The following is a 117,761-nucleotide window of genomic DNA, read 5'->3' as shown; positions in this document are numbered from 1 at the left end:
AACTGAGCTATCCAGACTCTTCTGTAATAGGTCGCAAAAATGCAAAAAGTTCGTAATACAAAAAACAAGTCATTTCAAATGATGACAACTACTAGTTACTGTGCAATTACTAAAGTTGGAAAATCTCTCTATCACTAAAAGTATGAACTGAAAAGCTTGACATTTAGTGTAACTTGATGAAATACATTTAATTTGCCTCTTGGTTGAAGGTGTAGATTCTTAAACAGTTTGTGATTTTCCCTCTCTGCACTATGTTCCATTTCACAAAAACTACACATTGCTTAAAAGACACTCACCCGAACAGGGACTTGGACCCTGGACCCTCAGATTAAAGTTCTGATGTTTTACCGACTCCAGGCTATTCTGGAGTCTGTCGCAAACCTACAGAAACTTCGTAATACAAAAAACAAGTCATTTCAAATGATGACAACTACTAGTTACTGTGCAATTACTAAAGTAGGAAAATCTCTCTATCACTAAAAGTATGAACTGAAAAGCTTGACATTTAGTGTCTCTTGATGAAATACATTTAATTTGCCTCTTGGTTGAAGGTGTACATTCTTAAACAGTTTGTGATTTTCCCACTCTGCACTATGTTCAATTTCACAAAAACGACACATTGCTTAAAAGACACTCGCCTGAACAGGGACTTGAACCCTGGACCCTCAGATTAAAGTTCTGATGTTTTACCGACTCCAGGCACTTCTGGAGTCTGTCGCAAACCTATAGAAAGTTCGTAATACTAAAAACAAGTAAATTCAAATGGTGACAACTACTGTGCAATTACTAAAGTAGGAAAATCTCTATCACTAAAAGTATGAACTGAAAAGCTTGACATTTAGTGTCTATTGATGAAATACATTTAATTTGCCTCTTGGATGAAGGTGTAGATTCTTAAACAGTTTGTGATTTTCCCTCTCTGCACTATGTTCCATTTCACAAAAACTACACATTGCTTAAAAGACACTCACCCGAACAGGGACTTTGACCCTGGACCCTCAGATTAAAGTTCTGATGTTTTACCGACTCCAGGCTATTCTGGAGTCTGTCGCAAACCTACAGAAACTTCGTAATACAAAAAACAAGTCATTTCAAATGATGACAACTACTAGTTACTGTGCAATTACTAAAGTAGGAAAATCTCTCTATCACTAAAAGTATGAACTGAAAAGCTTGACATTTAGTGTCTCTTGATGAAATACATTTAATTTGCCTCTTGGTTGAAGGTGTACATTCTTAAACAGTTTGTGATTTTCCCACTCTGCACTATGTTCAATTTCACAAAAACGACACATTGCTTAAAAGACACTCGCCTGAACAGGGACTTGAACCCTGGACCCTCAGATTAAAGTTCTAATGTTTTACCGACTCCAGGCACTTCTGGAGTCTGTCGCAAACTTAAAGAAAGTTCGTAATACTAAAAACAAATAAATTCAAATGGTGACAACTACTGTGCAATTACTAAAGTAGGAAAATCTCTCTATCACTAAAAGTATGAACTGAAAAGCTTGACATTTAGTGTCTATTGATGAAATACATTTAATTTGCCTCTTGGTTGAAGGTGTACATTCTTAAACAGTTTGTGATTTTCTCACTCTGCACTATGTTCCATTTCACAAAAATGACACATTGCTTAAAAGACACTCGCCCGAACAGGGACTTGAACCCTGGACCCTCAGATTAAAAGTCTGATGCTCTACCGACTGAGCTATCCAGGCTCTTCTGAGATAGGTCACAAAAATGCAGAAAGTTCGTAATACAAAAAACAAGTCATTTCAAATGATGACAACTACTAGTTACTGTGCAATTACTAAAGTTGAAAAATCTCTCTATCACTAAAAGTATTATCTGAATAGCTTGACATTTAGTGTCTATTGATGAAATACATTTAATTTGCCTCTTGGTTGAAGGTGTAGATTCTTAAACAGTTTGTGATTTTCCCTCTCTGCACTATGTTCCATTTCACAAAAACTACACATTGCTTAAAAGACACTCACCCGAACAGGGACTTGGACCCTGGACCCTCAGATTAAAGTTCTGATGTTTTACCGACTCCAGGCTATTCTGGAGTCTGTCGCAAACCTACAGAAACTTCGTTATACTAAAAACAAGTAAATTCAAATGGTGACAACTACTGTGCAATTACTAAAGTAGGAAAATCTCTCTATCACTAAAAGTATGATCTGAATAGCTTGACATTTAGTGTCTAATGATGAAATACATTTAATTTGCCTCTTGGTTGAAGGTGTACATTCTTAAACAGTTTGTGATTTTCCCACTCTGCACTATGTTCCATTTCACAAAATGACACATTGCTTAAAAGACACTCGCCTGAACCCTGGACCATCAGATTAAAAGTCTGATGCTCTACCGACTGAGCTATCCAGACTCTTCTGTAATAGGTCGCAAAAATGCAGAAAGTTCGTAATACAAAAAACAAGTCATTTCAAATGATGACAACTACTAGTTACTGTGCAATTACTAAAGTTGGAAAATCTCTCTATCACTAAAAGTATGAACTGAAAAGCTTGACATTTAGTGTATCTTGATGAAATACATTTAATTTGCCTCTTGGTTGAAGGTGTACATTCTTAAACAGTTTGTGATTTTCCCACTCTGCACTATGATCCATTTCACAAAAATGACACATTGCTTAAAAGACACTTGCCCGAACAGGGACTTGAAACCTGGACCCTCAGATTAAAGTTCTGATGTTTTACCGACTCCAGCCTCTTCTGGAGTCAGTCGCAAACCTACAGAAAGTTCGTAATACTAAAAACAAGTAAATTCAAATGGTGACAACTACTGTGCAATTACTAAAGAAGGAAAATCTCTCTATCACTAAAAGTATGATCTGAATAGCTTGACATTTAGTGTCTATTGATGAAATACATTTAATTTGCCTCTTGGTTGAAGGTGTAGATTCTTAAACAGTTTGTGATTTTCCCTCTCTGCACTATGTTCCATTTCACAAAAACTACACATTGCTTAAAAGACACTCACCCGAACAGGGACTTGGACCCTGGACCCTCAAATTAAAGTTCTGATGTTTTACCGACTCCAGGCTATTCTGGAGTCTGTCGCAAACCTACAGAAACTTCGTAATACAAAAAACAAGTCATTTCAAATGATGACAACTACTAGTTACTGTGCAATTACTAAAGTAGGAAAATCTCTCTATCACTAAAAGTATGAACTGAAAAGCTTGACATTTAGTGTCTCTTGATGAAATACATTTAATTTGCCTCTTGGTTGAAGGTGTACATTCTTAAACAGTTTGTGATTTTCCCACTCTGCACTATGTTCAATTTCACAAAAACGACACATTGCTTAAAAGACACTCGCCTGAACAGGGACTTGAACCCTGGACCCTCAGATTAAAGTTCTGATGTTTTACCGACTCCAGGCACTTCTGGAGTCTGTCGCAAATCTATAGAAAGTTCGTAATACTAAAAACAAGTAAATTCCAATGGTGACAACTACTGTGCAATTACTAAAGTAGGAAAATCTCTCTATCACTAAAAGTATGAACTGAAAAGCTTGACATTTAGTGTCTATTGATGAAATACATTTAATTTGCCTCTTGGTTGAAGGTGTACATTCTTAAACAGTTTGTGATTTTCTCACTCTGCACTATGTTCCATTTCACAAAAATGACACATTGCTTAAAAGACACTCGCCTGAACAGGGACTTGAACCCTGGACCCTCAGATTAAAGTTCTGATGTTTTACCGACTCCAGGCTCTTCTGGAGTCTGTCGCAAACCTACAGAAAGTTCGTAATACTAAAAACAAGTAAATTCAAATGGTGACAACTACTGTGCAATTACTAAAGTAGGAAAATCTCTCTATTACTAAAAGTATATGAATAGCTTGACATTTAGTGTCTATTGATGAAATACATTTAATTTGCCTCTTGGTTGAAGGTGTACATTCTTAAACAGTTTGTGATTTTCCCACTCTCTACTATGTTCCATTTCACAAAAACTACACATTGCTTAAAAGACACTCACCCGAACAGGGACTTTGACCCTGGACCCTCAGATTAAAAGTCTGATGCTCTACCGACTGAGCTATCCAGGCTCTTCTGAGATAGGTCACAAAAATGCAGAAAGTTCGTAATACAAAAAACAAGTCATTTCAAATGATGACAACTACTAGTTACTGTGCAATTACTAAAGTTGAAAAATCTCTCTATCACTAAAAGTATTATCTGAATAGCTTGACATTTAGTGTCTATTGATGAAATACATTTAATTTGCCTCTTGGTTGAAGGTGTAGATTCTTAAACAGTTTGTGATTTTCCCTCTCTGCACTATGTTCCATTTCACAAAAACTACACATTGCTTAAAAGACACTCACCCGAACAGGGACTTGGACCCTGGACCCTCAGATTAAAGTTCTGATGTTTTACCGACTCCAGGCTATTCTGGAGTCTGTCGCAAACCTACAGAAACTTCGTTATACTAAAAACAAGTAAATTCAAATGGTGACAACTACTGTGCAATTACTAAAGTAGGAAAATCTCTCTATCACTAAAAGTATGATCTGAATAGCTTGACATTTAGTGTCTAATGATGAAATACATTTAATTTGCCTCTTGGTTGAAGGTGTACATTCTTAAACAGTTTGTGATTTTCCCACTCTGCACTATGTTCCATTTCACAAAATGACACATTGCTTAAAAGACACTCGCCTGAACCCTGGACCATCAGATTAAAAGTCTGATGCTCTACCGACTGAGCTATCCAGACTCTTCTGTAATAGGTCGCAAAAATGCAGAAAGTTCGTAATACAAAAAACAAGTCATTTCAAATGATGACAACTACTAGTTACTGTGCAATTACTAAAGTTGGAAAATCTCTCTATCACTAAAAGTATGAACTGAAAAGCTTGACATTTAGTGTATCTTGATGAAATACATTTAATTTGCCTCTTGGTTGAAGGTGTACATTCTTAAACAGTTTGTGATTTTCCCACTCTGCACTATGATCCATTTCACAAAAATGACACATTGCTTAAAAGACACTTGCCCGAACAGGGACTTGAAACCTGGACCCTCAGATTAAAGTTCTGATGTTTTACCGACTCCAGCCTCTTCTGGAGTCAGTCGCAAACCTACAGAAAGTTCGTAATACTAAAAACAAGTAAATTCAAATGGTGACAACTACTGTGCAATTACTAAAGAAGGAAAATCTCTCTATCACTAAAAGTATGATCTGAATAGCTTGACATTTAGTGTCTATTGATGAAATACATTTAATTTGCCTCTTGGTTGAAGGTGTAGATTCTTAAACAGTTTGTGATTTTCCCTCTCTGCACTATGTTCCATTTCACAAAAACTACACATTGCTTAAAAGACACTCACCCGAACAGGGACTTGGACCCTGGACCCTCAAATTAAAGTTCTGATGTTTTACCGACTCCAGGCTATTCTGGAGTCTGTCGCAAACCTACAGAAACTTCGTAATACAAAAAACAAGTCATTTCAAATGATGACAACTACTAGTTACTGTGCAATTACTAAAGTAGGAAAATCTCTCTATCACTAAAAGTATGAACTGAAAAGCTTGACATTTAGTGTCTCTTGATGAAATACATTTAATTTGCCTCTTGGTTGAAGGTGTACATTCTTAAACAGTTTGTGATTTTCCCACTCTGCACTATGTTCAATTTCACAAAAACGACACATTGCTTAAAAGACACTCGCCTGAACAGGGACTTGAACCCTGGACCCTCAGATTAAAGTTCTGATGTTTTACCGACTCCAGGCACTTCTGGAGTCTGTCGCAAATCTATAGAAAGTTCGTAATACTAAAAACAAGTAAATTCCAATGGTGACAACTACTGTGCAATTACTAAAGTAGGAAAATCTCTCTATCACTAAAAGTATGAACTGAAAAGCTTGACATTTAGTGTCTATTGATGAAATACATTTAATTTGCCTCTTGGTTGAAGGTGTACATTCTTAAACAGTTTGTGATTTTCTCACTCTGCACTATGTTCCATTTCACAAAAATGACACATTGCTTAAAAGACACTCGCCTGAACAGGGACTTGAACCCTGGACCCTCAGATTAAAGTTCTGATGTTTTACCGACTCCAGGCTCTTCTGGAGTCTGTCGCAAACCTACAGAAAGTTCGTAATACTAAAAACAAGTAAATTCAAATGGTGACAACTACTGTGCAATTACTAAAGTAGGAAAATCTCTCTATTACTAAAAGTATATGAATAGCTTGACATTTAGTGTCTATTGATGAAATACATTTAATTTGCCTCTTGGTTGAAGGTGTACATTCTTAAACAGTTTGTGATTTTCCCACTCTCTACTATGTTCCATTTCACAAAAACTACACATTGCTTAAAAGACACTCACCCGAACAGGGACTTTGACCCTGGACCCTCAGATTAAAGTTCTGATGTTTTACCGACTCCAGGCTATTCTGGAGTCTGTCGCAAACCTACAGAAACTTCGTAATACAAAAAACAAGTCATTTCAAATGATGACAACTACTAGTTACTGTGCAATTACTAAAGTAGGAAAATCTCTCTATCACTAAAAGTATGAACTGAAAAGCTTGACATTTAGTGTCTCTTGATGAAATACATTTAATTTGCCTCTTGGTTGAAGGTGTACATTCTTAAACAGTTTGTGATTTTCCCACTCTGCACTATGTTCAATTTCACAAAAACGACACATTGCTTAAAAGACACTCGCCTGAACAGGGACTTGAACCCTGGACCCTCAGATTAAAGTTCTAATGTTTTACCGACTCCAGGCACTTCTGGAGTCTGTCGCAAACTTAAAGAAAGTTCGTAATACTAAAAACAAATAAATTCAAATGGTGACAACTACTGTGCAATTACTAAAGTAGGAAAATCTCTCTATCACTAAAAGTATGAACTGAAAAGCTTGACATTTAGTGTCTATTGATGAAATACATTTAATTTGCCTCTTGGTTGAAGGTGTACATTCTTAAACAGTTTGTGATTTTCTCACTCTGCACTATGTTCCATTTCACAAAAATGACACATTGCTTAAAAGACACTCGCCCGAACAGGGACTTGAACCCTGGACCCTCAGATTAAAAGTCTGATGCTCTACCGACTGAGCTATCCAGGCTCTTCTGAGATAGGTCACAAAAATGCAGAAAGTTCGTAATACAAAAAACAAGTCATTTCAAATGATGACAACTACTAGTTACTGTGCAATTACTAAAGTTGAAAAATCTCTCTATCACTAAAAGTATTATCTGAATAGCTTGACATTTAGTGTCTATTGATGAAATACATTTAATTTGCCTCTTGGTTGAAGGTGTAGATTCTTAAACAGTTTGTGATTTTCCCTCTCTGCACTATGTTCCATTTCACAAAAACTACACATTGCTTAAAAGACACTCACCCGAACAGGGACTTGGACCCTGGACCCTCAGATTAAAGTTCTGATGTTTTACCGACTCCAGGCTATTCTGGAGTCTGTCGCAAACCTACAGAAACTTCGTTATACTAAAAACAAGTAAATTCAAATGGTGACAACTACTGTGCAATTACTAAAGTAGGAAAATCTCTCTATCACTAAAAGTATGATCTGAATAGCTTGACATTTAGTGTCTAATGATGAAATACATTTAATTTGCCTCTTGGTTGAAGGTGTACATTCTTAAACAGTTTGTGATTTTCCCACTCTGCACTATGTTCCATTTCACAAAATGACACATTGCTTAAAAGACACTCGCCTGAACCCTGGACCATCAGATTAAAAGTCTGATGCTCTACCGACTGAGCTATCCAGACTCTTCTGTAATAGGTCGCAAAAATGCAGAAAGTTCGTAATACAAAAAACAAGTCATTTCAAATGATGACAACTACTAGTTACTGTGCAATTACTAAAGTTGGAAAATCTCTCTATCACTAAAAGTATGAACTGAAAAGCTTGACATTTAGTGTATCTTGATGAAATACATTTAATTTGCCTCTTGGTTGAAGGTGTACATTCTTAAACAGTTTGTGATTTTCCCACTCTGCACTATGATCCATTTCACAAAAATGACACATTGCTTAAAAGACACTTGCCCGAACAGGGACTTGAAACCTGGACCCTCAGATTAAAGTTCTGATGTTTTACCGACTCCAGCCTCTTCTGGAGTCAGTCGCAAACCTACAGAAAGTTCGTAATACTAAAAACAAGTAAATTCAAATGGTGACAACTACTGTGCAATTACTAAAGAAGGAAAATCTCTCTATCACTAAAAGTATGATCTGAATAGCTTGACATTTAGTGTCTATTGATGAAATACATTTAATTTGCCTCTTGGTTGAAGGTGTAGATTCTTAAACAGTTTGTGATTTTCCCTCTCTGCACTATGTTCCATTTCACAAAAACTACACATTGCTTAAAAGACACTCACCCGAACAGGGACTTGGACCCTGGACCCTCAAATTAAAGTTCTGATGTTTTACCGACTCCAGGCTATTCTGGAGTCTGTCGCAAACCTACAGAAACTTCGTAATACAAAAAACAAGTCATTTCAAATGATGACAACTACTAGTTACTGTGCAATTACTAAAGTAGGAAAATCTCTCTATCACTAAAAGTATGAACTGAAAAGCTTGACATTTAGTGTCTCTTGATGAAATACATTTAATTTGCCTCTTGGTTGAAGGTGTACATTCTTAAACAGTTTGTGATTTTCCCACTCTGCACTATGTTCAATTTCACAAAAACGACACATTGCTTAAAAGACACTCGCCTGAACAGGGACTTGAACCCTGGACCCTCAGATTAAAGTTCTGATGTTTTACCGACTCCAGGCACTTCTGGAGTCTGTCGCAAATCTATAGAAAGTTCGTAATACTAAAAACAAGTAAATTCCAATGGTGACAACTACTGTGCAATTACTAAAGTAGGAAAATCTCTCTATCACTAAAAGTATGAACTGAAAAGCTTGACATTTAGTGTCTATTGATGAAATACATTTAATTTGCCTCTTGGTTGAAGGTGTACATTCTTAAACAGTTTGTGATTTTCTCACTCTGCACTATGTTCCATTTCACAAAAATGACACATTGCTTAAAAGACACTCGCCTGAACAGGGACTTGAACCCTGGACCCTCAGATTAAAAGTCTGATGCTCTACCGACTGAGCTATCCAGGCTCTTCTGAGGTAGGTCACAAAAATGCAGAAAGTTCGTAATACAAAAAACAAGTCATTTCAAATGATGACAACTACTAGTTACTGTGCAATTACTAAAGTTGAAAAATCTCTCTATCACTAAAAGTATTATCTGAATAGCTTGACATTTAGTGTCTATTGATGAAATACATTTAATTTGCCTCTTGGTTGAAGGTGTAGATTCTTAAACAGTTTGTGATTTTCCCTCTCTGCACTATGCTCCATTTCACAAAAACGACACATTGCTTAAAAGACACTCGTCCGAACAGAGACTTGAACCCTGGACCCTCAGATTAAAGTTCTGTTGTTTTACCGACTCCAGGCTCTTCTGGAGTCTGTCGCAAACCTATAGAAAGTTCGTAATACTAAAAACAAGTAAATTCAAATGGTGACAACTACTGTGCAATTACTAAAGTAGGAAAATCTCTCTATCACTAAAAGTATGAACTGAAAAGCTTGACATTTAGTGTCTCTTGATGAAATACATTTAATTTGCCTCTTGGTTGAAGGTGTACATTCTTAAACAGTTTGTGATTTTCCCACTCTGCACTATGTTCCATTTCACAAAAACGACACATTGCTTAAAAGACACTCGCCCGAACAGGAACTTGAACCCTGGACCCTCAGATTAAAGTTCTGATGTTTTACCGACTCCAGGCTCTTCTGTAGTCTGTCGCAAACCTATAGAAAGTTCGTAATACTAAAAACAAGTACATTCAAATGGTGACAACTACTGTGCACTTACTAAAGTTGGAAAATCTCTCTATCACTAAAAGTATGATCTGAATAGCTTGACATTTAGTGTCTATTGATGAAATACATTTAATTTGCCTCTTGGTTGAAGGTGTACATTCTTAAACAGTTTGTGATTTTCCCACTCTGCACTATGATCCATTTCACAAAAATGACACATTGCTTAAAAGACACTCGCCCGAACAGGGACTTGAAACCTGGACCCTCAGATTAAAGTTCTGATGTTTTACCGACTCCAGGCTCTTCTGGAGTCTGTCGCAAACCTATAGAAAGTTCGTAATACTAAAAACAAGTAAATTCAAATGATGACAACTACTGTGCAATTACTAAAGTAGGAAAATCTCTCTATCACTAAAGGTATGATCTGAAAAGCTTGACATTTAGTGTCTATTGATGAAATACATTTAATTTGCCTCTTGGTTGAAGGTGTACTTTCTTAAACAGTTTGTGATTTTCCCACTCTGCACTATGTTCCATTTCACAAAATGACACATTGCTTAAAAGACACTCGCCCGAAAGGGACTTGAACCCTGGACCCTCAGATTAAAAGTATGAAGCTCTACCAACTGAGCTATCCAGGCTCTTCTGTGAAAGGTCGCAAAAATGCAGAAAGTTCGTAATACAAAAAACAAGTCATTTCAAATGATGACAACTACTAGTTACTGTGCAATTACTAAAGTAGGAAAATCTCTCTATCACTAAAAGTATGAACTGAAAAGCTTGACATTTAGTGTCTCTTGATGAAATACATTTAATTTGCCTCTTGGTTGAAGGTGTACATTCTTAAACAGTTTGTGATTTTCCCACTCTGCACTATGTTCCATTTCACAAAAACGACACATTGCTTAAAAGACACTCGCCCGAACAGGAACTTGAACCCTGGACCCTCAGATTAAAGTTCTGATGTTTTACCGACTCCAGGCTCTTCTGTAGTCTGTCGCAAACCTATAGAAAGTTCGTAATACTAAAAACAAGTACATTCAAATGGTGACAACTACTGTGCACTTACTAAAGTTGGAAAATCTCTCTATCACTAAAAGTATGATCTGAATAGCTTGACATTTAGTGTCTATTGATGAAATACATTTAATTTGCCTCTTGGTTGAAGGTGTACATTCTTAAACAGTTTGTGATTTTCCCACTCTACACTATGATCCATTTCACAAAAATGACACATTGCTTAAAAGACACTCGCCCGAACAGGGACTTGAAACCTGGACCCTCAGATTAAAGTTCTGATGTTTTACCGACTCCAGGCTCTTCTGTAGTCTGTCGCAAACCTATCGAAAGTTCGTAATACTAAAAACAAGTAAATTCAAATGATGACAACTACTGTGCAATTACTAAAGTAGGAAAATCTCTCTATCACTAAAGGTATGATCTGAAAAGCTTGACATTTAGTGTCTATTGATGAAATACATTTAATTTGCCTCTTGGTTGAAGGTGTACTTTCTTAAACAGTTTGTGATTTTCCCACTCTGCACTATGTTCCTTTTCACAAAATGACACATTGCTTAAAAGACACTTGCCTGAACAGGGACTTGAACCCTGGACCCTCAGATTAAAAGTCTGATGCTCTACCGACTGAGCTATCCAGGCTCTTCTGAGGTAGGTCACAAAAATGCAGAAAGTTCGTAATACAAAAAACAAGTCATTTCAAATGATGACAACTACTAGTTACTGTGCAATTACTAAAGTTGAAAAATCTCTCTATCACTAAAAGTATTATCTGAATAGCTTGACATTTAGTGTCTATTGATGAAATACATTTAATTTGCCTCTTGGTTGAAGGTGTAGATTCTTAAACAGTTTGTGATTTTCCCTCTCTGCACTATGTTCCATTTCACAAAAACGACACATTGCTTAAAAGACACTCGCCCGAACAGGAACTTGAACCCTGGACCCTCAGATTAAAGTTCTGATGTTTTACCGACTCCAGGCTCTTCTGTAGTCTGTCGCAAACCTATAGAAAGTTCGTAATACTAAAAACAAGTACATTCAAATGGTGACAACTACTGTGCACTTACTAAAGTTGGAAAATCTCTCTATCACTAAAAGTATGATCTGAATAGCTTGACATTTAGTGTCTATTGATGAAATACATTTAATTTGCCTCTTGGTTGAAGGTGTACATTCTTAAACAGTTTGTGATTTTCCCACTCTGCACTATGATCCATTTCACAAAAATGACACATTGCTTAAAAGACACTCGCCCGAACAGGGACTTGAAACCTGGACCCTCAGATTAAAGTTCTGATGTTTTACCGACTCCAGGCTCTTCTGTAGTCTGTCGCAAACCTATAGAAAGTTCGTAATACTAAAAACAAGTAAATTCAAATGATGACAACTACTGTGCAATTACTAAAGTAGGAAAATCTCTCTATCACTAAAGGTATGATCTGAAAAGCTTGACATTTAGCGTCTATTGATGAAATACATTTAATTTGCCTCTTGGTTGAAGGTGTACTTTCTTAAACAGTTTGTGATTTTCCCACTCTGCACTATGTTCCATTTCACAAAATGACACATTGCTTAAAAGACACTCGCCTGAACAGGGACTTGAACCCTGGACCCTCAGATTAAAGTTCTGATGTTTTACCAACTCCAGGCTTTTCTGGAGTCTGTCGCAAACCTATAGAAAAATCGTAATACTAAAAACAAGTAAATTCAAATGGTGATAACTACTGTGCAATTACTAAAGTAGGAAAATCTCTCTATCACTAAAAGTATGATCTGAATAGCTTGACATTTAGTGTCTATTGATGAAATACATTTAATTTGCCTCTTGGATGAAGGTGTACATTCTTAAACAGTTTGTGATTTTCCCACTCTGCACTATGTTCCATTTCACAAAATGACACATTGCTTAAAAGACACTCGTCCGCACAGGGACTTGAACCCTGGACCCTCAGATTAAAAGAATGATGCTCTACCGACTGAGCTTTCCAGGCTCTTCTGTGAGAGGTCGCAAAAATGCAGAAAGTTCGTAATACTAAAAACAAGTAAATTCAAATGGTGACAACTACTGTGCAATTACTAAAGTAGGAAAATCTCTCTATCACTAAAAGTATGATCTGAATAGCTTTACATTTATTGTCTATTGATGAAATACATTTAATTTGCCTCTTGGTTGAAGGTGTACATTCTTAAACAGTTTGTGATTTTCCCACTCTGCACTATGTTCCATTTCACAAAAATGACACATTGCTTAAAAGACACTCGCCCAAACAGGGACTTGAACCCTGGACCCTCAGATTAAAGTTCTGATGTTTTACCGACTCCAGGCTCTTCTGGAGTCAGTCGTAAACCTACAGAAAGTTCGTAATACTAAAAACAAGTAAATTCAAATGGTGACAACTACTGTGCAATTACTAAAGTAGGAAAATCTCTCTATCACTAAAAGTATGAACTGAAAAGCTTGACATTTAGTGTCTCTTGATGAAATACATTTAATTTGCCTCTTGGTTGAAGGTGTACATTCTTAAACAGTTTGTGATTTTCCCACTCTGCACTATGTTCAATTTCACAAAAACGACACATTGCTTAAAAGACACTCGCCTGAACAGGGACTTGAACCCTGGACCCTCAGATTAAAGTTCTGATGTTTTACCGACTCCAGGCACTTCTGGAGTCTGTCGCAAACCTATAGAAAGTTCGTAATACTAAAAACAAGTAAATTCAAATGGTGACAACTACTGTGCAATTACTAAAGTAGGAAAATCTCTATCACTAAAAGTATGAACTGAAAAGCTTGACATTTAGTGTCTATTGATGAAATACATTTAATTTGCCTCTTGGTTGAAGGTGTAGATTCTTAAACAGTTTGTGATTTTCCCTCTCTGCACTATGTTCCATTTCACAAAAACTACACATTGCTTAAAAGACACTCACCCGAACAGGGACTTTGACCCTGGACCCTCAGATTAAAGTTCTGATGTTTTACCGACTCCAGGCTATTCTGGAGTCTGTCGCAAACCTACAGAAACTTCGTAATACAAAAAACAAGTCATTTCAAATGATGACAACTACTAGTTACTGTGCAATTACTAAAGTAGGAAAATCTCTCTATCACTAAAAGTATGAACTGAAAAGCTTGACATTTAGTGTCTCTTGATGAAATACATTTAATTTGCCTCTTGGTTGAAGGTGTACATTCTTAAACAGTTTGTGATTTTCCCACTCTGCACTATGTTCAATTTCACAAAAACGACACATTGCTTAAAAGACACTCGCCTGAACAGGGACTTGAACCCTGGACCCTCAGATTAAAGTTCTAATGTTTTACCGACTCCAGGCACTTCTGGAGTCTGTCGCAAACTTAAAGAAAGTTCGTAATACTAAAAACAAATAAATTCAAATGGTGACAACTACTGTGCAATTACTAAAGTAGGAAAATCTCTCTATCACTAAAAGTATGAACTGAAAAGCTTGACATTTAGTGTCTATTGATGAAATACATTTAATTTGCCTCTTGGTTGAAGGTGTACATTCTTAAACAGTTTGTGATTTTCTCACTCTGCACTATGTTCCATTTCACAAAAATGACACATTGCTTAAAAGACACTCGCCCGAACAGGGACTTGAACCCTGGACCCTCAGATTAAAAGTCTGATGCTCTACCGACTGAGCTATCCAGGCTCTTCTGAGATAGGTCACAAAAATGCAGAAAGTTCGTAATACAAAAAACAAGTCATTTCAAATGATGACAACTACTAGTTACTGTGCAATTACTAAAGTTGAAAAATCTCTCTATCACTAAAAGTATTATCTGAATAGCTTGACATTTAGTGTCTATTGATGAAATACATTTAATTTGCCTCTTGGTTGAAGGTGTAGATTCTTAAACAGTTTGTGATTTTCCCTCTCTGCACTATGTTCCATTTCACAAAAACTACACATTGCTTAAAAGACACTCACCCGAACAGGGACTTGGACCCTGGACCCTCAGATTAAAGTTCTGATGTTTTACCGACTCCAGGCTATTCTGGAGTCTGTCGCAAACCTACAGAAACTTCGTTATACTAAAAACAAGTAAATTCAAATGGTGACAACTACTGTGCAATTACTAAAGTAGGAAAATCTCTCTATCACTAAAAGTATGATCTGAATAGCTTGACATTTAGTGTCTAATGATGAAATACATTTAATTTGCCTCTTGGTTGAAGGTGTACATTCTTAAACAGTTTGTGATTTTCCCACTCTGCACTATGTTCCATTTCACAAAATGACACATTGCTTAAAAGACACTCGCCTGAACCCTGGACCATCAGATTAAAAGTCTGATGCTCTACCGACTGAGCTATCCAGACTCTTCTGTAATAGGTCGCAAAAATGCAGAAAGTTCGTAATACAAAAAACAAGTCATTTCAAATGATGACAACTACTAGTTACTGTGCAATTACTAAAGTTGGAAAATCTCTCTATCACTAAAAGTATGAACTGAAAAGCTTGACATTTAGTGTATCTTGATGAAATACATTTAATTTGCCTCTTGGTTGAAGGTGTACATTCTTAAACAGTTTGTGATTTTCCCACTCTGCACTATGATCCATTTCACAAAAATGACACATTGCTTAAAAGACACTTGCCCGAACAGGGACTTGAAACCTGGACCCTCAGATTAAAGTTCTGATGTTTTACCGACTCCAGCCTCTTCTGGAGTCAGTCGCAAACCTACAGAAAGTTCGTAATACTAAAAACAAGTAAATTCAAATGGTGACAACTACTGTGCAATTACTAAAGAAGGAAAATCTCTCTATCACTAAAAGTATGATCTGAATAGCTTGACATTTAGTGTCTATTGATGAAATACATTTAATTTGCCTCTTGGTTGAAGGTGTAGATTCTTAAACAGTTTGTGATTTTCCCTCTCTGCACTATGTTCCATTTCACAAAAACTACACATTGCTTAAAAGACACTCACCCGAACAGGGACTTGGACCCTGGACCCTCAAATTAAAGTTCTGATGTTTTACCGACTCCAGGCTATTCTGGAGTCTGTCGCAAACCTACAGAAACTTCGTAATACAAAAAACAAGTCATTTCAAATGATGACAACTACTAGTTACTGTGCAATTACTAAAGTAGGAAAATCTCTCTATCACTAAAAGTATGAACTGAAAAGCTTGACATTTAGTGTCTCTTGATGAAATACATTTAATTTGCCTCTTGGTTGAAGGTGTACATTCTTAAACAGTTTGTGATTTTCCCACTCTGCACTATGTTCAATTTCACAAAAACGACACATTGCTTAAAAGACACTCGCCTGAACAGGGACTTGAACCCTGGACCCTCAGATTAAAGTTCTGATGTTTTACCGACTCCAGGCACTTCTGGAGTCTGTCGCAAATCTATAGAAAGTTCGTAATACTAAAAACAAGTAAATTCCAATGGTGACAACTACTGTGCAATTACTAAAGTAGGAAAATCTCTCTATCACTAAAAGTATGAACTGAAAAGCTTGACATTTAGTGTCTATTGATGAAATACATTTAATTTGCCTCTTGGTTGAAGGTGTACATTCTTAAACAGTTTGTGATTTTCTCACTCTGCACTATGTTCCATTTCACAAAAATGACACATTGCTTAAAAGACACTCGCCTGAACAGGGACTTGAACCCTGGACCCTCAGATTAAAAGTCTGATGCTCTACCGACTGAGCTATCCAGGCTCTTCTGAGGTAGGTCACAAAAATGCAGAAAGTTCGTAATACAAAAAACAAGTCATTTCAAATGATGACAACTACTAGTTACTGTGCAATTACTAAAGTTGAAAAATCTCTCTATCACTAAAAGTATTATCTGAATAGCTTGACATTTAGTGTCTATTGATGAAATACATTTAATTTGCCTCTTGGTTGAAGGTGTAGATTCTTAAACAGTTTGTGATTTTCCCTCTCTGCACTATGCTCCATTTCACAAAAACGACACATTGCTTAAAAGACACTCGTCCGAACAGAGACTTGAACCCTGGACCCTCAGATTAAAGTTCTGTTGTTTTACCGACTCCAGGCTCTTCTGGAGTCTGTCGCAAACCTATAGAAAGTTCGTAATACTAAAAACAAGTAAATTCAAATGGTGACAACTACTGTGCAATTACTAAAGTAGGAAAATCTCTCTATCACTAAAAGTATGAACTGAAAAGCTTGACATTTAGTGTCTCTTGATGAAATACATTTAATTTGCCTCTTGGTTGAAGGTGTACATTCTTAAACAGTTTGTGATTTTCCCACTCTGCACTATGTTCCATTTCACAAAAACGACACATTGCTTAAAAGACACTCGCCCGAACAGGAACTTGAACCCTGGACCCTCAGATTAAAGTTCTGATGTTTTACCGACTCCAGGCTCTTCTGTAGTCTGTCGCAAACCTATAGAAAGTTCGTAATACTAAAAACAAGTACATTCAAATGGTGACAACTACTGTGCACTTACTAAAGTTGGAAAATCTCTCTATCACTAAAAGTATGATCTGAATAGCTTGACATTTAGTGTCTATTGATGAAATACATTTAATTTGCCTCTTGGTTGAAGGTGTACATTCTTAAACAGTTTGTGATTTTCCCACTCTGCACTATGATCCATTTCACAAAAATGACACATTGCTTAAAAGACACTCGCCCGAACAGGGACTTGAAACCTGGACCCTCAGATTAAAGTTCTGATGTTTTACCGACTCCAGGCTCTTCTGGAGTCTGTCGCAAACCTATAGAAAGTTCGTAATACTAAAAACAAGTAAATTCAAATGATGACAACTACTGTGCAATTACTAAAGTAGGAAAATCTCTCTATCACTAAAGGTATGATCTGAAAAGCTTGACATTTAGTGTCTATTGATGAAATACATTTAATTTGCCTCTTGGTTGAAGGTGTACTTTCTTAAACAGTTTGTGATTTTCCCACTCTGCACTATGTTCCATTTCACAAAATGACACATTGCTTAAAAGACACTCGCCCGAAAGGGACTTGAACCCTGGACCCTCAGATTAAAAGTATGATGCTCTACCAACTGAGCTATCCAGGCTCTTCTGTGAAAGGTCGCAAAAATGCAGAAAGTTCGTAATACAAAAAACAAGTCATTTCAAATGATGACAACTACTAGTTACTGTGCAATTACTAAAGTAGGAAAATCTCTCTATCACTAAAAGTATGAACTGAAAAGCTTGACATTTAGTGTCTCTTGATGAAATACATTTAATTTGCCTCTTGGTTGAAGGTGTACATTCTTAAACAGTTTGTGATTTTCCCACTCTGCACTATGTTCCATTTCACAAAAACGACACATTGCTTAAAAGACACTCGCCCGAACAGGAACTTGAACCCTGGACCCTCAGATTAAAGTTCTGATGTTTTACCGACTCCAGGCTCTTCTGTAGTCTGTCGCAAACCTATAGAAAGTTCGTAATACTAAAAACAAGTACATTCAAATGGTGACAACTACTGTGCACTTACTAAAGTTGGAAAATCTCTCTATCACTAAAAGTATGATCTGAATAGCTTGACATTTAGTGTCTATTGATGAAATACATTTAATTTGCCTCTTGGTTGAAGGTGTACATTCTTAAACAGTTTGTGATTTTCCCACTCTACACTATGATCCATTTCACAAAAATGACACATTGCTTAAAAGACACTCGCCCGAACAGGGACTTGAAACCTGGACCCTCAGATTAAAGTTCTGATGTTTTACCGACTCCAGGCTCTTCTGTAGTCTGTCGCAAACCTATCGAAAGTTCGTAATACTAAAAACAAGTAAATTCAAATGATGACAACTACTGTGCAATTACTAAAGTAGGAAAATCTCTCTATCACTAAAGGTATGATCTGAAAAGCTTGACATTTAGTGTCTATTGATGAAATACATTTAATTTGCCTCTTGGTTGAAGGTGTACTTTCTTAAACAGTTTGTGATTTTCCCACTCTGCACTATGTTCCTTTTCACAAAATGACACATTGCTTAAAAGACACTCGCCTGAACAGGGACTTGAACCCTGGACCCTCAGATTAAAAGTCTGATGCTCTACCGACTGAGCTATCCAGGCTCTTCTGAGGTAGGTCACAAAAATGCAGAAAGTTCGTAATACAAAAAACAAGTCATTTCAAATGATGACAACTACTAGTTACTGTGCAATTACTAAAGTTGAAAAATCTCTCTATCACTAAAAGTATTATCTGAATAGCTTGACATTTAGTGTCTATTGATGAAATACATTTAATTTGCCTCTTGGTTGAAGGTGTAGATTCTTAAACAGTTTGTGATTTTCCCTCTCTGCACTATGTTCCATTTCACAAAAACGACACATTGCTTAAAAGACACTCGCCCGAACAGGAACTTGAACCCTGGACCCTCAGATTAAAGTTCTGATGTTTTACCGACTCCAGGCTCTTCTGTAGTCTGTCGCAAACCTATAGAAAGTTCGTAATACTAAAAACAAGTACATTCAAATGGTGACAACTACTGTGCACTTACTAAAGTTGGAAAATCTCTCTATCACTAAAAGTATGATCTGAATAGCTTGACATTTAGTGTCTATTGATGAAATACATTTAATTTGCCTCTTGGTTGAAGGTGTACATTCTTAAACAGTTTGTGATTTTCCCACTCTGCACTATGATCCATTTCACAAAAATGACACATTGCTTAAAAGACACTCGCCCGAACAGGGACTTGAAACCTGGACCCTCAGATTAAAGTTCTGATGTTTTACCGACTCCAGGCTCTTCTGTAGTCTGTCGCAAACCTATAGAAAGTTCGTAATACTAAAAACAAGTAAATTCAAATGATGACAACTACTGTGCAATTACTAAAGTAGGAAAATCTCTCTATCACTAAAGGTATGATCTGAAAAGCTTGACATTTAGCGTCTATTGATGAAATACATTTAATTTGCCTCTTGGTTGAAGGTGTACTTTCTTAAACAGTTTGTGATTTTCCCACTCTGCACTATGTTCCATTTCACAAAATGACACATTGCTTAAAAGACACTCGCCTGAACAGGGACTTGAACCCTGGACCCTCAGATTAAAGTTCTGATGTTTTACCAACTCCAGGCTTTTCTGGAGTCTGTCGCAAACCTATAGAAAAATCGTAATACTAAAAACAAGTAAATTCAAATGGTGACAACTACTGTGCAATTACTAAAGTAGGAAAATCTCTCTATCACTAAAAGTATGATCTGAATAGCTTGACATTTAGTGTCTATTGATGAAATACATTTAATTTGCCTCTTGGATGAAGGTGTACATTCTTAAACAGTTTGTGATTTTCCCACTCTGCACTATGTTCCATTTCACAAAATGACACATTGCTTAAAAGACACTCATCCGCACAGGGACTTGAACCCTGGACCCTCAGATTAAAAGAATGATGCTCTACCGACTGAGCTTTCCAGGCTCTTCTGTGAGAGGTCGCAAAAATGCAGAAAGTTCGTAATACTAAAAACAAGTAAATTCAAATGGTGACAACTACTGTGCAATTACTAAAGTAGGAAAATCTCTCTATCACTAAAAGTATGATCTGAATAGCTTTACATTTATTGTCTATTGATGAAATACATTTAATTTGCCTCTTGGTTGAAGGTGTACATTCTTAAACAGTTTGTGATTTTCCCACTCTGCACTATGTTCCATTTCACAAAAATGACACATTGCTTAAAAGACACTCGCCCAAACAGGGACTTGAACCCTGGACCCTCAGATTAAAGTTCTGATGTTTTACCGACTCCAGGCTCTTCTGGAGTCAGTCGTAAACCTACAGAAAGTTCGTAATACTAAAAACAAGTAAATTCAAATGGTGACAACTACTGTGCAATTACTAAAGTAGGAAAATCTCTCTATCACTAAAAGTATGATCTGAATAGCTTGACATTTAGTGTCTATTGATGAAATACATTTAATTTGCCTCTTGGTTGAAGGTGTAGATTCTTAAACAGTTTGTGATTTTCCCTCTCTGCACTATGTTCCATTTCACAAAAACTACACATTGCTTAAAAGACACTCACCCGAACAGGGACTTGGACCCTGGACCCTCAGATTAAAGTTCTGATGTTTTACCGACTCCAGGCTATTCTGGAGTCTGTCGCAAACCTACAGAAACTTCGTTATACTAAAAACAAGTAAATTCAAATGGTGACAACTACTGTGCAATTACTAAAGTAGGAAAATCTCTCTATCACTAAAAGTATGATCTGAATAGCTTGACATTTAGTGTCTATTGATGAAATACATTTAATTTGCCTCTTGGTTGAAGGTGTACATTCTTAAACAGTTTGTGATTTTCCCACTCTGCACTATTTTCCATTTCTCAAAATGACACATTGCTTAAAAGACACTCGCCCGAACAGGGACTTGAACCCTGGACCCTCAGATTAAAAGTATGATGCTCTACCAACTGAGCTATCCAGGCTCTTCTGTGAAAGGTCGCAAAAATGCAGAAAGTTCGTAATACAAAAAACAAGTCATTTCAAATGATGACAACTACTAGTTACTGTGCAATTACTAAAGTAGGAAAATCTCTCTATCACTAAAAGTATGAACTGAAAAGCTTGACATTTAGTGTCTCTTGATGAAATACATTTAATTTGCCTCTTGGTTGAAGGTGTACATTCTTAAACAGTTTGTGATTTTCCCACTCTGCACTATGTTCCATTTCACAAAAACGACACATTGCTTAAAAGACACTCGCCCGAACAGGAACTTGAACCCTGGACCCTCAGATTAAAGTTCTGATGTTTTACCGACTCCAGGCTCTTCTGTAGTCTGTCGCAAACCTATAGAAAGTTCGTAATACTAAAAACAAGTACATTCAAATGGTGACAACTAGTGTGCACTTACTAAAGTTGGAAAATCTCTCTATCACTAAAAGTATGATCTGAATAGCTTGACATTTAGTGTCTATTGATGAAATACATTTAATTTGCCTCTTGGTTGAAGGTGTACATTCTTAAACAGTTTGTGATTTTCCCACTCTGCACTATGATCCATTTCACAAAAATGACACATTGCTTAAAAGACACTCGCCCGAACAGGGACTTGAAACCTGGACCCTCAGATTAAAGTTCTGATGTTTTACCGACTCCAGGCTCTTCTGGAGTCTGTCGCAAACCTATAGAAAGTTCGTAATACTAAAAACAAGTAAATTCAAATGATGACAAATACTGTGCAATTACTAAAGTAGGAAAATCTCTCTATCACTAAAGGTATGATCTGAAAAGCTTGACATTTAGTGTCTATTGATGAAATACATTTAATTTGCCTCTTGGTTGAAGGTGTACTTTCTTAAACAGTTTGTGATTTTCCCACTCTGCACTATGTTCCATTTCACAAAATGACACATTGCTTAAAAGACACTCGCCCGAACAGGGACTTGAACCCTGGACCCTCAGATTAAAAGTATGATGCTCTACCAACTGAGCTATCCAGGCTCTTCTGTGAAAGGTCGCAAAAATGCAGAAAGTTCGTAATACAAAAAACAAGTCATTTCAAATGATGACAACTACTAGTTACTGTGCAATTACTAAAGTAGGAAAATCTCTCTATCACTAAAAGTATGAACTGAAAAGCTTGACATTTAGTGTCTCTTGATGAAATACATTTAATTTGCCTCTTGGTTGAAGGTGTACATTCTTAAACAGTTTGTGATTTTCCCACTCTGCACTATGTTCCATTTCACAAAAACGACACATTGCTTAAAAGACACTCGCCCGAACAGGAACTTGAACCCTGGACCCTCAGATTAAAGTTCTGATGTTTTACCGACTCCAGGCTCTTCTGTAGTCTGTCGCAAACCTATAGAAAGTTCGTAATACTAAAAACAAGTACATTCAAATGGTGACAACTACTGTGCACTTACTAAAGTTGGAAAATCTCTCTATCACTAAAAGTATGATCTGAATAGCTTGACATTTAGTGTCTATTGATGAAATACATTTAATTTGCCTCTTGGTTGAAGGTGTACATTCTTAAACAGTTTGTGATTTTCCCACTCTACACTATGATCCATTTCACAAAAATGACACATTGCTTAAAAGACACTCGCCCGAACAGGGACTTGAAACCTGGACCCTCAGATTAAAGTTCTGATGTTTTACCGACTCCAGGCTCTTCTGGAGTCTGTCGCAAACCTATAGAAAGTTCGTAATACTAAAAACAAGTAAATTCAAATGATGACAACTACTGTGCAATTACTAAAGTAGGAAAATCTCTCTATCACTAAAGGTATGATCTGAAAAGCTTGACATTTAGTGTCTATTGATGAAATACATTTAATTTGCCTCTTGGTTGAAGGTGTACTTTCTTAAACAGTTTGTGATTTTCCCACTCTGCACTATGTTCCTTTTCACAAAATGACACATTGCTTAAAAGACACTCGCCTGAACAGGGACTTGAACCCTGGACCCTCAGATTAAAAGTCTGATGCTCTACCGACTGAGCTATCCAGACTCTTCTGAGGTAGGTCACAAAAATGCAGAAAGTTCGTAATACAAAAAACAAGTCATTTCAAATGATGACAACTACTAGTTACTGTGCAATTACTAAAGTTGAAAAATCTCTCTATCACTAAAAGTATTATCTGAATAGCTTGACATTTAGTGTCTATTGATGAAATACATTTAATTTGCCTCTTGGTTGAAGGTGTAGATTCTTAAACAGTTTGTGATTTTCCCTCTCTGCACTATGTTCCATTTCACAAAAATGACACATTGCTTAAAAGACACTCGCCCGAACAGGAACTTGAACCCTGGACCCTCAGATTAAAGTTCTGATGTTTTACCGACTCCAGGCTCTTCTGTAGTCTGTCGCAAACCTATAGAAAGTTCGTAATACTAAAAACAAGTACATTCAAATGGTGACAACTACTGTGCACTTACTAAAGTTGGAAAATCTCTCTATCACTAAAAGTATGATCTGAATAGCTTGACATTTAGTGTCTATTGATGAAATACATTTAATTTGCCTCTTGGTTGAAGGTGTACATTCTTAAACAGTTTGTGATTTTCCCACTCTGCACTATGATCCATTTCACAAAAATGACACATTGCTTAAAAGACACTCGCCCGAACAGGGACTTGAAACCTGGACCCTCAGATTAAAGTTCTGATGTTTTACCGACTCCAGGCTCTTCTGTAGTCTGTCGCAAACCTATAGAAAGTTCGTAATACTAAAAACAAGTAAATTCAAATGATGACAACTACTGTGCAAATACTAAAGTAGGAAAATCTCTCTATCACTAAAGGTATGATCTGAATAGCTTGACATTTAGCGTCTATTGATGAAATACATTTAATTTGCCTCTTGGTTGAAGGTGTACTTTCTTAAACAGTTTGTGATTTTCCCACTCTGCACTATGTTCCATTTCACAAAATGACACATTGCTTAAAAGACACTCGCCCGAACAGGGACTTGAACCCTGGACCCTCAGATTAAAGTTCTGATGTTTTACCAACTCCAGGCTTTTCTGGAGTCTGTCGCAAACCTATAGAAAAATCGTAATACTAAAAACAAGTAAATTCAAATGGTGACAACTACTGTGCAATTACTAAAGTAGGAAAATCTCTCTATCACTAAAAGTATGATCTGAATAGCTTGACATTTAGTGTCTATTGATGAAATACATTTAATTTGCCTCTTGGATGAAGGTGTACATTCTTAAACAGTTTGTGATTTTCCCACTCTGCACTATGTTCCATTTCACAAAATGACACATTGCTTAAAAGACACTCGTCCGCACAGGGACTTGAACCCTGGACCCTCAGATTAAAAGAATGATGCTCTACCGACTGAGCTTTCCAGGCTCTTCTGTGAGAGGTCGCAAAAATGCAGAAAGTTCGTAATACTAAAAACAAGTAAATTCAAATGGTGACAACTACTGTGCAATTACTAAAGTAGGAAAATCTCTCTATCACTAAAAGTATGATCTGAATAGCTTTACATTTATTGTCTATTGATGAAATACATTTAATTTGCCTCTTGGTTGAAGGTGTACATTCTTAAACAGTTTGTGATTTTCCCACTCTGCACTATGTTCCATTTCACAAAAATGACACATTGCTTAAAAGACACTCGCCCAAACAGGGACTTGAACCCTGGACCCTCAGATTAAAGTTCTGATGTTTTACCGACTCCAGGCTCTTCTGGAGTCAGTCGCAAACCTACAGAAAGTTCGTAATACTAAAAACAAGTAAATTCAAATGGTGACAACTACTGTGCAATTACTAAAGTAGGAAAATCTCTCTATCACTAAAAGTATGATCTGAATAGCTTGACATTTAGTGTCTATTGATGAAATACATTTAATTTGCCTCTTGGTTGAAGGTGTAGATTCTTCAACAGTTTGTGATTTTCCCACTCTGCACTATGTTCCATTTCACAAAAACGACACATTGCTTAAAAGACACTCGCCTGAACAGGGACTTGAACCCTGGACCCTCAGAATAAAGTTCTGGTGTTTTACTGACTCCAGGCTTTTCTGGAGTCTGTCGCAAACCTACAGAAAGTTCGTAATACTAAAAACAAGTCAATTCAAATGGTGACAACTACTGTGCAATTACTAAAGTAGGAAAATCTCTCTATCACTAAAAGTATGATCTGAAAAGCTTGACATTTAGTGTCTATTGATGAAATACATTTAATTTGCCTCTTGGTTGAAGGTGTAGATTCTTAAACAGTTTGTGATTTTCCCACTCTGCACTATGTTCCTTTTCACAAAATGACACATTGCTTAAAAGACACTCGCCCGAACACGGACTTGAACCCAGGACCCTCAGATTAAAAGTCTGATGCTCTACCGACTCAGCTATCCAGGCACTTCTGTGATAGGTCGCAAAAATGCAGAAAGTTCGTAATACAAAAAACAAGTCATTTCAAATGATGACAACTACTAGTTACTGTGCAATTACTAAAGTTGGAAAATCTCTCTATCACTAAAAGTATGAACTGAAAAGCTTGACATTTAGTGTCTCTTGATGAAATACATTTAATTTGTCTCTTGGTTGAAGGTGTACATTCTTAAACAGTTTGTGATTTTCCCACTCTGCACTATGATCCATTTCACAAAAATGACACATTGCTTAAAAGACACTCGCCCGAACAGGGACTTGAAACCTGGACCCTCAGATTAAAGTTCTGATGTTTTACCGACTCCAGGCTCTTCTGGAGTCAGTCGTAAACCTACAGAAAGTTCGTAATACTAAAAACAAGTAAATTCAAATGGTGACAACTACTGTGCAATTACTAAAGTAGGAAAATCTCTCTATCACTAAAAGTATGATCTGAATAGCTTGACATTTAGTGTCTATTGATGAAATACATTTAATTTGCCTCTTGGTTGAAGGTGTAGATTCTTAAACAGTTTGTGATTTTCCCTCTCTGCACTATGTTCCATTTCACAAAAACTACACATTGCTTAAAAGACACTCACCCGAACAGGGACTTGGACCCTGGACCATCAGATTAAAAGTCTGATGCTCTACCGACTGAGCTATCCAGACTCTTCTGTAATCGGTCGCAAAAATGCAGAAAGTTCGTAATACAAAAAACAAGTCATTTCAAATGATGACAACTACTAGTTACTGTGCAATTACTAAAGTTGGAAAATCTCTCTATCACTAAAAGTATGAACTGAAAAGCTTGACATTTAGTGTCTCTTGATGAAATACATTTAATTTGCCTCTTGGTTGAAGGTGTACATTCTTAAACAGTTTGTGATTTTCCCACTCTGCACTATGATCCATTTCACAAAAATGACACTTTGCTTAAAAGACACTTGCCCGAACAGGGACTTGAAACCTGGACCCTCAGATTAAAGTTCTGATGTTTTACCAACTCCAGGCTCTTCTGGAGTCAGTCGCAAACCTACAGAAAGTTCGTAATACTAAAAACAAGTAAATTCAAATGGTGACAACTACTGTGCAATTACTAAAGTAGGAAAATCTCTCTATCACTAAAAGTATGATCTGAATAGCTTGACATTTAGTGTCTATTGATGAAATACATTTAATTTGCCTCTTGGTTGAAGGTGTAGATTCTTAAACAGTTTGTGATTTTCCCTCTCTGCACTATGTTCCATTTCACAAAAACTACACATTGCTTAAAAGACACTCACCCGAACAGGGACTTGGACCCTGGACCCTCAGATTAAAGTTCTGATGTTTTACCGACTCCAGGCTATTCTGGAGTCTGTCGCAAACCTACAGAAACTTCGTAATACAAAAAACAAGTCATTTCAAATGATGACAACTACTAGTTACTGTGCAATTACTAAAGTAGGAAAATCTCTCTATCACTAAAAGTATGAACTGAAAAGCTTGACATTTAGTGTCTATTGATGAAATACATTTAATTTGTCTCTTGGTTGAAGGTGTACATTCTTAAACAGTTTGTGATTTTCCCACTCTGCACTATGATCCATTTCACAAAAATGACTCATTGCTTAAAAGACACTCGCCCGAACAGGGACTTGAAACCTGGACCCTCAGATTAAAGTTCTGATGTTTTACCGACTCCAGGCTCTTCTGGAGTCAGTCGTAAACCTACAGAAAGTTCGTAATACTAAAAACAAGTAAATTCAAATGGTGACAACTACTGTGCAATTACTAAAGTAGGAAAATCTCTCTATCACTAAAAGTATGATCTGAATAGCTTGACATTTAGTGTCTATTGATGAAATACATTTAATTTGCCTCTTGGTTGAAGGTGTAGATTCTTAAACAGTTTGTGATTTTCCCTCTCTGCACTATGTTCCATTTCACAAAAACTACACATTGCTTAAAAGACACTCACCCGAACAGGGACTTGGACCCTGGACCCTCAGATTAAAGTTCTGATGTTTTACCGACTCCAGGCTATTCTGGAGTCTGTCGCAAACCTACAGAAACTTCGTTATACTAAAAACAAGTAAATTCAAATGGTGACAACTACTGTGCAATTACTAAAGTAGGAAAATCTCTCTATCACTAAAAGTATGATCTGAATAGCTTGACATTTAGTGTCTATTGATGAAATACATTTAATTTGCCTCTTGGTTGAAGGTGTACATTCTTAAACAGTTTGTGATTTTCCCACTCTGCACTATGTTCCATTTCTCAAAATGACACATTGCTTAAAAGACACTCGCCTGAACAGGGACATGAACCCTGGACCCTCAGATTAAAGTTCTGATGTTTTACCGACTCCAGGCTCTTCTGGAGTCTGTCGCAAACCTATAGAAAGTTCGTAATACTAAAAACAAGTAAATTCAAATGGTGACAACTACTGTGCAATTACTAAAGTAGGAAAATCTCTCTATCACTAAAAGTATGATCTGAATAGCTTGACATTTAGTGTCTATTGATGAAATACATTTAATTTGCCTCTTGGTTGAAGGTGTAGATTCTTAAACAGTTTGTGATTTTCCCTCTCTGCACTATGTTCCATTTCACAAAAACTACACATTGCTTAAAAGACACTCACCCGAACAGGGACTTGGACCCTGGACCCTCAGATTAAAGTTCTGATGTTTTACCGACTCCAGGCTATTCTGGAGTCTGTCGCAAACCTACAGAAACTTCGTTATACTAAAAACAAGTAAATTCAAATGGTGACAACTACTGTGCAATTACTAAAGTAGGAAAATCTCTCTATCACTAAAAGTATGATCTGAATAGCTTGACATTTAGTGTCTATTGATGAAATACATTTAATTTGCCTCTTGGTTGAAGGTGTACATTCTTAAACAGTTTGTGATTTTCCCACTCTGCACTATGTTCCATTTCTCAAAATGACACATTGCTTAAAAGACACTCGCCTGAACAGGGACATGAACCCTGGACCATCAGATTAAAAGTCTGATGCTCTACCGACTGAGCTATCCAGACTCTTCTGTAATCGGTCGCAAAAATGCAGAAAGTTCGTAATACAAAAAACAAGTCATTTCAAATGATGACAACTACTAGTTACTGTGCAATTACTAAAGTTGGAAAATCTCTCTATCACTAAAAGTATGAACTGAAAAGCTTGACATTTAGTGTCTCTTGATGAAATACATTTAATTTGCCTCTTGGTTGAAGGTGTACATTCTTAAACAGTTTGTGATTTTCCCACTCTGCACTATGATCCATTTCACAAAAATGACACTTTGCTTAAAAGACACTTGCCCGAACAGGGACTTGAAACCTGGACCCTCAGATTAAAGTTCTGATGTTTTACCAACTCCAGGCTCTTCTGGAGTCAGTCGCAAACCTACAGAAAGTTCGTAATACTAAAAACAAGTAAATTCAAATGGTGACAACTACTGTGCAATTACTAAAGTAGGAAAATCTCTCTATCACTAAAAGTATGATCTGAATAGCTTGACATTTAGTGTCTATTGATGAAATACATTTAATTTGCCTCTTGGTTGAAGGTGTAGATTCTTAAACAGTTTGTGATTTTCCCTCTCTGCACTATGTTCCATTTCACAAAAACTACACATTGCTTAAAAGACACTCACCCGAACAGGGACTTGGACCCTGGACCCTCAGATTAAAGTTCTGATGTTTTACCGACTCCAGGCTATTCTGGAGTCTGTCGCAAACCTACAGAAACTTCGTAATACAAAAAACAAGTCATTTCAAATGATGACAACTACTAGTTACTGTGCAATTACTAAAGTAGGAAAATCTCTCTATCACTAAAAGTATGAACTGAAAAGCTTGACATTTAGTGTCTATTGATGAAATACATTTAATTTGTCTCTTGGTTGAAGGTGTACATTCTTAAACAGTTTGTGATTTTCCCACTCTGCACTATGATCCATTTCACAAAAATGACTCATTGCTTAAAAGACACTCGCCCGAACAGGGACTTGAAACCTGGACCCTCAGATTAAAGTTCTGATGTTTTACCGACTCCAGGCTCTTCTGGAGTCAGTCGTAAACCTACAGAAAGTTCGTAATACTAAAAACAAGTAAATTCAAATGGTGACAACTACTGTGCAATTACTAAAGTAGGAAAATCTCTCTATCACTAAAAGTATGATCTGAATAGCTTGACATTTAGTGTCTATTGATGAAATACATTTAATTTGCCTCTTGGTTGAAGGTGTAGATTCTTAAACAGTTTGTGATTTTCCCTCTCTGCACTATGTTCCATTTCACAAAAACTACACATTGCTTAAAAGACACTCACCCGAACAGGGACTTGGACCCTGGACCCTCAGATTAAAGTTCTGATGTTTTACCGACTCCAGGCTATTCTGGAGTCTGTCGCAAACCTACAGAAACTTCGTTATACTAAAAACAAGTAAATTCAAATGGTGACAACTACTGTGCAAATACTAAAGTAGGAAAATCTCTCTATCACTAAAGGTATGATCTGAATAGCTTGACATTTAGCGTCTATTGATGAAATACATTTAATTTGCCTCTTGGTTGAAGGTGTACTTTCTTAAACAGTTTGTGATTTTCCCACTCTGCACTATGTTCCATTTCTCAAAATGACACATTGCTTAAAAGACACTCGCCTGAACAGGGACATGAACCCTGGACCATCAGATTAAAAGTCTGATGCTCTACCGACTGAGCTATCCAGACTCTTCTGTAATAGGTCGCAAAAATGCAGAAAGTTCGTAATACAAAAAACAAGTCATTTCAAATGATGACAACTACTAGTTACTGTGCAATTACTAAAGTTGGAAAATCTCTCTATCACTAAAAGTATGAACTGAAAAGCTTGACATTTAGTGTCTCTTGATGAAATACATTTAATTTGCCTCTTGGTTGAAGGTGTACATTCTTAAACAGTTTGTGATTTTCCCACTCTGCACTATGATCCATTTCACAAAAATGACACTTTGCTTAAAAGACACTTGCCCGAACAGGGACTTGAAACCTGGACCCTCAGATTAAAGTTCTGATGTTTTACCAACTCCAGGCTCTTCTGGAGTCAGTCGCAAACCTACAGAAAGTTCGTAATACTAAAAACAAGTAAATTCAAATGGTGACAACTACTGTGCAATTACTAAAGTAGGAAAATCTCTCTATCACTAAAAGTATGATCTGAATAGCTTGACATTTAGTGTCTATTGATGAAATACATTTAATTTGCCTCTTGGTTGAAGGTGTAGATTCTTAAACAGTTTGTGATTTTCCCTCTCTGCACTATGTTCCATTTCACAAAAACTACACATTGCTTAAAAGACACTCACCCGAACAGGGACTTGGACCCTGGACCCTCAGATTAAAGTTCTGATGTTTTACCGACTCCAGGCTATTCTGGAGTCTGTCGCAAACCTACAGAAACTTCGTAATACAAAAAACAAGTCATTTCAAATGATGACAACTACTAGTTACTGTGCAATTACTAAAGTAGGAAAATCTCTCTATCACTAAAAGTATGAACTGAAAAGCTTGACATTTAGTGTCTATTGATGAAATACATTTAATTTGCCTCTTGGTTGAAGGTGTAGATTCTTAAACAGTTTGTGATTTTCCCTCTCTGCACTATGTTCCATTTCACAAAAACTACACATTGCTTAAAAGACACTCACCCGAACAGGGACTTGGACCCTGGACCCTCAGATTAAAGTTCTGATGTTTTACCGACTCCAGGCTATTCTGGAGTCTGTCGCAAACCTACAGAAACTTCGTTATACTAAAAACAAGTAAATTCAAATGGTGACAACTACTGTGCAAATACTAAAGTAGGAAAATCTCTCTATCACTAAAGGTATGATCTGAATAGCTTGACATTTAGCGTCTATTGATGAAATACATTTAATTTGCCTCTTGGTTGAAGGTGTACTTTCTTAAACAGTTTGTGATTTTCCCACTCTGCACTATGTTCCATTTCTCAAAATGACACATTGCTTAAAAGACACTCGCCTGAACAGGGACATGAACCCTGGACCATCAGATTAAAAGTCTGATGCTCTACCGACTGAGCTATCCAGACTCTTCTGTAATAGGTCGCAAAAATGCAGAAAGTTCGTAATACAAAAAACAAGTCATTTCAAATGATGACAACTACTAGTTACTGTGCAATTACTAAAGTTGGAAAATCTCTCTATCACTAAAAGTATGAACTGAAAAGCTTGACATTTAGTGTCTCTTGATGAAATACATTTAATTTGCCTCTTGGTTGAAGGTGTACATTCTTAAACAGTTTGTGATTTTCCCACTCTGCACTATGATCCATTTCACAAAAATGACACTTTGCTTAAAAGACACTTGCCCGAACAGGGACTTGAAACCTGGACCCTCAGATTAAAGTTCTGATGTTTTACCAACTCCAGGCTCTTCTGGAGTCAGTCGCAAACCTACAGAAAGTTCGTAATACTAAAAACAAGTAAATTCAAATGGTGACAACTACTGTGCAATTACTAAAGTAGGAAAATCTCTCTATCACTAAAAGTATGATCTGAATAGCTTGACATTTAGTGTCTATTGATGAAATACATTTAATTTGCCTCTTGGTTGAAGGTGTAGATTCTTAAACAGTTTGTGATTTTCCCTCTCTGCACTATGTTCCATTTCACAAAAACTACACATTGCTTAAAAGACACTCACCCGAACAGGGACTTGGACCCTGGACCCTCAGATTAAAGTTCTGATGTTTTACCGACTCCAGGCTATTCTGGAGTCTGTCGCAAACCTACAGAAACTTCGTAATACAAAAAACAAGTCATTTCAAATGATGACAACTACTAGTTACTGTGCAATTACTAAAGTAGGAAAATCTCTCTATCACTAAAAGTATGAACTGAAAAGCTTGACATTTAGTGTCTATTGATGAAATACATTTAATTTGCCTCTTGGTTGAAGGTGTACATTCTTAAACAGTTTGAGATTTTCCCACTCTGCACTATGTTCCATTTCACAAAAACGACACATTGCTTAAAAGACACTCGCCCGAACAGGGACTTGAACCCTGGACCCTCAGATTAAAGTTCTGATGTTTTACCGACTCCAGGCTCTTCTGGAGTCTGTCGCAAACCTACAGAAAGTTCGTAATACTAAAAACAAGTAAATTCAAATGGTGACAACTACTGTGCAACTACTAAAGTAGGAAAATCTCTCTATCACTAAAATTATGATATGAGTAGCTTGACATTTAGTGTCTATTGATGAAATACATTTAATTTGCCTCTTGGTTGAAGGTGTACATTCTTAAACAGTTTGTGATTTTCCCACTCTGCACTATGTTCCATTTCACAAAATGACACATTGCTTAAAAGACACTCACCCGAACAAGGACTTGAACCCTGGACCCTCAGATTAAAAGTCTGATGCTCTACCGACTGAGCTATCCAGGCTCTTCTGAGATAGGTCACAAAAATGCAGAAAGTTCATAATACAAAAAACAAGTCATTTCAAATGATGACAACTACTAGTTACTGTGCAATTACTAAAGAAGGAAAATCTCTCTATCACTAAAAGTATGAACTGAAAAGCTTGACATTTAGTGTCTCTTGATGAAATACATTTAATTTGCCTCTTGGTTGAAGGTGTACATTCTTAAACAGTTTGTGATTTTCCCACTCTGCACTATGTTCCATTTCACAAAAACGACACATTGCTTAAAAGACACTCGCCCGAAAAGGTACTTGAACCCTGGACCCTCAGATTAAAGTTCTGATGTTTTACCGACTCCAGGCTCTTCTGGAGTCTGTCACAAACCTAAAGAAAGTTCGTAATACTAAAAACAAGTAAATTCAAATGGTGACAACTACTGTGCAATTACTAAAGTAGGAAAATCTCTCTATCACTAAAAGTATGATCTGAATAGCTTGACATTTAGTGTCTATTGATGAAATACATTTAATTTGCCTCTTGGTTGAAGGTGTACATTCTTAAACAGTTTGTGATTTTCCCACTCTGCACTATGTTCCATTTCACAAAAACGACACATTGCTTAAAAGACACTCGTCCAAACAGAGACTTGAACCCTGGACCCTCAGATTAAAGTTCTGATGTTTTACCAACTCCAGGCTTTTCTGAAGTCTGTCGCAAACCTATAGAAATATCGTAATACTAAAAACAAGTAAATTCAAATGGTGACAACTACTGTGCAATTACTAAAGTAGGAAAATCTCTCTATCACTAAAAGTATGATCTGAATAGCTTGACATTTAGTGTCTATTGATGAAATACATTTAATTTGCCTCTTGGATGAAGGTGTACATTCTTAAACAGTTTGTGATTTTCCCACTCTGCACTATGTTCCATTTCACAAAATGACACATTGCTTAAAAGACACTCGTCCGCACAGGGACTTGAACCCTGGACCCTCAGATTAAAAGAATGATGCTCTACCGACTGAGCTTTCCAAGCTCTTCTGTGAGAGGTCGCAAAAATGCAGAAAGTTCGTAATACTAAAAACAAGTAAATTCAAATGGTGACAACTACTGTGCAATTACTAAAGTAGGAAAATCTCTCTATCACTAAAAGTATGATCTGAATAGCTTGACATTTATTGTCTATTGATGAAATACATTTAATTTGCCTCTTGGTTGAAGGTGTACATTCTTAAACAGTTTGTGATTTTCCCACTCTGCACTATGTTCCATTTCACAAAAATGACACATTGCTTAAAAGACACTCGCCCAAACAGGGACTTGAACCCTGGACCCTCAGATTAAAGTTCTGATGTTTTACCGACTCCAGGCTCTTCTGGAGTCAGTCGCAAACCTACAGAAAGTTCGTAATACTAAAAACAAGTAAATTCAAATGGTGACAACTACTGTGCAATTACTAAAGTAGGAAAATCTCTCTATCACTAAAAGTATGATCTGAATAGCTTGACATTTAGTGTCTATTGATGAAATACATTTAATTTGCCTCTTGGTTGAAGGTGTAGATTCTTCAACAGTTTGTGATTTTCCCACTCTGCACTATGTTCCATTTCACAAAAACGACACATTGCTTAAAAGACACTCGCCTGAACAGGGACTTGAACCCTGGACCCTCAGATTAAAGTTCTGGTGTTTTACTGACTCCAGGCTTTTCCGGAGTCTGTCGCAAACCTACAGAAAGTTCGTAATACTAAAAACAAGTCAATTCAAATGGTGACAACTACTGTGCACTTACTAAAGTAGGAAAATCTCTCTATCACTAAAAGTATGATCTGAAAAGCTTGACATTTAGTGTCTATTGATGAAATACATTTAATTTGCCTCTTGGTTGAAGGTGTAGATTCTTAAACAGTTTGTGATTTTCCCACTCTGCACTATGTTCCTTTTCACAAAATGACACATTGCTTAAAAGACAATCGCCCGAACACGGACTTGAACCCAGGACCCTCAGATTAAAAGTCTGATGCTCTACCGACTGAGCTATCCAGGCACTTCTGCGATAGGTCGCAAAAATGCAAAAAGTTCGTAATACAAAAAACAAGTCATTTCAAATGATGACAACTACTAGTTACTGTGCAATTACTAAAGTTGGAAAATCTCTCTATCACTAAAAGTATGAACTGAAAAGCTTGACATTTAGTGTCTCTTGATGAAATACATTTAATTTGTCTCTTGGTTGAAGGTGTACATTCTTAAACAGTTTGTGATTTTCCCACTCTGCACTATGATCCATTTCACAAAAATGACACATTGCTTAAAAGACACTCGCCCGAACAGGGACTTGAAACCTGGACCCTCAGATTAAAGTTCTGATGTTTTACCGACTCCAGGCTCTTCTGGAGTCAGTCGTAAACCTACAGAAAGTTCGTAATACTAAAAACAAGTAAATTCAAATGGTGACAACTACTGTGCAATTACTAAAGTAGGAAAATCTCTCTATCACTAAAAGTATGATCTGAATAGCTTGACATTTAGTGTCTATTGATGAAATACATTTAATTTGCCTCTTGGTTGACGGTGTAGATTCTTAAACAGTTTGTGATTTTCCCTCTCTGCACTATGTTCCATTTCACAAAAACTACACATTGCTTAAAAGACACTCACCCGAACAGGGACTTGGACCCTGGACCCTCAGATTAAAGTTCTGATGTTTTACCGACTGAGCTATCCAGACTCTTCTGTAATAGGTCGCAAAAATGCAGAAAGTTTGTAATACAAAAAACAAGTCATTTCAAATGATGACAACTACTAGTTACTGTGCAATTACTAAAGTTGGAAAATCTCTCTATCACTAAAAGTATGAACTGAAAAGCTTGACATTTAGTGTCTCTTGATGAAATACATTTAATTTGCCTCTTGGTTGAAGGTGTACATTCTTAAACAGTTTGTGATTTTCCCACTCTGCACTATGATCCATTTCACAAAAATGACACATTGCTTAAAAGACACTTGCCCGAACAGGGACTTGAAACCTGGACCCTCAGATTAAAGTTCTGATGTTTTACCAACTCCAGGCTCTTCTGGAGTCAGTCGCAAACCTACAGAAAGTTCGTAATACTAAAAACAAGTAAATTCAAATGGTGACAACTACTGTGCAATTACTAAAGTAGGAAAATCTCTCTATCACTAAAAGTATGATCTGAATAGCTTGACATTTAGTGTCTATTGATGAAATACATTTAATTTGCCTCTTGGTTGAAGGTGTAGATTCTTCAACAGTTTGTGATTTTCCCTCTCTGCACTATGTTCCATTTCACAAAAACTACACATTGCTTAAAAGACACTCACCCGAACAGGGACTTGGACCCTGGACCCTCAGATTAAAGTTCTGATGTTTTACCGACTCCAGGCTATTCTGGAGTCTGTCGCAAACCTACAGAAACTTCGTAATACAAAAAACAAGTCATTTCAAATGATGACAACTACTAGTTACTGTGCAATTACTAAAGTAGGAAAATCTCTCTATCACTAAAAGTATGAACTGAAAAGCTTGACATTTAGTGTCTATTGATGAAATACATTTAATTTGCCTCTTGGTTGAAGGTGTACATTCTTAAACAGTTTGAGATTTTCCCACTCTGCACTATGTTCCATTTCACAAAAACGACACATTGCTTAAAAGACACTCGCCCGAACAGGGACTTGAACCCTGGACCCTCAGATTAAAGTTCTGATGTTTTACCGACTCCAGGCTCTTCTGGAGTCTGTCGCAAACCTACAGAAAGTTCGTAATACTAAAAACAAGTAAATTCAAATGGTGACAACTACTGTGCAATTACTAAAGTAGGAAAATCTCTCTATCACTAAAATTATGATATGAATAGCTTGACATTTAGTGTCTATTGATGAAATACATTTAATTTGCCTCTTGGTTGAAGGTGTACATTCTTAAACAGTTTGTGATTTTCCCACTCTTTACTATGTTCCATTTCACGAAAACAACACATTGCTTAAAAGACACTTGCCCAAACAGGGACTTGAACCCTAGACCCTCAGATTAATGGTCTGATGTTTTACCGACTCCAGGCTCTTCTGGAGTCAGTCACAAACCTACAGAAAGTTTGTAAAACTAAAAACAAGTAAATTCAAATGGTAACAACTACTGTGCAATTACTAAGGGAGGAAAATCTCTCTATCACTAAAAGTATTATCTGAATAGCTTGACATTTAGTGTATTTGATGAAATACATTTAATTTGCCTCTTGGTTGAAGGTGTACATTCTTAAACAGTTTGTGATTTTCCCACTCTGCACTATGTTCCATTTCACAAAAATGACACATTGCTTAAAAGACACTGGCCCGAAAAGGGACTTGAACCCTGGACCCTCTGATTAATAGTCTGATGCTCTACCGACTGAGCTATCCAGGCTCTTCTGTGATAGGTCGCAAAAATGCAGAAAGTTCGTAATACAAAAAACAAGTAATTTCAAATGATGACAACTACTAGTTACTGTGCAATTACTAAAGTAGGAAAATCTCTCTATCACTAAAAGTATGAACTGAATAGCTTGACATTTATTGTCTATTGATGAAACACATTTAATTTGCCTCTTGGTTGAAGGTGTACATTCTTAAACAGTTTGTGATTTTCCCACTCTGCACTATGTTCCATTTCACAAAAACAACACATTGCTTAAAAGACACTCGCCCGAACAGGGACTTGAACCCTGGACCCTCAGATTAAAGTTCTGATGTTTTACCGCCTCCAGGCTCTTCTGGAGTCAGCCGCAAACCTACAGAAAGTTCGTAATACTAAAAACAAGTAAGTTCAAATGGTGACAACTACTGTGCAATTACTAAAGTAGGAAAATCTCTCTATCACTAAAAGTATGATCTGAAAAGCTTGACATTTAGTGTCTATTGATGAAATACATTTAATTTGCCTCTTGGTTGAAGGTGTAGATTTTTAAACAGTTTGTGATTTTCCCACTCTGCACTATGTTCCATTTCACAAAATGACACATTGCTTAAAAGACACTCGCCCGAACAGGGACTTGAACCCTGAACCCTCAGATTAAAAGTCTGATGCTCTACCAACTGAGCTATCCAGGCTCTTCTGTAATAGGTCGCAAAAATGCAGAAAGTTCGTAATACAAAGAACAAGTCATTTCAAATGATGACAACTACTAGTTACTGTGCAATTACTAAAGTAGGAAAATCTCTCTATCACTAAAAGGATGAACTGAAAAGCTTGACATTTAGTGTCTCTTGATGAAATACATTTAATTTGCCTCTTGGTTGAAGGTGTACATTCTTAAACAGTTTGTGATTTTCCCACTCTGCACTATGTTCCATTTCACAAAAACGACACATTGCTTTAAAGACACTCGCCCGAACAGGGACTTGAACCCTGGACCCTCAGATTAAAGTTCTGATGTTTTACCGACTCCAGGCACTTCTGGAGTCTGTCGCAAACCTATAGAAAGTTCGTAATACTAAAAACATGTAAATTCAAATGGTGACAACTACTGTGCAATTACTAAAGTAGGAAAATCTCTCTATCACTAAAAGTATGAACTGAAAAGCTTGACATTTAGTGTCTATTGATGAAATACATTTAATTTGCCTCTTGGTTGAAGGTGTAGATTCTTAAACAGTTTGTGATTTTCCCACTCTGCACTATGATCCATTTCACAAAAATGACACATTGCTTAAAAGACACTCGCCCGAACAGGGACTTGAAAACTGGACCCTCAGATTAAAGTTCTGATGTTTTACCGACTCCAGGCTCTTCTGTAGTCTGTCGCAAACCTATAGAAAGTTCGTAATACTAAAAACAAGTAAATTCAAATGATGACAACTACTGTGCAATTACTAAAGTAGGAAAATCTCTCTATCACTAAAAGTATGATCTGAAAAGCTTGACATTTAGTGTCTATTGATGAAATACATTTAATTTGCCTCTTGGTTGAAGGTGTAGATTTTTAAACAGTTTGTGATTTTCCCACTCTGCACTATGTTCCATTTCACAAAATGACACATTGCTTAAAAGACACTCGCCCGAACAGGGACTTGAACCCTGGACCCTCAGATTAAAAGTCTGATGCTCTACCGACTGAGCTATCCAGGCTCTTCTGAGACAGGTCACAAAAATGCAGAAAGTTCGTAATACAAAAAACAAGTCATTTCAAATGATGACAACTACTAGTTACTGTGCAATTACTAAAGAAGGAAAATCTCTCTATCCCTAAAAGTATGAACTGAAAAGCTTGACATTTAGTGTCTCTTGATGAAATACATTTAATTTGCCTCTTGGTTGAAGGTGTAGATTCTTAAACAGTTTGTGATTTTCCCTCTCTGCACTATGTTCCATTTCACAAAAACTACACATTGCTTAAAAGACACTCACCCGAACAGGGACTTGGACCCTGGACCCTCAGATTAAAGTTCTGATGTTTTACCGACTCCAGGCTATTCTGGAGTCTGTCGCAAACCTACAGAAACTTCGTAATACAAAAAACAAGTCATTTCAAATGATGACAACTACTAGTTACTGTGCAATTACTAAAGTAGGAAAATCTCTCTATCACTAAAAGTATGAACTGAAAAGCTTGACATTTAGTGTCTCTTGATGAAATACATTTAATTTGCCTCTTGGTTGAAGGTGTACATTCTTAAACAGTTTGTGATTTTCCCACTCTGCACTATGTTCAATTTCACAAAAATGACACATTGCTTAAAAGACACTCGCCTGAACAGGGACTTGAACCCTGGAGCCTCAGATTAAAGTTCTGATGTTTTACCGACTCCAGGCACTTCTGGAGTCTGTCGCAAACCTATAGAAAGTTCATAATACTAAAAACAAGTAAATTCAAATGGTGACAACTACTGTGCAATTACTAAAGTAGGAAAATCTCTCGATCACTAAAAGTATGAACTGAAAAGCTTGACATTTAGTGTCTATTGATGAAATACATTTAATTTGCCTCTTGGTTGAAGGTGTACATTCTTAAACAGTTTGTGATTTTCTCACTCTGCACTATGTTCCATTTCACAAAAATGACACATTGCTTAAAAGACACTCGCCTGAACAGGGACTTGAACCCTGGACCCTCAGATTAAAAGTCTGATGCTCTACCAACTGAGCTATCCAGGCTCTTCTGAGGTAGGTCACAAAAATGCAGAAAGTTCGTAATACAAAAAACAAGTCATTTCAAATGATGACAACTACTAGTTACTGTGCAATTACTAAAGTTGAAAAATCTCTCTATCACTAAAAGTATTATCTGAATAGCTTGACATTTAGTGTCTATTGATGAAATACATTTAATTTGCCTCTTGGTTGAAGGTGTAGATTCTTAAACAGTTTGTGATTTTCCCTCTCTGCACTATGTTCCATTTCACAAAAACGACACATTGCTTAAAAGACACTCGTCCGAACAGAGACTTGAACCCTGGACCCTCAGATTAAAGTTCTGTTGTTTTACCGACTCCAGGCTCTTCTGGAGTCTGTCGCAAACCTATAGAAAGTTCGTAATACTAAAAACAAGTAAATTCAAATGGTGACAACTACTGTGCAATTACTAAAGTAGGAAAATCTCTCTATCACTAAAAGTATGATCTGAATAGCTTGACATTTAGTGTCTATTGATGAAATACATTTAATTTGCCTCTTGGTTGAAGGTGTAGATTCTTAAACAGTTTGAGATTTTCCCACTCTGCACTATGTTCCATTTCACAAAATGACACATTGCTTAAAAGACACTCACCCGAACAGGGACTTGAACCCTGGACCCTCAGATTAAAAGTATGATGCTCTACCAACTGAGCTATCCAGGCTCTTCTGTGAAAGGTCGCAAAAATGCAGAAAGTTCGTAATACAAAAAACAAGTCATTTCAAATGATGACAACTACTAGTTACTGTGCAATTACTAAAGTAGGAAAATCTCTCTATCACTAAAAGTATGAACTGAAAAGCTTGACATTTAGTGTCTCTTGATGAAATACATTTAATTTGCCTCTTGGTTGAAGGTGTACATTCTTAAACAGTTTGTGATTTTCCCACTCTGCACTATGTTCCATTTCACAAAAACGACACATTGCTTAAAAGACACTCGTCCGAACAGAGACTTGAACCCTGGACCCTCAGATTAAAGTTCTGTTGTTTTACCGACTCCAGGCTCTTCTGGAGTCTGTCGCAAACCTATAGAAAGTTCGTAATACTAAAAACAAGTAAATTCAAATGGTGACAACTACTGTGCAATTACTAAAGTAGGAAAATCTCTCTATCACTAAAAGTATGATCTGAATAGCTTGACATTTAGTGTCTATTGATGAAATACATTTAATTTGCCTCTTGGTTGAAGGTGTAGATTCTTAAACAGTTTGAGATTTTCCCACTCTGCACTATGTTCCATTTCACAAAATGACACATTGCTTAAAAGACACTCACCCGAACAGGGACTTGAACCCTGGACCCTCAGATTAAAAGTATGATGCTCTACCAACTGAGCTATCCAGGCTCTTCTGTGAAAGGTCGCAAAAATGCAGAAAGTTCGTAATACAAAAAACAAGTCATTTCAAATGATGACAACTACTAGTTACTGTGCAATTACTAAAGTAGGAAAATCTCTCTATCACTAAAAGTATGAACTGAAAAGCTTGACATTTAGTGTCTCTTGATGAAATACATTTAATTTGCCTCTTGGTTGAAGGTGTACATTCTTAAACAGTTTGTGATTTTCCCACTCTGCACTATGTTCCATTTCACAAAAACGACACATTGCTTAAAAGACACTCGCCCGAACAGGAACTTGAACCCTGGACCCTCAGATTAAAGTTCTGATGTTTTACCGACTCCAGGCTCTTCTGTAGTCTGTCGCAAACCTATAGAAAGTTCGTAATACTAAAAACAAGTACATTCAAATGGTGACAACTACTGTGCACTTACTAAAGTTGGAAAATCTCTCTATCACTAAAAGTATGATCTGAATAGCTTGACATTTAGTGTCTATTGATGAAATACATTTAATTTGCCTCTTGGTTGAAGGTGTACATTCTTAAACAGTTTGTGATTTTCCCACTCTGCACTATGATCCATTTCACAAAAATGACACATTGCTTAAAAGACACTCGCCCGAACAGGGACTTGAAACCTGGACCCTCAGATTAAAGTTCTGATGTTTTACCGACTCCAGGCTCTTCTGTAGTCTGTCGCAAACCTATAGAAAGTTCGTAATACTAAAAACAAGTAAATTCAAATGGTGACAACTACTGTGCAATTACTAAAGTAGGAAAATCTCTCTATCACTAAAGGTATGATCTGAAAAGCTTGACATTTAGTGTCTATTGATGAAATACAGTTAATTTGCCTCTTGGTTGAAGGTGTACTTTCTTAAACAGTTTTTGATTTTCCCACTCTGCACTATGTTCCATTTCACAAAATGACACATTGCTTAAAAGACACTCACCCGAACAAGGACTTGAACCCTGGACCCTCAGATTAAAAGTCTGATGCTCTACCGACTGAGCTATCCAGGCTCTTCTGAGATAGGTCACAAAAATGCAGAAAGTTCATAATACAAAAAACAAGTCATTTCAAATGATGACAACTACTAGTTACTGTGCAATTACTAAAGAAGGAAAATCTCTCTATCACTAAAAGTATGAACTGAAAAGCTTGACATTTAGTGTCTCTTGATGAAATACATTTAATTTGCCTCTTGGTTGAAGGTGTACATTCTTAAACAGTTTGTGATTTTCCCACTCTGCACTATGTTCCATTTCACAAAAACGACACATTGCTTAAAAGACACTCGCCCGAAAAGGTACTTGAACCCTGGACCCTCAGATTAAAGTTCTGATGTTTTACCGACTCCAGGCTCTTCTGGAGTCTGTCACAAACCTAAAGAAAGTTCGTAATACTAAAAACAAGTAAATTCAAATGGTGACAACTACTGTGCAATTACTAAAGTAGGAAAATCTCTCTATCACTAAAAGTATGATCTGAATAGCTTGACATTTAGTGTCTATTGATGAAATACATTTAATTTGCCTCTTGGTTGAAGGTGTACATTCTTAAACAGTTTGTGATTTTCCCACTCTGCACTATGTTCCATTTCACAAAAACGACACATTGCTTAAAAGACACTCGTCCAAACAGAGACTTGAACCCTGGACCCTCAGATTAAAGTTCTGATGTTTTACCAACTCCAGGCTTTTCTGAAGTCTGTCGCAAACCTATAGAAAAATCGTAATACTAAAAACAAGTAAATTCAAATGGTGACAACTACTGTGCAATTACTAAAGTAGGAAAATCTCTCTATCACTAAAAGTATGATCTGAATAGCTTGACATTTAGTGTCTATTGATGAAATACATTTAATTTGCCTCTTGGATGAAGGTGTACATTCTTAAACAGTTTGTGATTTTCCCACTCTGCACTATGTTCCATTTCACAAAATGACACATTGCTTAAAAGACACTCGTCCGCACAGGGACTTGAACCCTGGACCCTCAGATTAAAAGAATGATGCTCTACCGACTGAGCTTTCCAAGCTCTTCTGTGAGAGGTCGCAAAAATGCAGAAAGTTCGTAATACTAAAAACAAGTAAATTCAAATGGTGACAACTACTGTGCAATTACTAAAGTAGGAAAATCTCTCTATCACTAAAAGTATGATCTGAATAGCTTGACATTTATTGTCTATTGATGAAATACATTTAATTTGCCTCTTGGTTGAAGGTGTACATTCTTAAACAGTTTGTGATTTTCCCACTCTGCACTATGTTCCATTTCACAAAAATGACACATTGCTTAAAAGACACTCGCCCAAACAGGGACTTGAACCCTGGACCCTCAGATTAAAGTTCTGATGTTTTACCGACTCCAGGCTCTTCTGGAGTCAGTCGCAAACCTACAGAAAGTTCGTAATACTAAAAACAAGTAAATTCAAATGGTGACAACTACTGTGCAATTACTAAAGTAGGAAAATCTCTCTATCACTAAAAGTATGATCTGAATAGCTTGACATTTAGTGTCTATTGATGAAATACATTTAATTTGCCTCTTGGTTGAAGGTGTAGATTCTTCAACAGTTTGTGATTTTCCCACTCTGCACTATGTTCCATTTCACAAAAACGACACATTGCTTAAAAGACACTCGCCTGAACAGGGACTTGAACCCTGGACCCTCAGATTAAAGTTCTGGTGTTTTACTGACTCCAGGCTTTTCCGGAGTCTGTCGCAAACCTACAGAAAGTTCGTAATACTAAAAACAAGTCAATTCAAATGGTGACAACTACTGTGCACTTACTAAAGTAGGAAAATCTCTCTATCACTAAAAGTATGATCTGAAAAGCTTGACATTTAGTGTCTATTGATGAAATACATTTAATTTGCCTCTTGGTTGAAGGTGTAGATTCTTAAACAGTTTGTGATTTTCCCACTCTGCACTATGTTCCTTTTCACAAAATGACACATTGCTTAAAAGACAATCGCCCGAACACGGACTTGAACCCAGGACCCTCAGATTAAAAGTCTGATGCTCTACCGACTGAGCTATCCAGGCACTTCTGCGATAGGTCGCAAAAATGCAAAAAGTTCGTAATACAAAAAACAAGTCATTTCAAATGATGACAACTACTAGTTACTGTGCAATTACTAAAGTTGGAAAATCTCTCTATCACTAAAAGTATGAACTGAAAAGCTTGACATTTAGTGTCTCTTGATGAAATACATTTAATTTGTCTCTTGGTTGAAGGTGTACATTCTTAAACAGTTTGTGATTTTCCCACTCTGCACTATGATCCATTTCACAAAAATGACACATTGCTTAAAAGACACTCGCCCGAACAGGGACTTGAAACCTGGACCCTCAGATTAAAGTTCTGATGTTTTACCGACTCCAGGCTCTTCTGGAGTCAGTCGTAAACCTACAGAAAGTTCGTAATACTAAAAACAAGTAAATTCAAATGGTGACAACTACTGTGCAATTACTAAAGTAGGAAAATCTCTCTATCACTAAAAGTATGATCTGAATAGCTTGACATTTAGTGTCTATTGATGAAATACATTTAATTTGCCTCTTGGTTGACGGTGTAGATTCTTAAACAGTTTGTGATTTTCCCTCTCTGCACTATGTTCCATTTCACAAAAACTACACATTGCTTAAAAGACACTCACCCGAACAGGGACTTGGACCCTGGACCCTCAGATTAAAGTTCTGATGTTTTACCGACTGAGCTATCCAGACTCTTCTGTAATAGGTCGCAAAAATGCAGAAAGTTCGTAATACAAAAAACAAGTCATTTCAAATGATGACAACTACTAGTTACTGTGCAATTACTAAAGTTGGAAAATCTCTCTATCACTAAAAGTATGAACTGAAAAGCTTGACATTTAGTGTCTCTTGATGAAATACATTTAATTTGCCTCTTGGTTGAAGGTGTACATTCTTAAACAGTTTGTGATTTTCCCACTCTGCACTATGATCCATTTCACAAAAATGACACATTGCTTAAAAGACACTTGCCCGAACAGGGACTTGAAACCTGGACCCTCAGATTAAAGTTCTGATGTTTTACCAACTCCAGGCTCTTCTGGAGTCAGTCGCAAACCTACAGAAAGTTCGTAATACTAAAAACAAGTAAATTCAAATGGTGACAACTACTGTGCAATTACTAAAGTAGGAAAATCTCTCTATCACTAAAAGTATGATCTGAATAGCTTGACATTTAGTGTCTATTGATGAAATACATTTAATTTGCCTCTTGGTTGAAGGTGTAGATTCTTCAACAGTTTGTGATTTTCCCTCTCTGCACTATGTTCCATTTCACAAAAACTACACATTGCTTAAAAGACACTCACCCGAACAGGGACTTGGACCCTGGACCCTCAGATTAAAGTTCTGATGTTTTACCGACTCCAGGCTATTCTGGAGTCTGTCGCAAACCTACAGAAACTTCGTAATACAAAAAACAAGTCATTTCAAATGATGACAACTACTAGTTACTGTGCAATTACTAAAGTAGGAAAATCTCTCTATCACTAAAAGTATGAACTGAAAAGCTTGACATTTAGTGTCTATTGATGAAATACATTTAATTTGCCTCTTGGTTGAAGGTGTACATTCTTAAACAGTTTGAGATTTTCCCACTCTGCACTATGTTCCATTTCACAAAAACGACACATTGCTTAAAAGACACTCGCCCGAACAGGGACTTGAACCCTGGACCCTCAGATTAAAGTTCTGATGTTTTACCGACTCCAGGCTCTTCTGGAGTCTGTCGCAAACCTACAGAAAGTTCGTAATACTAAAAACAAGTAAATTCAAATGGTGACAACTACTGTGCAATTACTAAAGTAGGAAAATCTCTCTATCACTAAAATTATGATATGAATAGCTTGACATTTAGTGTCTATTGATGAAATACATTTAATTTGCCTCTTGGTTGAAGGTGTACATTCTTAAACAGTTTGTGATTTTCCCACTCTTTACTATGTTCCATTTCACGAAAACAACACATTGCTTAAAAGACACTTGCCCAAACAGGGACTTGAACCCTAGACCCTCAGATTAATGGTCTGATGTTTTACCGACTCCAGGCTCTTCTGGAGTCAGTCACAAACCTACAGAAAGTTTGTAAAACTAAAAACAAGTAAATTCAAATGGTAACAACTACTGTGCAATTACTAAGGGAGGAAAATCTCTCTATCACTAAAAGTATTATCTGAATAGCTTGACATTTAGTGTATTTGATGAAATACATTTAATGAAATACATTTAATTTGCCTCTTGGTTGAAGGTGTACATTCTTAAACAGTTTGTGATTTTCCCACTCTGCACTATGTTCCATTTCACAAAAATGACACATTGCTTAAAAGACACTGGCCCGAAAAGGGACTTGAACCCTGGACCCTCTGATTAATAGTCTGATGCTCTACCGACTGAGCTATCCAGGCTCTTCTGTGATAGGTCGCAAAAATGCAGAAAGTTCGTAATACAAAAAACAAGTAATTTCAAATGATGACAACTACTAGTTACTGTGCAATTACTAAAGTAGGAAAATCTCTCTATCACTAAAAGTATGAACTGAATAGCTTGACATTTATTGTCTATTGATGAAACACATTTAATTTGCCTCTTGGTTGAAGGTGTACATTCTTAAACAGTTTGTGATTTTCCCACTCTGCACTATGTTCCATTTCACAAAAACAACACATTGCTTAAAAGACACTCGCCCGAACAGGGACTTGAACCCTGGACCCTCAGATTAAAGTTCTGATGTTTTACCGCCTCCAGGCTCTTCTGGAGTCAGCCGCAAACCTACAGAAAGTTCGTAATACTAAAAACAAGTAAGTTCAAATGGTGACAACTACTGTGCAATTACTAAAGTAGGAAAATCTCTCTATCACTAAAAGTATGATCTGAAAAGCTTGACATTTAGTGTCTATTGATGAAATACATTTAATTTGCCTCTTGGTTGAAGGTGTAGATTTTTAAACAGTTTGTGATTTTCCCACTCTGCACTATGTTCCATTTCACAAAATGACACATTGCTTAAAAGACACTCGCCCAAACAGGGACTTGAACCCTGAACCCTCAGATTAAAAGTCTGATGCTCTACCAACTGAGCTATCCAGGCTCTTCTGTAATAGGTCGCAAAAATGCAGAAAGTTCGTAATACAAAGAACAAGTCATTTCAAATGATGACAACTACTAGTTACTGTGCAATTACTAAAGTAGGAAAATCTCTCTATCACTAAAAGGATGAACTGAAAAGCTTGACATTTAGTGTCTCTTGATGAAATACATTTAATTTGCCTCTTGGTTGAAGGTGTACATTCTTAAACAGTTTGTGATTTTCCCACTCTGCACTATGTTCCATTTCACAAAAACGACACATTGCTTTAAAGACACTCGCCCGAACAGGGACTTGAACCCTGGACCCTCAGATTAAAGTTCTGATGTTTTACCGACTCCAGGCACTTCTGGAGTCTGTCGCAAACCTATAGAAAGTTGGTATTACTATAGTAAAAACATGTAAATTCAAATGGTGACAACTACTGTGCAATTACTAAAGTAGGAAAATCTCTCTATCACTAAAAGTATGAACTGAAAAGCTTGACATTTAGTGTCTATTGATGAAATACATTTAATTTGCCTCTTGGTTGAAGGTGTACATTCTTAAACAGTTTGTGATTTTCCCACTCTGCACTATGTTCCATTTCACAAAAATGACACATTGCTTAGAAGACACTCGCCTGAACAGGGACTTGAACCCTGGACCCTCAGATTAAAAGTCCGATGCTCTACCGACTGAGCTATCCAGGCTCTTCTGTGATAGATCGCAAAAATGCAGAAAGTTCGTAATACAAAAAAACAAGTCATTTCAAATGATGACAACTACTAGTTACTGTGCAATTACTAAAGTTGGAAAATCTCTCTATCACTAAAAGTATGAACTGAAAAGCTTGACATTTAGTGTCTCTTGATGAAATACATTTAATTTGCCTCTTGGTTGAAGGTGTACATTCTTAAACAGTTTGTGATTTTCCCACTCTGCACTATGTTCCATTTCACAAAAACGACACATTGCTTAAATGACACTCGCGCGAACAGGGACTTGAACCCTGGACCCTCAGATTAAAGTTCTGATGTTTTACCGACTCCAGGCTCTTCTGGAGTCTGTCGCAAACCTACAGAAAGTTCGTAATACTAAAAACAAGTAAATTCAAATGGTGACAACTACTGTGCAATTACTAAAGTAGGAAAATCTCTCTATCACTAAAAGTATGATATGAATAGCTTGACATTTAGTGTCTATTGATGAAATACATTTAATTTGCCTCTTGGTTGAAGGTGTACATTCTTAAACAGTTTGTGATTTTCCCACTCTCTACTATGTTCCATTTCACGAAAACAACACATTGCTTAAAAGACACTTGCCCAAACAGGGACTTGAACCCTGGACCCTCAGATTAAAGGTCTGATGTTTTACTGACTCCAGGCTCTTCTGGAGTCAGTCACAAACCTACAGAAAGTTCGTAAAACTAAAAACAAGTAAATTCAAATGGTGACAACTACTGTGCAATTACTAAAGTAGGAAAATCTCTCTATCACTAAAAGTATTATCTGAATAGCTTGACATTTAGTGTCTTTGATGAAATACATTTAATTTGCCTCTTGGTTGAAGGTGTAGATTCTTAAACAGTTTGTGATTTTCCCTCTCTGCACTATGTTCCATTTCACAAAAACTACACATTGCTTAAAAGACACTCACCCGAACAGGGACTTGGACCCTGGACCCTCAGATTAAAGTTCTGATGTTTTACCGACTCCAGGCTATTCTGGAGTCTGTCGCAAACCTACAGAAACTTCGTAATGCTAAAATCAAGTAAATTCAAATGGTGACAACTACTGTGCAATTACTAAAGTAGGAAAATCTCTCTATCACTAAAAGTATGATCTGAATAGCTTGACATTTAGTGTCTATTGATGAAATACATTTAATTTGCCTCTTGGTTGAAGGTGTACATTCTTAAACAGTTTGTCATTTTCCCACTCTGCACTATGTTCCATTTCACAAAATGACACATTGCTTAAAAGACACTCACCTGAACAGGGACATGAACCCTGGACCATCAGATTAAAAGTATGATGCTCTACCGACTGAGCTATCCAGGCTCTTCTGTAATAGGTCGCAAAAATGCTGAAAGTTCGTAATACAAAAAACAAGTCATTTCAAATGATGACAACTACTAGTTACTGTGCAATTACTAAAGTAGGAAAATCTCTCTATCACTAAAAGTATGAACTGAAAAGCTTGACATTTAGTGTCTCTTGATGAAATACAATTAATTTGCCTCTTGGTTGAAGGTGTACATTCTTAAACAGTTTGTGATTTTCCCACTCTGCACTATGTTCCATTTCACAAAAACGACACATTGCTTAAAAGACACTCGCCCGAACAGGGACTTGAACCCTGGACCCTCAGATTAAAGTTCTGATGTTTTACCGACTCCAGGCACTTCTGGAGTCTGTCGCAAACCTTTAGAAAGTTCGTAATACTAAAAACAAGTAAATTCAAATGGTGACAACTACTGTGCAATTACTAAAGTAGGAAAATCTCTCTATCACTAAAAGTATGAACTGAAAAGCTTGACATTTAGTGTCTATTGATGAAATACATTTAATTTGCCTCTTGGTTGAAGGTGTACATTCTTAAACAGTTTGTAATTTTCCCACTCTGCACTATGTTCCATTTCACAAAAACGACACATTGCTTAAAAGACACTCGCCCGAACAGGGACTTGAACCCTGGACCCTCAGATTAAAGTTCTGATGTTTTACCGACTCCAGGCTCTTCTGGAGTCTGTCGCAAACCTACAGAAAGTTCGTAATACTAAAAACAAGTAAATTCAAATGGTGACAACTACTGTGCAATTACTAAAGTAGGAAAATCTCTCTATCACTAAAATTATGATATGAATAGCTTGACATTTAGTGTCTATTGATGAAATACATTTAATTTGCCTCTTGGTTGAAGGTGTACATTCTTAAACAGTTTGTGATTTTCCCACTCTTTACTATGTTCCATTTCACGAAAACAACACATTGCTTAAAAGACACTTGCCCAAACAGGGACTTGAACCCTAGACCCTCAGATTAATGGTCTGATGTTTTACCGACTCCAGGCTCTTCTGGAGTCAGTCACAAACCTACAGAAAGTTTGTAAAACTAAAAACAAGTAAATTCAAATGGTAACAACTACTGTGCAATTACTAAGGGAGGAAAATCTCTCTATCACTAAAAGTATTATCTGAATAGCTTGACATTTAGTGTATTTGATGAAATACATTTAATGAAATACATTTAATTTGCCTCTTGGTTGAAGGTGTACATTCTTAAACAGTTTGTGATTTTCCCACTCTGCACTATGTTCCATTTCACAAAAATGACACATTGCTTAAAAGACACTGGCCCGAAAAGGGACTTGAACCCTGGACCCTCTGATTAATAGTCTGATGCTCTACCGACTGAGCTATCCAGGCTCTTCTGTGATAGGTCGCAAAAATGCAGAAAGTTCGTAATACAAAAAACAAGTAATTTCAAATGATGACAACTACTAGTTACTGTGCAATTACTAAAGTAGGAAAATCTCTCTATCACTAAAAGTATGAACTGAATAGCTTGACATTTATTGTCTATTGATGAAACACATTTAATTTGCCTCTTGGTTGAAGGTGTACATTCTTAAACAGTTTGTGATTTTCCCACTCTGCACTATGTTCCATTTCACAAAAACAACACATTGCTTAAAAGACACTCGCCCGAACAGGGACTTGAACCCTGGACCCTCAGATTAAAGTTCTGATGTTTTACCGCCTCCAGGCTCTTCTGGAGTCAGCCGCAAACCTACAGAAAGTTCGTAATACTAAAAACAAGTAAGTTCAAATGGTGACAACTACTGTGCAATTACTAAAGTAGGAAAATCTCTCTATCACTAAAAGTATGATCTGAAAAGCTTGACATTTAGTGTCTATTGATGAAATACATTTAATTTGCCTCTTGGTTGAAGGTGTAGATTTTTAAACAGTTTGTGATTTTCCCACTCTGCACTATGTTCCATTTCACAAAATGACACATTGCTTAAAAGACACTCGCCCAAACAGGGACTTGAACCCTGAACCCTCAGATTAAAAGTCTGATGCTCTACCAACTGAGCTATCCAGGCTCTTCTGTAATAGGTCGCAAAAATGCAGAAAGTTCGTAATACAAAGAACAAGTCATTTCAAATGATGACAACTACTAGTTACTGTGCAATTACTAAAGTAGGAAAATCTCTCTATCACTAAAAGGATGAACTGAAAAGCTTGACATTTAGTGTCTCTTGATGAAATACATTTAATTTGCCTCTTGGTTGAAGGTGTACATTCTTAAACAGTTTGTGATTTTCCCACTCTGCACTATGTTCCATTTCACAAAAACGACACATTGCTTTAAAGACACTCGCCCGAACAGGGACTTGAACCCTGGACCCTCAGATTAAAGTTCTGATGTTTTACCGACTCCAGGCACTTCTGGAGTCTGTCGCAAACCTATAGAAAGTTGGTATTACTATAGTAAAAACATGTAAATTCAAATGGTGACAACTACTGTGCAATTACTAAAGTAGGAAAATCTCTCTATCACTAAAAGTATGAACTGAAAAGCTTGACATTTAGTGTCTATTGATGAAATACATTTAATTTGCCTCTTGGTTGAAGGTGTACATTCTTAAACAGTTTGTGATTTTCCCTCTCTGCACTATGTTCCATTTCACAAAAACTACACATTGCTTAAAAGACACTCACCCGAACAGGGACTTGGACCCTGGACCCTCAGATTAAAGTTCTGATGTTTTACCGACTGAGCTATCCAGACTCTTCTGTAATAGGTCGCAAAAATGCAGAAAGTTCGTAATACAAAAAACAAGTCATTTCAAATGATGACAACTACTAGTTACTGTGCAATTACTAAAGTTGGAAAATCTCTCTATCACTAAAAGTATGAACTGAAAAGCTTGACATTTAGTGTCTCTTGATGAAATACATTTAATTTGCCTCTTGGTTGAAGGTGTACATTCTTAAACAGTTTGTGATTTTCCCACTCTGCACTATGATCCATTTCACAAAAATGACACATTGCTTAAAAGACACTTGCCCGAACAGGGACTTGAAACCTGGACCCTCAGATTAAAGTTCTGATGTTTTACCAACTCCAGGCTCTTCTGGAGTCAGTCGCAAACCTACAGAAAGTTCGTAATACTAAAAACAAGTAAATTCAAATGGTGACAACTACTGTGCAATTACTAAAGTAGGAAAATCTCTCTATCACTAAAAGTATGATCTGAATAGCTTGACATTTAGTGTCTATTGATGAAATACATTTAATTTGCCTCTTGGTTGAAGGTGTAGATTCTTCAACAGTTTGTGATTTTCCCTCTCTCTACTATGTTCCATTTCACGAAAACAACACATTGCTTAAAAGACACTTGCCCAAACAGGGACTTGAACCCTGGACCCTCAGATTAAAGGTCTGATGTTTTACTGACTCCAGGCTCTTCTGGAGTCAGTCACAAACCTACAGAAAGTTCGTAAAACTAAAAACAAGTAAATTCAAATGGTGACAACTACTGTGCAATTACTAAGGTAGGAAAATCTCTCTATCACTAAAAGTATTATCTGAATAGCTTGACATTTAGTGTCTTTGATGAAATACATTTAATTTGCCTCTTGGTTGAAGGTGTAGATTCTTAAACAGTTTGTGATTTTCCCTCTCTGCACTATGTTCCATTTCACAAAAACTACACATTGCTTAAAAGACACTCACCCGAACAGGGACTTGGACCCTGGACCCTCAGATTAAAGTTCTGATGTTTTACCGACTCCAGGCTATTCTGGAGTCTGTCGCAAACCTACAGAAACTTCGTAATACTAAAAACAAGTAAATTCAAATGGTAACAACTACTGTGCAATTACTAAAGTAGGAAAATCTCTCTATCACTAAAAGTATGATCTGAATAGCTTGACATTTAGTGTCTATTGATGAAATACATTTAATTTGCCTCTTGGTTGAAGGTGTACATTCTTAAACAGTTTGTGATTTTCCCACTCTGCACTATGTTCCATTTCACAAAAATGACACATTGCTTAAAAGACACTCGCCCGAACAGGGACTTGAACCCTGGACCCTCAGATTAAAGTTCTGATGTTTTACCTACTCCAGGCACTTCTGGAGTCTGTCGCAAACCTACAGAAAGTTCGTAATACTAAAAACAAGTAAATTCAAATGGTGACAACTACTGTGCAATTACTAAAGTAGGAAAATCTCTCTATCACTAAAAGTATGAACTGAAAAGCTTGACATTTAGTGTCTATTGATGAAATACATTTAATTTGCCTCTTGGTTGAAGGTGTACATTCTTAAACAGTTTGTCATTTTCCCACTCTGCACTATGTTCCATTTCACAAAATGACACATTGCTTAAAAGACACTCACCTGAACAGGGACATGAACCCTGGACCATCAGATTAAAAGTCTGATGCTCTACCGACTGAGCTATCCAGGCTCTTCTGTAATAGGTCGCAAAAATGCTGAAAGTTCGTAATACAAAAAACAAGTCATTTCAAATGATGACAACTACTAGTTACTGTGCAATTACTAAAGTAGGAAAATCTCTCTATCACTAAAAGTATGAACTGAAAAGCTTGACATTTAGTGTCTCTTGATGAAATACAATTAATTTGCCTCTTGGTTGAAGGTGTACATTCTTAAACAGTTTGTGATTTTCCCACTCTGCACTATGTTCCATTTCACAAAAACGACACATTGCTTTAAAGACACTCGCCGGAACAGGGACTTGAACCCTGGACCCTCAGATTAAAGTTCTGATGTTTTACTGACTCCAGGCACTTCTGGAGTCTGTCGCAAACCTTTAGAAAGTTCGTAATACTAAAAACAAGTAAATTCAAATGGTGACAACTACTGTGCAATTACTAAAGTAGGAAAATCTCTCTATCACTAAAAGTATGAACTGAAAAGCTTGACATTTAGTGTCTCTTGATGTAATACATTTAATTTGCCTCTTGGTTGAAGGTGTACATTCTTAAACAGTTTGTGATTTTCCCACTCTCTACTATGTTCCATTTCACGAAAACAACACATTGCTTAAAAGACACTTGCCCAAATAGGGACTTGAACCCTGGACCCTCAGATTAAAATTCTGATGTTTTACTGACTCCAGGCTCTTCTGGAGTCAGTCACAAACCTACAGAAAGTTCGTAAAACTAAAAACAAGTAAATTCAAATGGTGACAACTACTGTGCAATTACTAAGGTAGGAAAATCTCTCTATCACTAAAAGTATTATCTGAATAGCTTGACATTTAGTGTCTTTGATGAAATACATTTAATTTGCCTCTTGGTTGAAGGTGTAGATTCTTAAACAGTTTGTGATTTTCCCTCTCTGCACTATGTTCCATTTCACAAAAACTACACATTGCTTAAAAGACACTCACCCGAACAGGGACTTGGACCCTGGACCCTCAGATTAAAGTTCTGATGTTTTACCGACTCCAGGCTATTCTGGAGTCTGTCGCAAACCTACAGAAACTTCGTAATACTAAAAACAAGTAAATTCAAATGGTAACAACTACTGTGCAATTACTAAAGTAGGAAAATCTCTCTATCACTTAAAGTATGATCTGAATAGCTTGACATTTAGTGTCTATTGATGAAATACATTTAATTTGCCTCTTGGTTGAAGGTGTAGATTCTTAAACAGTTTGTGATTTTCCCACTCTGCACTATGTTCCATTTCACAAAATGACACATTGCTTAAAAGACACTCGCCTGAACAGGGACATGAGCCCTGGACCATCAGATTAAAAGTCTGATGCTCTACCGACTGAGCTATCCAGGCTCTTCTATAATAGGTCGCAAAAATGCTGAAAATTCGTAATACAAAAAACAAGTCATTTCAAATGATGACAACTACTAGTTACTGTGCAATTACTAAAGTAGGAAAATCTCTCTATCACTAAAAGTATGAACTGAAAAGCTTGACATTTAGTGTCTCTTGATGAAATACAATTAATTTGCCTCTTGGTTGAAGGTGTACATTCTTAAACAGTTTGTGATTTTCCCACTCTGCACTATGTTCCATTTCACAAAAACGACACATTGCTTAAAAGACACTCGCCCGAACAGGGACTTGAACCCTGGACCCTCAGATTAAAGTTCTGATGTTTTACCGACTCCAGGCACTTCTGGAGTCTGTCGCAAACCTTTAGAAAGTTCGTAATACTAAAAACAAGTAAATTCAAATGGTGACAACTACTGTGCAATTACTAAAGTAGGAAAATCTCTCTATCACTAAAAGTATGAACTGAAAAGCTTGACATTTAGTGTCTATTGATGAAATACATTTAATTTGCCTCTTGGTTGAAGGTGTACATTCTTAAACAGTTTGTAATTTTCCCACTCTGCACTATGTTCCATTTCACAAAAATGACACATTGCTTAAAAGACACTCGCCTGAACAGGGACTTGAACCCAGAACCCTCAGATTAAAAGTCTGATGCTCTACCGACTGAGCTATCCAGGAACTTATGTGATAGGTCGCAAAAAAGCAGAAAGTTCGTAATACAAAAAACAAGTCATTTCAAATGATGACAACTACTAGTTACTGTGCAATTACTAAAGTTGGAAAATCTCTCTATCACTAAAAGTATGAACTGAAAAGCTTGACATTTAGTGTCTCTTGATGTAATACATTTAATTTGCCTCTTGGTTGAAGGTGTACATTCTTAAACAGTTTGTGATTTTCCCACTCTGCACTATGATCCATTTAACAAAAATGACACATTGCTTAAATGACACTCGCCCGAACAGGGACTTGAACCCTGGACCCTCAGATTAAAGTTCTGATGTTTTACCGACTCCAGGCTCTTCTGGAGTCTGTCGCAAACCTACAGAAAGTTCGTAATACTAAAAACAAGTAAATTCAAATGGTGACAACTACTGTGCAATTACTAAAGTAGGAAAATCTCTCTATTACTAAAAGTATGATATGAATAGCTTGACATTTAGTGTCTATTGATGAAATACATTTAATTTGCCTCTTGGTTGAAGGTGTACATTCTTAAACAGTTTGTGATTTTCCCACTCTCTACTATGTTCCATTTCACGACAACAACACATTGCTTAAAAGACACTTGCCCAAATAGGGACTTGAACCCTGGACCCTCAGATTAAAATTCTGATGTTTTACTGACTCCAGGCTCTTCTGGAGTCAGTCACAAACCTACAGAAAGTTCGTAAAACTAAAAACAAGTAAATTCAAATGGTGACAACTACTGTGCAATTACTAAGGTAGGAAAATCTCTCTATCACTAAAAGTATTATCTGAATAGCTTGACATTTAGTGTCTTTGATGAAATACATTTAATTTGCCTCTTGGTTGAAGGTGTAGATTCTTAAACAGTTTGTGATTTTCCCTCTCTGCACTATGTTCCATTTCACAAAAATGACACATTGCTTAAAAGACACTCACCCGAACAGGGACTTGGACCCTGGACCCTCAGATTAAAGTTCTGATGTTTTACCGACTCCAGGCTATTCTGGAGTCTGTCGCAAACCTACAGAAACTTCGTAATACTAAAAACAAGTAAATTCAAATGGTAACAACTACTGTGCAATTACTAAAGTAGGAAAATCTCTCTATCACTAAAAGTATGATCTGAATAGCTTGACATTTAGTGTCTATTGATGAAATACATTTAATTTGCCTCTTGGTTGAAGGTGTAGATTCTTAAACAGTTTGTGATTTTCCCACTCTGCACTATGTTCCATTTCACAAAATGACACATTGCTTAAAAGACACTCACCTGAACAGGGACATGAACCCTGGACCATCAGATTAAAAGTCTGATGCTCTACCGACTGAGCTATCCAGGCTCTTCTGTAATAGGTCGCAAAAATGCTGAAAGTTCGTAATACAAAAAACAAGTCATTTCAAATGATGACAACTACTAGTTACTGTGCAATTACTAAAGTAGGAAAATCTCTCTACCACTAAAAGTATGAACTGAAAAGCTTGACATTTAGTGTCTCTTGATGAAATACAATTAATTTGCCTCTTGTTTGAAGGTGTACATTCTTAAACAGTTTGTGATTTTCCCACTCTGCACTATGTTCCATTTCACAAAAACGACACATTGCTTAAAAGACACTCGCCTGAACAGGGACTTGAACCCTGGACCCTCAGATTAAAGTTCTGATGTTTTACCGACTCCAGGCACTTCTGGAGTCTGTCGCAATACTTTAGAAAGTTCGTAATACTAAAAACAAGTAAATTCAAATGGTGACAACTACTGTGCAATTACTAAAGTAGGAAAATCTCTCTATCACTAAAAGTATGAACTGAAAAGCTTGACATTTAGTGTCTCTTGATGTAATACATTTAATTTGCCTCTTGGTTGAAGGTGTACATTCTTAAACAGTTTGTGATTTTCCCACTCTGCACTATGATCCATTTAACAAAAATGACACATTGCTTAAATGACACTCGCCCGAACAGGGACTTGAACCCTGGACCCTCAGATTAAAGTTCTGATGTTTTACCGACTCCAGGCTCTTCTGGAGTCTGTCGCAAACCTACAGAAAGTTCGTAATACTAAAAACAAGTAAATTCAAATGGTGACAACTACTGTGCAATTACTAAAGTAGGATAATCTCTCTATCACTAAAAGTATGATATGAATAGCTTGACATTTAGTGTCTATTGATGAAATACATTTAATTTGCCTCTTGGTTGAAGGTGTACATTCTTAAACAGTTTGTGATTTTCCCACTCTCTACTATGTTCCATTTCCCGAAAACAACACATTGCTTAAAAGACACTTGCCCAAATAGGGACTTGAACCCTGGACCCTCAGATTAAAATTCTGATGTTTTACTGACTCCAGGCTCTTCTGGAGTCAGTCACAAACCTACAGAAAGTTCGTAAAACTAAAAACAAGTAAATTCAAATGGTGACAACTACTGTGCAATTACTAAGGTAGGAAAATCTCTCTATCACTAAAAGTATTATCTGAATAGCTTGACATTTAGTGTCTTTGATGAAATACATTTAATTTGCCTCTTGGTTGAAGGTGTAGATTCTTAAACAGTTTGTGATTTTCCCTCTCTGCACTATGTTAAATTTCACAAAAACGACACATTGCTTAAAAGACACTCACCCGAACAGGGACTTGGACCCTGGACCCTCAGATTAAAGTTCTGATGTTTTACCGACTCCAGGCTATTCTGGAGTCTGTCGCAAACCTACAGAAACTTCGTAATACTAAAAACAAGTAAATTCAAATGGTAACAACTACTGTGCAATTACTAAAGTAGGAAAATCTCTCTATCACTAAAAGTATGATCTGAATAGCTTGACATTTAGTGTCTATTGATGAAATACATTTAATTTGCCTCTTGGTTGAAGGTGTAGATTCTTAAACAGTTTGTGATTTTCCCACTCTGCACTATGTTCCATTTCACAAAATGACACATTGCTTAAAAGACACTTGCCTGAACAGGGACATGAGCCCTGGACCATCAGATTAAAAGTCTGATGCTCTACCGACTGAGCTATCCAGGCTCTTCTATAATAGGTCGCAAAAATGCAGAAAGTTCGTAATACAAAAAACAAGTCATTTCAAATGATGACAACTACTAGTTACTGTGCAATTACTAAAGTAGGAAAATCTCTCTACCACTAAAAGTATGAACTGAAAAGCTTGACATTTAGTGTCTCTTGATGAAATACATTTAATTTGCCTCTTGGTTGAAGGTGTACATTCTTAAACAGTTTGTGATTTTCCCACTCTGCACTATGTTCCATTTCACAAAAATGACACATTGCTTAAAAGACACTCGCCCGAACAGGGACTTGAACCCTGGACCCTCAGATTAAAGTTCTGATGTTTTACCTACTCCAGGCACTTCTGGAGTCTGTCGCAAACCTTTAGAAAGTTCGTAATACTAAAAACAAGTAAATTCAAATGGTGACAACTACTGTGCAATTACTAAAGTAGGAAAATCTCTCTATCACTAAAAGTATGAACTGAAAAGCTTGACATTTAGTGTCTATTGATGAAATAAATTTAATTTGCCTCTTGGTTGAAGGTGTACATTCTTAAACAGTTTGTCATTTTCCCACTCTGCACTATGTTCCATTTCACAAAATGACACATTGCTTAAAAGACACTCACCTGAACAGGGACATGAACCCTGGACCATCAGATTAAAAGTCTGATGCTCTACCGACTGAGCTATCCAGGCTCTTCTGTAATAGGTCGCAAAAATGCTGAAAGTTCGTAATACAAAAAACAAGTCATTTCAAATGATGACAACTACTAGTTACTGTGCAATTACTAAAGTAGGAAAATCTCTCTATCACTAAAAGTATGAACTGAAAAGCTTGACATTTAGTGTCTCTTGATGTAATACATTTAATTTGCCTCTTGGTTGAAGGTGTACATTCTTAAACAGTTTGTGATTTTCCCACTCTGCACTATGATCCATTTAACAAAAATGACACATTGCTTAAATGACACTCGCCCGAACAGGGACTTGAACCCTGGACCCTCAGATTAAAGTTCTGATGTTTTACCGACTCCAGGCTCTTCTGGAGTCTGTCGCAAACCTACAGAAAGTTCGTAATACTAAAAACAAGTAAATTCAAATGGTGACAACTACTGTGCAATTACTAAAGTAGGAAAATCTCTCTATCACTAAAAGTATGATATGAATAGCTTGACATTTAGTGTCTATTGATGAAATACATTTAATTTGCCTCTTGGTTGAAGGTGTACATTCTTAAACAGTTTGTGATTTTCCCACTCTCTACTATGTTCCATTTCACGAAAACAACACATTGCTTAAAAGACACTTGCCCAAATAGGGACTTGAACCCTGGACCCTCAGATTAAAATTCTGATGTTTTACCGACTCCAGGCTCTTCTGGAGTCAGTCACAAACCTACAGAAAGTTCGTAAAACTAAAAACAAGTAAATTCAAATGGTGACAACTACTGTGCAATTACTAAGGTAGGAAAATCTCTCTATCACTAAAAGTATTATCTGAATAGCTTGACATTTAGTGTCTTTGATGAAATACATTTAATTTGCCTCTTGGTTGAAGGTGTAGATTCTTAAACAGTTTGTGATTTTCCCTCTCTGCACTATGTTCCATTTCACAAAAACTACACATTGCTTAAAAGACACTCACCCGAACAGGGACTTGGACCCTGGACCCTCAGATTAAAGTTCTGATGTTTTACCGACTGAGCTCTGGACCATCAGATTAAAAGTCTGATGCTCTACCGACTGAGCTATCCAGGCTCTTCTATAATAGGTCGCAAAAATGCTGAAAATTCGTAATACAAAAAACAAGTCATTTCAAATGATGACAACTACTAGTTACTGTGCAATTACTAAAGTAGGAAAATCTCTCTATCACTAAAAGTATGAACTGAAAAGCTTGACATTTAGTGTCTCTTGATGAAATACAATTAATTTGCCTCTTGGTTGAAGGTGTACATTCTTAAACAGTTTGTGATTTTCCCACTCTGCACTATGTTCCATTTCACAAAAACGACACATTGCTTAAAAGACACTCGCCCGAACAGGGACTTGAACCCTGGACCCTCAGATTAAAGTTCTGATGTTTTACCGACTCCAGGCACTTCTGGAGTCTGTCGCAAACCTTTAGAAAGTTCGTAATACTAAAAACAAGTAAATTCAAATGGTGACAACTACTGTGCAATTACTAAAGTAGGAAAATCTCTCTATCACTAAAAGTATGAACTGAAAAGCTTGACATTTAGTGTCTATTGATGAAATACATTTAATTTGCCTCTTGGTTGAAGGTGTACATTCTTAAACAGTTTGTAATTTTCCCACTCTGCACTATGTTCCATTTCACAAAAATGACACATTGCTTAAAAGACACTCGCCTGAACAGGGACTTGAACCCAGAACCCTCAGATTAAAAGTCTGATGCTCTACCGACTGAGCTATCCAGGAACTTATGTGATAGGTCGCAAAAAAGCAGAAAGTTCGTAATACAAAAAACAAGTCATTTCAAATGATGACAACTACTAGTTACTGTGCAATTACTAAAGTTGGAAAATCTCTCTATCACTAAAAGTATGAACTGAAAAGCTTGACATTTAGTGTCTCTTGATGTAATACATTTAATTTGCCTCTTGGTTGAAGGTGTACATTCTTAAACAGTTTGTGATTTTCCCACTCTGCACTATGATCCATTTAACAAAAATGACACATTGCTTAAATGACACTCGCCCGAACAGGGACTTGAACCCTGGACCCTCAGATTAAAGTTCTGATGTTTTACCGACTCCAGGCTCTTCTGGAGTCTGTCGCAAACCTACAGAAAGTTCGTAATACTAAAAACAAGTAAATTCAAATGGTGACAACTACTGTGCAATTACTAAAGTAGGAAAATCTCTCTATTACTAAAAGTATATGAATAGCTTGACATTTAGTGTCTATTGATGAAATACATTTAATTTGCCTCTTGGTTGAAGGTGTACATTCTTAAACAGTTTGTGATTTTCCCACTCTCTACTATGTTCCATTTCACGACAACAACACATTGCTTAAAAGACACTTGCCCAAATAGGGACTTGAACCCTGGACCCTCAGATTAAAATTCTGATGTTTTACTGACTCCAGGCTCTTCTGGAGTCAGTCACAAACCTACAGAAACTTCGTAAAACTAAAAACAAGTAAATTCAAATGGTGACAACTACTGTGCAATTACTAAGGTAGGAAAATCTCTCTATCACTAAAAGTATTATCTGAATAGCTTGACATTTAGTGTCTTTGATGAAATACATTTAATTTGCCTCTTGGTTGAAGGTGTAGATTCTTAAACAGTTTGTGATTTTCCCTCTCTGCACTATGTTCCATTTCACAAAAATGACACATTGCTTAAAAGACACTCACCCGAACAGGGACTTGGACCCTGGACCCTCAGATTAAAGTTCTGATGTTTTACCGACTCCAGGCACTTCTGGAGTCTGTCGCAAACCTTTAGAAAGTTCGTAATACTAAAAACAAGTAAATTCAAATGGTGACAACTACTGTGCAATTACTAAAGTAGGAAAATCTCTCTATCACTAAAAGTATGAACTGAAAAGCTTGACATTTAGTGTCTATTGATGAAATACATTTAATTTGCCTCTTGGTTGAAGGTGTACATTCTTAAACAGTTCGTCATTTTCCCACTCTGCACTATGTTCCATTTCACAAAATGACACATTGCTTAAAAGACACTCACCTGAACAGGGACATGAACCCTGGACCATCAGATTAAAAGTCTGATGCTCTACCAACTGAGCTATCCAGGCTCTTCTGTAATAGGTCGCAAAAATGCTGAAAGTTCGTAATACAAAAAACAAGTCATTTCAAATGATGACAACTACTAGTTACTGTGCAATTACTAAAGTAGGAAAATCTCTCTATCACTAAAAGTATGAACTGAAAAGCTTGACATTTAGTGTCTCTTGATGAAATACAATTAATTTGCCTCTTGTTTGAAGGTGTACATTCTTAAACAGTTTGTGATTTTCCCACTCTGCACTATGTTCCATTTCACAAAAACGACACATTGCTTAAAAGACACTCGCCTGAACAGGGACTTGAACCCTGGACCCTCAGATTAAAGTTCTGATGTTTTACCGACTCCAGGCACTTCTGGAGTCTGTCGCAATACTTTAGAAAGTTCGTAATACTAAAAACAAGTAAATTCAAATGGTGACAACTACTGTGCAATTACTAAAGTAGGAAAATCTCTCTATCACTAAAAGTATGAACTGAAAAGCTTGACATTTAGTGTCTCTTGATGTAATACATTTAATTTGCCTCTTGGTTGAAGGTGTACATTCTTAAACAGTTTGTGATTTTCCCACTCTGCACTATGATCCATTTAACAAAAATGACACATTGCTTAAATGACACTCGCCCGAACAGGGACTTGAACCCTGGACCCTCAGATTAAAGTTCTGATGTTTTACCGACTCCAGGCTCTTCTGGAGTCTGTCGCAAACCTACAGAAAGTTCGTAATACTAAAAACAAGTAAATTCAAATGGTGACAACTACTGTGCAATTACTAAAGTAGGATAATCTCTCTATCACTAAAAGTATGATATGAATAGCTTGACATTTAGTGTCTATTGATGAAATACATTTAATTTGCCTCTTGGTTGAAGGTGTACATTCTTAAACAGTTTGTGATTTTCCCACTCTCTACTATGTTCCATTTCCCGAAAACAACACATTGCTTAAAAGACACTTGCCCAAATAGGGACTTGAACCCTGGACCCTCAGATTAAAATTCTGATGTTTTACTGACTCCAGGCTCTTCTGGAGTCAGTCACAAACCTACAGAAAGTTCGTAAAACTAAAAACAAGTAAATTCAAATGGTGACAACTACTGTGCAATTACTAAGGTAGGAAAATCTCTCTATCACTAAAAGTATTATCTGAATAGCTTGACATTTAGTGTCTTTGATGAAATACATTTAATTTGCCTCTTGGTTGAAGGTGTAGATTCTTAAACAGTTTGTGATTTTCCCTCTCTGCACTATGTTCCATTTCACAAAAACTACACATTGCTTAAAAGACACTCACCCGAACAGGGACTTGGACCCTGGACCCTCAGATTAAAGTTCTGATGTTTTACCGACTCCAGGCTATTCTGGAGTCTGTCGCAAACCTACAGAAACTTCGTAATACTAAAAACAAGTAAATTCAAATGGTAACAACTACTGTGCAATTACTAAAGTAGGAAAATCTCTCTATCACTAAAAGTATGATCTGAATAGCTTGACATTTAGTGTCTATTGATGAAATACATTTAATTTGCCTCTTGGTTGAAGGTGTAGATTCTTAAACAGTTTGTGATTTTCCCACTCTGCACTATGTTCCATTTCACAAAATGACACATTGCTTAAAAGACACTTGCCTGAACAGGGACATGAGCCCTGGACCATCAGATTAAAAGTCTGATGCTCTACCGACTGAGCTATCCAGGCTCTTCTATAATAGGTCGCAAAAATGCAGAAAGTTCGTAATACAAAAAACAAGTCATTTCAAATGATGACAACTACTAGTTACTGTGCAATTACTAAAGTAGGAAAATCTCTCTACCACTAAAAGTATGAACTGAAAAGCTTGACATTTAGTGTCTCTTGATGAAATACATTTAATTTGCCTCTTGGTTGAAGGTGTACATTCTTAAACAGTTTGTGATTTTCCCACTCTGCACTATGTTCCATTTCACAAAAATGACACATTGCTTAAAAGACACTCGCCCGAACAGGGACTTGAACCCTGGACCCTCAGATTAAAGTTCTGATGTTTTACCTACTCCAGGCACTTCTGGAGTCTGTCGCAAACCTTTAGAAAGTTCGTAATACTAAAAACAAGTAAATTCAAATGGTGACAACTACTGTGCAATTACTAAAGTAGGAAAATCTCTCTATCACTAAAAGTATGAACTGAAAAGCTTGACATTTAGTGTCTATTGATGAAATACATTTAATTTGCCTCTTGGTTGAAGGTGTACATTCTTAAACAGTTTGTCATTTTCCCACTCTGCACTATGTTCCATTTCACAAAATGACACATTGCTTAAAAGACACTCACCTGAACAGGGACATGAACCCTGGACCATCAGATTAAAAGTCTGATGCTCTACCGACTGAGCTATCCAGGCTCTTCTGTAATAGGTCGCAAAAATGCTGAAAGTTCGTAATACAAAAAACAAGTCATTTCAAATGATGACAACTACTAGTTACTGTGCAATTACTAAAGTAGGAAAATCTCTCTATCACTAAAAGTTTGAACTGAAAAGCTTGACATTTAGTGTCTCTTGATGAAATACAATTAATTTGCCTCTTGGTTGAAGGTGTACATTCTTAAACAGTTTGTGATTTTCCCACTCTGCACTATGTTCCATTTCACAAAAACGACACATTGCTTAAAAGACACTCGCCCGAACAGGGACTTGAACCCTGGACCCTCAGATTAAAGTTCTGATGTTTTACCGACTCCAGGCACTTCTGGAGTCTGTCGCAAACCATTAGAAAGTTCGTAATACTAAAAACAAGTAAATTCAAATGGTGACAACTACTGTGCAATTACTAAAGTAGGAAAATCTCTCTATCACTAAAAGTATGAACTGAAAAGCTTGACATTTAGTGTCTCTTGATGTAATACATTTAATTTTCCTCTTGGTTGAAGGTGTAGATTCTTAAACAGTTTGTGATTTTCCCACTCTGCACTATGATCCATTTAACAAAAATGACACATTGCTTAAATGACACTCGCCTGAACAGGGACTTGAACCCTGGACCCTCAGATTAAAGTTCTGATGTTTTACCGACTCCAGGCTCTTCTGGAGTCTGTCGCAAACCTACAGAAAGTTCGTAATACTAAAAACAAGTAAATTCAAATGGTGACAACTACTGTGCAATTACTAAAGTAGGAAAATCTCTCTATCACTAAAAGTATGATATGAATAGCTTGACATTTAGTGTCTATTGATGAAATACATTTAATTTGCCACTTGGTTGAAGGTGTACATTCTTAAACAGTTTGTGATTTTCCCACTCTCTACTATGTTCCATTTCACGAAAACAACACATTGCTTAAAAGACACTTGCCCAAATAGGGTCTTGAACCCTGGACCCTCAGATTAAAATTCTGATGTTTTACTGACTCCAGGCTCTTCTGGAGTCAGTCACAAACCTACAGAAAGTTCGTAAAACTAAAAACAAGTAAATTCAAATGGTGACAACTACTGTGCAATTACTAAGGTAGGAAAATCTCTCTATCACTAAAAGTATTATCTGAATAGCTTGACATTTAGTGTCTTTGATGAAATACATTTAATTTGCCTCTTGGTTGAAGGTGTAGATTCTTAAACAGTTTGTGATTTTCCCTCTCTGCACTATGTTCCATTTCACAAAAACTACACATTGCTTAAAAGACACTCACCCGAACAGGGACTTGGACCCTGGACCCTCAGATTAAAGTTCTGATGTTTTACCGACTCCAGGCTATTCTGGAGTCTGTCGCAAACCTACAGAAACTTCGTAATACTAAAAACAAGTAAATTCAAATGGTAACAACTACTGTGCAATTACTAAAGTAGGAAAATCTCTCTATCACTAAAAGTATGATCTGAATAGCTTGACATTTAGTGTCTATTGATGAAATACATTTAATTTGCCTCTTGGTTGAAGGTGTAGATTCTTAAACAGTTTGTGATTTTCCCACTCTGCACTATGTTCCATTTCACAAAATGACACATTGCTTAAAAGACACTTGCCTGAACAGGGACATGAGCCCTGGACCATCAGATTAAAAGTCTGATGCTCTACCGACTGAGCTATCCAGGCTCTTCTATAATAGGTCGCAAAAATGCAGAAAGTTCGTAATACAAAAAACAAGTCATTTCAAATGATGACAACTACTAGTTACTGTGCAATTACTAAAGTAGGAAAATCTCTCTACCACTAAAAGTATGAACTGAAAAGCTTGACATTTAGTGTCTCTTGATGAAATACATTTAATTTGCCTCTTGGTTGAAGGTGTACATTCTTAAACAGTTTGTGATTTTCCCACTCTGCACTATGTTCCATTTCACAAAAATGACACATTGCTTAAAAGACACTCGCCCGAACAGGGACTTGAACCCTGGACCCTCAGATTAAAGTTCTGATGTTTTACCTACTCCAGGCACTTCTGGAGTCTGTCGCAAACCTTTAGAAAGTTCGTAATACTAAAAACAAGTAAATTCAAATGGTGACAACTACTGTGCAATTACTAAAGTAGGAAAATCTCTCTATCACTAAAAGTATGAACTGAAAAGCTTGACATTTAGTGTCTATTGATGAAATACATTTAATTTGCCTCTTGGTTGAAGGTGTAGATTCTTAAACAGTTTGTGATTTTCCCACTCTGCACTATGTTCCATTTCACAAAATGACACATTGCTTAAAAGACACTTGCCTGAACAGGGACATGAGCCCTGGACCATCAGATTAAAAGTCTGATGCTCTACCGACTGAGCTATCCAGGCTCTTCTATAATAGGTCGCAAAAATGCAGAAAGTTCGTAATACAAAAAACAAGTCATTTCAAATGATGACAACTACTAGTTACTGTGCAATTACTAAAGTAGGAAAATCTCTCTACCACTAAAAGTATGAACTGAAAAGCTTGACATTTAGTGTCTCTTGATGAAATACATTTAATTTGCCTCTTGGTTGAAGGTGTACATTCTTAAACAGTTTGTGATTTTCCCACTCTGCACTATGTTCCATTTCACAAAAATGACACATTGCTTAAAAGACACTCGCCCGAACAGGGACTTGAACCCTGGACCCTCAGATTAAAGTTCTGATGTTTTACCTACTCCAGGCACTTCTGGAGTCTGTCGCAAACCTTTAGAAAGTTCGTAATACTAAAAACAAGTAAATTCAAATGGTGACAACTACTGTGCAATTACTAAAGTAGGAAAATCTCTCTATCACTAAAAGTATGAACTGAAAAGCTTGACATTTAGTGTCTATTGATGAAATACATTTAATTTGCCTCTTGGTTGAAGGTGTACATTCTTAAACAGTTTGTCATTTTCCCACTCTGCACTATGTTCCATTTCACAAAATGACACATTGCTTAAAAGACACTCACCTGAACAGGGACATGAACCCTGGACCATCAGATTAAAAGTCTGATGCTCTACCGACTGAGCTATCCAGGCTCTTCTGTAATAGGTCGCAAAAATGCTGAAAGTTCGTAATACAAAAAACAAGTCATTTCAAATGATGACAACTACTAGTTACTGTGCAATTACTAAAGTAGGAAAATCTCTCTATCACTAAAAGTTTGAACTGAAAAGCTTGACATTTAGTGTCTCTTGATGAAATACAATTAATTTGCCTCTTGGTTGAAGGTGTACATTCTTAAACAGTTTGTGATTTTCCCACTCTGCACTATGTTCCATTTCACAAAAACGACACATTGCTTAAAAGACACTCGCCCGAACAGGGACTTGAACCCTGGACCCTCAGATTAAAGTTCTGATGTTTTACCGACTCCAGGCACTTCTGGAGTCTGTCGCAAACCATTAGAAAGTTCGTAATACTAAAAACAAGTAAATTCAAATGGTGACAACTACTGTGCAATTACTAAAGTAGGAAAATCTCTCTATCACTAAAAGTATGAACTGAAAAGCTTGACATTTAGTGTCTCTTGATGTAATACATTTAATTTTCCTCTTGGTTGAAGGTGTAGATTCTTAAACAGTTTGTGATTTTCCCACTCTGCACTATGATCCATTTAACAAAAATGACACATTGCTTAAATGACACTCGCCTGAACAGGGACTTGAACCCTGGACCCTCAGATTAAAGTTCTGATGTTTTACCGACTCCAGGCTCTTCTGGAGTCTGTCGCAAACCTACAGAAAGTTCGTAATACTAAAAACAAGTAAATTCAAATGGTGACAACTACTGTGCAATTACTAAAGTAGGAAAATCTCTCTATTACTAAAAGTATATGAATAGCTTGACATTTAGTGTCTATTGATGAAATACATTTAATTTGCCTCTTGGTTGAAGGTGTACATTCTTAAACAGTTTGTGATTTTCCCACTCTCTACTATGTTCCATTTCACGACAACAACACATTGCTTAAAAGACACTTGCCCAAATAGGGACTTGAACCCTGGACCCTCAGATTAAAATTCTGATGTTTTACTGACTCCAGGCTCTTCTGGAGTCAGTCACAAACCTACAGAAACTTCGTAAAACTAAAAACAAGTAAATTCAAATGGTGACAACTACTGTGCAATTACTAAGGTAGGAAAATCTCTCTATCACTAAAAGTATTATCTGAATAGCTTGACATTTAGTGTCTTTGATGAAATACATTTAATTTGCCTCTTGGTTGAAGGTGTAGATTCTTAAACAGTTTGTGATTTTCCCTCTCTGCACTATGTTCCATTTCACAAAAATGACACATTGCTTAAAAGACACTCACCCGAACAGGGACTTGGACCCTGGACCCTCAGATTAAAGTTCTGATGTTTTACCGACTCCAGGCACTTCTGGAGTCTGTCGCAAACCCTTAGAAAGTTCGTAATACTAAAAACAAGTAAATTCAAATGGTGACAACTACTGTGCAATTACTAAAGTAGGAAAATCTCTCTATCACTAAAAGTATGAACTGAAAAGCTTGACATTTAGTGTCTATTGATGAAATACATTTAATTTGCCTCTTGGTTGAAGGTGTACATTCTTAAACAGTTCGTCATTTTCCCACTCTGCACTATGTTCCATTTCACAAAATGACACATTGCTTAAAAGACACTCACCTGAACAGGGACATGAACCCTGGACCATCAGATTAAAAGTCTGATGCTCTACCAACTGAGCTATCCAGGCTCTTCTGTAATAGGTCGCAAAAATGCTGAAAGTTCGTAATACAAAAAACAAGTCATTTCAAATGATGACAACTACTAGTTACTGTGCAATTACTAAAGTAGGAAAATCTCTCTATCACTAAAAGTATGAACTGAAAAGCTTGACATTTAGTGTCTCTTGATGAAATACAATTAATTTGCCTCTTGTTTGAAGGTGTACATTCTTAAACAGTTTGTGATTTTCCCACTCTGCACTATGTTCCATTTCACAAAAACGACACATTGCTTAAAAGACACTCGCCTGAACAGGGACTTGAACCCTGGACCCTCAGATTAAAGTTCTGATGTTTTACCGACTCCAGGCACTTCTGGAGTCTGTCGCAATACTTTAGAAAGTTCGTAATACTAAAAACAAGTAAATTCAAATGGTGACAACTACTGTGCAATTACTAAAGTAGGAAAATCTCTCTATCACTAAAAGTATGAACTGAAAAGCTTGACATTTAGTGTCTCTTGATGTAATACATTTAATTTGCCTCTTGGTTGAAGGTGTACATTCTTAAACAGTTTGTGATTTTCCCACTCTGCACTATGATCCATTTAACAAAAATGACACATTGCTTAAATGACACTCGCCCGAACAGGGACTTGAACCCTGGACCCTCAGATTAAAGTTCTGATGTTTTACCGACTCCAGGCTCTTCTGGAGTCTGTCGCAAACCTACAGAAAGTTCGTAATACTAAAAACAAGTAAATTCAAATGGTGACAACTACTGTGCAATTACTAAAGTAGGATAATCTCTCTATCACTAAAAGTATGATATGAATAGCTTGACATTTAGTGTCTATTGATGAAATACATTTCATTTGCCTCTTGGTTGAAGGTGTACATTCTTAAACAGTTTGTGATTTTCCCACTCTCTACTATGTTCCATTTCCCGAAAACAACACATTGCTTAAAAGACACTTGCCCAAATAGGGACTTGAACCCTGGACCCTCAGATTAAAATTCTGATGTTTTACTGACTCCAGGCTCTTCTGGAGTCAGTCACAAACCTACAGAAAGTTCGTAAAACTAAAAACAAGTAAATTCAAATGGTGACAACTACTGTGCAATTACTAAGGTAGGAAAATCTCTCTATCACTAAAAGTATTATCTGAATAGCTTGACATTTAGTGTCTTTGATGAAATACATTTAATTTGCCTCTTGGTTGAAGGTGTAGATTCTTAAACAGTTTGTGATTTTCCCTCTCTGCACTATGTTCCATTTCACAAAAACTACACATTGCTTAAAAGACACTCACCCGAACAGGGACTTGGACCCTGGACCCTCAGATTAAAGTTCTGATGTTTTACCGACTCCAGGCTATTCTGGAGTCTGTCGCAAACCTACAGAAACTTCGTAATACTAAAAACAAGTAAATTCAAATGGTAACAACTACTGTGCAATTACTAAAGTAGGAAAATCTCTCTATCACTAAAAGTATGATCTGAATAGCTTGACATTTAGTGTCTATTGATGAAATACATTTAATTTGCCTCTTGGTTGAAGGTGTAGATTCTTAAACAGTTTGTGATTTTCCCACTCTGCACTATGTTCCATTTCACAAAATGACACATTGCTTAAAAGACACTCGCCTGAACAGGGACATGAGCCCTGGACCATCAGATTAAAAGTCTGATGCTCTACCGACTGAGCTATCCAGGCTCTTCTATAATAGGTCGCAAAAATGCAGAAAGTTCGTAATACAAAAAACAAGTCATTTCAAATGATGACAACTACTAGTTACTGTGCAATTACTAAAGTAGGAAAATCTCTCTACCACTAAAAGTATGAACTGAAAAGCTTGACATTTAGTGTCTCTTGATGAAATACATTTAATTTGCCTCTTGGTTGAAGGTGTACATTCTTAAACAGTTTGTGATTTTCCCACTCTGCACTATGTTCCATTTCACAAAAATGACACATTGCTTAAAAGACACTCGCCCGAACAGGGACTTGAACCCTGGACCCTCAGATTAAAGTTCTGATGTTTTACCTACTCCAGGCACTTCTGGAGTCTGTCGCAAACCTTTAGAAAGTTCGTAATACTAAAAACAAGTAAATTCAAATGGTGACAACTACTGTGCAATTACTAAAGTAGGAAAATCTCTCTATCACTAAAAGTATGAACTGAAAAGCTTGACATTTAGTGTCTATTGATGAAATACATTTAATTTGCCTCTTGGTTGAAGGTGTACATTCTTAAACAGTTTGTCATTTTCCCACTCTGCACTATGTTCCATTTCACAAAATGACACATTGCTTAAAAGACACTCACCTGAACAGGGACATGAACCCTGGACCATCAGATTAAAAGTCTGATGCTCTACCGACTGAGCTATCCAGGCTCTTCTGTAATAGGTCGCAAAAATGCTGAAAGTTCGTAATACAAAAAACAAGTCATTTCAAATGATGACAACTACTAGTTACTGTGCAATTACTAAAGTAGGAAAATCTCTCTATCACTAAAAGTTTGAACTGAAAAGCTTGACATTTAGTGTCTCTTGATGAAATACAATTAATTTGCCTCTTGGTTGAAGGTGTACATTCTTAAACAGTTTGTGATTTTCCCACTCTGCACTATGTTCCATTTCACAAAAACGACACATTGCTTAAAAGACACTCGCCCGAACAGGGACTTGAACCCTGGACCCTCAGATTAAAGTTCTGATGTTTTACCGACTCCAGGCACTTCTGGAGTCTGTCGCAAACCATTAGAAAGTTCGTAATACTAAAAACAAGTAAATTCAAATGGTGACAACTACTGTGCAATTACTAAAGTAGGAAAATCTCTCTATCACTAAAAGTATGAACTGAAAAGCTTGACATTTAGTGTCTCTTGATGTAATACATTTAATTTTCCTCTTGGTTGAAGGTGTAGATTCTTAAACAGTTTGTGATTTTCCCACTCTGCACTATGATCCATTTAACAAAAATGACACATTGCTTAAATGACACTCGCCTGAACAGGGACTTGAACCCTGGACCCTCAGATTAAAGTTCTGATGTTTTACCGACTCCAGGCTCTTCTGGAGTCTGTCGCAAACCTACAGAAAGTTCGTAATACTAAAAACAAGTAAATTCAAATGGTGACAACTACTGTGCAATTACTAAAGTAGGAAAATCTCTCTATCACTAAAAGTATGATATGAATAGCTTGACATTTAGTGTCTATTGATGAAATACATTTAATTTGCCACTTGGTTGAAGGTGTACATTCTTAAACAGTTTGTGATTTTCCCACTCTCTACTATGTTCCATTTCACGAAAACAACACATTGCTTAAAAGACACTTGCCCAAATAGGGTCTTGAACCCTGGACCCTCAGATTAAAATTCTGATGTTTTACTGACTCCAGGCTCTTCTGGAGTCAGTCACAAACCTACAGAAAGTTCGTAAAACTAAAAACAAGTAAATTCAAATGGTGACAACTACTGTGCAATTACTAAGGTAGGAAAATCTCTCTATCACTAAAAGTATTATCTGAATAGCTTGACATTTAGTGTCTTTGATGAAATACATTTAATTTGCCTCTTGGTTGAAGGTGTAGATTCTTAAACAGTTTGTGATTTTCCCTCTCTGCACTATGTTCCATTTCACAAAAACTACACATTGCTTAAAAGACACTCACCCGAACAGGGACTTGGACCCTGGACCCTCAGATTAAAGTTCTGATGTTTTACCGACTCCAGGCTATTCTGGAGTCTGTCGCAAACCTACAGAAACTTTGTAATACTAAAAACAAGTAAATTCAAATGGTAACAACTACTGTGCAATTACTAAAGTAGGAAAATCTCTCTATCACTAAAAGTATGATCTGAATAGCTTGACATTTAGTGTCTATTGATGAAATACATTTAATTTGCCTCTTGGTTGAAGGTGTAGATTCTTAAACAGTTTGTGATTTTCCCACTCTGCACTATGTTCCATTTCACAAAATGACACATTGCTTAAAAGACACTCGCCTGAACAGGGACATGAGCCCTGGACCATCAGATTAAAAGTCTGATGCTCTACCGACTGAGCTATCCAGGCTCTTCTATAATAGGTCGCAAAAATGCAGAAAGTTCGTAATACAAAAAACAAGTCATTTCAAATGATGACAACTACTAGTTACTGTGCAATTACTAAAGTAGGAAAATCTCTCTACCACTAAAAGTATGAACTGAAAAGCTTGACATTTAGTGTCTCTTGATGACATACATTTAATTTGCCTCTTGGTTGAAGGTGTACATTCTTAAACAGTTTGTGATTTTCCCACTCTGCACTATGTTCCATTTCACAAAAATGACACATTGCTTAAAAGACACTCGCCCGAACAGGGACTTGAACCCTGGACCCTCAGATTAAAGTTCTGATGTTTTACCTACTCCAGGCACTTCTGGAGTCTGTCGCAAACCTTTAGAAAGTTCGTAATACTAAAAACAAGTAAATTCAAATGGTGACAACTACTGTGCAATTACTAAAGTAGGAAAATCTCTCTATCACTAAAAGTATGAACTGAAAAGCTTGACATTTAGTGTCTATTGATGAAATACATTTAATTTGCCTCTTGGTTGAAGGTGTACATTCTTAAACAGTTTGTAATTTTCCCACTCTGCACTATGTTCCATTTCACAAAAATGACACATTGCTTAAAAGACACTCGCCTGAACAGGGACTTGAACCCAGAACCCTCAGATTAAAAGTCTGATGCTCTACCGACTGAGCTATCCAGGCACTTCTGTGATAGGTCGCAAAAAAGCAGAAAGTTCGTAATACAAAAAACAAGTCATTTCAAATGATGACAACTACTAGTTACTGTGCAATTACTAAAGTTGGAAAATCTCTCTATCACTAAAAGTATGAACTGAAAAGCTTGACATTTAGTGTCTCTTGATGTAATACATTTAATTTGCCTCTTGGTTGAAGGTGTACATTCTTAAACAGTTTGTGATTTTCCCACTCTGCACTATGATCCATTTAACAAAAATGACACATTGCTTAAATGACACTCGCCCGAACAGGGACTTGAACCCTGGACCCTCAGATTAAAGTTCTGATGTTTTACCGACTCCAGGCTCTTCTGGAGTCTGTCGCAAACCTACAGAAAGTTCGTAATACTAAAAACAAGTAAATTCAAATGGTGACAACTACTGTGCAATTACTAAGGTAGTAAAATCTCTCTATCACTAAAAGTATTATCTGAATAGCTTGACATTTAGTGTCTTTGATGAAATACATTTAATTTGCCTCTTGGTTGAAGGTGTAGATTCTTAAACAGTTTGTGATTTTCCCTCTCTGCACTATGTTCCATTTCACAAAAACTACACATTGCTTAAAAGACACTCACCCGAACAGGGACTTGGACCCTGGACCCTCAGATTAAAGTTCTGATGTTTTACCGACTCCAGGCTATTCTGGAGTCTGTCGCAAACCTACAGAAACTTTGTAATACTAAAAACAAGTAAATTCAAATGGTAACAACTACTGTGCAATTACTAAAGTAGGAAAATCTCTCTATCACTAAAAGTATGATCTGAATAGCTTGACATTTAGTGTCTATTGATGAAATACATTTAATTTGCCTCTTGGTTGAAGGTGTAGATTCTTAAACAGTTTGTGATTTTCCCACTCTGCACTATGTTCCATTTCACAAAATGACACATTGCTTAAAAGACACTCGCCTGAACAGGGACATGAGCCCTGGACCATCAGATTAAAAGTCTGATGCTCTACCGACTGAGCTATCCAGGCTCTTCTATAATAGGTCGCAAAAATGCAGAAAGTTCGTAATACAAAAAACAAGTCATTTCAAGTGATGACAACTACTAGTTACTGTGCAATTACTAAAGTAGGAAAATCTCTCTACCACTAAAAGTATGAACTGAAAAGCTTGACATTTAGTGTCTCTTGATGACATACATTTAATTTGCCTCTTGGTTGAAGGTGTACATTCTTAAACAGTTTGTGATTTTCCCACTCTGCACTATGTTCCATTTCACAAAAATGACACATTGCTTAAAAGACACTCGCCCGAACAGGGACTTGAACCCTGGACCCTCAGATTAAAGTTCTGATGTTTTACCTACTCCAGGCACTTCTGGAGTCTGTCGCAAACCTTTAGAAAGTTCGTAATACTAAAAACAAGTAAATTCAAATGGTGACAACTACTGTGCAATTACTAAAGTAGGAAAATCTCTCTATCACTAAAAGTATGAACTGAAAAGCTTGACATTTAGTGTCTATTGATGAAATACATTTAATTTGCCTCTTGGTTGAAGGTGTACATTCTTAAACAGTTTGTAATTTTCCCACTCTGCACTATGTTCCATTTCACAAAAATGACACATTGCTTAAAAGACACTCGCCTGAACAGGGACTTGAACCCAGAACCCTCAGATTAAAAGTCTGATGCTCTACCGACTGAGCTATCCAGGCACTTCTGTGATAGGTCGCAAAAAAGCAGAAAGTTCGTAATACAAAAAACAAGTCATTTCAAATGATGACAACTACTAGTTACTGTGCAATTACTAAAGTTGGAAAATCTCTCTATCACTAAAAGTATGAACTGAAAAGCTTGACATTTAGTGTCTCTTGATGTAATACATTTAATTTGCCTCTTGGTTGAAGGTGTACATTCTTAAACAGTTTGTGATTTTCCCACTCTGCACTATGATCCATTTAACAAAAATGACACATTGCTTAAATGACACTCGCCCGAACAGGGACTTGAACCCTGGACCCTCAGATTAAAGTTCTGATGTTTTACCGACTCCAGGCTCTTCTGGAGTCTGTCGCAAACCTACAGAAAGTTCGTAATACTAAAAACAAGTAAATTCAAATGGTGACAACTACTGTGCAATTACTAAAGTAGGAAAATCTCTCTATCACTAAAAGTATGATATGAATAGCTTGACATTTAGTGTCTATTGATGAAATACATTTAATTTGCCTCTTGGTTGAAGGTGTACATTCTTAAACAGTTTGTGATTTTCCCACTCTCTACTATGTTCCATTTCACGAAAACAACACATTGCTTAAAAGACACTTGCCCAAATAGGGACTTGAACCCTGGATCCTCAGATTAAAATTCTGATGTTTTACTGACTCCAGGCTCTTCTGGAGTCAGTCACAAACCTACAGAAAGTTCGTAAAACTAAAAACAAGTAAATTCAAATGGTGACAACTACTGTGCAATTACTAAGGTAGGAAAATCTCTCTATCACTAAAAGTATTATCTGAATAGCTTGACATTTAGTGTCTTTGATGAAATACATTTAATTTGCCTCTTGGTTGAAGGTGTAGATTCTTAAACAGTTTGTGATTTTCCCTCTCTGCACTATGTTCCATTTCACAAAAACTACACATTGCTTAAAAAACACTCACCCGAACAGGGACTTGGACCCTGGACCCTCAGATTAAAGTTCTGATGTTTTACCGACTCCAGGCTATTCTGGAGTCTGTCGCAAACCTACAGAAACTTCGTAATACTAAAAACAAGTAAATTCAAATGGTAACAACTACTGTGCAATTACTAAAGTAGGAAAATCTCTCTATCACTAAAAGTATGATCTGAATAGCTTGACATTTAGTGTCTATTGATGAAATACATTTAATTTGCCTCTTGGTTGAAGGTGTAGATTCTTAAACAGTTTGTGATTTTCCCACTCTGCACTATGTTCCATTTCACAAAATGACACATTGCTTAAATGACACTCGCCTGAACAGGGACATGAGCCCTGGACCATCAGATTAAAAGTCTGATGCTCTACCGACTGAGCTATCCAGGCTCTTCTATAATAGGTCGCAAAAATGCAGAAAGTTCGTAATACAAAAAACAAGTCATTTCAAATGATGACAACTACTAGTTACTGTGCAATTACTAAAGTAGGAAAATCTCTCTACCACTAAAAGTATGAACTGAAAAGCTTGACATTTAGTGTCTCTTGATGAAATACATTTAATTTGCCTCTTGGTTGAAGGTGTACATTCTTAAACAGTTTGTGATTTTCCCACTCTGCACTATGTTCCATTTCACAAAAATGACACATTGCTTAAAAGACACTCGCCCGAACAGGGACTTGAACCCTGGACCCTCAGATTAAAGTTCTGATGTTTTACCTACTCCAGGCACTTCTGGAGTCTGTCGCAAACCTTTAGAAAGTTCGTAATACTAAAAACAAGTAAATTCAAATGGTGACAACTACTGTGCAATTACTAAAGTAGGAAAATCTCTCTATCACTAAAAGTATGAACTGAAAAGCTTGACATTTAGTGTCTATTGATGAAATACATTTAATTTGCCTCTTGGTTGAAGGTGTACATTCTTAAACAGTTTGTCATTTTCCCACTCTGCACTATGTTCCATTTCACAAAATGACACATTGCTTAAAAGACACTCACCTGAACAGAGACATGAACCCTGGACCATCAGATTAAAAGTCTGATGCTCTACCGACTGAGCTATCCAGGCTCTTCTGTAATAGGTCGCAAAAATGCTGAAAGTTCGTAATACAAAAAACAAGTCATTTCAAATGATGACAACTACTAGTTACTGTGCAATTACTAAAGTAGGAAAATCTCTCTATCACTAAAAGTATGAACTGAAAAGCTTGACATTTAGTGTCTCTTGATGAAATACAATTAATTTGCCTCTTGGTTGAAGGTGTACATTCTTAAACAGTTTGTGATTTTCCCACTCTGCACTATGTTCCATTTCACAAAAACGACACATTGCTTAAAAGACACTCGCCCGAACAGGGACTTGAACCCTGGACCCTCAGATTAAAGTTCTGATGTTTTACCGACTCCAGGCACTTCTGGAGTCTGTCGCAAACCTTTAGAAAGTTCGTAATACTAAAAACAAGTAAATTCAAATGGTGACAACTACTGTGCAATTACTAAAGTAGGAAAATCTCTCTATCACTAAAAGTATGAACTGAAAAGCTTGACATTTAGTGTCTCTTGATGTAATACATTTAATTTTCCTCTTGGTTGAAGGTGTACATTCTTAAACAGTTTGTGATTTTCCCACTCTGCACTATGATCCATTTAACAAAAATGACACATTGCTTAAATGACACTCGCCTAAACAGGGACTTGAACCCTGGACCCTCAGATTAAAGTTCTGATGTTTTACCGACTCCAGGCTCTTCTGGAGTCTGTCGCAAACCTACAGAAAGTTCGTAATACTAAAAACAAGTAAATTCAAATGGTGACAACTACTGTGCAATTACTAAAGTAGGAAAATCTCTCTATCACTAAAAGTATGATATGAATAGCTTGACATTTAGTGTCTATTGATGAAATACATTTAATTTGCCTCTTGGTTGAAGGTGTACATTCTTAAACAGTTTGTGATTTTCCCACTCTCTACTATGTTCCATTTCACGAAAACAACACATTGCTTAAAAGACACTTGCCCAAATAGGGACTTGAACCCTGGACCCTCAGATTAAAATTCTGATGTTTTACTGACTCCAGGCTCTTCTGGAGTCAGTCACAAACCTACAGAAAGTTCGTAAAACTAAAAACAAGTAAATTCAAATAGTGACAACTACTGTGCAATTACTAAGGTAGGAAAATCTCTCTATCACTAAAAGTATTATCTGAATAGCTTGACATTTAGTGTCTTTGATGAAATACATTTAATTTGCCTCTTGGTTGAAGGTGTAGATTCTTAAACAGTTTGTGATTTTCCCTCTCTGCACTATGTTCCATTTCACAAAAACTACACATTGTTTAAAAGACACTCACCCGAACAGGGACTTGGACCCTGGACCCTCAGATTAAAGTTCTGATGTTTTACCGACTCCAGGCTATTCTGGAGTCTGTCGCAAACCTACAGAAACTTTGTAATACTAAAAACAAGTAAATTCAAATGGTAACAACTACTGTGCAATTACGAAAGTAGGAAAATCTCTCTATCACTAAAAGTATGATCTGAATAGCTTGACATTTAGTGTCTATTGATGAAATACATTTAATTTGCCTCTTGGTTGAAGGTGTAGATTCTTAAACAGTTTGTGATTTTCCCACTCTGCACTATGTTCCATTTCACAAAATGACACATTGCTTAAAAGACACTCGCCTGAACAGGGACTTGAACCCTGGACCCTCAGATTAAAAGTCTGATGCTCTACCGACTGAGCTATCCAGGTACTTCTGTGATAGGTCGCAAAAATGCAGAAAGTTCATAATACAAAAAACAAGTCATTTCAAATGATGACAACTACTAGTTACTGTGCAATTACTAAAGTTGGAAAATCTCTCTATCACTAAAAGTATGAACTGAAAAGCTTGACATTTAGTGTCTCTTGATGAAATACATTTAATTTGCCTCTTGGTTGAAGGTGTACATTCTTAAACAGTTTGTGCTTTTCCCACTCTGCACTATGTTCCATTTCACAAAAACGACACATTGCTTAAAAGACACTCGCCCGAACAGAGACTTGAACCCTGGACCCTCAGATTAAAGTTCTGATGTTTTACCGACTCCAGGCACTTCTGGAGTTTGTCGCAAACCTTTAGAAAGTTCGTAATACTAAAAACAAGTAAATTCAAATGGTGACAACTACTGTGCAATTACTAAAGTAGGAAAATCTCTCTATCACTAAAAGTATGATCTGAAAAGCTTGACATTTAGCGTCTGTTGATGAAATACATTTAATTTGCCTCTTGGTTGAAGGTGTACATTCTTAAACAGTTTGTGATTTTCCCACTCTGCACTATGTTCCATTTCACAAAAATGACACATTGCTTAAAAGACACTCGCCTGAACAGATACTTGAACCCTGGACCCTCAGATTAAAAGTCTGATGTGCTACCGACTGAGCTATCCTGGGTCTTCTAGATTAGTTGCAGAAAATGCAGAAAGTTTGTAATACAAAAAACAAGTCATTTCAAATGATGACAACTACTAGTTACTGTGCAATTACTAAAGTAGGAAAATCTCTCTATCACTAACAGTATGATCTGAAAAGCTTGACATTTAGTGTCTCTTGATGAAATACTTTTAATTTGCCTCTTGGTTGAAGGTGTACATTCTTAAACAGTTTGTGATTTTCCCACTCTGCACTATGTTCCATTTCACAAAAATGACACATTGCTTAAAAGACACTCGCCCGAACAGAGACTTAAACCCTGGACCCACAGCTTTAAAGTCTGATGAGCTACCGACTGATCTATCCAGGCTCTTCTAGAATTGGTCGGAAAAATGCAGAAGGTTTGTAATACAAAAAACAAGTCATTTCAAATGATCACAACTACTAGTTACTCTGCAATTAGTAAAGTAGGAAAATCTCTCTATCACTAAAAGTATGATCTGAAAAGCTTGACATTTAGTGTCTATTGATGAAATACATTTAATTTGCCTCTTGGTTGAAGGTGTACATTCTTAAACAGTTTGTGATTTTCCCACTCTGCACTATGTTCCATTTCACAAAAATGACGCATTGCTTAAAAGACACTCATCCGAACAAGGACTTGAACCCTTGACCCTCAGTTTAAAAGTCTGATGTTCTACTGACTGAGCTATCGAGGGTCTTCTAGATTGGTCGCAAAAATGGTCGCAAAAATGCAGAAAGTTTGTAATACAAAAAACAAGTAATTTCAAATGATGACAACTACCAGTTACTGTGCATTTTACTAAAGTAGGAAAATCTCTCGATCACTAAAAGTATGAACTGAAAAGCTTGACATTTAGTGTCTCTTGATGAAATACATTTAATTTGCCTCTTGGTTGAAGGTGTAGATTCTTAAACAGTTTGTGATTTTCCCACTCTCTACTATGTTACATTTCACGAAAACAACACATTGCTTAAAAGACACTTGCCCAAACAGGGACTTGAACCCTGGACCCTCAGATTAAAATTCTGATGTTTTACTGACTCCAGGCTCTTCTGGAGTCAGTCACAAACCTACAGAAAGTTCGTAAAACTAAAAACAAGTAAATTCAAATGGTGACAACTACTGTGCAATTACTAAGGTAGGAAAATCTCTCTATCACTAAAAGTATTATCTGAATAGCTTGACATTTAGTGTCTTTGATGAAATACATTTAATTTGCCTCTTGGTTGAAGGTGTAGATTCTTAAACAGTTTGTGATTTTCCCTCTCTGCACTATGTTCCATTTCACAAAAACTACACATTGCTTAAAAGACACTCACCCGAACAGGGACTTGGACCCTGGACCCTCAGATTAAAGTTCTGATGTTTTACCGACTCCAGGCTATTCTGGAGTCTGTCGCAAACCTACAGAAACTTCGTAATACTAAAAACAAGTAAATTCAAATGGTAACAACTACTGTGCAATTACTAAAGTAGGAAAATCTCTCTATCACTAAAAGTATGATCTGAATAGCTTGACATTTAGTGTCTATTGATGAAATACATTTAATTTGCCTCTTAGTTGAAGGTGTAGATTCTTAAACAGTTTGTGATTTTCCCACTCTGCACTATGTTCCATTTCACAAAATGACACATTGCTTAAAAGACACTCGCCTGAACAGGGACATGAGCACTGGACCATCAGATTAAAAGTCTGATGCTCTACCGACTGAGCTATCCAGGCTCTTCTATAATAGGTCGCAAAAATGCAGAAAGTTCGTAATACAAAAAACAAGTCATTTCAAATGATGACAACTACTAGTTACTGTGCAATTACTAAAGTAGGAAAATCTCTCTACCACTAAAAGTATGAACTGAAAAGCTTGACATTTAGTGTCTCTTGATGAAATACATTTAATTTGCCTCTTGGTTGAAGGTGTACATTCTTAAACAGTTTGTGATTTTCCCACTCTGCACTATGTTCCATTTCACAAAAACCACACATTGCTTAAAAGACACTCGCCCGAACAGGGACTTGAACCCTGGACCCTCAGATTAAAGTTCTGATGTTTTACCTACTCCAGGCACTTCTGGAGTCTGTCGCAAACCTTTAGAAAGTTCGTAATACTAAAAACAAGTAAATTCAAATGGTGACAACTACTGTGCAATTACTAAAGTAGGAAAATCTCTCTATCACTAAAAGTATGAACTGAAAAGCTTGACATTTAGTGTCTATTGATGAAATACATTTAATTTGCCTCTTGGTTGAAGGTGTACATTCTTAAACAGTTTGTGATTTTCCCACTCTGCACTATGTTCCATTTCACAAAAATGACACATTGCTTAAAAGACACTCGCCTGAACAGGGACTTGAACCCTGGACCCTCAGATTAAAAGTCTGATGCTCTACCGACTGAGCTATCCAGGCACTTCTGTGATAGGTCGCAAAAATGCAGAAAGTTCATAATACAAAAAACAAGTCATTTCAAATGATGACAACTACTAGTTACTGTGCAATTACTAAAGTTGGAAAATCTCTCTATCACTAAAAGTATGAACTGAAAAGCTTGACATTTAGTGTCTCTTGATGAAATACATTTAATTTGCCTCTTGGTTGAAGGTGTACATTCTTATACAGTTTGTGATTTTCCCACTCTGCACTATGTTCCATTTCACAAAAACGACACATTGCTTAAAAGACACTCGCCCGAACAGAGACTTGAACCCTGGACCCTCAGATTAAAGTTCTGATGTTTTACCGACTCCAGGCACTTCTGGAGTTTGTCGCAAACCTTTAGAAAGTTCGTAATACTAAAAACAAGTAAATTCAAATGGTGACAACTACTGTGCAATTACTAAAGTAGGAAAATCTCTCTATCACTAAAAGTATGAACTGAAAAGCTTGACATTTAGTGTCTATTGATGAAATACATTTAATTTGCCTCTTGGTTGAAGGTGTACATTCTTAAACAGTTTGTGATTTTCCCACTCTGCACTATGTTCCATTTCACAAAAATGACACATTGCTTAAAAGACACTCGCCTGATCAGGGACTTGAACCCTGGACCCTCAGATTAAAAGTCTGATGCGCTACCGACTGAGCTATCCTGGGTCTTCTAGATTAGTCGCAGAAAATGCAGAAAGTTTGTAATACAAAAAACAAGTCATTTCAAATGATCACAACTACTAGTTACTGTGCAATTACTAAAGTTGGAAAATCTCTCTATCACTAAAAGTATGAACTGAAAAGCTTGACATTTAGTGTCTCTTGATGAAATACATTTAATTTGCCTCTTGGTTGAAGGTGTAGATTCTTAAACAGTTTGTGATTTTCCCACTCTGCACTATGTTCCATTTCACAAAAACTACACATTGCTTAAAAGACACTCACCCGAACAGGGACTTGGACCCTGGACCCTCAGATTAAAGTTCTGATGTTTTACCGACTCCAGGCTATTCTGGAGTCTGTCGCAAACCTACAGAAACTTCGTAATACTAAAAACAAGTAAATTCAAATGGTAACAACTACTGTGCAATTACTAAAGTAGGAAAATCTCTCTATCACTAAAAGTATGATCTGAATAGCTTGACATTTAGTGTCTATTGATGAAATACATTTAATTTGCCTCTTGGTTGAAGGTGTAGATTCTTAAACAGTTTGTGATTTTCCCACTCTGCACTATGTTCCATTTCACAAAATGACACATTGCTTAAAAGACACTCGCCTGAACAGGGACATGAGCCCTGGACCATCAGATTAAAAGTCTGATGCTCTACCGACTGAGCTATCCAGGCTCTTCTATAATAGGTCGCAAAAATGCAGAAAGTTCGTAATACAAAAAACAAGTCATTTCAAATGATGACAACTACTAGTTACTGTGCAATTACTAAAGTAGGAAAATCTCTCTACCACTAAAAGTATGAACTGAAAAGCTTGACATTTAGTGTCTCTTGATGAAATACATTTAATTTGCCTCTTGGTTGAAGGTGTACATTCTTAAACAGTTTGTGATTTTCCCACTCTGCACTATGTTCCATTTCACAAAAATGACACATTGCTTAAAAGACACTCGCCCGAACAGGGACTTGAACCCTGGACTCTCAGATTAAAGTTCTGATGTTTTACCTACTCCAGGCACTTCTGGAGTCTGTCGCAAACCTTTAGAAAGTTCGTAATACTAAAAACAAGTAAATTCAAATGGTGACAACTACTGTGCAATTACTAAAGTAGGAAAATCTCTCTATCACTAAAAGTATGAACTGAAAAGCTTGACATTTAGTGTCTATTGATGAAATACATTTAATTTGCCTCTTGGTTGAAGGTGTACATTCTTAAACAGTTCGTCATTTTCCCACTCTGCACTATGTTCCATTTCACAAAATGACACATTGCTTAAAAGACACTCACCTGAACAGGGACATGAACCCTGGACCATCAGATTAAAAGTCTGATGCTCTACCGACTGAGCTATCCAGGCTCTTCTATAATAGGTCGCAAAAATGCTGAAAGTTCGTAATACAAAAAACAAGTCATTTCAAATGATGACAACTACTAGTTACTGTGCAATTACTAAAGTAGGAAAATCTCTCTATCACTAAAAGTATGAACTGAAAAGCTTGACATTTAGTGTCTCTTGATGAAATACAATTAATTTGCCTCTTGGTTGAAGGTGTACATTCTTAAACAGTTTGTGATTTTCCCACTCTGCACTATGTTCCATTTCACAAAAACGACACATTGCTTAAAAGACACTCGCCCGAACAGGGACTTGAACCCTGGACCCTCAGATTAAAGTTCTGATGTTTTACCGACTCCAGGCACTTCTGGAGTCTGTCGCAATACTTTAGAAAGTTCGTAATACTAAAAACAAGTAAATTCAAATGGTGACAACTACTGTGCAATTACTAAAGTAGGAAAATCTCTCTATCACTAAAAGTATGAACTGAAAAGCTTGACATTTAGTGTCTCTTGATGTAATACATTTAATTTGCCTCTTGGTTGAAGGTGTACATTCTTAAACAGTTTGTGATTTTCCCACTCTGCACTATGATCCATTTAACAAAAATGACACATTGCTTAAATGACACTCGCCCGAACAGGGACTTGAACCCTGGACCCTCAGATTAAAGTTCTGATGTTTTACCGACTCCAGGCTCTTCTGGAGTCTGTCGCAAACCTACAGAAAGTTCGTAATACTAAAAACAAGTAAATTCAAATGGTGACAACTACTGTGCAATTACTAAAGTAGGATAATCTCTCTATCACTAAAAGTATGATATGAATAGCTTGACATTTAGTGTCTATTGATGAAATACATTTAATTTGCCTCTTGGTTGAAGGTGTACATTCTTAAACAGTTTGTGATTTTCCCACTCTCTACTATGTTCCATTTCACGAAAACAACACATTGCTTAAAAGACACTTCCCCAAATAGGGACTTGAACCCTGGACCCTCAGATTAAAATTCTGATGTTTTACTGACTCCAGGCTCTTCTGGAGTCAGTCACAAACCTACAGAAAGTTCGTAAAACTAAAAACAAGTAAATTCAAATGGTGACAACTACTGTGCAATTACTAAGGTAGGAAAATCTCTCTATCACTAAAAGTATTATCTGAATAGCTTGACATTTAGTGTCTTTGATGAAATACATTTAATTTGCCTCTTGGTTGAAGGTGTAGATTCTTAAACAGTTTGTGATTTTCCCTCTCTGCACTATGTTCCATTTCACAAAAACTACACATTGCTTAAAAGACACTCACCCGAACAGGGACTTGGACCCTGGACCCTCAGATTAAAGTTCTGATGTTTTACCGACTCCAGGCTATTCTGGAGTCTGTCGCAAACCTACAGAAACTTCGTAATACTAAAAACAAGTAAATTCAAATGGTAACAACTACTGTGCAATTACTAAAGTAGGAAAATCTCTCTATCACTAAAAGTATGATCTGAATAGCTTGACATTTAGTGTCTATTGATGAAATACATTTAATTTGCCTCTTGGTTGAAGGTGTAGATTCTTAAACAGTTTGTGATTTTCCCACTCTGCACTATGTTCCATTTCACAAAATGACACATTGCTTAAAAGACACTCGCCTGAACAGGGACATGAGCCCTGGACCATCAGATTAAAAGTCTGATGCTCTACCGACTGAGCTATCCAGGCTCTTCTATAATAGGTCGCAAAAATGCAGAAAGTTCGTAATACAAAAAACAAGTCATTTCAAATGATGACAACTACTAGTTACTGTGCAATTACTAAAGTAGGAAAATCTCTCTACCACTAAAAGTATGAACTGAAAAGCTTGACATTTAGTGTCTCTTGATGAAATACATTTAATTTGCCTCTTGGTTGAAGGTGTACATTCTTAAACAGTTTGTGATTTTCCCACTCTGCACTATGTTCCATTTCACAAAAATGACACATTGCTTAAAAGACACTCGCCCGAACAGGGACTTGAACCCTGGACCCTCAGATTAAAGTTCTGATGTTTTACCTACTCCAGGCAGGCACTTCTGGAGTCTGTCGCAAACCTTTAGAAAGTTCGTAATACTAAAAACAAGTAAATTCAAATGGTGACAACTACTGTGCAATTACTAAAGTAGGAAAATCTCTCTATCACTAAAAGTATGAACTGAAAAGCTTGACATTTAGTGTCTATTGATGAAATACATTTAATTTGCCTCTTGGTTGAAGGTGTACATTCTTAAACAGTTTGTCATTTTCCCACTCTGCACTATGTTCCATTTCACAAAATGACACATTGCTTAAAAGACACTCACCTGAACAGGGACATGAACCCTGGACCATCAGATTAAAAGTCTGATGCTCTACCAACTGAGCTATCCAGGCTCTTCTGTAATAGGTCGCAAAAATGCTGAAAGTTCGTAATACAAAAAACAAGTCATTTCAAATGATGACAACTACTAGTTACTGTGCAATTACTAAAGTAGGAAAATCTCTCTATCACTAAAAGTATGAACTGAAAAGCTTGACATTTAGTGTCTCTTGATGAAATACAATTAATTTGCCTCTTGGTTGAAGGTGTACATTCTTAAACAGTTTGTGATTTTCCCACTCTGCACTATGTTCCATTTCACAAAAGCGACACATTGCTTAAAAGACACTCGCCCGAACAGGGACTTGAACACTGGACCCTCAGATTAAAGTTCTGATGTTTTACCGACTCCAGGCACTTCTGGAGTCTGTCGCTAACCTTTAGAAAGTTCGTAATACTAAAAACAAGTAAATTCAAATGGTGACAACTACTGTGCAATTACTAAAGTAGGAAAATCTCTCTATCACTAAAAGTATGAACTGAAAAGCTTGACATTTAGTGTCTCTTGATGTAATACATTTAATTTTCCTCTTGGTTGAAGGTGTAGATTCTTAAACAGTTTGTGATTTTCCCACTCTGCACTATGATCCATTTAACAAAAATGACACATTGCTTAAATGACACTCGCCTGAACAGGGACTTGAACCCTGGACCCTCAGATTAAAGTTCTGATGTTTTACCGACTCCAGGCTCTTCTGGAGTCTGTCGCAAACCTACAGAAAGTTCGTAATACTAAAAACAAGTAAATTCAAATGGTGACAACTACTGTGCAATTACTAAAGTAGGAAAATCTCTCTATCACTAAAAGTATGATATGAATAGCTTGACATTTAGTGTCTATTGATGAAATACATTTAATTTGCCTCTTGGTTGAAGGTGTACATTCTTAAACAGTTTGTGATTTTCCCACTCTCTACTATGTTCCATTTCACGAAAACAACACATTGCTTAAAAGACACTTGCCCAAATAGGGACTTGAACCCTGGACCCTCAGATTAAAATTCTGATGTTTTACTGACTCCAGGCTCTTCTGGAGTCAGTCACAAACCTACAGAAAGTTCGTAAAACTAAAAACAAGTAAATTCAAATGGTGACAACTACTGTGCAATTACTAAGGTAGGAAAATCTCTCTATCACTAAAAGTATTATCTGAATAGCTTGACATTTAGTGTCTTTGATGAAATACATTTAATTTGCCTCTTGGTTGAAGGTGTAGATTCTTAAACAGTTTGTGATTTTCCCTCTCTGCACTATGTTCCATTTCACAAAAACTACACATTGCTTAAAAGACACTCACCCGAACAGGGACTTGGACCCTGGACCCTCAGATTAAAGTTCTGATGTTTTACCGACTCCAGGCTATTCTGGAGTCTGTCGCAAACCTACAGAAACTTTGTAATACTAAAAACAAGTAAATTCAAATGGTAACAACTACTGTGCAATTACTAAAGTAGGAAAATCTCTCTATCACTAAAAGTATTATCTGAATAGCTTGACATTTAGTGTCTATTGATGAAATTCATTTAATTTGCCTCTTGGTTGAAGGTGTAGATTCTTAAACAGTTTGTGATTTTCCCACTCTCCACTATGTTCCATTTCACAAAATGACACATTGCTTAAAAGATACTCGCCTGAACAGGGACATGAGCCCTGGACTATCAGATTAAAAGTCTGATGCTCTACCGACTGAGCTATCCAGGCTCTTCTATAATAGGTCGCAAAAATGCAGAAAGTTCGTAATACAAAAAACAAGTCATTTCAAATGATGACAACTACTAGTTACTGTGCAATTACTAAAGTAGGAAAATCTCTCTACCACTAAAAGTATGAACTGAAAAGCTTGACATTTAGTGTCTCTTGATGAAATACATTTAATTTGCCTCTTGGTTGAAGGTGTACATTCTTAAACAGTTTGTGATTTTCCCACTCTGCACTATGTTCCATTTCACAAAAATGACACATTGCTTAAAAGACACTCGCCCGAACAGGGACTTGAACCCTGGACCCTCAGATTAAAGTTCTGATGTTTTACCTACTCCAGGCACTTCTGGAGTCTGTCGCAAACCTTTAGAAAGTTCGTAATACTAAAAACAAGTAAATTCAAATGGTGACAACTACTGTGCAATTACTAAAGTAGGAAAATCTCTCTATCACTAAAAGTATGAACTGAAAAGCTTGACATTTAGTGTCTATTGATGAAATACATTTAATTTGCCTCTTGGTTGAAGGTGTACATTCTTAAACAGTTTGTAATTTTCCCACTCTGCACTATGTTCCATTTCACAAAAATGACACATTGCTTAAAAGACACTCGCCTGAACAGGGACTTGAACCCAGAACCCTCAGATTAAAAGTCTGATGCTCTACCGACTGAGCTATCCAGGCACTTCTGTGATAGGTCGCAAAAAAGCAGAAAGTTCGTAATACAAAAAACAAGTCATTTCAAATGATGACAACTACTAGTTACTGTGCAATTACTAAAGTTGGAAAATCTCTCTATCACTAAAAGTATGAACTGAAAAGCTTGACATTTAGTGTCTCTTGATGTAATACATTTAATTTGCCTCTTGGTTGAAGGTGTACATTCTTAAACAGTTTGTGATTTTCCCACTCTGCACTATGATCCATTTAACAAAAATGACACATTGCTTAAATGACACTCGCCCGAACAGGGACTTGAACCCTGGACCCTCAGATTAAAGTTCTGATGTTTTACCGACTCCAGGCTCTTCTGGAGTCTGTCGCAAACCTACAGAAAGTTCGTAATACTAAAAACAAGTAAATTCAAATGGTGACAACTACTGTGCAATTACTAAAGTAGGAAAATCTCTCTATCACTAAAAGTATGATATGAATAGCTTGACATTTAGTGTCTATTGATGAAATACATTTAATTTGCCTCTTGGTTGAAGGTGTACATTCTTAAACAGTTTGTGATTTTCCCACTCTCTACTATGTTCCATTTCACGAAAACAACACATTGCTTAAAAGACACTTGCCCAAATAGGGACTTGAACCCTGGATCCTCAGATTAAAATTCTGATGTTTTACTGACTCCAGGCTCTTCTGGAGTCAGTCACAAACCTACAGAAAGTTCGTAAAACTAAAAACAAGTAAATTCAAATGGTGACAACTACTGTGCAATTACTAAGGTAGGAAAATCTCTCTATCACTAAAAGTATTATCTGAATAGCTTGACATTTAGTGTCTTTGATGAAATACATTTAATTTGCCTCTTGGTTGAAGGTGTAGATTCTTAAACAGTTTGTGATTTTCCCTCTCTGCACTATGTTCCATTTCACAAAAACTACACATTGCTTAAAAGACACTCACCCGAACAGGGACTTGGACCCTGGACCCTCAGATTAAAGTTCTGATGTTTTACCGACTCCAGGCTATTCTGGAGTCTGTCGCAAACCTACAGAAACTTCGTAATACTAAAAACAAGTAAATTCAAATGGTAACAACTACTGTGCAATTACTAAAGTAGGAAAATCTCTCTATCACTAAAAGTATGATCTGAATAGCTTGACATTTAGTGTCTATTGATGAAATACATTTAATTTGCCTCTTGGTTGAAGGTGTAGATTCTTATACAGTTTGTGATTTTCCCACTCTGCACTATGTTCCATTTCACAAAATGACACATTGCTTAAAAGACACTCGCCTGAACAGGGACATGAGCCCTGGACCATCAGATTAAAAGTCTGATGCTCTACCGACTGAGCTATCCAGGCTCTTCTATAATAGGTCGCAAAAATGCAGAAAGTTCGTAATACAAAAAACAAGTCATTTCAAATGATGACAACTACTAGTTACTGTGCAATTACTAAAGTAGGAAAATCTCTCTACCACTAAAAGTATGAACTGAAAACCTTGACATTTAGTGTCTCTTGATGAAATACATTTAATTTGCCTCTTGGTTGAAGGTGTACATTCTTAAACAGTTTGTGATTTTCCCACTCTGCACTATGTTCCATTTCACAAAAATGACACATTGCTTAAAAGACACTCGCCCGAACAGGGACTTGAACCCTGGACCCTCAGATTAAAGTTCTGATGTTTTACCTACTCCAGGCACTTCTGGAGTCTGTCGCAAACCTTTAGAAAGTTCGTAATACTAAAAACAAGTAAATTCAAATGGTGACAACTACTGTGCAATTACTAAAGTAGGAAAATCTCTCTATCACTAAAAGTATGAACTGAAAAGCTTGACATTTAGTGTCTATTGATGAAATACATTTAATTTGCCTCTTGGTTGAAGGTGTACATTCTTAAACAGTTTGTCATTTTCCCACTCTGCACTATGTTCCATTTCACAAAATGACACATTGCTTAAAAGACACTCACCTGAACAGAGACATGAACCCTGGACCATCAGATTAAAAGTCTGATGCTCTACCGACTGAGCTATCCAGGCTCTTCTGTAATAGGTCGCAAAAATGCTGAAAGTTTGTAATACAAAAAACAAGTCATTTCAAATGATGACAACTACTAGTTACTGTGCAATTACTAAAGTAGGAAAATCTCTCTATCACTAAAAGTATGAACTGAAAAGCTTGACATTTAGTGTCTCTTGATGAAATACAATTAATTTGCCTCTTGGTTGAAGGTGTACATTCTTAAACAGTTTGTGATTTTCCCACTCTGCACTATGTTCCATTTCACAAAAACGACACATTGCTTAAAAGACACTCGCCCGAACAGGGACTTGAACCCTGGACCCTCAGATTAAAGTTCTGATGTTTTACCGACTCCAGGCACTTCTGGAGTCTGTCGCAAACCTTTAGAAAGTTCGTAATACTAAAAACAAGTAAATTCAAATGGTGACAACTACTGTGCAATTACTAAAGTAGGAAAATCTCTCTATCACTAAAAGTATGAACTGAAAAGCTTGACATTTAGTGTCTCTTGATGTAATACATTTAATTTTCCTCTTGGTTGAAGGTGTACATTCTTAAACAGTTTGTGATTTTCCCACTCTGCACTATGATCCATTTAACAAAAATGACACATTGCTTAAATGACACTCGCCTAAACAGGGACTTGAACCCTGGACCCTCAGATTAAAGTTCTGATGTTTTACCGACTCCAGGCTCTTCTGGAGTCTGTCGCAAACCTACAGAAAGTTCGTAATACTAAAAACAAGTAAATTCAAATGGTGACAACTACTGTGCAATTACTAAAGTAGGAAAATCTCTCTATCACTAAAAGTATGATATGAATAGCTTGACATTTAGTGTCTATTGATGAAATACATTTAATTTGCCTCTTGGTTGAAGGTGTACATTCTTAAACAGTTTGTGATTTTCCCACTCTCTACTATGTTCCATTTCACGAAAACAACACATTGCTTAAAAGACACTTGCCCAAATAGGGACTTGAACCCTGGACCCTCAGATTAAAATTCTGATGTTTTACTGACTCCAGGCTCTTCTGGAGTCAGTCACAAACCTACAGAAAGTTCGTAAAACTAAAAACAAGTAAATTCAAATGGTGACAACTACTGTGCAATTACTAAGGTAGGAAAATCTCTCTATCACTAAAAGTATTATCTGAATAGCTTGACATTTAGTGTCTTTGATGAAATACATTTAATTTGCCTCTTGGTTGAAGGTGTAGATTCTTAAACAGTTTGTGATTTTCCCTCTCTGCACTATGTTCCATTTCACAAAAACTACACATTGCTTAAAAGACACTCACCCGAACAGGGACTTGGACCCTGGACCCTCAGATTAAAGTTCTGATGTTTTACCGACTCCAGGCTATTCTGGAGTCTGTCGCAAACCTACAGAAACTTTGTAATACTAAAAACAAGTAAATTCAAATGGTAACAACTACTGTGCAATTACTAAAGTAGGAAAATCTCTCTATCACTAAAAGTATGATCTGAATAGCTTGACATTTAGTGTCTATTGATGAAATACATTTAATTTGCCTCTTGGTTGAAGGTGTAGATTCTTAAACAGTTTGTGATTTTCCCACTCTGCACTATGTTCCATTTCACAAAATGACACATTGCTTAAAAGACACTCGCCTGAACAGGGACATGAGCCCTGGACCATCAGATTAAAAGTCTGATGCTCTACCGACTGAGCTATCCAGGCTCTTCTATAATAGGTCGCAAAAATGCAGAAAGTTCGTAATACAAAAAACAAGTCATTTCAAATGATGACAACTACTAGTTACTGTGCAATTACTAAAGTAGGAAAATCTCTCTACCACTAAAAGTATGAACTGAAAAGCTTGACATTTAGTGTCTCTTGATGAAATACATTTAATTTGCCTCTTGGTTGAAGGTGTACATTCTTAAACAGTTTGTGATTTTCCCACTCTGCACTATGTTCCATTTCACAAAAATGACACATTGCTTAAAAGACACTCGCCCGAACAGGGACTTGAACCCTGGACCCTCAGATTACAGTTCTGATGTTTTACCTACTCCAGGCACTTCTGGAGTCTGACGCAAACCTTTAGAAAGTTCGTAATACTAAAAACAAGTAAATTCAAATGGTGACAACTACTGTGCAATTACTAAAGTAGGAAAATCTCTCTATCACTAAAAGTATGATCTGAATAGCTTGACATTTAGTGTCTATTGATGAAATACATTTAATTTGCCTCTTGGTTGAAGGTGTACATTCTTAAACAGTTTGTGATTTTCCCACTCTGCACTATGTTCCATTTCACAAAAATGACACATTGCTTAAAAGACACTCGCCTGAACAGGGACTTGAACCCTGGACCCTCAGATTAAAAGTCTGATGCTCTACCGACTGAGCTATCCAGGTACTTCTGTGATAGGTCGCAAAAATGCAGAAAGTTCATAATACAAAAAACAAGTCATTTCAAATGATGACAACTACTAGTTACTGTGCAATTACTAAAGTTGGAAAATCTCTCTATCACTAAAAGTATGAACTGAAAAGCTTGACATTTAGTGTCTCTTGATGAAATACATTTAATTTGCCTCTTGGTTGAAGGTGTACATTCTTAAACAGTTTGTGATTTTCCCACTCTGCACTATGTTCCATTTCACAAAAACGACACATTGCTTAAAAGACACTCGCCCGAACAGAGACTTGAACCCTGGACCCTCAGATTAAAGTTCTGATGTTTTACCGACTCCAGGCACTTCTGGAGTTTGTCGCAAACCTTTAGAAAGTTCGTAATACTAAAAACAAGTAAATTCAAATGGTGACAACTACTGTGCAATTACTAAAGTAGGAAAATCTCTCTATCACTAAAAGTATGATCTGAAAAGCTTGACATTTAGCGTCTGTTGATGAAATACATTTAATTTGCCTCTTGGTTGAAGGTGTACATTCTTAAACAGTTTGTGATTTTCCCACTCTGCACTATGTTCCATTTCACAAAAATGACACATTGCTTAAAAGACACTCGCCTGAACAGATACTTGAACCCTGGACCCTCAGATTAAAAGTCTGATGTGCTACCGACTGAGCTATCCTGGGTCTTCTAGATTAGTTGCAGAAAATGCAGAAAGTTTGTAATACAAAAAACAAGTCATTTCAAATGATGACAACTACTAGTTACTGTGCAATTACTAAAGTAGGAAAATCTCTCTATCACTAACAGTATGATCTGAAAAGCTTGACATTTAGTGTCTCTTGATGAAATACTTTTAATTTGCCTCTTGGTTGAAGGTGTACATTCTTAAACAGTTTGTGATTTTCCCACTCTGCACTATGTTCCATTTCACAAAAATGACACATTGCTTAAAAGACACTCGCCCGAACAGAGACTTAAACCCTGGACCCACAGCTTTAAAGTCTGATGAGCTACCGACTGATCTATCCAGGCTCTTCTAGAATTGGTCGGAAAAATGCAGAAGGTTTGTAATACAAAAAACAAGTCATTTCAAATGATCACAACTACTAGTTACTCTGCAATTAGTAAAGTAGGAAAATCTCTCTATCACTAAAAGTATGATCTGAAAAGCTTGACATTTAGTGTCTATTGATGAAATACATTTAATTTGCCTCTTGGTTGAAGGTGTACATTCTTAAACAGTTTGTGATTTTCCCACTCTGCACTATGTTCCATTTCACAAAAATGACGCATTGCTTAAAAGACACTCATCCGAACAAGGACTTGAACCCTTGACCCTCAGTTTAAAAGTCTGATGTTCTACTGACTGAGCTATCGAGGGCCTTCTAGATTGGTCGCAAAAATGGTCGCAAAAATGCAGAAAGTTTGTAATACAAGAAACAAGTAATTTCAAATGATGACAACTACTAGTTACTGTGCATTTTACTAAAGTAGGAAAATCTCTCGATCACTAAAAGTATGAACTGAAAAGCTTGACATTTAGTGTCTCTTGATGAAATACATTTAATTTGCCTCTTGGTTGAAGGTGTAGATTCTTAAACAGTTTGTGATTTTCCCACTCTCTACTATGTTACATTTCACGAAAACAACACATTGCTTAAAAGACACTTGCCCAAACAGGGACTTGAACCCTGGACCCTCAGATTAAAATTCTGATGTTTTACTGACTCCAGGCTCTTCTGGAGTCAGTCACAAACCTACAGAAAGTTCGTAAAACTAAAAACAAGTAAATTCAAATGGTGACAACTACTGTGCAATTACTAAGGTAGGAAAATCTCTCTACCACTAAAAGTATTATCTGAAAAGCTTGACATTTAGTGTCTCTTGATGAAATACATTTAATTTGCCTCTTGGTTGAAGGTGTACATTCTTAAACAGTTTGTGATTTTCCCACTCTGCACTATGTTCCATTTCACAAAAACCACACATTGCTTAAAAGACACTCGCCCGAACAGGGACTTGAACCCTGGACCCTCAGATTAAAGTTCTGATGTTTTACCTACTCCAGGCACTTCTGGAGTCTGTCGCAAACCTTTAGAAAGTTCGTAATACTAAAAACAAGTAAATTCAAATGGTGACAACTACTGTGCAATTACTAAAGTAGGAAAATCTCTCTATCACTAAAAGTATGATCTGAATAGCTTGACATTTAGTGTCTATTGATGAAATACATTTAATTTGCCTCTTGGTTGAAGGTGTAGATTCTTATACAGTTTGTGATTTTCCCACTCTGCACTATGTTCCATTTCACAAAAATGACACATTGCTTAAAAGACACTCGCCTGAACAGGGACTTGAACCCTGGACCCTCAGATTAAAAGTCTGATGCTCTACCGACTGAGCTATCCAGGCACTTCTGTGATAGGTCGCAAAAATGCAGAAAGTTCATAATACAAAAAACAAGTCATTTCAAATGATGACAACTACTAGTTACTGTGCAATTACTAAAGTAGGAAAATCTCTCTACCACTAAAAGTATGAACTGAAAAGCTTGACATTTAGTGTCTCTTGATGAAATACATTTAATTTGCCTCTTGGTTGAAGGTGTACATTCTTAAACAGTTTGTGATTTTCCCACTCTGCACTATGTTCCATTTCACAAAAACCACACATTGCTTAAAAGACACTCGCCCGAACAGGGACTTGAACCCTGGACCCTCAGATTAAAGTTCTGATGTTTTACCTACTCCAGGCACTTCTGGAGTCTGTCGCAAACCTTTAGAAAGTTCGTAATACTAAAAACAAGTAAATTCAAATGGTGACAACTACTGTGCAATTACTAAAGTAGGAAAATCTCTCTATCACTAAAAGTATGAACTGAAAAGCTTGACATTTAGTGTCTATTGATGAAATACATTTAATTTGCCTCTTGGTTGAAGGTGTACATTCTTAAACAGTTTGTGATTTTCCCACTCTGCACTATGTTCCATTTCACAAAAATGACACATTGCTTAAAAGACACTCGCCTGATCAGGGACTTGAACCCTGGACCCTCAGAGTAAAAGTCTGATGCGATACCGACTGAGCTATCCTGGGTCTTCTAGATTAGTCGCAGAAAATGCAGAAAGTTTGTAATACAAAAAACAAGTCATTTCAAATGATCACAACTACTAGTTACTCTGCAATTAGTAAAGTAGGAAAATCTCTCTATCACTAAAAGTATGATCTGAAAAGCTTGACATTTAGTGTCTATTGATGAAATACATTTAATTTGCCTCTTGGTTGAAGGTGTACATTCTTAAACAGTTTGTGATTTTCCCACTCTGCACTATGTTCCATTTCACAAAAATGACACATTGCTTAAAAGACACTCGCCTGAACAGATACTTGAACCCTGGACCCTCAGATTAAAAGTCTGATGTGCTACCGACTGAGCTATCCTGGGTCTTCTAGATTAGTTGCAGAAAATGCAGAAAGTTTGTAATACAAAAAACAAGTCATTTCAAATGATGACAACTACTAGTTACTGTGCAATTACTAAAGTAGGAAAATCTCTCTATCACTAACAGTATGATCTGAAAAGCTTGACATTTAGTGTCTCTTGATGAAATACTTTTAATTTGCCTCTTGGTTGAAGGTGTACATTCTTAAACAGTTTGTGATTTTCCCACTCTGCACTATGTTCCATTTCACAAAAATGACACATTGCTTAAAAGACACTCGCCCGAACAGAGACTTAAACCCTGGACCCACAGCTTTAAAGTCTGATGAGCTACCGACTGATCTATCCAGGCTCTTCTAGAATTGGTCGGAAAAATGCAGAAGGTTTGTAATACAAAAAACAAGTCATTTCAAATGATCACAACTACTAGTTACTCTGCAATTAGTAAAGTAGGAAAATCTCTCTATCACTAAAAGTATGATCTGAAAAGCTTGACATTTAGTGTCTATTGATGAAATACATTTAATTTGCCTCTTGGTTGAAGGTGTACATTCTTAAACAGTTTGTGATTTTCCCACTCTGCACTATGTTCCATTTCACAAAAATGACGCATTGCTTAAAAGACACTCATCCGAACAAGGACTTGAACCCTTGACCCTCAGTTTAAAAGTCTGATGTTCTACTGACTGAGCTATCGAGGGTCTTCTAGATTGGTCGCAAAAATGGTCGCAAAAATGCAGAAAGTTTGTAATACAAAAAACAAGTAATTTCAAATGATGACAACTACCAGTTACTGTGCATTTTACTAAAGTAGGAAAATCTCTCGATCACTAAAAGTATGAACTGAAAAGCTTGACATTTAGTGTCTCTTGATGAAATACATTTAATTTGCCTCTTGGTTGAAGGTGTAGATTCTTAAACAGTTTGTGATTTTCCCACTCTCTACTATGTTACATTTCACGAAAACAACACATTGCTTAAAAGACACTTGCCCAAACAGGGACTTGAACCCTGGACCCTCAGATTAAAATTCTGATGTTTTACTGACTACAGGCTCTTCTGGAGTCAGTCACAAACCTACAGAAAGTTCGTAAAACTAAAAACAAGTAAATTCAAATGGTGACAACTACTGTGCAATTACTAAGGTAGGAAAATCTCTCTATCACTAAAAGTATTATCTGAATAGCTTGACATTTAGTGTCTTTGATGAACTACATTTAATTTGCCTCTTGGTTGAAGGTGTAGATTCTTAAACAGTTTGTGATTTTCCCTCTCTGCACTATGTTCCATTTCACAAAAACTACACATTGCTTAAAAGACACTCACCCGAACAGGGACTTGGACCCTGGACCCTCAGATTAAAGTTCTGATGTTTTACCGACTCCAGGCTATTCTGGAGTCTGTCGCAAACCTACAGAAACTTCGTAATACTAAAAACAAGTAAATTCAAATGGTAACAACTACTGTGCAATTACTAAAGTAGGAAAATCTCTCTATCACTAAAAGTATGATCTGAATAGCTTGACATTTAGTGTCTATTGATGAAATACATTTAATTTGCCTCTTGGTTGAAGGTGTACATTCTTAAACAGTTTGTGATTTTCCCACTCTGCACTATGTTCCATTTCACAAAAATGACACATTGCTTAAAAGACACTCGCCTGATCAGGGACTTGAACCCTGGACCCTCAGAGTAAAAGTCTGATGCGATACCGACTGAGCTATCCTGGGTCTTCTAGATTAGTCGCAGAAAATGCAGAAAGTTTGTAATACAAAAAACAAGTCATTTCAAATGATCACAACTACTAGTTACTCTGCAATTAGTAAAGTAGGAAAATCTCTCTATCACTAAAAGTATGATCTGAAAAGCTTGACATTTAGTGTCTATTGATGAAATACATTTAATTTGCCTCTTGGTTGAAGGTGTACATTCTTAAACAGTTTGTGATTTTCCCACTCTGCACTATGTTCCATTTCACAAAAATGACACATTGCTTAAAAGACACTTGCCTGAACAGATACTTGAACCCTGGACCCTCAGATTAAAAGTCTGATGTGCTACCGACTGAGCTATCCTGGGTCTTCTAGATTAGTTGCAGAAAATGCAGAAAGTTTGTAATACAAAAAACAAGTCATTTCAAATGATGACAACTACTAGTTACTGTGCAATTACTAAAGTAGGAAAATCTCTCTATCACTAACAGTATGATCTGAAAAGCTTGACATTTAGTGTCTCTTGATGAAATACTTTTAATTTGCCTCTTGGTTGAAGGTGTACATTCTTAAACAGTTTGTGATTTTCCCACTCTGCACTATGTTCCATTTCACAAAAATGACACATTGCTTAAAAGACACTCGCCCGAACAGAGACTTAAACCCTGGACCCACAGCTTTAAAGTCTGATGAGCTACCGACTGATCTATCCAGGCTCTTCTAGAATTGGTCGGAAAAATGCAGAAGGTTTGTAATACAAAAAACAAGTCATTTCAAATGATCACAACTACTAGTTACTCTGCAATTAGTAAAGTAGGAAAATCTCTCTATCACTAAAAGTATGATCTGAAAAGCTTGACATTTAGTGTCTATTGATGAAATACATTTAATTTGCCTCTTGGTTGAAGGTGTACATTCTTAAACAGTTTGTGATTTTCCCACTCTGCACTATGTTCCATTTCACAAAAATGACGCATTGCTTAAAAGACACTCATCCGAACAAGGACTTGAACCCTTGACCCTCAGTTTAAAAGTCTGATGTTCTACTGACTGAGCTATCGAGGGTCTTCTAGATTGGTCGCAAAAATGGTCGCAAAAATGCAGAAAGTTTGTAATACAAAAAACAAGTAATTTCAAATGATGACAACTACCAGTTACTGTGCATTTTACTAAAGTAGGAAAATCTCTCGATCACTAAAAGTATGAACTGAAAAGCTTGACATTTAGTGTCTCTTGATGAAATACATTTAATTTGCCTCTTGGTTGAAGGTGTAGATTCTTAAACAGTTTGTGATTTTCCCACTCTCTACTATGTTACATTTCACGAAAACAACACATTGCTTAAAAGACACTTGCCCAAACAGGGACTTGAACCCTGGACCCTCAGATTAAAATTCTGATGTTTTACTGACTCCAGGCTCTTCTGGAGTCAGTCACAAACCTACAGAAAGTTCGTAAAACTAAAAACAAGTAAATTCAAATGGTGACAACTACTGTGCAATTACTAAGGTAGGAAAATCTCTCTATCACTAAAAGTATTATCTGAATAGCTTGACATTTAGTGTCTTTGATGAAATACATTTAATTTGCCTCTTGGTTGAAGGTGTAGATTCTTAAACAGTTTGTGATTTTCCCTCTCTGCACTATGTTCCATTTCACAAAAACTACACATTGCTTAAAAGACACTCACCCGAACAGGGACTTGGACCCTGGACCCTCAGATTAAAGTTCTGATGTTTTACCGACTCCAGGCTATTCTGGAGTCTGTCGCAAACCTACAGAAACTTCGTAATACTAAAAACAAGTAAATTCAAATGGTAACAACTACTGTGCAATTACTAAAGTAGGAAAATCTCTCTATCACTAAAAGTATGATCTGAATAGCTTGACATTTAGTGTCTATTGATGAAATACATTTAATTTGCCTCTTAGTTGAAGGTGTAGATTCTTAAACAGTTTGTGATTTTCCCACTCTGCACTATGTTCCATTTCACAAAATGACACATTGCTTAAAAGACACTCGCCTGAACAGGGACATGAGCCCTGGACCATCAGATTAAAAGTCTGATGCTCTACCGACTGAGCTATCCAGGCTCTTCTATAATAGGTCGCAAAAATGCAGAAAGTTCGTAATACAAAAAACAAGTCATTTCAAATGATGACAACTACTAGTTACTGTGCAATTACTAAAGTAGGAAAATCTCTCTACCACTAAAAGTATGAACTGAAAAGCTTGACATTTAGTGTCTCTTGATGAAATACATTTAATTTGCCTCTTGGTTGAAGGTGTACATTCTTAAACAGTTTGTGATTTTCCCACTCTGCACTATGTTCCATTTCACAAAAACCACACATTGCTTAAAAGACACTCGCCCGAACAGGGACTTGAACCCTGGACCCTCAGATTAAAGTTCTGATGTTTTACCTACTCCAGGCACTTCTGGAGTCTGTCGCAAACCTTTAGAAAGTTCGTAATACTAAAAACAAGTAAATTCAAATGGTGACAACTACTGTGCAATTACTAAAGTAGGAAAATCTCTCTATCACTAAAAGTATGAACTGAAAAGCTTGACATTTAGTGTCTATTGATGAAATACATTTAATTTGCCTCTTGGTTGAAGGTGTACATTCTTAAACAGTTTGTGATTTTCCCACTCTGCACTATGTTCCATTTCACAAAAATGACACATTGCTTAAAAGACACTCGCCTGAACAGGGACTTGAACCCTGGACCCTCAGATTAAAAGTCTGATGCTCTACCGACTGAGCTATCCAGGCACTTCTGTGATAGGTCGCAAAAATGCAGAAAGTTCATAATACAAAAAACAAGTCATTTCAAATGATGACAACTACTAGTTACTGTGCAATTACTAAAGTTGGAAAATCTCTCTATCACTAAAAGTATAAACTGAAAAGCTTGACATTTAGTGTCTCTTGATGAAATACATTTAATTTGCCTCTTGGTTGAAGGTGTACATTCTTATACAGTTTGTGATTTTCCCACTCTGCACTATGTTCCATTTCACAAAAACGACACATTGCTTAAAAGACACTCGCCCGAACAGAGACTTGAACCCTGGACCCTCAGATTAAAGTTCTGATGTTTTACCGACTCCAGGCACTTCTGGAGTTTGTCGCAAACCTTTAGAAAGTTCGTAATACTAAAAACAAGTAAATTCAAATGGTGACAACTACTGTGCAATTACTAAAGTAGGAAAATCTCTCTATCACTAAAAGTATGAACTGAAAAGCTTGACATTTAGTGTCTATTGATGAAATACATTTAATTTGCCTCTTGGTTGAAGGTGTACATTCTTAAACAGTTTGTGATTTTCCCACTCTGCACTATGTTCCATTTCACAAAAATGACACATTGCTTAAAAGACACTCGCCTGATCAGGGACTTGAACCCTGGACCCTCAGATTAAAAGTCTGATGCGCTACCGACTGAGCTATCCTGGGTCTTCTAGATTAGTCGCAGAAAATGCAGAAAGTTTGTAATACAAAAAACAAGTCATTTCAAATGATCACAACTACTAGTTACTGTGCAATTACTAAAGTTGGAAAATCTCTCTATCACTAAAAGTATGAACTGAAAAGCTTGACATTTAGTGTCTCTTGATGAAATACATTTAATTTGCCTCTTGGTTGAAGGTGTAGATTCTTAAACAGTTTGTGATTTTCCCACTCTGCACTATGTTCCATTTCACAAAAACTACACATTGCTTAAAAGACACTCACCCGAACAAGGACTTGGACCCTGGACCCTCAGATTAAAGTTCTGATGTTTTACCGACTCCAGGCTATTCTGGAGTCTGTCGCAAACCTACAGAAACTTCGTAATACTAAAAACAAGTAAATTCAAATGGTAACAACTACTGTGCAATTACTAAAGTAGGAAAATCTCTCTATCACTAAAAGTATGATCTGAATAGCTTGACATTTAGTGTCTATTGATGAAATACATTTAATTTGCCTCTTGGTTGAAGGTGTAGATTCTTAAACAGTTTGTGATTTTCCCACTCTGCACTATGTTCCATTTCACAAAATGACACATTGCTTAAAAGACACTCGCCTGAACAGGGACATGAGCCCTGGACCATCAGATTAAAAGTCTGATGCTCTACCGACTGAGCTATCCAGGCTCTTCTATAATAGGTCGCAAAAATGCAGAAAGTTCGTAATACAAAAAACAAGTCATTTCAAATGATGACAACTACTAGTTACTGTGCAATTACTAAAGTAGGAAAATCTCTCTACCACTAAAAGTATGAACTGAAAAGCTTGACATTTAGTGTCTCTTGATGAAATACATTTAATTTGCCTCTTGGTTGAAGGTGTACATTCTTAAACAGTTTGTGATTTTCCCACTCTGCACTATGTTCCATTTCACAAAAATGACACATTGCTTAAAAGACACTCGCCCGAACAGGGACTTGAACCCTGGACCCTAAGATTAAAGTTCTGATGTTTTACCTACTCCAGGCACTTCTGGAGTCTGTCGCAAAACTTTAGAAAGTTCGTAATACTAAAAACAAGTAAATTCAAATGGTGACAACTACTGTGCAATTACTAAAGTAGGAAAATCTCTCTAACACTAAAAGTATGAACTGAAAAGCTTGACATTTAGTGTCTATTGATGAAATACATTTAATTTGCCTCTTGGTTGAAGGTGTACATTCTTAAACAGTTCGTCATTTTCCCACTCTGCACTATGTTCCATTTCACAAAATGACACATTGCTTAAAAGACACTCACCTGAACAGGGACATGAACCCTGGACCATCAGATTAAAAGTCTGATGCTCTACCGACTGAGCTATCCAGGCTCTTCTATAATAGGTCGCAAAAATGCTGAAAGTTCGTAATACAAAAAACAAGTCATTTCAAATGATGACAACTACTAGTTACTGTGCAATTACTAAAGTAGGAAAATCTCTCTATCACTAAAAGTATGAACTGAAAAGCTTGACATTTAGTGTCTCTTGATGAAATACAATTAATTTGCCTCTTGGTTGAAGGTGTACATTCTTAAACAGTTTGTGATTTTCCCACTCTGCACTATGTTCCATTTCACAAAAACGACACATTGCTTAAAAGACACTCGCCCGAACAGGGACTTGAACCCTGGACCCTCAGATTAAAGTTCTGATGTTTTACCGACTCCAGGCACTTCTGGAGTCTGTCGCAATACTTTAGAAAGTTCGTAATACTAAAAACAAGTAAATTCAAATGGTGACAACTACTGTGCAATTATTAAAGTAGGAAAATCTCTCTATCACTAAAAGTATGAACTGAAAAGCTTGACATTTAGTGTCTCTTGATGTAATACATTTAATTTGCCTCTTGGTTGAAGGTGTACATTCTTAAACAGTTTGTGATTTTCCCACTCTGCACTATGATCCATTTAACAAAAATGACACATTGCTTAAATGACACTCGCCCGAACAGGGACTTGAACCCTGGACCCTCAGATTAAAGTTCTGATGTTTTACCGACTCCAGGCTCTTCTGGAGTCTGTCGCAAACCTACAGAAAGTTCGTAATACTAAAAACAAGTAAATTCAAATGGTGACAACTACTGTGCAATTACTAAAGTAGGATAATCTCTCTATCACTAAAAGTACGATATGAATAGCTTGACATTTAGTGTCTATTGATGAAATACATTTAATTTGCCTCTTGGTTGAAGGTGTACATTCTTAAACAGTTTGTGATTTTCCCACTCTCTACTATGTTCCATTTCACGAAAACAACACATTGCTTAAAAGACACTTCCCCAAATAGGGACTTGAACCCTGGACCCTCAGATTAAAATTCTGATGTTTTACTGACTCCAGGCTCTTCTGGAGTCAGTCACAAACCTACAGAAAGTTCGTAAAACTAAAAACAAGTAAATTCAAATGGTGACAACTACTGTGCAATTACTAAGGTAGGAAAATCTCTCTATCACTAAAAGTATTATCTGAATAGCTTGACATTTAGTGTCTTTGATGAAATACATTTAATTTGCCTCTTGGTTGAAGGTGTAGATTCTTAAACAGTTTGTGATTTTCCCTCTCTGCACTATGTTCCATTTCACAAAAACTACACATTGCTTAAAAGACACTCACCCGAACAGGGACTTGGACCCTGGACCCTCAGATTAAAGTTCTGATGTTTTACCGACTCCAGGCTATTCTGGAGTCTGTCGCAAACCTACAGAAACTTCGTAATACTAAAAACAAGTAAATTCAAATGGTAACAACTACTGTGCAATTACTAAAGTAGGAAAATCTCTCTATCACTAAAAGTATGATCTGAATAGCTTGACATTTAGTGTCTATTGATGAAATACATTTAATTTGCCTCTTGGTTGAAGGTGTAGATTCTTAAACAGTTTGTGATTTTCCCACTCTGCACTATGTTCCATTTCACAAAATGACACATTGCTTAAAAGACACTCGCCTGAACAGGGACATGAGCCCTGGACCATCAGATTAAAAGTCTGATGCTCTACCGACTGAGCTATCCAGGCTCTTCTATAATAGGTCGCAAAAATGCAGAAAGTTCGTAATACAAAAAACAAGTCATTTCAAATGATGACAACTACTAGTTACTGTGCAATTACTAAAGTAGGAAAATCTCTCTACCACTAAAAGTATGAACTGAAAAGCTTGACATTTAGTGTCTCTTGATGAAATACATTTAATTTGCCTCTTGGTTGAAGGTGTACATTCTTAAACAGTTTGTGATTTTCCCACTCTGCACTATGTTCCATTTCACAAAAATGACACATTGCTTAAAAGACACTCGCCCGAACAGGGACTTGAACCCTGGACCCTCAGATTAAAGTTCTGATGTTTTACCTACTCCAGGCACTTCTGGAGTCTGTCGCAAACCTTTAGAAAGTTCGTAATACTAAAAACAAGTAAATTCAAATGGTGACAACTACTGTGCAATTACTAAAGTAGGAAAATCTCTCTATCACTAAAAGTATGAACTGAAAAGCTTGACATTTAGTGTCTATTGATGAAATACATTTAATTTGCCTCTTGGTTGAAGGTGTACATTCTTAAACAGTTTGTCATTTTCCCACTCTGCACTATGTTCCATTTCACAAAATGACACATTGCTTAAAAGACACTCACCTGAACAGGGACATGAACCCTGGACCATCAGATTAAAAGTCTGATGCTCTACCGACTGAGCTATCCAGGCTCTTCTGTAATAGGTCGCAAAAATGCTGAAAGTTCGTAATACAAAAAACAAGTCATTTCAAATGATGACAACTACTAGTTACTGTGCAATTACTAAAGTAGGAAAATCTCTCTATCACTAAAAGTATGAACTGAAAAGCTTGACATTTAGTGTCTCTTGATGAAATACAATTAATTTGCCTCTTGGTTGAAGGTGTACATTCTTAAACAGTTTGTGATTTTCCCACTCTGCACTATGTTCCATTTCACAAAAACGACACATTGCTTAAAAGACACTCGCCCGAACAGGGACTTGAACACTGGACCCTCAGATTAAAGTTCTGATGTTTTACCGACTCCAGGCACTTCTGGAGTCTGTCGCTAACCTTTAGAAAGTTCGTAATACTAAAAATAAGTAAATTCAAATGGTGACAACTACTGTGCAATTACTAAAGTAGGAAAATCTCTCTATCACTAAAAGTATGAACTGAAAAGCTTGACATTTAGTGTCTCTTGATGTAATACATTTAATTTTCCTCTTGGTTGAAGGTGTAGATTCTTAAACAGTTTGTGATTTTCCCACTCTGCACTATGATCCATTTAACAAAAATGACACATTGCTTAAATGACACTCGCCTGAACAGGGACTTGAACCCTGGACCCTCAGATTAAAGTTCTGATGTTTTACCGACTCCAGGCTCTTCTGGAGTCTGTCGCAAACCTACAGAAAGTTCGTAATACTAAAAACAAGTAAATTCAAATGGTGACAACTACTGTGCAATTACTAAAGTAGGAAAATCTCTCTATCACTAAAAGTATGATATGAATAGCTTGACATTTAGTGTCTATTGATGAAATACATTTAATTTGCCTCTTGGTTGAAGGTGTACATTCTTAAACAGTTTGTGATTTTCCCACTCTCTACTATGTTCCATTTCACGAAAACAACACATTGCTTAAAAGACACTTGCCCAAATAGGGACTTGAACCCTGGACCCTCAGATTAAAATTCTGATGTTTTACTGACTCCAGGCTCTTCTGGAGTCAGTCACAAACCTACAGAAAGTTCGTAAAACTAAAAACAAGTAAATTCAAATGGTGACAACTACTGTGCAATTACTAAGGTAGGAAAATCTCTCTATCACTAAAAGTATTATCTGAATAGCTTGACATTTAGTGTCTTTGATGAAATACATTTAATTTGCCTCTTGGTTGAAGGTGTAGATTCTTAAACAGTTTGTGATTTTCCCTCTCTGCACTATGTTCCATTTCACAAAAACTACACATTGCTTAAAAGACACTCACCCGAACAGGGACTTGGACCCTGGACCCTCAGATTAAAGTTCTGATGTTTTACCGACTCCAGGCTATTCTGGAGTCTGTCGCAAACCTACAGAAACTTTGTAATACTAAAAACAAGTAAATTCAAATGGTAACAACTACTGTGCAATTACTAAAGTAGGAAAATCTCTCTATCACTAAAAGTATGATCTGAATAGCTTGACATTTAGTGTCTATTGATGAAATTCATTTAATTTGCCTCTTGGTTGAAGGTGTAGATTCTTAAACAGTTTGTGATTTTCCCACTCTGCACTATGTTCCATTTCACAAAATGACACATTGCTTAAAAGACACTCGCCTGAACAGGGACATGAGCCCTGGACTATCAGATTAAAAGTCTGATGCTCTACCGACTGAGCTATCCAGGCTCTTCTATAATAGGTCGCAAAAATGCAGAAAGTTCGTAATACAAAAAACAAGTCATTTCAAATGATGACAACTACTAGTTACTGTGCAATTACTAAAGTAGGAAAATCTCTCTACCACTAAAAGTATGAACTGAAAAGCTTGACATTTAGTGTCTCTTGATGAAATACATTTAATTTGCCTCTTGGTTGAAGGTGTACATTCTTAAACAGTTTGTGATTTTCCCACTCTGCACTATGTTCCATTTCACAAAAATGACACATTGCTTAAAAGACACTCGCCCGAACAGGGACTTGAACCCTGGACCCTCAGATTAAAGTTCTGATGTTTTACCTACTCCAGGCACTTCTGGAGTCTGTCGCAAACCTTTAGAAAGTTCGTAATACTAAAAACAAGTAAATTCAAATGGTGACAACTACTGTGCAATTACTAAAGTAGGAAAATCTCTCTATCACTAAAAGTATGAACTGAAAAGCTTGACATTTAGTGTCTATTGATGAAATACATTTAATTTGCCTCTTGGTTGAAGGTGTACATTCTTAAACAGTTTGTCATTTTCCCACTCTGCACTATGTTCCATTTCACAAAATGACACATTGCTTAAAAGACACTCACCTGAACAGAGACATGAACCCTGGACCATCAGATTAAAAGTCTGATGCTCTACCGACTGAGCTATCCAGGCTCTTCTGTAATAGGTCGCAAAAATGCTGAAAGTTTGTAATACAAAAAACAAGTCATTTCAAATGATGACAACTACTAGTTACTGTGCAATTACTAAAGTAGGAAAATCTCTCTATCACTAAAAGTATGAACTGAAAAGCTTGACATTTAGTGTCTCTTGATGAAATACAATTAATTTGCCTCTTGGTTGAAGGTGTACATTCTTAAACAGTTTGTGATTTTCCCACTCTGCACTATGTTCCATTTCACAAAAACGACACATTGCTTAAAAGACACTCGCCCGAACAGGGACTTGAACCCTGGACCCTCAGATTAAAGTTCTGATGTTTTACCGACTCCAGGCACTTCTGGAGTCTGTCGCAAACCTTTAGAAAGTTCGTAATACTAAAAACAAGTAAATTCAAATGGTGACAACTACTGTGCAATTACTAAAGTAGGAAAATCTCTCTATCACTAAAAGTATGAACTGAAAAGCTTGACATTTAGTGTCTCTTGATGTAATACATTTAATTTTCCTCTTGGTTGAAGGTGTACATTCTTAAACAGTTTGTGATTTTCCCACTCTGCACTATGATCCATTTAACAAAAATGACACATTGCTTAAATGACACTCGCCTAAACAGGGACTTGAACCCTGGACCCTCAGATTAAAGTTCTGATGTTTTACCGACTCCAGGCTCTTCTGGAGTCTGTCGCAAACCTACAGAAAGTTCGTAATACTAAAAACAAGTAAATTCAAATGGTGACAACTACTGTGCATTTACTAAAGTAGGAAAATCTCTCTATCACTAAAAGTATGATATGAATAGCTTGACATTTAGTGTCTATTGATGAAATACATTTAATTTGCCTCTTGGTTGAAGGTGTACATTCTTAAACAGTTTGTGATTTTCCCACTCTCTACTATGTTCCATTTCACGAAAACAACACATTGCTTAAAAGACACTTGCCCAAATAGGGACTTGAACCCTGGACCCTCAGATTAAAATTCTGATGTTTTACTGACTCCAGGCTCTTCTGGAGTCAGTCACAAACCTACAGAAAGTTCGTAAAACTAAAAACAAGTAAATTCAAATGGTGACAACTACTGTGCAATTACTAAGGTAGGAAAATCTCTCTATCACTAAAAGTATTATCTGAATAGCTTGACATTTAGTGTCTTTGATGAAATACATTTAATTTGCCTCTTGGTTGAAGGTGTAGATTCTTAAACAGTTTGTGATTTTCCCTCTCTGCACTATGTTCCATTTCACAAAAACTACACATTGCTTAAAAGACACTCACCCGAACAGGGACTTGGACCCTGGACCCTCAGATTGAAGTTCTGATGTTTTACCGACTCCAGGCTATTCTGGAGTCTGTCGCAAACCTACAGAAACTTTGTAATACTAAAAACAAGTAAATTCAAATGGTAACAACTACTGTGCAATTACTAAAGTAGGAAAATCTCTCTATCACTAAAAGTATGATCTGAATAGCTTGACATTTAGTGTCTATTGATGAAATACATTTAATTTGCCTCTTGGTTGAAGGTGTAGATTCTTAAACAGTTTGTGATTTTCCCACTCTGCACTATGTTCCATTTCACAAAATGACACATTGCTTAAAAGACACTCGCCTGAACAGGGACATGAGCCCTGGACCATCAGATTAAAAGTCTGATGCTCTACCGACTGAGCTATCCAGGCTCTTCTATAATAGGTCGCAAAAATGCAGAAAGTTCGTAATACAAAAAACAAGTCATTTCAAATGATGACAACTACTAGTTACTGTGCAATTACTAAAGTAGGAAAATCTCTCTACCACTAAAAGTATGAACTGAAAAGCTTGACATTTAGTGTCTCTTGATGAAATACATTTAATTTGCCTCTTGGTTGAAGGTGTACATTCTTAAACAGTTTGTGATTTTCCCACTCTGCACTATGTTCCATTTCACAAAAATGACACATTGCTTAAAAGACACTCGCCCGAACAGGGACTTGAACCCTGGACCCTCAGATTACAGTTCTGATGTTTTACCTACTCCAGGCACTTCTGGAGTCTGTCGCAAACCTTTAGAAAGTTCGTAATACTAAAAACAAGTAAATTCAAATGGTGACAACTACTGTGCAATTACTAAAGTAGGAAAATCTCTCTATCACTAAAAGTATGATCTGAATAGCTTGACATTTAGTGTCTATTGATGAAATACATTTAATTTGCCTCTTGGTTGAAGGTGTACATTCTTAAACAGTTTGTGATTTTCCCACTCTGCACTATGTTCCATTTCACAAAAATGACACATTGCTTAAAAGACACTCGCCTGAACAGGGACTTGAACCCTGGACCCTCAGATTAAAAGTCTGATGCTCTACCGACTGAGCTATCCAGGTACTTCTGTGATAGGTCGCAAAAATGCAGAAAGTTCATAATACAAAAAACAAGTCATTTCAAATGATGACAACTACTAGTTACTGTGCAATTACTAAAGTTGGAAAATCTCTCTATCACTAAAAGTATGAACTGAAAAGCTTGACATTTAGTGTCTCTTGATGAAATACATTTAATTTGCCTCTTGGTTGAAGGTGTACATTCTTAAACAGTTTGTGATTTTCCCACTCTGCACTATGTTCCATTTCACAAAAACGACACATTGCTTAAAAGACACTCGCCCGAACAGAGACTTGAACCCTGGACCCTCAGATTAAAGTTCTGATGTTTTACCGACTCCAGGCACTTCTGGAGTTTGTCGCAAACCTTTAGAAAGTTCGTAATACTAAAAACAAGTAAATTCAAATGGTGACAACTACTGTGCAATTACTAAAGTAGGAAAATCTCTCTATCACTAAAAGTATGATCTGAAAAGCTTGACATTTAGCGTCTATTGATGAAATACATTTAATTTGCCTCTTGGTTGAAGGTGTACATTCTTAAACAGTTTGTGATTTTCCCACTCTGCACTATGTTCCATTTCACAAAAATGACACATTGCTTAAAAGACACTCGCCTGAACAGATACTTGAACCCTGGACCCTCAGATTAAAAGTCTGATGTGCTACCGACTGAGCTATCCTGGGTCTTCTAGATTAGTTGCAGAAAATGCAGAAAGTTTGTAATACAAAAAACAAGTCATTTCAAATGATGACAACTACTAGTTACTGTGCAATTACTAAAGTAGGAAAATCTCTCTATCACTAACAGTATGATCTGAAAAGCTTGACATTTAGTGTCTCTTGATGAAATACTTTTAATTTGCCTCTTGGTTGAAGGTGTACATTCTTAAACAGTTTGTGATTTTCCCACTCTGCACTATGTTCCATTTCACAAAAATGACACATTGCTTAAAAGACACTCGCCCGAACAGAGACTTAAAACCTGGACCCACAGCTTTAAAGTCTGATGAGCTACCGACTGATCTATCCAGGCTCTTCTAGAATTGGTCGGAAAAATGCAGAAGGTTTGTAATACAAAAAACAAGTCATTTCAAATGATCACAACTACTAGTTACTCTGCAATTAGTAAAGTAGGAAAATCTCTCTATCACTAAAAGTATGATCTGAAAAGCTTGACATTTAGTGTCTATTGATGAAATACATTTAATTTGCCTCTTGGTTGAAGGTGTACATTCTTAAACAGTTTGTGATTTTCCCACTCTGCACTATGTTCCATTTCACAAAAATGACGCATTGCTTAAAAGACACTCATCCGAACAAGGACTTGAACCCTTGACCCTCAGTTTAAAAGTCTGATGTTCTACTGACTGAGCTATCGAGGGCCTTCTAGATTGGTCGCAAAAATGGTCGCAAAAATGCAGAAAGTTTGTAATACAAAAAACAAGTAATTTCAAATGATGACAACTACTAGTTACTGTGCATTTTACTAAAGTAGGAAAATCTCTCGATCACTAAAAGTATGAACTGAAAAGCTTGACATTTAGTGTCTCTTGATGAAATACATTTAATTTGCCTCTTGGTTGAAGGTGTAGATTCTTAAACAGTTTGTGATTTTCCCACTCTCTACTATGTTACATTTCACGAAAACAACACATTGCTTAAAAGACACTTGCCCAAACAGGGACTTGAACCCTGGACCCTCAGATTAAAATTCTGATGTTTTACTGACTCCAGGCTCTTCTGGAGTCAGTCACAAACCTACAGAAAGTTCGTAAAACTAAAAACAAGTAAATTCAAATGGTGACAACTACTGTGCAATTACTAAGGTAGGAAAATCTCTCTACCACTAAAAGTATTATCTGAAAAGCTGGACATTTAGTGTCTCTTGATGAAATACATTTAATTTGCCTCTTGGTTGAAGGTGTACATTCTTAAACAGTTTGTGATTTTCCCACTCTGCACTATGTTCCATTTCACAAAAACCACACATTGCTTAAAAGACACTCGCCCGAACAGGGACTTGAACCCTGGACCCTCAGATTAAAGTTCTGATGTTTTACCTACTCCAGGCACTTCTGGAGTCTGTCGCAAACCTTTAGAAAGTTCGTAATACTAAAAACAAGTAAATTCAAATGGTGACAACTACTGTGCAATTACTAAAGTAGGAAAATCTCTCTATCACTAAAAGTATGAACTGAAAAGCTTGACATTTAGTGTCTATTGATGAAATACATTTAATTTGCCTCTTGGTTGAAGGTGTACATTCTTAAACAGTTTGTGATTTTCCCACTCTGCACTATGTTCCATTTCACAAAAATGACACATTGCTTAAAAGACACTCGCCTGAACAGGGACTTGAACCCTGGACCCTCAGATTAAAAGTCTGATGCTCTACCGACTGAGCTATCCAGGCACTTCTGTGATAGGTCGCAAAAATGCAGAAAGTTCATAATACAAAAAACAAGTCATTTCAAATGATGACAACTACTAGTTACTGTGCAATTACTAAAGTAGGAAAATCTCTCTACCACTAAAAGTATGAACTGAAAAGCTTGACATTTAGTGTCTCTTGATGAAATACATTTAATTTGCCTCTTGGTTGAAGGTGTACATTCTTAAACAGTTTGTGATTTTCCCACTCTGCACTATGTTCCATTTCACAAAAACCACACATTGCTTAAAAGACACTCGCCCGAACAGGGACTTGAACCCTGGACCCTCAGATTAAAGTTCTGATGTTTTACCTACTCCAGGCACTTCTGGAGTCTGTCGCAAACCTTTAGAAAGTTCGTAATACTAAAAACAAGTAAATTCAAATGGTGACAACTACTGTGCAATTACTAAAGTAGGAAAATCTCTCTATCACTAAAAGTATGAACTGAAAAGCTTGACATTTAGTGTCTATTGATGAAATACATTTAATTTGCCTCTTGGTTGAAGGTGTACATTCTTAAACAGTTTGTGATTTTCCCACTCTGCACTATGTTCCATTTCACAAAAATGACACATTGCTTAAAAGACACTCGCCTGATCAGGGACTTGAACCCTGGACCCTCAGAGTAAAAGTCTGATGCGATACCGACTGAGCTATCCTGGGTCTTCTAGATTAGTCGCAGAAAATGCAGAAAGTTTGTAATACAAAAAACAAGTCATTTCAAATGATCACAACTACTAGTTACTGTGCAATTACTAAAGTAGGAAAATCTCTCTATCACTAAAAGTATGATCTGAAAAGCTTGACATTTAGTGTCTATTGATGAAATACATTTAATTTGCCTCTTGGTTGAAGGTGTACATTCTTAAACAGTTTGTGATTTTCCCACTCTGCACTATGTTCCATTTCACAAAAATGACACATTGCTTAAAAGACACTCGCCTGAACAGGGACTTGAACCCTGGACCCTCAGATTAAAAGTCTGATGCTCTACCGACTGAGCTATCCAGGCACTGCTGTGATAGGTCGCAAAAATGCAGAAAGTTCATAATACAAAAAACAAGTCATTTCAAATGATGACAACTACTAGTTACTGTGCAATTACTAAAGTTGGAAAATCTCTCTATCACTAAAAGTATGAACTGAAAAGCTTGACATTTAGTGTCTCTTGATGAAATACATTTAATTTGCCTCTTGGTTGAAGGTGTACATTCTTATACAGTTTGTGATTTTCCCACTCTGCACTATGTTCCATTTCACAAAAACGACACATTGCTTAAAAGACACTCGCCCGAACAGGGACTTGAACCCTGGACCCTCTGATTAAAATTCTGATGTTTTACCGACTCCAGGCTTTACTGGAGTCAGTCGCAAACCTACAGAAAGTTCGTAATACTAAAAACAAGTAATTTCAAATGGTGACAACTACTAGTTACTGTGCATTTTACTAAAGTAGGATAATCTCTCTATCACTAAAAGTATGAATTGAAAAGCTTGACATTTAGTGTCTCTTGATGAAATACATTTAATTTGCCTCTTGGTTGAAGGTGTACATTCTTAAACAGTTTGTGATTTTCCCACTCTGCACTATGTTCCATTTCACAAAAACGAAGCATTGCTTAAAAGACACTCACCCAAACAAGGACTTGAACCCTGGACCCTCAGCTTAAAAGACTGATGTTCTACCAATGTTCTACCAAGCTATCCAGGGTCTTCTAGATTGGTCGCAGAAAATGCAGAAAGTTTGTAATACAAAAAACAAGTCATTTCAAATGATGACAACTACTAGTTACTGTGCATTTTACTAAAGTAGGAGAATCTCTCGATCACTAAAAGTATGATATGAATAGCTTGACATTTAGTGTCTATTGATGAAATACATTTAATTTGCCTCTTGGTTGAAGGTGTACATTCTTAAACAGTTTGTGATTTTCCCACTCTCTACTATGTTACATTTCACGAAAACAACACATTGCTTAAAAGACACTTGCCCAAACAGGGACTTGAACCCTGGACCCTCAGATTAAAATTCTGATGTTTTACTGACTCCAAGCTCTTCTGGAGTCAGTCACAAACCTACAGAAAGTTCGTAAAACTAAAAACAAGTAAATTCAAAAGGTGACAACTACTGTGCAATTACTAAAGTAGGAAAATCTCTCTATCACTAAAAGTATGATCTGAATAGCTTGACATTTAGTGTCTATTGATGAAATACATTTAATTTGCCTCTTAGTTGAAGGTGTAGATTCTTAAACAGTTTGTGATTTTCCCACTCTGCACTATGTTCCATTTCACAAAATGACACATTGCTTAAAAGACACTCACCTGAACAGGGACATGAGCCCTGGACCATCAGATTAAAAGTCTGATGCTCTACCGACTGAGCTATCCAGGCTCTTCTATAATAGGTCGCAAAAATGCAGAAAGTTCGTAATACAAAAAACAAGTCATTTCAAATGATGACAACTACTAGTTACTGTGCAATTACTAAAGTAGGAAAATCTCTCTACCACTAAAAGTATGAACTGAAAAGCTTGACATTTAGTGTCTCTTGATGAAATACATTTAATTTGCCTCTTGGTTGAAGGTGTACATTCTTAAACAGTTTGTGATTTTCCCACTCTGCACTATGTTCCATTTCACAAAAACCACACATTGCTTTAAAGACACTTGCCCGAACAGGGACTTGAACCCTGGACCCTCAGATTAAAGTTCTGATGTTTTACCTACTCCAGGCACTTCTGGAGTCTGTCGCAAACCTTTAGAAAGTTCGTAATACTAAAAACAAGTAAATTCAAATGGTGACAACTACTGTGCAATTACTAAAGTAGGAAAATCTCTCGATCACTAAAAGTATGAACTGAAAAGCTTGACATTTAGTGTCTCTTGATGAAATACATTTAATTTGCCTCTTGGTTGAAGGTGTAGATTCTTAAACAGTTTGTGATTTTCCCACTCTCTACTATGTTACATTTCACGAAAACAACACATTGCTTAAAAGACACTTGCCCAAACAGGGACTTGAACCCTGGACCCTCAGATTAAAATTCTGATGTTTTACTGACTCCAGGCTCTTCTGGAGTCAGTCACAAACCTACAGAAAGTTCGTAAAACTAAAAACAAGTAAATTCAAATGGTGACAACTACTGTGCAATTACTAAGGTAGGAAAATCTCTCTACCACTAAAAGTATTATCTGAAAAGCTTGACATTTAGTGTCTCTTGATGAAATACATTTAATTTGCCTCTTGGTTGAAGGTGTACATTCTTAAACAGTTTGTGATTTTCCCACTCTGCACTATATTCCATTTCACAAAAACCACACATTGCTTAAAAGACACTCGCCCGAACAGGGACTTGAACCCTGGACCCTCAGATTAAAGTTCTGATGTTTTACCTACTCCAGGCACTTCTGGAGTCTGTCGCAAACCTTTAGAAAGTTCGTAATACTAAAAACAAGTAAATTCAAATGGTGACAACTACTGTGCAATTACTAAAGTAGGAAAATCTCTCTATCACTAAAAGTATGAA

The 117,761-nt window shown here is 36.6% G+C and overlaps 31 non-coding genes across 31 annotated transcripts; all 31 read right to left on the bottom strand.

Moving 5' to 3' along the window:
* Positions 1–1,645: 1,645 nt before the first annotated feature.
* On the bottom strand, positions 1,646–1,718 carry TRNAK-UUU (transfer RNA lysine (anticodon UUU)). The gene has a single exon. It is a non-coding gene; the product is annotated as a tRNA-Lys (tRNA).
* Positions 1,719–7,050: 5,332 nt separating this feature from the next.
* TRNAK-UUU (transfer RNA lysine (anticodon UUU)) lies at positions 7,051–7,123 on the bottom strand. The gene has a single exon. It is a non-coding gene; the product is annotated as a tRNA-Lys (tRNA).
* Positions 7,124–9,082: 1,959 nt separating this feature from the next.
* TRNAK-UUU (transfer RNA lysine (anticodon UUU)) lies at positions 9,083–9,155 on the bottom strand. The gene has a single exon. It is a non-coding gene; the product is annotated as a tRNA-Lys (tRNA).
* Positions 9,156–11,452: 2,297 nt separating this feature from the next.
* Positions 11,453–11,525, bottom strand: TRNAK-UUU (transfer RNA lysine (anticodon UUU)). The gene has a single exon. It is a non-coding gene; the product is annotated as a tRNA-Lys (tRNA).
* Positions 11,526–14,491: 2,966 nt separating this feature from the next.
* On the bottom strand, positions 14,492–14,564 carry TRNAK-UUU (transfer RNA lysine (anticodon UUU)). Its single transcript has one exon. It is a non-coding gene; the product is annotated as a tRNA-Lys (tRNA).
* Positions 14,565–16,523: 1,959 nt separating this feature from the next.
* Positions 16,524–16,596, bottom strand: TRNAK-UUU (transfer RNA lysine (anticodon UUU)). The gene has a single exon. It is a non-coding gene; the product is annotated as a tRNA-Lys (tRNA).
* A 2,297-nt stretch (positions 16,597–18,893) lies between these two features.
* On the bottom strand, positions 18,894–18,966 carry TRNAK-UUU (transfer RNA lysine (anticodon UUU)). The gene has a single exon. It is a non-coding gene; the product is annotated as a tRNA-Lys (tRNA).
* A 4,326-nt stretch (positions 18,967–23,292) lies between these two features.
* On the bottom strand, positions 23,293–23,365 carry TRNAK-UUU (transfer RNA lysine (anticodon UUU)). Its single transcript has one exon. It is a non-coding gene; the product is annotated as a tRNA-Lys (tRNA).
* Positions 23,366–37,526: 14,161 nt separating this feature from the next.
* Positions 37,527–37,599, bottom strand: TRNAN-AUU (transfer RNA asparagine (anticodon AUU)). Its single transcript has one exon. It is a non-coding gene; the product is annotated as a tRNA-Asn (tRNA).
* A 610-nt stretch (positions 37,600–38,209) lies between these two features.
* Positions 38,210–38,282, bottom strand: TRNAK-UUU (transfer RNA lysine (anticodon UUU)). Its single transcript has one exon. It is a non-coding gene; the product is annotated as a tRNA-Lys (tRNA).
* Positions 38,283–39,227: 945 nt separating this feature from the next.
* On the bottom strand, positions 39,228–39,300 carry TRNAK-UUU (transfer RNA lysine (anticodon UUU)). Its single transcript has one exon. It is a non-coding gene; the product is annotated as a tRNA-Lys (tRNA).
* Positions 39,301–40,253: 953 nt separating this feature from the next.
* Positions 40,254–40,326, bottom strand: TRNAK-UUU (transfer RNA lysine (anticodon UUU)). Its single transcript has one exon. It is a non-coding gene; the product is annotated as a tRNA-Lys (tRNA).
* Positions 40,327–47,059: 6,733 nt separating this feature from the next.
* Positions 47,060–47,132, bottom strand: TRNAN-AUU (transfer RNA asparagine (anticodon AUU)). The gene has a single exon. It is a non-coding gene; the product is annotated as a tRNA-Asn (tRNA).
* Positions 47,133–47,742: 610 nt separating this feature from the next.
* TRNAK-UUU (transfer RNA lysine (anticodon UUU)) lies at positions 47,743–47,815 on the bottom strand. The gene has a single exon. It is a non-coding gene; the product is annotated as a tRNA-Lys (tRNA).
* Positions 47,816–48,431: 616 nt separating this feature from the next.
* Positions 48,432–48,504, bottom strand: TRNAK-UUU (transfer RNA lysine (anticodon UUU)). Its single transcript has one exon. It is a non-coding gene; the product is annotated as a tRNA-Lys (tRNA).
* A 2,647-nt stretch (positions 48,505–51,151) lies between these two features.
* Positions 51,152–51,224, bottom strand: TRNAN-AUU (transfer RNA asparagine (anticodon AUU)). Its single transcript has one exon. It is a non-coding gene; the product is annotated as a tRNA-Asn (tRNA).
* A 610-nt stretch (positions 51,225–51,834) lies between these two features.
* On the bottom strand, positions 51,835–51,907 carry TRNAK-UUU (transfer RNA lysine (anticodon UUU)). The gene has a single exon. It is a non-coding gene; the product is annotated as a tRNA-Lys (tRNA).
* Positions 51,908–63,062: 11,155 nt separating this feature from the next.
* On the bottom strand, positions 63,063–63,135 carry TRNAK-UUU (transfer RNA lysine (anticodon UUU)). The gene has a single exon. It is a non-coding gene; the product is annotated as a tRNA-Lys (tRNA).
* Positions 63,136–70,169: 7,034 nt separating this feature from the next.
* On the bottom strand, positions 70,170–70,242 carry TRNAK-UUU (transfer RNA lysine (anticodon UUU)). Its single transcript has one exon. It is a non-coding gene; the product is annotated as a tRNA-Lys (tRNA).
* Positions 70,243–74,910: 4,668 nt separating this feature from the next.
* Positions 74,911–74,983, bottom strand: TRNAK-UUU (transfer RNA lysine (anticodon UUU)). Its single transcript has one exon. It is a non-coding gene; the product is annotated as a tRNA-Lys (tRNA).
* Positions 74,984–76,611: 1,628 nt separating this feature from the next.
* Positions 76,612–76,684, bottom strand: TRNAK-UUU (transfer RNA lysine (anticodon UUU)). Its single transcript has one exon. It is a non-coding gene; the product is annotated as a tRNA-Lys (tRNA).
* Positions 76,685–80,333: 3,649 nt separating this feature from the next.
* On the bottom strand, positions 80,334–80,406 carry TRNAK-UUU (transfer RNA lysine (anticodon UUU)). Its single transcript has one exon. It is a non-coding gene; the product is annotated as a tRNA-Lys (tRNA).
* A 3,022-nt stretch (positions 80,407–83,428) lies between these two features.
* Positions 83,429–83,501, bottom strand: TRNAK-UUU (transfer RNA lysine (anticodon UUU)). Its single transcript has one exon. It is a non-coding gene; the product is annotated as a tRNA-Lys (tRNA).
* Positions 83,502–87,852: 4,351 nt separating this feature from the next.
* Positions 87,853–87,925, bottom strand: TRNAK-UUU (transfer RNA lysine (anticodon UUU)). Its single transcript has one exon. It is a non-coding gene; the product is annotated as a tRNA-Lys (tRNA).
* A 2,298-nt stretch (positions 87,926–90,223) lies between these two features.
* TRNAK-UUU (transfer RNA lysine (anticodon UUU)) lies at positions 90,224–90,296 on the bottom strand. The gene has a single exon. It is a non-coding gene; the product is annotated as a tRNA-Lys (tRNA).
* Positions 90,297–94,629: 4,333 nt separating this feature from the next.
* TRNAK-UUU (transfer RNA lysine (anticodon UUU)) lies at positions 94,630–94,702 on the bottom strand. Its single transcript has one exon. It is a non-coding gene; the product is annotated as a tRNA-Lys (tRNA).
* Positions 94,703–97,042: 2,340 nt separating this feature from the next.
* TRNAK-UUU (transfer RNA lysine (anticodon UUU)) lies at positions 97,043–97,115 on the bottom strand. Its single transcript has one exon. It is a non-coding gene; the product is annotated as a tRNA-Lys (tRNA).
* A 5,448-nt stretch (positions 97,116–102,563) lies between these two features.
* TRNAK-UUU (transfer RNA lysine (anticodon UUU)) lies at positions 102,564–102,636 on the bottom strand. Its single transcript has one exon. It is a non-coding gene; the product is annotated as a tRNA-Lys (tRNA).
* Positions 102,637–111,724: 9,088 nt separating this feature from the next.
* TRNAK-UUU (transfer RNA lysine (anticodon UUU)) lies at positions 111,725–111,797 on the bottom strand. Its single transcript has one exon. It is a non-coding gene; the product is annotated as a tRNA-Lys (tRNA).
* A 2,340-nt stretch (positions 111,798–114,137) lies between these two features.
* On the bottom strand, positions 114,138–114,210 carry TRNAK-UUU (transfer RNA lysine (anticodon UUU)). Its single transcript has one exon. It is a non-coding gene; the product is annotated as a tRNA-Lys (tRNA).
* Positions 114,211–115,170: 960 nt separating this feature from the next.
* Positions 115,171–115,243, bottom strand: TRNAK-UUU (transfer RNA lysine (anticodon UUU)). The gene has a single exon. It is a non-coding gene; the product is annotated as a tRNA-Lys (tRNA).
* Between the last annotated feature and the right edge of the window lie 2,518 nt (positions 115,244–117,761).

The sequence above is a fragment of the Taudactylus pleione genome, unplaced genomic scaffold, assembly GCF_031769625.1.
Source record: "Taudactylus pleione unplaced genomic scaffold, aTauple2 ptg000454l, whole genome shotgun sequence".
Classification (NCBI taxonomy): Eukaryota; Metazoa; Chordata; class Amphibia; order Anura; family Myobatrachidae; genus Taudactylus; species Taudactylus pleione.
Note: the sequence above shows the minus strand (reverse complement) of the source record. Positions and strands in the feature narration are given on the sequence as shown.